This window comes from Eulemur rufifrons, chromosome 30 (genome assembly GCF_041146395.1).
Source record: "Eulemur rufifrons isolate Redbay chromosome 30, OSU_ERuf_1, whole genome shotgun sequence".
Taxonomy (NCBI): Eukaryota; Metazoa; Chordata; class Mammalia; order Primates; family Lemuridae; genus Eulemur; species Eulemur rufifrons.
This window is the reverse complement of record NC_091012.1, coordinates 88,546,517-88,690,695: the sequence shown is the minus strand read 5'-3', so window position 1 is coordinate 88,690,695 and position 144,179 is coordinate 88,546,517. Positions and strand designations below refer to the sequence as shown.

Below are 144,179 nucleotides of genomic sequence, written 5' to 3'. Positions count from 1 at the left end.
CCCCAGTGGCACGGGGAAATGCTTTTGCTGACACAGCAGCCAAAGATGTTGCACAAAAACCAGTGGGGCCCCTCCAGATTCTCCCTGTCTTGCCAGAACGGCTCTTACCACGTTCTCCGAGCTACATGAAAGAAAAAGTTAAAATTGAAAAAGCTCTAAAGACTAGAACTGATGCAACAGGTTAAAAAATTCTCCCAGATAACAAGGTCTTGGTCCCTGAGCGCCTGGGACAAAACTTAATTAAACAGATTCATCAAAGCACTCACCTTGGATGCACGAAACTGACTGAGCTTCTTCAGAAGGACTACTGTATCCCCCAGCTTCATCGGATGGTTCAACAAGTAATGGCAAGATGCCCCACCTGTGCACAGGTAAATCCGGGTAACGGCATTAATCTTCCCCTAGGAACTAGGTTACAGGGCCAAGCCCCGGGAGAACAATGGGAAATAGACATCACCGAAATAAAATCAAATAACTATGGATACCGGTATTTGGTTATGTTCGTCGACACTTTTTCTGAATGGGCAAAAGGTTTTCCTACCAAGTCAGAGACAGCACAAATAGTTGTAAAAAAGTTAGTGACTGAAATTGTCCCCAGATTTGGTCAGAACAACTCAATTGTTGGCCCAGATGCTAAAAATTGATTGGAAATTACATTGTGTCTATAGGCCTCAGAGTTCAGGGCAGGTAAAAGGAATGAATAGGACTTTAAAGGAAACACTAAGTAAACTAAGGTTAGAGATTGGCAAAAACTGGGTGAGCCTCCTTCTTTTTGCCCTACTAAGATCTAGATGTACCCCTTATGTAAAAGGACTGACACCCTATGAAATCATGTTTGGCCGGCCTCCCTGTCTCATCCCCAAATTAGGGGAGGAACGGGTCGCGGAACTAGGGGACTTGGTACTTCTTAAATCCCTACAGGCTCTCCAGTCAAGCATGAAACACAACCACGAAATGGTAAAGGCAGCCCACCCCGGGCCTTCTAACCTTCCTCCTAAGCAAACTGTATTCCAGGTGCAGCCCGGGGACCTTGTATGGATCAAGAAATTACAACCAGTGACCTTGGAAACAAGGTGGACTGGACCACTGCCAGCAATCCTTTCTACAGCCACGGCCATTAAAGTCGCCGGCAAGCGTCATTGGATTCATCATTCCCAAGTCAAGAAGGCCTCACCAGAGCAGCAGTCTGAGACATGGAGCATCCAGCCATCCGGAGATCCTCTAAAGATAAGACTATCTCGTACATCTATTGGTTCCTTATGATTCATGGGACTGTGGGATCACCACATCAACCTCTAAACTATACCTGGGTGCTCACCCGAATGGTTGATGGAACTATGGTGACTCACAATTCTACCATATCACAGCCAGCTCTTCATTTTGACCTTTGTCAGCTCTTTGGGTGTAACTCTTTACAGATGGGGTGGAGAATCCAAAGCCTCCAATATTATGCTTGCCCCTCCACTGGGCCCCCACATTGCCAAGTAAAAGGCCATTACTAGTGTGCCAAGTGGGGTTGTGAGACACTGGCCTCTTGGAGAAATAAAGATCCAGACCATCCAACTAGTGCGTAAGCAACCCGGATGTGACACTTTAGATTCATGTAATCCCGTGTCTATCACAATCACCCATTGGCAAACTCAGGATTGGGCCTCAGGAAAAACTTGGGGCTTCCGGCTGTATTCCACAACAGGGGGCTATCGGGACCCAGGAGTCTGTTTTACTATACAAAGATTCACGCCGTCCTGGCAGCTTAACCCTTTTGGGCCTAACAGGGAAATCTATTTTGGTCCTGCTGCTCCCCCAACGGTGCCTTCACCTTCTGGACCTTTGGTTCCATCTCCTTCAGTTTCCCTTGATCATGATTCATTACCACTGCCTCGCCGGCAGCCTCTGCTTAATTTGTTGGACTCTGTGTATAACCTTATCAATCAAACTAACCCTGCTATGACTAACGATTGTTGGTTATGCCTAAATTCAGAACCACTCTATTATGTAGGGGTCAGAGCAAATCGCTCCATAGGCCCCCGAGAGCATGATATTAGAAATTTAACTGTGGAGGATGCACAGGAGCGTCATTTGTGTAAATGGGGTCAAAAGCCCAAACTCACCTTAGAAGATTTACAAGGACAAGAAACCTGTTTTTATCCTCCCAACTTCGTTCTCCATATAAAAGCTCCTGTGGTAAACGAATAAAACCGACCGCCGAGGGCTAGATCTCTTGTTTCTCAAACAAGGAGGATTATATAAACCATTCAGGAATAATAAAAAACAGTCTCTCCCAAGTACCTAACAGACTTCGGGAGAAAGAGGAACAAAGACAAAAAGATAACTGGTATAAAAACTTGTTCTCTTGGTCCCCCTGGTTAACTACTCTCTTATCGTCCTTAGCAGGACCTTTAGTTTTGTTTCTCCTAGCTCTGTTAGTGGGTTCGTGTGTTCTAAATTACCTGTTGATGTGTATACAAAAAAAAAATACAAAGTGTTAAGCTCATGGTATTGCACACCCATCATCACCATATGTGTGAAGATAAATCAAGGATTTGATTTCAAATAAAACCAGTGGGGAATGTGATGAGGTGCAATGCTCACTATAGTTTTATGAGCTTAAGGGAAGCAATCTTGTATACAGGCTAGTGCAGCCATCTTGTGTAAGGACTCACTATTGTGCGAAGTTGAGAGAAGAATACATGAATAACAGAAAAAAAAATTTATACAGTGATTAACTTGTAAGTGATTGTTTAAAATCATTAGGTGTGTATAGTTACATTGTACTACGCTTGGCTGTTCCTTGGAAAAATGTTCCTTGGATGTTCCTCAAAGAAATGTTCCTTGATTTAACTGATGCTATCTGCTTCTGTAAGGTTGCTTGCTTATGAATTATTGTGCTGAGCTGTATGTGTATTGTTAGTATTGTTAGTGGTAAAGGTATATAACCCCTGCCCACTTTAAGATCGGAGCCATTCTCTGTGTCTGGACTTTCCCAGAACAGGGGTGGTCGCTGGCCAGCTAATAAAGACTCACTAATTTGGCTCAATTCAGTCTTTAGGTAGTCATTTCTCACATCTCAGACCATAACAGTGGCGCATGTCTGTAGTCCCAGCTACTCAGGAGGCTGAGGCAGGAGGATTGCTTGAGCCCAGGAGTTTGAGGTTGCTGTGAGCTAGGCTGACGCCATGGCACTCTAGCCCAGGCAACCGAGCAAGACTCTGTCTAAAAAAAAAAAAAAAAAAAAGGTAATTTGTCTAATTTACAGGTTTGAAAATAGTTTAAAATAAATAATTAAAACTAAATATATATGTTAGAAAAAATGATGGTTTAAAAGGTTTATGAAAATCTTACCTTATGATTAAAACTAGATGGGTTTGTTTATAAGATTTTATTAAGATTGTTATCATCTGAGACTCGAGAGATGACCACCTAAAGACCGAATTGAGCCAAATCAAGAGTCTTTATTAGCTGGCCTGCGACTACTCTCTGCACTGCCAAAGGCAGTGGCACAGAGAGCAGTGTTGAGCCTTTGAAGCAGAAAGCTTTTATCGTGGGTGAAAAATCACTGGGGCAGAGCAAGCATGATTACAGGGGCAAAAAGCAGCATTACATCACTCTCATGTCCTGGTGCAACAGGATCTGGGCAGTTTAGGGCTTGGTCATGCAGAACATGGGTGCTGCATTCCCACACTTGGGGCACTGTCTTTAGCAAGCAGTTTTACAGAAGCGAGATAGCAGGTTAATGATTTTTCAGTACGAAACTTACACTGTGATATTACAGAGATAGCTTTGACAATGTTAAAATTTCAGGCTTTAACATTATATGGCCACAAGTTATAACAGTCAGTACTCTTGAAGCTTTTGACCCTTAAAGATTAGCTTTACTATTAATAATACACTAATGCAAAGGTAAAATCTGTTTTTCTCTTTTAAACAAGATTTTCCTTGATATTAATAGAAATAACAGAATTTTTTTTTCACCTTTTGAATAAGGTGAAAAAAGGGGTGGGAGGGAGAGAGAGACATTCAGTTTGCCCACTTGTTAGTTTGTCTTTCAGTTTGTCTATATTAGGTTGTATGATTATTTGGGAAACTGAGTCTCCTCTCTATCAAAGAGTCAGATTTTTGCTTTTGAAAAATCTTTGAATTCTCAGTTTGATGAAATGAATGAGTATAATTTTATAGTAACCTGTGATCCTGTTTTATGACAAGTGTTTTATGACAGCAAGTGTTTTAAGGCTTTGATAATTGACAAACTTTCCAAAATCAAAATTCTAAATCCAGTCTTTTTTACCTCAAACTACCTTTTTAAATATCAGGGCCAATGAAAGTCTAAGAGAGACATATTACTAGGATTATTCGGTATGTTAAAACCATACAGGAAGCAGGCCGGGTGTGGTGGCTCACACCTGTAATCCTAGCACTCTGGGAGGCTGAGGTGGGAGAATCGCTCGAGGTCAAGAGTTCGAGACCAGCCTGAGCAAGAGCGAGACCCTGTCTCTGCTAGAAATAGAAAGAAATTATATGGACAACTAAAAATATATACAGAAAAAATTAGCCGGGCACGGTGGCACATGCCTGTAGTCCCAGCTACTCAGGAGGCTGAGGCAGGAGGATTGCTTGAGCCCAGGAGTTTGAGGTTGCTGTGAGCTAGGCTGACACCATGGCACTCTAGCCTGGGCAACAGAGCCAGACTCTGTCTCAAAAAAGTAAATAAATAAATAAAAATAAAAACAAAACCAATCCTAGCACTCTGGGAGGCCGAGGTGGGCGGATCGTTTGAGCTCAGGAGTTCGAGACCAGCCTGAGCAAGAGCGAGACCCCACCTCTACTAAAAATAGAAAGAAATTATACGGACAGCTAAAAATATATATAGAAAAAATTAGCCGGGCATGGTGGCGCATGCCTGTAGTCCCAGCTACTCGGGAGGCTGAGACAGGAGGATCGCTTGAGCTCAGGAGTTTGAGGTTGCTGTGAGCTAGGCTGACGCCACGGCACTCACTCTAGCCTGGGCAACAGAGTGAGACTCTGTCTCAAAAAAAAAAAAAAAAAAAAACAAAACCATACAGGAAGCATTGCCATATATGAAATGGTGTTTAACTTTCTTTGGGTTATATTTGTATGAATATGTTATTAATATATGTTCCAATATTGCATGAGAATCCTAAAATTATGATATGTCTTGGTGTATCATATCAGTAATAATTATGGTCAGTATGCTAAATTAAATTGTATGCCACAAAAATAACCAACTTTCTTTGTCAATTTTCTGTTACCCATGGAATTCTAAGACTTTTGCCATCCATAGACTATTATTATTTTACTTTGATTCTTCTCAAATAGTGGTTTTTAAACTGGCTACAGTCCAAAGTTTGCTTCTTCAGGAAAGTCATGGCAAGGCCTGACAAGTGCTCTTGAATACAGGTTTCTGATAACTTTGGAGATTATATGCCACTGGACTAAAACAAAACAAGCGTCCAGGACTTTAATTAAAAAGCTGATGTGTCCATGAGTATTGCCAACTCAACCTCAAACAGAACAGAAATTAATTACATGGGACTAAACTAATTTTTTTAAGACTTTTTATTTGAAACATTTCTGATTCTTTTTGTTTTGTTTTCCAGAAGTCAAGAAATTTTTCCCCTCTTTTGAGCTATTTATAGCTTACAACAAATATATATATTTATAAGTAAAATGTGAAGCCCTTATTTTTTTCTCCACTTGATTTCTCCAGAATTTGAAAACTATTTGTGAGTGTTCTTAATTTACGTCAGTATAGGCCTGGCGCGGTGACTCACACCTGTAATCCTAGCACTCTGGAAGGCTGAGGTGGGTGGATTGCCCAAGGTCAGGAGTTCGAGACCAGGCTGAGCAAGAGCGAGACCCCGTCTCTACTAAAAATAGAAAGAAATTATATGGACAACTAAAAATATATATTAAAAAAATTAGCCAGGCATGGTGGTGCATACCTGTAGTCCCAGCTACTTGGGAGGCTGAGGCAGTAGGATTGCTTGAGCCCAGGAGTTTGAGGTTGCTGTGAGCTAGGCTGATGCCACGGCACTCTAGTGCTGGCAACAGAGTGAAACTATGTCTCAAAAAAAAAAAAAAAAGAAAGAAAGAAATTACGGCAATATAGTTATTTGTGTAAGTACAACAAGAATCTGTTCACTCCTATAACTGGACACAATGAAAGACACGGGTTATTTTTACCAAGGCTTTTACTGGAATGGTACATTTTCAGAGGTGCCCAGACTGTGTTAACAAATTAAGGTTGACTTTGTAAGGTAGATCAAAAGTCCTTTGGAAAAACTGGCCAGGCACCTTAATAGTAACATTTCCTGATCTGTGGTAATTAAAAAATGTCACTTTCTGACAGGTTGAGGAACCCCAAGTTACTTTGGGACCTTGAGAAAAGTGAAAATTACCCAATTCAAACAGGTATCTAATGAGACAGATAAATACTTGGCTTGACTCTAGAGGCTTTCAAATTTAACCTGAGATTCCTTAGGAAAAGTTCCAGCAAAGCCAATTGAAAAAAAAAAAAAAAAAAAAAAAAAAAAGGAAAGCCTATATGGCCAATGATCATTCTTACTGCACATTATGCAAATAATCAGGCCAAATATAATGAGACTAAAATTTATTTTTGCAGGTATATTGGTCCTACTATGACTTGCCTTTAATAAAAATGGGATACTAGAGAAAGAAAAAAACATGGTTCAAATAAAAAGAAACTACAGCCCACCTGGTATTAGTATCTAGCCTTGTCCACTGTTTTTGAGTTTTTGCTATTTGCCTATAATTTGGACTGAATCCTGAATTCCTTCCTGGTTACAAGTCTCCAGATAACATTTTCAAATTTTTTTTTCCGTTTTTTAACCTGGACTTCAATGAAATCACCACTATCTTTTCTGGAGACCCTGCAAGCATACTTTGGGACATACAAACCCCAGGTGAAAAAAAAATTTCTGTCAGATTGCCACTCCATACTTCTACTTTAACTGAAGATGCTTTCAGTTTAACATCTGGATACTTCAGCTGGATGCCCTCTATCTAGACTCTAAGAAAACTACTATATGAACTGTTCCAAATATTAACTCTTGTTTTCCTTCTGTTTGAAAACACATCTGCAATACCAGCTCCTGGAATGAGACACAGCTATTTAACTAAACTGATCTGTTCATAGGACTAAGAGACTGGCCAAAAAGATATAGGATGATATATTTACATTTGTTCCAATTTGGGTTTTTTTGTCCCACTCCTTAGTCTAAAGATAACAGCTTGGCTTTTAATATGTAAAACCTTTAAATTTTGAAGTGGGGATTGAAAGAAATTAGAAATACTTTACCCCAAAATATATTTGTTTGACATATTTTGGGATGGCTACCACAGAAGTAACACTGCAAAACTCTTTTTGGTGTGGTTGGGGGAAAATTTACATATGTAGAGAATCTCCATTAATGCAGTCAGGTCTTTCCATATTTGAGCTAGAAAAGATTAAGCAAAAGTCTCCATTCCCTTCTCCATAGACATAAGAGAGGGTTGCCAGGAAGATACCAGGACACTTGGCAGTGAAGCTTGCTGGGAATACTAGTCCCTAACTAGAGAGTATGTGCCAATGCATACATGGTTAAAAACCTGTCTGTAACTCTAGGACTGATCACAGAAGAAACTGCAAAGAGCCTTAGGGCTCAACAAAGATCCCTCAACTCTCTAGCCCAGGTAGTCCTAGATAATTGGGTAGTGATAGATTTCCTGTTGGCTAAACAAGGGGAGCCTGTGCAGTGTTAAACACTACCTGCTGTATGTATATAAATATCTCAGGAAAAATTGAACCCCAAATAGAAAAAGTTTTCCAACAAGCTATGTGGCTACAACAGTGCTCTATTAGTGACTCCACACCTGATTGGTTTGGGGGGTTAGTCACTTGGATTCCCAGGACTTAAATCAGCTCTGCAGGAACTCTTGAAGCTAGGATTTTCACTCCTTATCCTAGGGCTTATTATTTAGCTTATAGTCTGCTGTTCATTTAAGTACTGTGCTAAGACCATAAATGAAAGTAGTAATGTTCTTGTCATGCAAACCTTAGGTCTGCAACCACACACCTATGAATACTTGCAAACAAGTGCAAAATGGTTCCATTCCTCTTATCCTGGGCTCAACCCCAACTACAACCCTTGTTAGTAGGAAGAAGCCAGATCAGTCATCTGCCCTTTTACATCTCATTAGCCCACACCTCAGGAATGAGGTGGGATGAAGCCCAGGATGGGATTGAAACTGAAATTTTATAAAATTCATAAAGGGCTACAAAGTGGGAACTGTGGCAGGGGAAAAATATATATATGTTGCCATATACAAAAATATATTTTATATGTATTTGTATATATATAGAGATAGATAGATAGCCATTGTTCCCTAGCATGCTTTCCTTTAAATGCTTACTACTCAGGAGTCATATAGCTGATGGTCATAAAGATTCTTAGCTTTCTTCATTGCTCCCATAGATAACATCACCCTTGCAAAAACTTAGGCTAGGTTTTGAGGCCCCGCATTCCAGTGGAATGGCTGACCCACCCAGATCATGGCCCATACCAAAGAACTGAATCAACTGGTCTTGTGACAATTTCTACACCCCTATGGTTCTGCCCCAAACCCAGCCAATCAGCAGGCCCAATTGCCTAGCCCTTTGTCTGACAAACTATCTTTAAAACCCTTTCTCCCAAATTCTCAGAGAGACAGATTTGAGAACTTTCTCCCATCTCCTCACCTGGTGTCTGCAACATTAAACTCTTTCTGCTGTAACTCCCGTTGCCTCAGTGTATTGGCTTGCTCTTAAGCAGCGGGAAATGAACCTGGTAAGCTGTAACAGACTCTCCCCAAAAAGAAAAAAAAAAAAACCCTTAAAATTGGCTTCTTGGCCTTGAGGGGAAGGGAAGTCAGACGCACATTGTTATACCTCCATTCCGCCAGTCAAGAAAAATTTTTAGAAACCTGGAACCCAGGAATACGTTTATTTAAGATCTAAGGAAAATAAACCAAATAGTGGAAGATATTCTTCCTATGGTATCTAATCCTTACAGCCTCCTTACCTCTTTATCTGAAAATTTTGCCTGATTTTCATTAATAGATTTAAAAGATGCTTTCTTTTGCATTCTTCTTGCTCCTGAACCCTAAGTACTGTTAGCTTTTAAATGGGAAACCTAAAGTCTAAAGTCAAATACTAGTATTGCTAGACTGTCCTTCAGGGGTTTAAAAAAAATCCCCAGTAATCTTCAGAAAAATTCTGGCCAATGTTTTAAGGGAAGTAGTTTTAGGACAGGGAATGATTTTATAATATGTACATGATATCATGATAGCCAGTAAGACTGAAGCTGAATCAAGGCAACATACTGTAATTATATTAAATTTACTGGCTAACAAAGGATGTAAGACATCTCAGAATATGCTCATATCTCACATCCCACTGTCAAATACTTGGGCTTTGAATTGTCTCTTGGAAGGCAGAACCTCCTCCCAGATTGGAGAGAGGCTGTAAATTGAACAGCAATCCCTACCACCTGCAAACTGTTGCAAGGATTCTTGAACATGGCTGGGTTTTGCTGGATTTAGATTCCTAACTTCAAGCTAATAGCAAAACTCCTTTATAAAGCCTTAAAAGGGAAAGAAAAAGAACCACATACTTGTACCAGGGAATGCCACAAAGCTTTCTTGACTATGAAAAAATTAATGACTGCCCCCGTATTGGGCCCCCTGGACTTATATAAGTCTTGTGATTTGTTCATTCAAGAAAGACAAGGAATTGGACTCAGGGTATTGACATAAACTTTGGGGGAGCATAAGCAACCTGTACCTTATTTCTCTAAGCAATTGGATGTGGTAACAAAAGGATGGCTCACTTGTTTGAGAGTGGTGGCTGCTACTTATGATATTTAATAGGGAGCTGAAAAGTTTACCTTTGGGCAACTGGTGACTGTTCATTATGTATTATCTCTACTACAACAAAAGGGAGACTTTTCGTTAACAGTCTTGGCTGGATGGGTAAATATCAGACTACTTTATGAGATAACCTTAATGTAACTCTGAAAATGGTGTCCACCTTAAATCCAGCCACCTTGCTACCTACAGACTTCATTCCCCATTCTATGATTACATTCAGATTATCGACCAAGTGTATTCTAGTCTCCCAGATTTTATTGAGCAGCCCCTGTCAGACCCAGATGAGGAGCTCTCTGTGGATGGAAGCAGTCATATGGAACAAAGCTGGGTGTATCAGCCAACAAGTAATTGAGCCACAAGCCCTACCCCTGAGACAGCTGCCCAGAAAAATAAATTAATTTCACTAACTAGACTGATTCTAAGTATGCCTTTATGGTGGTACATGCTCATAAAGGTATTTGGAAGAAATAAGGGTATCTTATCTCTGAAAACAAGAAAATTAAATATGGACCACAAATTCTTGAGTTACTAAAAGCCATTTTACTGCCCAGGGAGGTAGCCATCATGCACTGCTGAGGACATCAGAAAATTGTCTATAGTAGATTTGAGGGCCAAAAGAGCAGCCCGGTAATTGTCCAACCAATTGGCCTTAATCTCCTCCCTCCAACTGGATAGCCAGGGGACTCCATTTTGTATAACAGCACATCAGAAAATGATGTTTCCCCAAGGTCTAAGGAAATTGATAACATACCAGCTCCCAGAGGGACAGGCAAACAGGAGCAGGTACTGTTGGAGAACCCTCTGAGTATACTTTTGTCTATGTGGTCAATGAGGAAAAAAACACTTGGGCCTATGATTGTCTAAACAGCTGGACAATGGGGAAAACTTACTTGTTGGAAATCCTTACCATCCACTTTTCAGTCCATAACAGGTCAAAAGTTATTTGTTAAACTAGTTCCCTAAAACTGTTTTCATGAATGACTAGGGGAATTTTGGATGGAAATTTCATCTGGGGGAACTGGGCCAATATTTTCCAGGAGGAATCCCAGAGCAGGGTGGGTACATTTTTTGATATACTTTGCTACATTGGTGGGGAGAGGGTGGCAACTGAACAATACGTACCAAAAAGTTTTGGTTACAGGCCCAACATTTTTGTTCTTACTCATACCCCAACTAATGTTTCATTTCAGCAGTAAGCAGCCAGATAGATCAATGTCCTGATTCCCCAAGATTGAGGAATGAACTAAAAAGAAGGGGAGAGTTATAACCAGTCCCATGAACAAACTTCAATGACCTCTTCATGTTTTTTATAATCCTCTTCCTTAACTACTTGACCTTTTGAGTTGTTTCCCAGAAATGGTGGATTTTCTGTAAGACAAAGGAGCTGAGATTCTGAAGGCCCCTAGGCAGATTTCCTGTACCAAGATTCACCATCTCCCACACTCTTGTTAGTTACACCACATTGACCTGCCATGAGCTCAGTTAGTCGAAGAGATGGATTTGAGGCACCTTTCCCCCATTCTCCCGACAAGTCTGCCATATTAAAAAATTCCTTTCTTCCTTTGCAATCCTGGTTGTCTCAATAATTGGATCTTTGTGTGAGGAGCAACTGGACCTAGGCCAAAACCCCCTTGCAGTTTCAACAACAATGTTCCCTCTACTCTTTCATAATAATATTCTTTCTTTCTTTCTTTTTTTTTTTTTGAGACAGAGTCTCACTCTGTTGGCCAGGCTAGAGTGCCATGGCATCAGCCTAGCTCACAGCAACCTCAAGCTCCTGACCTCAAGCGATCCTCCTGTCTCAGCCTCCCGAGTAGCTGGGACTACAGGCATGTGCCACCATGCCCGGCTAATTTTTCTATATATATTTTTAGCTGTCAACATAATTTCTTTCTATTTTTAGTAGAGACGGGGTCTCGCTCTTGCTCAGGCTGGTCTCAAACTCCTGAGCTCAAACAATCTGCCCACCTTGGTCTCCCAGAGTGCTAGGATTACAGGCATGAGCCACCTCGCCCGGCCTCATAATATTATTTCTATATAATTTTTGTCTTGATGAATCTATCAAATGTTTGTCTTTTATTACAAAGCTACAGTAATCAAAACAGTGTGATACTGGTATAAAGATAAACATGTAGACCAGTAGAATAGAATTGGGAGTCCAGAAATAAACCCATACATATATGTTCACCTGAATTGACAAGGGTACCAAGACCATGCAATAGGAAAAATATAGTCTTTTCAACAAATGGTTTTGGGACAATTGTACAAACACAAGCAAAAGAATGAAACTGGACTCCTAACTCACACTATATTGAAATATTAACTCAAAATAGATTAATAGATAAAATGCAATAGATAAAACTATAAAAATGATAGAAAGCAACCAGGCATGGTGGCTCATGCCTATAATCCTAGCAGTTTGGGAGGCCAAGGCAGGAGAATCACTTGAGGCCAGGAGTTCAAGACCAGCCTGAGCAAGAGCAAGACCCTGTCTCTACAAAAAAAAATTAGAAAAATTAGTGGGGTGTGGTGGCATGTGCCTATAGTCCCAGCTACTTGGGGGGCTGAGACAGTAGGATCACTTGAGCCCAGGAGTTTGATGTTGCAGTGAGGTGGTATGACTATGCCACTGCACTGTAGCCAGGGTTACAGAACAAGACTCTGTCTCAAAAAAAAAAAAAAAAATTATAAAAGAAAAAAATATGGGTAACTCTTCAATAACTTGAATTTGGCAATGGATTCTTAGAAATGACACCAAAAACACAAGCAACAAAAGAAAAAATAGATAAATTGGTAAATTGGACTTCATAAAATTAAAAACTTTTGTGTCCACTCATGAAAGTAAAAAGATAGTTCACGAAATGGGAGAAAATATTTGCAAATGATATATCTGATAAGGATCTGTTATTCAGAAGATATCAATAACTCTTAGAACTTAAGAACAAAAAAAGCCAAAAAACTCGATTAGAAATTGGGCAAGGCCAGGCATCGTGGCTCATGACCATAATCCTAGCACTTTGGGAGGCCAAGGTAGGATGATTGCTTGAGGCCAGGAATTCAAGGCCAGCCTGAGCAAGAGCGAGAACCCATCTCTACAAAAAATAGAAAAATCAGCCAGGTGTGGGGGTTTGCGCTTGTAGTCCCAGCTACTTGGCAGACTGAGAGGCAGGAGGATTGTTTGAGGCCAGGAATTTGAGGTTGCAGTGAGCTATGATGATGCCACTGCACTCTAGCTAGGGTGACAGTGATACCCTGTCTCAAAAAAAAAAAAATTGCTCAAAGACTTGAATAGACATTTCTGATGGCCCACAAGCATATGAAAAGATGCTAACTATTATTAGTCATTTAGGGAAATGCAAAACAAAACCACAATGAGATACTAGTTCACACCTACTAGGATGGCTATAATCAAAAAGAAAGACAGAAAATAATAAGTGTTGTGAAGACGTAGAGAAATTTGAACATCCATACATTGCTGGTAGGAATGTACAGTGGCACATCATCCACTGTGGAGAACCGTTGGGCAGTTCCTTAAAAAGTTAAACAGAATTACAATATGACCCAGCAATTTCACTACTAGGCATATACTGAAGAAAAATGAAAACTTATGTCCACTAAAACCTTATACACAAATCTTTATAGCAATATTATTCATAATAGCCAAATGTAGAAACAACTAATGGATTAATGGATAAACAACATGTGGTAGTCTCATACAATGAAATATTTTTCATCTATGAAAATGAAGTACTGATATATGCTAAATGGATTAACCTACAAAACATTATCCTAAGTGAAAGCCAGTGACGAAAAGGCACATATTGCACAATTCAATTTACATGAATTACTCCAAACAGAGGAATCCATAGAGACAGAAAGAAAATCAGTGGTTGACAGGGATAGGGAATGGGGGTGATTGCTTAATGGACACAGGATTTCTTTTTGGGGCAATGAAAATGTTCTGAAACTAGATAGTGGTGATGCTTGCAAAATATTGTGAATTTTATGTTATAAGAATAAATTTTAAAAAATAGAATAAAATAAATTTAAAAAATCAGTCACTGCAATTGACCATATTAACAGACTGAATAAGAAAAACACATGATCATCTTAATAGTTATATAAGTATTTAATAAAATTTAATAACAACTCATGATTTTAAAACAAATCTCGGCATCTAGTAATCGGAGGAAAACTTCCTTAAACTAATGAAGAACTTCTACAAAAGACCTGCAGCTAACATCACACTTAATGATGAAATACTGAATGCTTCCCCTCTCTAAGATCAAGGACATCGCAAAAATGTGTGCTGTAAGCACTCCTATTTAACTTCTCACTGCAAGTCTTATCCAGTGCAGTATTTCAAAAAGATATAAAAAGCATGCAGATTGGAAAGGAAGAAAATAAACTGTTGGTATTCACATGTGTCACTACTGTTTTTGTAGAAAATGCCAAGGCATCTACATGAAAGCCCCTATCATTGATAAGCAAGTTTAGCAAAGTTGCAGGATACAAGGCCAACATACAAAAAGTGATTTTATTTCTATGTACTAGTAATGAATGTTTGAAAATTTAAAAACCAGTACCATTTATTATAGTACAAAATATTTTTTTTTTGGAAGAAAGCACACCTTTATTTCAGCCTCCACCCTCCCAGGACCCAAACACCAGGGCACATGGCCTGGTATCCATGGTGCAAGGTCCAGAAGAACCCGCTGAACACAGCCCAACAATCCAGTGTCCCAAATCCCTGCCAAAGAACAACTCACCCTGCCTCCCCAAAGAGGGGTGCCTGGGGTCCACTGCAGATGGGGAGGAGGAGCAGCACAAAGAAAAGGCATCATGCGAGCCTAGGACATGCTGTGGAGTCCCTGCTGTGGGATCTGAAGTGGCAGCTGTGGGAGGTCCCTGCTTTGGCCATCACTGGTCCCAGCTACAGAGCCATCCCAAAGGCAATGATGGCCCCAATTGGGGGGGGGGTGTCTCCTGGTGCAGGCCAGCTGGCAGAGGTAGTGTAAACACATCTGAAGGCTTGGCCTAATGACCAAGCCAGGTGCTCTCATGGGACCTGCTTGGGTCCCAGGAACAACAGGGCAGGGAGCTGGGGAGGACTTGAGGCAGGGCTCCAAGACTGGATAACTGACTGGGCCCAGGAAAAAATGGAGAAACTGCAGAAATGGGGAAACTGCAGAGAAACTGCCAGGCAGAAAGAGGACACTGGGGAGGAGAGAGGTTAGAGCAGAGAGGCAGACAGGGACAGAGAAAGGAGGGGGCTGAGGGGTAGAGAGGAGACTGACTTAATCTATCCCCTTCTCTTCTCTCACTGGCTCTGTGTGCTCTGGGGTGGGGGGGGGTGGGGTCCCTAAGTTCTCCTAGCTGGGGAGTAGGACAGGGCTGTACTTCATCAGGCTCTTCCCTCATCACATCTGGTCATTTGAGATTGAGGCAGCCAGCCTGGGAATGAGGCCAAGTCAAAGGTGGGAAGGGACCTGCTCAGCCCTGCCCATTTCACCTCTACCGGGGGCTGGGTTTGGGCCCTGGCTCATCCTCCTCCTCTTCTGGGGGGTGCTCTGCCCAAGCCTGCCTGAGCTAATCCTTCTGCACCTGCTTCAGGACTCTTCCCTGAGGCTCTCAGAATCACACATGATTAACTACTCCAGGCCCCCCACAGGCAGGGAAGGGGAAGGGAGGTGGGGTGGGGTAGGGAGGGAAGTGGTAGGAGATTGAGAGCTACATCTGCACTGTCACGTCCGAGGCCAGCAATCCCTGCAGAATCTGCCCTTCAATCCCTGGGACTTAAGTACAGAGAAAATCTTAAGGACGATGTTTAAGAATGTAAATAACTTTTCAAAATTTTTGTGTGTGTGTGCATGTCGTTTTTTGGTTTTTAATCTTTAATTCATCATATTTAATAGTAGAAAATATATGAAGTATTTGCTATAAATATAAAATGTCTAGGATCTGTATGTTTAAAGTATAAAATGCTGATGAACAAAACCAAATTATATACATATAATATGGGGGGAGAGAGAGAGAGAGAGTTATACCATGTTTGTGGCCTAAAAAACAAAATACTGTCAGGATGTAAGTTTTTTCCAAATTCATGTATAGGTCTAATTCAATCTCAATAGATATACTAGCAGAATATTTCCTAGAAAGCAACAAGATAATTCTAAACTGTACATGAAAAAGCAAAGAAATAATCAACATGATTTTTATTAGATGAACAAAGTTGTACACACTACCTGATTTAAGTCTTCCTATAAAGCTAATCAAGAAAGTGTGGTATTTGTGAATGGATAGCCACATGTAGCAATGGAACAGAAAAGGCAGACTAGAAATAGATCCAAACAAATATGGTCAACTGACTTTTTGCAAAGGTGCAAAAGCGCAAAAGCAATTCAATAAAAAATAGTCTTTTCAACAAATGGTACTGGGGCCGGGCGCGGTGGCTCACACCTGTAATCCTAGCACTCTGGGAGGCCAAGGTGGGTGGATCGCTCAAGGTCAGGAGTTCGAGACCAGCCTGAGCAAGAGTGAGACCCCGTCTCTACTAAAAATAGAAAAGAAATTATCTGGCCAACTAAAATATTTATAGAAAAAATTAGCCGGGCATGGTGGCGCATGCCTGTAGTCCCAGCTACTCGGGAGGCTGAGGCAGTAGGATCGCTTAAGCCCAGGAGTTTGAGGTTGCTGTGAGATAGGCTGATGCCATGGCACTCACTCTAGCTTGGGGCAACAGAGCAAGACTCTGTCTCAAAAAAAAAAAAAAAAACCCAAATGGTACTGGATCAACCAGATAGCCATGTTTTAAAAATTGAACCTGGACTCATAGTTAGACTTTATACAAACATTTACTCAAAAAGGATTATAGACATAAACATAAAAAACTATAAAACTACTGGATGAAAATATGAGACAATTTTCACAACATTGGGTTAGACAAGACTTGTTACATATCACACCAAAAGTACAATTTATAAAGTAAATATCTGATAAAGTGGATCTCATCAAAATTAAACACTTTTGTTCTGAAAAAGGCAAAAAAAAAAAAAAAAAAAGAAAAGAAAAAGAATGAAAAGACAAGCCACAGACTAGGAGTTTTACTAAGTGAAAGAAGCCAGACCAAAAAGACTACATATTGCATGATTCCACTTATATAACTGTCCAGGAAAGGCAAAACCATAGGGATAGAGAACAAATCAGTGGTTTCCAGGGACTGGGTAGAGAAAAGGGGTTGAACACAAAAAGAGCGATCAAAAGAAACTATTAAAGTGACAGAACTGTTCTGTATGGTACTGGAGTGGAGGATGCATGACTCTGTACATTTGTGTACATAGAACTATACACTACAAAGAGTTAATTTTACTGTATGTAAATTAGAAATAAAAATTTTAAAGGAACAAAGGTATATTTGTACCTATCAAATTAGCAGAGACTTATAAAAGTAGAAAGGCCATGTTTTGATGAATATGTGGAGAAATATTCACATTTATGCACTACTATCGGGAATGTAATTTGTACAATTGTATTGAGGACAATTCAACAACGCCTTTCAGATGCCCTAATAATGTTCTCATCATTCAAACCAAATAATTCCAATTCCAGAAATTTATTCTAAAGAAATAGAGATGCACATAAATATCAATACACAGTGATGTTCAATATATTTAAATGTTATAGGCAAAATTGGTAATATTCAAAATGATCAGTAATATAGTATCATCTAAGTAAGTTTTGTCATAAGGTATAGCATTCCATAAATAAATAAATAAATTTTGTTAAATTAACATAATACATAGCACTTAATATTGTGTTTTTCAAAGAACAATAACACAGAAATACGCTTGTGAATTTTCAAATGAAAAAAATTAGAGTATAAAACAATATTATACAATATGATGTCAATTTTGCTATAAAATTGTGCTATATACATTATTTTTTTAAAAGACAGAAAGGCAATACACCCAAATTTAAATTATTGTTTTCTGGCTTATAGAATTATAGGTGTTCTTTACTTTTTAATTTATACTTTCTACTGTATTTTTTAACATGATCATCTGTTACCTTCATCATCAAAGAAAAAACTTTTTAAAAAAAATAAGCCCCGCCCAATTCAGCCAAGGCCATGATCTTTTCAGTTGCTGTCTTCACTCAAAAGGCCACACTGTTGTTCACTGGGTGCTTGCCTTCTTTCTCCTTTAGGTACTGACTCAATGGCGATAAACACCTGCCAAAGTGAGAAAGAGGGTGGCAGCATCCCTCCAAGAGCATGAAATCTTTAAGTTAAATTGGCCTAGTAAGCCACAGGCTGACAGTGGGATCAATCTCCATAACCCATATAGGGAGCAGATGTCTTTAAGAGCTATAATGGCTACCAATAGGCAGTTTCCCCTCTTCTAAATCTCTTCTATGAAAGAATCTTTTATAATCCTTCTCCAAAGCAATTCTTCTTTTTATTTTAGATATTCTATCACGCCCTGGGGAATGACAAATAACAGGTCCAAGGATTGACCTTTCATTGCACTGTTTCCATATGCCAGATGTGGTGTTTGGGGATGCCTGGAGCCATTCTGCCTGTTGTCCCTGGCGCATCTATCCTATTTTTTTAACTGGCTATTTAGTACTAGTTATGCTATCTCCTCTGTCCTTGACCCCTTTAACACACTGTCACAGAATCAGAGAATTCATCTAAGTTGCAAACCTTGTTCTGGGTTGTTTTTCAATTGGAATTAACAGAAACCTCCACAAAGGCAGCCCTGTAAGGCTGGTGGCAGGCACCCCTCCCTTCCCTAATGAAAAAAGAGGCGGCTCCTCCTATCCCTCAATACCCGCCCCAAAGCTGAAACAAAGAAATTCCTCACTCCTCGCACTGACATCTCCTGGCCGAAGAAACTCCCATCCCCCAGCCCTAAAAACCTACATAAACCCACTCAGACTTCTGGGCGGGGCAGCTTCTCTGAGTCCCGTGGGTCCCATGAGGCTTGCCCAGGTCCCTTTCTCAGGGACTCGTTACTCCCACCAGGGAGCGCCCCAATAAAGCCTCCTTACTTATCCCTTTGCCGGCTACTTCAAAGAAACCTTACATTTGGTGCCGAAACCCGAGAGGGGGCTTTGGCTGCACCACCCCCTTCCGAGAACTCTCACTTTCCAGACCGGGACCTCCGTTGACTGCCTTTCAGTCCCTGATTGATGACCTCGGCCTGGGTGAGTCACCCCATGTTATCCCAACCCGGACACCCCAGGAGCCTCTGCTCCCTCTGGGAATCTGTTCCCTCTCCGTTAAACCGTGGGCCCACGTCAGAGGCTCCCCAGTTCCAGGGGCTGAGGCTATTCGGGGACGCCTGAATTCCTCTCACCCCTTTCCGTGGGGGCACACTAGTCTCGGGCGGAGACGTCCCCCCAGGCTTTTGCTGCCTCCGTAGCCAGGATACTGTTCCTGGCTGTTTCCCCATCCGGGTTGAGGTGACATGGGTGACCAAAATTCCCCGCGAGACGCCCCTGGGGTGTCTGCTGACCAATCTGAAGGCCCTGGATTTAGGCATCCGGCCCAAGTGCCTCATTCTGTACTGCAACACTGCCTAGCCAATGTATAAATTGGACAATGACTCCCAATGGCCTAAAAATGGGACTTTCAGTTTCAATATTCTGCAAGACCTTGATAACTTTTGTCACAGGAATGACAAATAGTCGGAGATCCCATAAATCCAAGCCTTTTTCTGTTTGCGCTCCCGTCCTTCTGTCTGACCTGCCACCCCGCACAAGTCCTCCTTGTGCTGGATCCCCCACCCCCCTCCTCCTCTTCTCCCTCTAACTCTCCACCGGACGTCTCTTCAGACGCCCCTTCTGCTTTCTCTGATCTACCCGACTCCCTCAGCCCTCCCCCTCCACTCAACCTCCACCATACCCACAGGCACCCCCCCATCCTCCCATATCTCCCAACCGCTTGCTGCCGGCGTCTCCAGTCAGCCAGCACACTCGCTCCCACGCAAACCCCTCGGACCAGCCCCTCCTCTGTCCGTTACAGGAGGTGGCAGGCACCGAAGGTCTTGTACGCGTACATGCTCCCTTCTCCTTTCTGACCTTTCTCAGATTGAAAAGCGCCCAGGTTCATTTTCTAATGACCCTACAGCCTACACCAAAGAATTCTGTTACTTGACACAGGCATATGACCTTACCTGGCATGATATTTTTGTTATACTATCCTCTACACCTACTACTGATAAAAGGGAGTGCGTCTGGACAGCGGCTCAGGAATATGCTGACAATGTCCACCTCACGGACTGCTCTATGCCAGTAGGGGCCGAGGCTGTCCCTCGAAAAGAGCTGGAGTGGGAATACCAACCTGACTCCCCGGCCTGCCAGGAGGGCAGGAAACAGCGGGACCACATGTTGCAATGTGTCCTTGCCGGCCTCCAGGCCGCCGCCCGCCGTGCTGTAAATTATGATAAGCTCAGGGAAATCACTCAACAGGCAGACAAAAACCCTGCAGCCTTTCTCAGCCGCCTTACAGACGCCCTTATCCAATATACCCGCCTAGAGCCTACCTCCCCCACGGGGACTGCTGTCCTTACAACTCACTTTATTACTCAGTTCTCCCCTGACATCAGAAAGAAACTCAAAAAGGCAGAGGAGGGCCCTCAGACCCCTATCCGAGACCCGGTGAATATGGCATTTAAAGTCTTCAATTCCCGAGATGAACAGGCAGAGGCCCAAAGGGAGGCCCGTGTCCGCCAAAAGGCACACCTACAGGCCTAAGCCTTGTTTGCAGCCCTGAGGCCGGGGGGACCCGCGAAGCCATCGACCTTGTCTAAGGTGACCAGCCATACTCCACCAGGCACCTGCTTCAAGTGCGGTAAGGAAGGCCACTGGGCCAAGTGGTGCCCGCAGCCACTTCCACCCACCAAGCCTTGCCCGGGATGTGGTCAAGAGGGACACTGGAAAAGTGACTGCCCCTTGGGACAGAAGTCCAGAGGGTCAGTCCTTCCATCCCTAGACCTGCCGATGGCAGCTTTGGGTCCGGCTGCCGAAGACTGAAGAGACCCCAACTCAATGACCCTATCACCCTCGCCGAGCCCAGGGTAACAATCAAGGTAGCGGGTAAGGCAGTGTTCTTTCTGGTTGACACAGGGGCTACCTACTCTGTCCTGCCTTCCTTTTCAGGCCCTACTTATCCTTCCCAGATGTCGGTCGTGGGTATTGACGGCAATCCCTCTCAACCCCCCATCACCAGTCCCCTAACTTGTCTAATAGATGACCGTCCCATCACCCATTCCTTCCTTATCATGCCCTCCTATCCTGCTCCACTATTGGAAAGGGACTTATTAACCAAGCTGGACACCATCCTCTACTTTTCCACCAGAGCCTCCGCCCTTCTTCCTCCCTCTCTCTCTCTTTCTCCAGATTCCTCAGCTCCGCCCACAGCTTCTCCCGCCTTACCAAGCCCTACATACCCTCTCTTGTCTAAACTGGTAGACCCCGAGTTTACATTAAAGAAATTATATGTGTAATTTTGTTTAATTCAGAGGTTGTTTAAAAATTGATTCAAAGCCTGGATTTGGAGGGAAAAATAAAACCAAGATAGAAGGTAACTAGTAAGGTAAGAAAGAGACGTAAAAAGACTATGAACATGGAAATGTATTTTTGTTAAAAAAAAAAATCAGCGAGAGAATAATTTGTGTGGAGAAGGATCTTGTGTAGTGACTTTTTGTCCTAGAACAGAATGGCTGGTTATTGAGAAAGAAAAAACTTAGGACAAAAAAGAAAGCCCAAGTATGTTGTAGATGGTCTGTATAGGTTGTGATGGAGTTCATAGAAGAAATTTACAAAAAATTTTATGTATGGTTAAGTCAGCTATAATTAAAGAAAGAAAGGTTTGGTTACAATCACAAGGTTTTCTTAAAATACTGGTTTACTCTTAATGAAACTGCAAAAGTATTTTGATTCTAAATCTACTGATAACCAAAAAAGGAGGGACCTACATCTTCCTTCAGGAGGAATACTACTACTATGTCAATGACAGGCCCCCTCCAAAGATCAGCTGTCTAAGCCTACTGTCACATACCTTGGACTTAGTCTCACCCCCACTTCCTGACATCTCACTCTTGATCGCCAGCAGGCTCTTTACAACCTCTAGTCTCCCACCACTGCTGAACAAATTCTATCCTTCCTCAGGTTCATTGGTTTCTTCCGACACTGGGTCCCCAACTTTTCTCTCCTTGCTAAACCCCTCTATGAGGCAGCACGTGATGCCTCCGCTGGCCCTCTGTTAAACCCTCAGTCTGTCTGCCACACATTCCTAAAACTTTGCGACTCTCTCCTACAAGCACCCCCTCTAAGACTCCCTCATCCTGAAAAACCCTTTAACCTCTACACGGATGAGCGCCAGGGCCTGGCCCTCAGCGTCCTCACCCAACCTCTGGGACCTACTCCCATTTCCACTCCAGTGGCCTACTTATCCAAACAGCTAAACACCACTGTCCGGGACTGGCCCCCCCCCCCCCCCCCCGGTCTCCATGCCTTAGCCGAGGCCACTACTCTCACCAGGGAGGCCCTAAAACTCTCCCTGGGACAGCACTTACATGTTTTCTCCACCCACCGCTTACAGGACCTTCTAACTCACCGCTCTTTAGCCCTCCTCACTCCGTCTAGACTACGGGAATTCCATCTCTTGTTTATTAAAAAATCCCACCATTACTTTATCACAGTCCCTGACTCTAAACCCTGCCACTCTGCTCCCCATTCCCTGTTTACCCTGTCCTCACACTCCTGCTCAGAAATGGTTGAAGTCTCCACTACCCCTAGACCCGATCTGTCAGACAAGCCACTTCCTACAGTGGACTTAACTTTCTTTGTTGATGGCAGCTCTGTCATAGTTGAGGACGGCAAACGCCGGGCAGCCTATGCCATTGTCTCTGCCTCTCAGGTAATAAAAGCCTCCCGACTTCCAGAGGACGCCACCTCCCAAAAGGCAGAACTCATTGCTCTCACCTGAGCCTTATACCTAGCCCAACGCAGGAGTGTAAATATTTACACAGACTCCAAATATGTGTTTATGATAGCTCACTGCCATGCTGCCATATGGAGAGAATGGGGCTTTCTCTCCACCAAGGGCTCCCCTGTTATTAACGCCACCCTTATCCCCAGTCTCCTCGAAGCCCTTCAGTTACCCACCCAATTAGCTACTCTTCACTTCATATTGGCACTAAGGGCCTCTTCCACCTCTTACAGCCTCTATTTTCACACCCTGCCCTATATTCTCTCATCAAAACTGTTTGCTCGAACTGTGACATCTGTGCCTCTGTTAACCCTCAAGGGGGCTTCAAACCCCCTGTATCCACCCATCAGATGCGTGGTCACCTCCCTGGACAAGACTGGCAGGTCGATTTCACCCATATGCCACCTCACAGGTGTTTCAAATATCTTTTAACACTGGTAAATACCTTTACGGGATGGGTTAAAGCCTTTCCCACTGCCAATGAAACTGCTGCTGTTGTTGCCTCCACTCTCATTACTGAAATTATCCCATGCTTTGGCCTTCCATCCTCCATTCAGTCTGACAATGGCCCTGCTTTTGTTTCTAAGGTTGTTCATCAGGTCTGTGAGGCTCTCAATGTCGAGTGGAAACTTCATGTTCCCTACAGGCCGCAGTCCTCAGGAAAGGTCAAAAGGGCTAACAGACTGATCAAAGACCACCTCACCAAACTCATTATTGAGACCCGCCAATCATGGCTTGACCTTTTACCCTTAGCTCTCACCCGGATCAGGGCAGCCCCTCGGCATCCTACCTACCTTAGTCCTTTCGAACTCATGTACGGCCGGCCTTTTCTCATTAACCACCATCTTCCAGCCCAGCCCCCACCTTTGGCCTCCTATCTCTCATATCTCTCCCTCCTCAGACAACTTCTCCAGGCCCATGCGGACAGATACCTACCTCAGCCTCGGCAGACCGACTCAGATATCTCTCACATGGGTATACAGCCTGGCGACTCGGTACTTCTTAAAAGTCTTCACCCTAAACCCCTTGAGCCCTGGTGGACGGGGCCCCACACAGTCATTTTGACAACACCTACGGCTGTAAAACTCCTAAACGACCCTACCGGTTGTTGGCATCACATCTCACGCACCAAAAGGTTCTCATCTCAAGATGCTTCCCCGTCCTACTCCTGCCACCAGATGGGTCCCACTAAACTCTGTTTTACGCGGACTCCTATGTCTCCTGGCCCTTCCAACAGCTGCTCCTGATTCAATATATGTCTGGAGATTTAAGGTACGCGAAACTCGCCCCTCGGGAGACACCCATGTGGCTGGCTCTGCTGACTGCTCTCCAAAAGGATGTCAAACGGCCCTCACCATTCCCCTGTCCCTGACATCCGTTGACGGTGCCCCACTCCCGATTCTATGCTACCTATAGGACCAAACTTTTGACTATTGTCGGGAGCAGGCTGACGTATATGGGGGGGTGCCCTAAATTGTCATGCCACTTCCATAATACTAGATATCCAAAGGGATGGCGAGGTTATTATTATAGGAAATACGGTTGGGGACCTAACACATTCCATTTCTCAGACAAAAATAAACTTCAACTAGATATCCTCGACCCTTGGGACCAGCGTTGGGAAATTGGAGTCACAGGCAAGGTATACGGGAAAAAATGCATGACTATTACCCTTCAGCGACTATTCACGTCAGCCGTGAATACATTCTGGCCCACCAGACACAGGTTCAAATATCTATCAATATTCTGGAAGCAGAACAAACTCTAGCAGGACAACTTTCCTGCCACCCTAAACATCCCCCTCTTACCTCCTGGCTAAATATTATTCAACATACCCTCGCCTTCTTAAAACTCCTCTAAAATAATCTGTAATGTCTCCCACTGTTTCCTCTGTACCTCCCTTCAGTGACTCCCTACTGGCCGCTGTTCCCCTAAACTTTTCTTACCCCTAAAAGACTCCCTCATCGGGTCCCTCATGCTCCACTCCACTCACTCGAGTTCCCCTATGGGAACCTGAGCCCACAGACCACCTTATGCGGATCACATATACTTTCTCACCACCCTCACTGACCCCAGCCTACAACTTTATGGACGCTGTCTCACTAACCATACTATGACCATGACCACCTCTTCTGCTCCCGGACAGTTCTTCTGATACAACAGAACACTTGCCCGCTGCGTCAATACATCCACCCCGGGTCCTTATTTCCCTGTCATAGTCGTCCCTCAATTAACTATATATGGTGAGTCTGAATTCAAGTAGCTTCTCCTGGCATCCCTCTCAAAACGAGCCATCTTCTTGCCGGTCATGATAGGTCTCAACTTGGTCTCCTCCATCGCAGCCTCAGGGCTTGCGGGAGGCGCCCTGGGCCACAATGTTATTTCTGCCCAAGACTTTACAGATTGCCTACAGCTATCCCTGGAAACCACATCGTCCACGTCACTAACTTCCCTGCAGAGACAACTGACTTCTCTGGCTCAGTTTCTCCAACACCGCCTGCAGAAATTATCCAGAGTAGTAGTAAACCAGATGCTTCTTCACCCCTACTCTCCTCTTCCAGTCACCCCTCCACCAGCCGACTCCAGCCCATAACCCCCACTACGCCCCTCAAAAGCAGGAAGTAGCCAGAAAGACGGCGGCACCCTATTATCACTAAAAGGCTGGAATGTAAGGCTGGTGGCAGGCACCCCTCCCTTCCCTAATGAAAAAAGAGGCGGCTCCTCCTATCCCTCAATACCCGCCCCAAAGCTGAAACAAAGAAATTCCTCACTCCTCGCACCGACATCTCCTGGCCGAAGAAACTCCCATCCCCCAGCCCTAGAAACCTATATAAACCCACTCAGACTTCTGGGCGGGGCAGCTTCTCTGGGACCCGTGGGTCCCGTGAGGCTCGCCCGGGTCCCTTTCTCAGGGACTCGTTACCCCCACCCGGGAGCGCCCCAATAAAGCCTCTTTACTTATCCCTTTCAACTCTGCTCGTCTTTCTTTCTCTGGCGCAGGCTACTTCAAAGAAACCTTACAAGCCGAACCTGAGAAAAGTAGCTGGCAGTGACTCTCACAAGTAGCAACAGAGGCAATACAACAACTTATCCCCAGTCCACATTAAAAAGTTACGGATTGGCCAGGCACTGTGGCTCACATCTATAATCCTAGCACTCTGTGAGGCTGAGGCACAAGGATTGCTTGAGCTCAGGAGTTCAAGACAAGCCTGAACAAGAGTGAGACCCCATCTCTACTAAGAATAGAAAAAATCAGCCAGGTGTGTTGGCACATGCCTGTAGTCCCTGTAGCCTGCAGTTGGGAGGCTGAGGCAGGAGGATCACTTGAGCCCAGGAATTTGAGGTTGTAGTGAGCTATGATGATGCCGCTGCACTGTAGCCAGGATGACTGAGTGAGACTTTGTCTCAAAAAAAAAAAAAAAAGTTATGGATTTATGAAGTAAGCCTCAGTGCCTGCTTCACTAAAGTAAAGGATTTTATGGTATCTGTCACTTTTCTCCCCTCCCTCCCTCCATTCCTAAGGGCAATAAGGAATTCACTATTTTCACTCATAAGCATCAAATATCTCAGGTTTGCTTCTTTCATTTGCAAGCTTCTAGGCCCAATATCCACTAAATTATGTAAAACACTTATAACTCCATTATGGCATTTCATAGCCTCCCTCTCCTTCCTCTCTGCCCTCTACTCCTCTTTCCTTATATCCAAGAACACCACAAATGTCAATCCCAGCACTCACTGAGGTTTCATTCACTCATTCCCAATAAAACTCCTCCTAGATAGGGGCTTCTACAGACAGATGACCTAGGAAGAGGGAAAGGAAAAGAGACCTGCTGAAACCCATCAGGGTGGGACAAGAAATGGAGGAGGGTCAGTGAGAGCAAGAAATTCACTGGGACTCTGAAGAGGAAAGGAGAGGCCAGACCCAGGATGAGGCATGAGAAGGTGTGAACAAGTGTGTTCTTGGGATTCATTGGGAATATATTTGAAGGGCACATGAATTTCCACTTCCCCCATGCCCTCTCATGCCCATCCCCAAGAGAGACAAAAACTAACCAGGACTCCTGATATTGTTTACTATTAACGCATAAGATTTCTGTTCTTAAATACCTTATGTCCTAAAGCAAGTCTTAATATATGATGAAGTCAGAATGCAGGGCTGAGTTGAGGAAAATCCCACCTACTGGTATTTCATGATCAGCTGAGACAGCAAAAGTAAATCCTGGGGCTCAGGTTCATAGAGTTGTTGGCCTTGGCTACAACTTCTCCAGTGGCTGCCATGAGATCAAGTAGGGAGTAGGCATCAGCTTGATCAACATGAGTATTACTCAACTGCAGCAGCAACTATGACAAATTTAACCTCTACCTTAGCATTTATGCTTCTCTGAGTCTTAAAAGATGGGAAAGAAGTGCTAATGAAAGAAGAGGGTGACTCCCAACGGCATATACATGGGCCATAAAAGTGCCAGTGGAAGTTGAAACTTATGGCTTTTGTTTGCTTTCATCAGTGATATGTCTTAATCATAGGGCTTAACAAAAAATATGAACAGAGGGATTGGGGTTATTTTCAAATCAGTTGACTGTCCTCCTTCCATGAAGCTGGGGGTCCTTTGTTGCTGAAACCCAAACCCCTCTCTGGTAGCCTATATTCCAGCACTAGGTACCCAGCAACTTTGATTACTGGAAACCTAACAGAGCAGATATTCTACCATATTTTAGGGAATTTTTTTTTTTTCTGGAAACATGGGGAGTTCTTTGGGGGAAGTAATTGTTCATATACACATATCCATGAGTATAGTACAACTTCTGAAAAGAGAAAGGTGAAAAGAGAGGGCTAAGCATGCATTAAAAAAAAGCAACTTGTGGTCTGGAGAGGGTGTCAACAGAGTGATGCCTTTGTAGAATGATGCTTTGTGAAGCTGAGATGAAGACAGGTTGAAGTCATCCTCTGCGGCTTCTTTTCTTTTCTTCTCCCTCACATGAAGTCGTCTAACAGCTCCTCCTGAGAAATAAATATGAAGCAGCCCCTACAGAAGGGGATGGGTTGTCCAAAGGCCTGATTACACACAGTGGTTCTTAAACCTTTGTTGGAATATTGACTCATTTGAAGAATATAACAGAAGCCATAGATCCTCTCCATAATAAAATGTACTCAAAAGAAAAACATCTGTGTGCTAAGTCAGAGTTCACAGACTCTCTTCTCCTAAGCTTTATTTTCCAAGTCCTTGGGATTATCCCTCTGCTTCAATTTCCAGCCCTAGTCCCCAACAGCACGGGGAAATTCTACAATATGGACCACTAAACTGCATGTATCCTCACCCTAGAATGGCTTTTACAAAACAGTTTTGTTACTCACCCATTGATGTAAGCTTTCTTTTTTCTAGCGTTTATCCTAAAAGCTGAATTGGATAATTAACAGGACTGTATCTTATTCTGGTTAACCACTATGTATGTTTTTAAAGTACTGTGCTTGTTTTTTTTAAAGGGCAATACTAGCTCACTGCTCAACTCAGAGGCTCAAAAGCCAAAGTATATTATGAAACATTGCCAGTGAAAGCTTGTAACATGTAATGAACTTAGTCGAGGTCAAGGAAAAATTTGGATCCTAAAGAAATGTTTTTATGCTACTTCAAGCTGACCAGCTTGCTCTTTCAAAGAGTTAAGAGATGGCTACAGGATTCCAGCAGGGCTAAGGGCCAGCAGGTCCCCTAGCTGTCCTTACCAGGGATTGCTGCTCATTCTCCCACACCTGAAATGTGATAGACCCAAAAAGGGTAAATGAACAACAAACAGCAAGGTGTCAGGCATAGAATAAGCACTTAATAAAGGAAGAGATCACCTGAATCCCACCACTCTTCTAAGGCTCATATGACTATCCCACTACAGCCTTGCTTATCTAATATTTGCAGTTGTCATTTGCCAACCTCTAGGCCATTCCTCACAGTCACTGAAGCCTTTTATACCTGGCTCAGTGTTCATTCTGAGCCCACCACTCCAGTTTTGAAATCTTAACACTCCAAAATCTACTCTCTGATTACAGCTCCTATCATGCATTTTCCAACTGCTCAACACCCATCTTGTTCAAATTAAAGCCTCTTTTTGTGCCCAGACTGAGCCCACTCCTAACCTCACTTCCTTCCATGCCCAGTCTGGATTCTGAAATCCATTTCTGCGTAACTCCTCTCTTGCTAGATGTCCACCCCTCAATCAATCAAGACAACCATACGGTATCTGTGACTGATCCAAAACCACTTTTTATTTCCCTGAGTTTCTAATCCAGTTTCAAACTCATTACTTACTTTGATATGTAATAAGGTCTGTTAGTGGTCCCACTCTAGCCTTGTGGTCTGGATATTCCTTAGTGACTTTACTTCATATTCAGCCCTCCAGTTTTTCTATTCCAGCAGCTTTGTCTCCATAATCCTGTCCCTGGTCAGCTTCCTCTCCATAATCCACCTCTGCAATGACAAATCTTCAACACCCTTGCCCAGTCCTCCTCCTTACTATTCCTATGCTCCAGTGAAGATGTAGCTCCTTTTATCTAAGGCTAACCCTCTACCTGCATGTGTTCTAGAGTCATAGGTTTCATCCTCCCACCATCATCTTCATCATCTTTCAAGATCTTATTCCATCTGTTACCATCACTTTCCCACATCTACAATGACTCCCTTTCTCAGTTCCTCCGGCTCCATGGTCTGCAAACACTCAATTTTCTCCCATATTAAAAGGGTGCTTATATGACTCCCTGTAGGGCCCTGAAGGAGTGGTTTTAACTTCTATTCTGGTTGTTACATCTGCAGTCAGAAAGGCTTCTCATTAACAATAATGATTAAGGACACCAAATAAGAAAAAGGAAAATATAAGCCTGGTGAGAGGTGGACAGGAAAATGGAGGCCTATCTGTCAATGCAGGTAAGGGGATAGCTGGGGTGAAGTTGAAAGGGGAAAACCATGAAGATCAGCCATAGGAGCAAACCCCTGACTATGAAGATGAGGTCCCTCCTCAGAAAATGAGCACTCTGGTCACACCCAGGGAGCGATTGGCAGCAGTTATAGTAGCAGCAGTAGCCATGCAACATCTGCTAGTAGCCAAGACTAAAATGCAGGCATATTAATGGAGTATTTCATAGAAAACATAGTAACAAATATGACATATATGAGATACTTGTGCTGCTACTCCCATTCTCCCGCCCTCAGCAGACATCACTAATTAGTTATAACCCTCTTTAACACTGAGATGAGACCTGGCTTCAGAATCTTTTTATAAAACGTAATTGAGGCAGGCATTATCAATCAATTAGAGATGGTACTCAAGATGAAGTGTATTTGTTATCATTACACTACACAGAAAAGCCCTCGGCACAAGAATTAGAAGACAGGAATAAGCTTCAGGAGTAAGCATTCTGAAGAGAGCTTGGACATTGTTGGCAACTGGTGGGGACAAGCTGAGCTGAGCCCATGGAGATCACAGAGCAGACGCCCAATTAATGTCTGCTGATGATTCATTTTTTCATTCAACAAACATTTAATGAGGCCTACAATGTGCACTGGATTAGGCACCATGAATACAAAGATGAATAAGGCACTGTTCTTGCCCTTAAGGAATTTAGAGTCTGGTAGACGAGAGCCATAGACCCGGACAATGATAATACAACCTGATAAGTGCTAGGACACTTAGCAGGTTGTATTATATCCATCCGAGTAGAATTTCTTCAGAGGAGCACCACTCCAGGTTGCTGCTGGATCCATGAAGTCCTCCCAGGTACCAGGGTCTGCTGTTGTTTCTGTCACACAGTGAGTGTTCCAAGAACTAACAATAGTTGTAATTTGTAGAGTGCCTATGACAAACACTTTACAAATATCTTCAAGGAAAGCCTGAAAATTAATTATTATATTAGGGGAAGAAACTGAGGTTGAATGAGGTTAAGTTACATAGCCAATAAGTAGTTGAATTACGTTTCAAATCCAGTTTTGACCAACTCCAAGGCATTTTTCTATATTTTTAGGATAACCTTTATTCAGATGTAACACAATTTTTCAATAGCTTTCAACTTGGAACTAAGAACAAAGGCAATAGATAGTGGTCAGAGCATGGACTAAAGGCTTTATCTGGTTTTCCACTCTACCTGGTAGAGAAATAAAAAGTGAACTGACTTCACACTATTAGCACATCATTGGAAACCTTGAGGTCAGTTAGTTTTCCTTTCTCAACCCTAACACCATCATTGACCACTCAAAATATAAGTACCTCTAGTCAAATGTCTTCTTATGGCCGGGCGCGGTGGCTCACGCCTGTAATCCTAGCACTCTGGGAGGCTGAGGCAGGCGGATTGTTTGAGCTCAGGAGTTTGAGACCAGCCTGAGCAAGAGCGAGACCCCATCTCTACTAAAAATAGAAAGAAATTATATGGACAGCTAAAAATATATATATAGAAAAAATTAACCAGGCACAGTGGCACACACCTGTAGTCCCAGCTACTCGGGAGGCTGAGGCAGGAGGATTGCTCAAGCCCAGGAGTTTGAGGTTGCTGTGAGCTAGGCTGATGCCATGGCACTCTAGCCCAGGCAACAGAGTGAGACTCTGTCTCAAACAAACAAATGTCTTCTTATAATCCTTGCCATACTCAACACCATTATCAGCAACAACTACAATTGATATAGTAATTAGCAAATTCCAGGCCTGTTCTAAGCAATTTATATAAATAGTCCCTTTAAGTCCTCATATCTGCCCCCAAAATCATTAAAAACAAATGTTATACCTATTTTATATAAGAAAAGCAAAGTCTCAGACTGGTGAAGAATCATGTTCAAGACCACACTGGTAAGTAAGAGAACAGATGTGAGCCCAGGCTACCTAGTTCCAAGGCCCAAACTCTCATTTTACAGCTTTGTTGCATTGCTCAGGGCTTCCTTTCCCAACTCTTTCTCCCCCAACAACCCTCCAGGTGGCAAGTTATATAAGGCCCTCTGAAAAACCCTGCTCTACTTAAATATAATCTCACTAATCATTCTGGTCATAGAAAGCCATAATCTAAATCCCAGAGATCAATATTGTGAGCCTTACACGGAAAATTTCCCAAAGAACATTGAGTTTATATTGCTTTGAGAGGTGGCTCACGCCTGTAATCCTAGCACTCTGGGAGGCCGAGGAGGGTGGATTGTTTGAGCTCAGGAGTTCGAGACCAGCCTGTGCAAGAGCGAGACTCTCATCTCTACTAAAAAAATAGAAAGAAACTAGCTGCCCAACTAAAATTATACAGAAAAAATTAGCCGGACATGGTGGCACATGCCTGTAGTCCCAGCTACTCAGGAGGCTGAGGCAGGAGGATTGCTTGAGCCCAGGAGTTTGAGGTTGCCGTGAGCTAGGCTGAAGCCACGGCACTGTAGCCTGGGCAACAGAGTGAGACTCTGTCTCAAAAATAAATAAATAAAAATATTGCTTTGAGAAAGGAGAAAATAAAAGCTGGATATATTTAGGATTTTAGTTATGAATATATTTTTTACTTGCAGGTGTAGCCATAAACATTTGAAGATCCCTAAGCAAATAAAGCCAGTAAGTCAATAACAACTAAGGCCATTTCTTTCTTGAATGGATCTTAGATATAAAAGCCTCCATTTAAAAAAATGAAAAGAAAAAAAACCTGGGAGACATGACAGTGAGAGTAGGCCTGCCACTGATGAAAAGGACCAGGAACTTAGTAAAACTATGAAAGGTCTGCTGCTGTTCAGATGTCTCCCTAAGAATCAACATTTCACATACAGCTGTTCCTAAAAAAGAATCTTGCACAACCTGTGCAGCCAGGTCATGGTCTAAAAGGTGTTAACAGCAATATCTATCCAAAGAACATAATAGGATTTTTCACCAAGGCCAAGGTTAAGAGTAGGGGAATGCACATTTAACAAAGTCAGAATGCCTTCATTTTTTTTCTCTTTGCTACCCTATTTTTTCTATAAATTCTATCATGTCTATACAGTCATGTGCTGCATAACAATGTTTAGGTCAATGACGGACCACATATATGATGGTGGTCTCATAAAATTATAATTGTAATTTTATGGTACCTTTTCTATGTTTATTTATTTTTATTTATTTATTTATTTATTTTGAGACAGAGTCTCAGTCTGTTGCCCAGGCTAGAGTGAGTGCCGTGGCATCAGCCTAGCTCACAGCAACCTCAAACTCCTGAGCTCAAGCGATCCTCCTGTCTCAGCCTCCCGAGTAGCTGGGACTACAGGCATGCACCACCATGCCCGGCTAATTTTTTCTATATATATTTTTAGCTGTCCATATAATTTCTTTCTATTTTTAGTAGAGATGGGGTCTCGCTCTTGCTCAGGCTGGTCTCGAACTCCTGAGCTCAAACGATCCGCCCACCTCGGCCTCCCAAAGTGCTAGGATTACAGGCGTGAGCCACCTCGCCCGGCCCTTTTCTATGTTTAGACACACAAATACTTACCATTATGTTACAGTTGTCTACAGTATTCAGTAGAGTAACATGCTGTACAGGTTCGTAACCTAAGAGCAATAGGCTATACCATATATGCTAGGTATATAGTAGGCCATACCATCTAGGTTTGTGTAAGTACACTCTATGATGTTCACACAATGACAAAAACACCTAACAACACATTTCTCAGAACATATCCTTGTTGTTAAGCCACACATGATAGTATTTTTATAACTTCTTAAGAGGTTATCCTCTTTTCCACTCCCACTCCTTCTGGCCTTAGAACAGTTCTCATCATCTTAGCCACTACAGTATCTTTCTAACTCATCTCCCTGTTCAGATGTGAAAACATTCCTGAGCATACTCCACACTATTGCCAGAATGATCATCAAAAGCATCCCCTTTTGAATATACTCATAATGAAATCCAAATCCCATAGCATACTATATTAGGACATATTCCTGGCCTACATTTCCAGCCTAATTTCATGAACTATTTGTAATTTGTAATCTTCCAACTCATCATTCTATTTCCAATTTCCACGCTTTTGCTTATGATGTCCTTCCCTGTATTTTGTCTAGTAAATCTTTACTTCTTTTAAGTCACACATCAGTTACTCTCACCTCTGGCATCTCTAGACTCAGTAAAATTATTTCTCTTCTAAACTCCATAGTACCTTGTACATACCACCATTGTAGAGCATACCATACTGTTGTAATTATCTGTGTACCTGTCGATCTCTCTTACTAGACTGAGAACTCTTTGAGGACAGGGACTGTGTCTAATTCATCTCATATCCCCATTACCCAGCACAATGCCTGGCAGCTCAACAAGCAGTAGATAGGAGAAAAGCTGAAGATACCGGAGAGAGAATAAAGCAATATTCTTGAGTAGTGGTATAAAACAAATATGATGAATTAGTTGAAGCTGTAGAAAAACATATTTCAGCTCAATATTGTAAAGAGGTCTCAAAAGAAGAGACAAGATGACTCAAGGAGTTCCCCATTGTAGGGATCGTCCCTGAGCAAGAATTGGCTTGAGCTCAGAGTCAGCAAAGCTGGACGTGCTTCTTGGGTCCAAAGGTCAATGGATCCAGAACACTCCTAGAGGCCAGAAGTCAATGGGTCTGGGCCCATGGACTGCTGAGTGCTTCTTGGAGCTAAAGGTCAATGGCCTATTGAAATAGACAAACTGTTTCCTATGGCAAATAGCCAAGGTGTGTCTCATGGTCCTGCACACGGGTAATGAGGTCCAAAGGTTAAGATGCAAACGTTTGCCTTCCCTTGAGCAATTTCCATAAGAAATGGAACATGTCGCCTCAGGGCTCTAAAGATAGTCACATACCAGGAAGTAGCTGCTGGACAAAAGGAGTATAAAAATAAAGCGACTGGGTTTTTCCACACTGCAGTCTTTACCGTCTATGTGTGTCCATGTGTTATTTCTGTGTGTCTGTATGTATGTTTATGTGTTCATCCTCTGTTCTGTAATCAGGCCACAACACCCATCACCAACTAAAATTACTCAGAAGTTAAAAGACCATTTTTGGATATGTTATAAAAGGATTTGACCTATTTGGGTTAGGAGACTTTAAGATCCTTCTATCCCTGGGGTTCCAAATCTACAACCAGTATCATAATCAAGACAGCCATTACTCTGAGCCTATGTCACAGACCCATGAGAAGGTGGCTCCCATAGTTGTGGACGAGGGCTGAAGACTCATTCTCATCCATACTAAACTAATTACAAACTTACAACATAACTCATTCTCCAATGGACCTCTTCCCAGTTGACCCTTGAACCTGAAGCAGGAAATACTTTAAATGCTTTCAAGGCCAACAAGAAGGATCCCATGACCCAAAATATCTTCTATAATCTGCTACCTAAAGCTTTAAATTCCCTCTTTAACCTTTGGTGTCCTTGATTACTGTTTGCTAAAAGGTCACTTAATCTAATGCAGTGTGCTAGTATCAATTCTCCTTGGTAGATACAAGGAACACACCCCCTACCTCCATCCCCGATCCCCCATGAGATCACTTAGTCCAGACTTTTCCTAACCCCAACTCACATCGAAGAACATCTACAAAATATCCAGATTTTTAACTCTGGTACCCAGTCTCCCCAAGTGCAAAATATGGAGGTTCCATTGAATGATTCCCCATATCCCTTTTACTTCAGATATCCCAAAGAATTTCTAAGCCTGCTTTCTACCTATAAATTGTACATATTGATGGAATCTGTTCTTCCTATTTCACCAGAATATTATCAGGGTCAAATAAAATCATGTTTATAAATGGCTTCTAGAAACAATAAAGTGCTACACAAATTTAAGGAATTACTATTGCAGATTAAGCTATATGGGAAGAGAGATTAAAAAAAATATGCTTTGCCATCAATTAGATAAATTACCTTGGAAAATTTATTCTGCCTCTCCAGGATGCCTCACAGGGTTGTGGTGATGATTAAATGGGAACATGTGAAGCAGGCACACAATAAAAGTTTCATTTACTGATTGAGACCTTTACAGAATCAGGAATAAAAATGACCTTCAAGTGTATGGTCTCATTCTAAGCAAGGAGAGTCTCAAATTCTACCCCTAGTGGAAATACAATCCTCTAGGTATCACTTCCCAGAGCCCTTTTATCTTTGGACAGTTTTCTTTTTTTTTTTTTTTTTTGAGACAGAGTCTCGCTCTGTTGCCCAGGCTAGAGTGCCGTGGCGTCAAGCTCACAGCAACCTCAAACTCCTGGGCTTAAGCAATCCTTCTGCCTCAGCCTCCCGAGTAGCTGGGACTACAGGCATGTGCCACTATGCCTGGCTAATTTTTCTATACAGGCGTGAGCCCCTGCGCCCAGCTTTTGGACAGTTTTTAAATCTGCTTCTCCATTAATTAGAACTGCCTTCAAAAGCAGTAAAAAACAACTGTCCATGACCTCATAAAAGATCTAAAAACAGACCACCAAACTCTCTTTTTTGGAGTTCTCCTACAATCTAAACAGCTCTAATTTCTACGATGCTTCTTGTAAGATTGAAGTTCAGATCGCTCTGTGTATCCTGGATGTTCTCCTCTAGCTCTCTCTCAAAGAGTTGTTCTTAGTATTAAAATAAAACCATCACATGGAACAGAATTCTTACCTCCTTGGTTCTAAATATTTTTCTAGTGAGAACCCAACCAGTTAGCTCTATTTTGGAGGGTTTGAAGGTATTCAACTGGTACAAATCCTAGAAACAATGAGCTTGCAAGATGAAGCTCTTCCAACTGGGAAAGGGGAAGGTCAAAGGGATGCCCACATCACTGAAAACAAATGGCTTACTATATAATTTTCCTATTAGCTCTTACTGCACTTGCCCAAACCAGGGATATAGAACATTATAAATAATGCAGGCTCCTAGGAACATCTGGAAGAAATGGTAACATCAAGTCCAAAACAAATTTTGAATGATATTCTCTACTGATGGGCCCTAGTCTATGCAGACATCATCTTCTCTACTTTTCCCACGAGAATTGGAGTTCCTAAGACATCTATTTTTTTTCAGAAAGTGGGAAAGATTGAAGGTAATAAGTAGAATACAAACAACCTAGATAAAAGGAGCAAAATACCATATTTATGTATGGCAAAATTATAAAAGCTAGCTCTCCCAAAATTTATCTATAAATTTAATGCCATTCCAATTTAAATTCCAAGTGTATTTGTGGTGAACACTTGACAAGCGGTTTCTAAAGTTCACATGAAAGAATAAGTACATGAAAATAATACATACATTTTGGAAAAAATAAGAATTAGGGACATACCCTACTATATAAAGTTGTTATTAAAAATGAGGCATGAGGCCGGGCGCGGTGGCTCACGCCTGTAATCCTAGCACTCTGGGAGGCCGAGGTGGGTGGATCGTTTGAGCTCAGGAGTTCGAGACCAGCCTGAGCAAGAGCGAGACCCCATCTCTACTAAAAATAGAAAGAAATTATATGGACAGCTAAAAAATATATATAGAAAAAATTAGCCGGGCATGGTGGTGCATGCCTGTAGTCCCAGCTACTCGGGAGGCTGAGACAGGAGGATCGCTTGAGCTCAGGAGTTTGAGGTTGCTGTGAGCTAGGCTGACACCACGGCACTCACTCTAGCCTGGGCAACAGAGTGAGACTCTGTCTCAAAAAAAAAAAAAAAAAAAAAAAAAAAAAATGAGGCATGGACCTGGTTGTGGAGGGTGTCACAATGGGAGGGGCAGAACCCTTGTGGTTCCCTGGGAGACTTGGATCCCCAGCAGTTTTGCAGAATACTGCTATCTATGGACTCTAAAATGAACTTCATTTAAAGAAACCCATGGACCATTAATGAGCAAAACCACGAACCATTATGTATTATGGAATTCAAATCCTAGCACTTTGGGAGAGCATCAAGTACCAAGTTTTTGAAGACCATGGCCTACTACCATCATTATGCATTCAAGATTTCAGTTTGAATAACTTCATCAAGACTTAGATCTTCTTCAAAAGCTTCAAGTCTCATCTGCATTAAAGCTCTCCATTGAACCCCCTCGCAAAAGTGAAAGCTTAAAGGGACTAACATCCATTAATACATTCCATCTTATATCCTTTCTTCTATTCTCTTCAATTTCCTTGACCACCAGAGTCTTTCATATTCTTATGTTCCTTTAGACTAGAGCCAAAGAAACAGTGCTTTCCAAAAAATATATGTTCTGTGGCCATAAGTTTTCATTGGTAAAGAAGCATAAATTTGGCATGATAAATTTAGAATTAGGTCTTCTGTTACATCCTATAAAAAGTTGAATTAACAATAAGAAAATGAGGATGAAGTAGTAAAAATATTTGAGGTTAGATTATACTCCCAGAAGCCATGTGGTTTAGAGAAAAAAGCCCTTAACCTAAAATTTGATGCTTCTTACTCTGTATGCCTCTTACTAGGTGATGACTGACTTACTAGGTGATGACTGGGAAAGTCAATTAAACTCTCTGAACCTTAACTTCATTATCTATAAAGTGAAGCTGATAATATTTTCCCCACCTACCTCACAGGGTTGTTGTGAGGATCAAAGGAAATAATGTACATAAAAAAGACTTTTATATAAAATGTATAATACAGACATAGGGTCCTATTGCATAGTTGCAAGTCATTCCCTCAGCTCTTAGGCCTGGGAGGGTAGGTGATTTAAGCATACTGAAAGTGTGTACCATGTCAAAGCTGTATACATGGTAACAAGGCTATGTGAATTTTTTTTTCCTCTAAATACATGGAATACTACCATGGGCTAATTCTAAGAAGGAGCAAGACTATAAATTTCCCTAAAATTATCAATTAGCATTGATAATGCTCTAAGAGAACAGTTACAGTTATACTAGTAGTTTGCAAAATTGATTTACTAAGTTATGACCAGCATTTTTTTTTTAAAAAAGAATACAGAGCATAATATTTCACAATGTATCCCAGATGGTTAAGAGTAACTATGGTTTTAGTTATATATATGTATAAATGTCTATGTACTTGGTAGTTAAATAAAATGCATTTTTTCCTGTGTGGGGGGCGTGGTGGCTCATGCCTGTAATCCTAGCACTCTGGGAGGCCAAGGCGGGAGGATCGTTCCAGGTCAGGAGTTTGAGACCAGCCTGAGCAAGAGCAAGACCCCATCTCTACTAAAAATAGAAAGAAATTATATGGACAACTGTTGAGCCTAAGAAGACTGAGTTATAGAAATGCCCCTTGTATTTCTGGAGACAAGATTTGATTTCAGAAGTCAAATAAGGCTTTGCCTTAAAGAAAAAATAAATGTGTTAGTTCAAAAGCTGCCTCCTCTCAGGACGGTGTCTCCTTGGTCAGTAAAAGCTGCACTTCAAAGAAACAGCTGTAAACTGGGCCTATGGTTCTCACCTGTTTTGAAAGACAATGCAGGCCTTTCCCTTAGAACCAAAAGGTTGCCGGAGCTGACAGGTGTAGACCCCTGGAGATGAGAGCTGATGTTATAGATATGCTAATGCCCAAGCTGGGCCCAGACAGAACCATGTGGTTAAAGTAATTAACACAAAGCACAGCCCATGTTGACTTCTGGGATCATCTCTGTCTCCAGGAACACAATCACCGGAGCCAAGATGTCTCTGTTTGTTGCTAAAGTAATAGCCTTATCATAAAACTTAGAAGTTTAACCCAAGACGATTTTATAACTCATTGTTCCCCTAGTTAGAGTTAGTTAAAAGATCTGTAGTAGCCTTTTAGGAGACTTTGACCCTAAAGCAAACTGCCTGTTAGTATGAAAATCCCGTTGCCGTTGGCAACCGGAGCCGGTATCTACCCTATACAATACCTGTGTGGAGTTTCAGTCGGGGATATATTTTATGCAGGTAAAAACATATCCATCCGGATACTCTCCTTTATATATTTTTATAAAACTTTACTTTATAAACTATATCTTGGGCTCTGGGTATTTTTATTGCCATTACTTTATTTTTTATTTCTGTTTCCTACTATTTTTCATCCTTTGCGATGACCCCTGCCTGAGAGACCTGATCGGAAGAAAAAACCTCTTTGCAGGGAGCGTAGCTAACTCCCTGAAAACTGGTGTAGTCAACTTAGAGACCTGATTGGAACAAAGAGAAAAAAACCTCTGCGGGGAGTGTAGCTAACTCCCCGCAGACAACTAAAAATATATATAGAAAAAAGTAGCCAGGCATGGTGGCACATGCCTGTAGTCCCAGCTATTGGGAGGCCGAGGCAGAAGGATTGCTTGAGCCCAGGAGTTTGAGGTTGCTGTGAGCTAGACTGACACCACAGCACTCTAGCCCGGGCAATAGAGCGAGACTCGGTCTCCAAAAAACAAAACAAACAAACAAACAAACGTGGCGTGTAGGAAACAACAGCACCCACACTGTCTCATTGCAATGCAATAAAATCATAATTATTTCAGATAAAGATTAAAGCACACTAAAAAGTTATTGGGTCAAAAAGGAAATATAAATTATAATCAAACATACTTAACAGGCTGGGCGCGGTGGCTCACACTTGTAATCCTAGCACTCTGGGAGGCCGAGGCAGGAGGATGGCCCGAGGTCAGGAGTTCGAGACCAGCCTGAGCAAGAGCGAGACCCCGTCTCTACTAAACACAGAAAGAAATTATCTGGCCAACTAAAAATATATATAGAAAAAATTAGCCAGGCATGGTGGCACATGCCTGTAGTCCCAGCTACTTGGGAGGCTGAGGCAGGAGGATCGCCTAAGCCCAGGAGTTTGAGGTTGCTCTCATCTACGCTGATGCCACAGCACTCACTCTAGCCCAGGCAACACAGCAAGACTCTGTCTCAAAAAAAAGAAAAAACCATTTTAGCAAACAAAATAAGAACACTACTTAAGAGATTCAGCTAATGCTATTCAGCCTTAGGTTCTCTTATTATAAAATAATGAAAAAGAATTACTCTCAGTAAAGGTAACAAATATAATGCGAGTCACAAAAGGAGAGGAAAGGGAGTAGAATATGTGAATAAATAATGGCCAAAAAAATCCCATATCTCATGAAAAATATTAATCAATATATACAAGAAAATCAACATATGCCAAAAACCATCAAAACATTCAAATCTACACAGGAAAGTAAAACTGCCCAAACCAAAACCTTCAGAAAGAGAATGCTGAAAGCAGCAAGAGTAAAACTCATCACATTTACTTGATCTTTAATAATATAATAGGCTGCCTTCTCAACATACATCATAGACCAGAAAACAATGGGATAATATATTTAAACTGCTAAAGGAAAAAGAACGTTAACTGCAAATTCTGTACCCAGCAAAACTGTTCTTCATAAACAAAGGAGATATCATGGAATTCACAGATAAACAAAAATTAAAAGAATTCAATGCTAGCAGACCTGCCCTACAAGAAATACAAAAGGGAGTTAGTTATTCAGGTAGAAATGAATGGACACTAGAAAGTAGCTCTAATGCATTTAAAAAATAAACAGCATCACTAAAAGCAATTATATAATTATAAAAGAATGAACTTATTTCTGTTTGAAACACTTTTCTTCACAGATCTGACTTAAAAGGCAACTAGATAAAGGAATAATTACAAAGTTATGTTGATGTGCCTAGACTGTTTACAGATGTAATTGGTATAATAATAATAGCACAAAGGAGGCGGAGTAAATGCAAATACAGTGCAGCCAATTTTGTATGCTACTGGAATTAAGCTCATATTAATCTGAAATCAATTATTTCAAGGTTCAATGTTCATTGTAATACCAGAGCAACCACTAAAAAAAAAAATCCAAACAAAACAGTAAAAGAAACAATGGAATAAAAATGGTACACAAGAAAATACTTATTTAACAAAAAAGTCAGTGAGAAGGAACAGGAGGGAAAAATATATAAAACCTTAGGAAACAAAGGGCAAAACAGCAGACACCCGTCTTACCTTATCAGTAATTACATCAAACATAAATGGAAAAAATCCAATCATACGACAGAGGTTTTTAGCTGGGAATGATGGTGGCACATGCCTGTAGTCCGTCCTACTTGGGAGGCTAAGGCAGGAGGATTGCTTGACCCCAGGAGCTTGAGATTGCTATAAGCTAGGCTGACGCTACGGAACTCAAGCCCGGGCAATAGAGCAAGACTCTGTCTCAAAAAAACAAAACAAACAAACAAACAAAAAAATGCAGCATGTAGGAAAGAACAGCACCCATCCTGTCTCATTGCAATGCAATAAAATCATATTTTTTTCAGATAAATATTAAAGCACACTAAATAGCTATTGGGTCAAAAAGGAAATATAAGTTATAATTCAACATATTTAGCAGGCCGGGCGTGGTGGCTCATGCTTGTAATCCTAGCACTCTGGGAGGCCAAGGCAGGAGGATAGCCCGAGGTCAGGAGTTCGAGACCAGCCTGAGCAAGAGGAAGACCCCATCTCTACTAAAAACAGAAAGAAATTATCTGGCCAACTAAAAATATATATAGAAAAAATTAGCCAGGCATGGTGGCACATGCCTGTAGTCCCAGCTACTTGGGAGGCTGAGGCAGGAGGATCGCCTAAGCCCAGGAGTTTGAGGTTGCTCTCATCTACCCTGATGCCACAGCTCTCACTCTAGCCCAGGCAACACAGCAAGACTCTGTCTCAAAAAAAAAAAAAAAAACCATTTTAGCAAACAAAATAAGAACACTACTTAAGAGATTCAGCTAATGCTATTCAGCCTTAGGTTCTCGTATTACAAAATAAAGAAAAAGAATTACTCTCAGTAATGGTAACAAATATAATGGGAGTCACAAAAGGACAGGAGAGTAGAATATCTGAATAAATAATGGTCAAAAAAAATCCCATATCTGATGAAAAATATTAATCAATATATACAAGACAATCAACATATGCCCAAAACCCTCAAAACATTCAAATCTACACAGGAAAGTAAAACTGCCCAAGTCAAAACCTTGAGAAAGAGAATGCTGAAAGCAGCAAGAGAATAACTCATCACATTTACTTGATCTTTAATAATATAATCGGCTGCCTTCTCAACATACATCATAGACCAGAAAAAAATGGGATAATATATTTAAACTGCTAAAGGAAAAAGAATGTCAACTGCAAATTGTGTACCAAGCAAAACTATTCTTCATAAACTAAGGAGAAATCATGGCATTCACAGATAAACAAAAATTAAAAGAATTCAATGCTAGCAGACCTGCCCCACAAGAAATACAAAAGGGAGTTAGTTATTCAGGTAGAAATGAATGGACACTAGAAAGTAGCTCTAATGCATTTGAAAAATAAATAGCATCACTAAAAGTAATTACATAATTATGAAAAGAATAAACTTATTTCTGTTTGAAACACATTTCTTCACAGATCTGACTTAAAAGGCGACTAGATAAAGGAATAATTACAAAGTTATGTTGATGTGCCTAGACTGTATACAGATGTAATTGGTATAATAATAATAGCACAAAGGAGGGGGAGTAAATGCAAATACAGTGGAGCCAATTTTGTATGCTGCTGAAATTAAGTTCATATTAATGTGAAATCAATTATTTCAAGGTTCAATGTTCATTGTAATACCAGAGCAACCACTAAAAAAAAAATCCTAAAGAAATAGTAAAAGAAACAATGGAATTAAAATGATACACAAGAAAATAGTTATTTAACAAAAAAGTCAGTAAAGAAGGAATAGAGGGGAAAAAAGATATAAAACCTTAGGTAACAAATAGCAAAACAGCAGACAGCCATCCTGCCTTATCAGTAATTACATCAAACATAAATGGAAAAAATTCCAATCAAAAGACAGAGGTTTTTAGCTGGGCATGATGGTGGCAGATGCCCGTAGTCCCAGCTACTTGGGAGGCTGAGGCAGGAGGATCACTGGAGCCCAGGAGTTCAAGGCTGCAGTGAGCCGTGGTCACTGTACTTCATCCTGGGTGACAGAATGAGATCCTGTCTCAAAAACAAACAGACAAACAACAAAAGACACAGCTTGGCAGAATAGATTTTTAAAAACCACAATCCACATATATGCATTCTACAAAACACATCCTTTAGATTCAAAGACACAAAAAGGTTCAAAGTAAAAGGATAGAAAATGTATGGGGCAAACAGTAATCAAGGGAAAACTAGAGTAGCTATAAAAATATGACAAGATGAAATTGATAAAATTATAACTAGAGATCAATAAGGATATTCTAGTATAATCAAAGGATCAATCTATCAGGAAAATATAAGAATTAGAAATATATAGGCACCTAACAATACAGCATGAGAAACAAAAGAAGAATCAAAAAGGAACAAAGGAAAAAAAGAACATTTAGCAATAACAGTTGGAGACATCAATAAACTTTCAAACATACATAGCACTAAGCCAAAAATCAATAAGGAAATCAAAGACTTAACACTATAAAAATACTTCTCCCCCCACCCCGCAATCCGGCCGGGCATCATGGTAGGTCACACCTGTAATCCTAGCACTCTGGGAGGCTGAGGTGGGAGGACTGCTTGAACTCAGGAGTTTGAGGCCAGCCTGAGCAAGGGCGGGACTCCATCTCTACTAAAAATAGAAAGAAATTAACCAAACAACTAAAAATAAAAAAAATTACCCGGGCATGGTGGCGCGTGGCTGTAGTGCCAGGTATCTGTGAGGCTGGGGCAGGAGGACTGCTTGGCCCCAGGAGTTTGAGGTTGCCGTGAGCTAGGCTGACGCCACGGCACTCTAGCCCAGGCAAGAGAGTGAGACTCTGTCTCAAAAAAAAAAAAAAGAAAGAAAGAAAGAAAAGAAAAGAGAAAAAAAATACTTCCCCTAATAAACATCCATAGAAAATCCATCCAACAACCACAGCTTACATGTTATTCTCAAAAGCACATGGAACATTCTTTAGGATAGACCATATGCTAAGTAATAAAACAAGTCTCAATTAACTTAAAAGAATTGAAATCATATGAATATGTTCCCTACAACCATGAAATGAAATTACAAATCAGTAACAAAATAAAATTTGGGACATTCACAAATTGGTGTAAATTAAACAACAAACTCCTAAATAACCAATGTATAAAAGAAGAAATTACAAAAATGATTAGAAAATACATTGATATGATTAAAAGTGTAAACAGAACATACAAATGTTATGGAATGCAGCAAAGACACTGCTTGTAGGGAAAAGTATAGCTGTGATCATCTACATTAAAAGTGAAGATCTCCATCTAGCCATGTTATCTACAAAAAGAAAAAAAATATGAAGGCCTCCAATAAATAAGCTAACCTGTCAACTTGAGAAATTAGAAAAGACAATCAAACTACCCCCAAATCAATTAGGAGGAAGGTTGTTATTAAAAGACTAGAGTAAAAATAAAGAACAGAAAAAAACTGAGGAAAACAAATTTAGTTCTTTGAAATAATTTTTTAAATGGATAAACCTGTTGCTAGACTGAAAATGAAAAAGAGAGAAAACTCAAATAAATATGATCAAGAATAAAAGAGGAGACATTATTGCTAACATTACAGGAACAAAAAGAATTACAAGGGAATACCATTGGAAATTATATGCCCATTACATACTTCATACAAAATGTTTGCATTCTTACAAAGACAAAATCAAGTCTCAATCAAGAAGAAAAATCTGAATAACCTACAAAAACAGATTGGACTATTAATCTAGAAAATTCCCATCAGGAAACACCCATAAACAGATGACTTCACTGGTGCTTCTGCCAAACATTTAAATCATAAATGTTTGATTATTTTTACAACTCAACAAAACCACATATAACCCGATTCTAATGAGCAAAGGATTTAAATAGACATTTGTCCCAAGATCTATAAATCACCAACAAGTACATGAAAAGATGATCAACAGAGAAATACATGGGCCGGGCGAGGTGGCTCAACCCTGTAATCCTAGCACTCTGGGAGGCTGAGACGGGGGGGGGGGGGGGGGGGGAATCGCTCGAGGTCAGGAGTTCCAGACCAGCCTGAGCAAGAGCGAGACCCTGTCTCCACTAAAAATAGAAAGAAATTATCTGGCTAACCAAAAATATATAGAGAAAAAATTATCCTGGCATGGTAGCACATGCCAGTAGTCCCGGCTACTGGGGAGGCTGAGGAAGTAGGATCGCTTAAGCCCAGGAGTTTGAGGTTGCTGTGAGCTAGGCTGATGCCACAGCACTCACTCTAGCCCAGGAAACAAAGCCAAACTCTGTCTCAAAAAAAAAAAAAAAAAAAATCCCCCACAGAAATACAAGTCAAAACCACAATGAGATACTTCATATCCACTAGGTGGCCATAATTGAAAGAAAGACAGAAAAAAAGAAAGAAACCAACACAACAAGTGATAATACAGACAAATTGAAATCCTCATACTGTTGTTGAAAATGTCAAATGATACAGCCACTTTATTAAAGTTTATCAAGTACAACATAAAGAACAGAACTGCCATATCACAAATAATTGTACTCCTTGGTGTATACCCAAGAAAAATGAAAACATGTACACACAAAAACTTGTACATGAACATTTACAGTACCATTATTCACAAAAGACAATATCTGTAAACCCAAATATCCTTCAACTGATGGATAAACAAAATGAGATATAACCATACAGTGGAATATTATTCACCAATAAAGAATGAAGTATTGATAAAATACCACCATATGGGTTAACTTCAAAGACATGGTAATGGGAAGAAGCCAGTAACAAAGAGCACAAATTGTGTGATTACATTTATATGAATGTCCAGATTAGACAAATCCACACGGATGAAAAGGTAGAGTAGTTTTCAGAGCTGGCAAAAGGGGAAAATGGGGAATAACTGCTAACGAGTATGGTGCATCTTTCTGCGGTGATGAAAATATTATGCACTATGATAGTGGTGATGGTTACAAAACTCTATGAATGGCCGGGCACGGTGGCTGATGCCTGTAATCCTAGCACTCTGGGAGGCCGAGGCGGGAGGATCGTTTGAGCTCAGGAGTTTGAGACCAGCCTGAGCAAGAGCGAGACCCCGTCTCTACTAAAAACAGAAAGAAATTATATGCAGAGCTAAAAATAGTTGTTTTCTTATAAAGGTAATTATTACCTTATAAAGAGTCACAATAATTAGCAGAGATGCCAAGATAAGTGTTCCTACACCAAAGCCTTTACTCTCATTACAAAATTGAAGTGGCATTTATTACCTATAAAACCATTGGCGGGTTGGCCCCAAGTGATGTTTAGCAGTATGTTGACCATGAGTTAAGGTAGAGGATTGTACCAGCAACAAACTGCCCAATCCATGGAGGTATAAAACAGAAACATAAGCAAAGGTTAGAGAAAGGGTGAAGGAACACTACACGGAAATTGGCCCTATAAGTGAAACATTTTCATCCACTAGAAGTTAACTTTTGCTGTAACACGAAGAAATCAAAAGATCCCTTAATACTGTTGGACTAAATAATAATTTTACAGAGTAGCAAAGGCAAGACTGCAAAGATCAGCCACTAAAGAAAACTTGAGCCAGATGAAAGAACTCCTACATTAGACCACTGGTAGTGAAAAATCTTAGCAGAACCACATTTACCAATTCATAGGGCTTGCTGATCCAACTAGATTTTTTTAACTATATATATTTTTAAGTGACAGATTTGAAAATATGACATACCACACTACCAATATAAGGCAGTAGAAAACAACATATCCTTACTGGCAGAAAAACCTGAAGACATACCAAAATATTAATATATTTGAGTCCCCTTGATTACTATGTTTTAGATTAATGCTATTCAATACGTTACAAGACAGAAGCAATGACTGTTCACCATGATAAAATACTGGAGTATACTTTTTGCTCAAGCAGCTGAGTCAACACTGGCAATATGACAAATCATGGGTTTATGGTTTCACGATATAGCAAGTAACAGTACCTCAAGAACCACTAAACCATGGCTAGCAGCTCTTAATCGCTAATGCTTTACTAACAGACAAAATTCCAGACAGTCAACTGGAGTGGAAAGGGTTAAATGGTTAATATTACTACAATGCGCCCTTTCCAAATAGCAATTAAATGTAAACTGTAAGGTTTTTGGATAGGAGTCCACGGGAGGGGCGGCGCAGCCAAAAATCAAAGCACCCTCGCGGGTTTCAGCACCACATGTAAGGTATTCTGGATTGGCCGGGCGCCACAGAAAGACAGACCAGCAGAGTTGAAAGGGATAAGTAAAGAGGCTTTATTGGGGCCGGTCGCGGTGGCTCATGCCTGTAATCCTACCACTCTGGGAGGCTGAGGCGGGTGGATTGCTTGAGGTCAGGAGTTCAAGACCAGCCTGAGCAAGAGCAAGACCCCGTCTCTACTAAAAATAGAAAGAAATTATATGGACAACTAAAAATATATACAGAAAAAATTAGCCGGGCATGGTGATGCATGTCTGTAGTCCCAGCTACTCGGGAGGCTGAGGCAGGAGGACCGCTTGAGCCCAGGAGTTTGAGGTTGCTGTGAGCGAGGCTGATGCCATGGCACTCTAGCCTGGGCAACCGAGTGAGACACTGTCTCAAAAAAAAAAAAAAAAAAAAAACCCACAAACGCACATTCCTATACTAAAAAAAAAAGAGGCTTTATTGGGGCACTCCTGGGTGAGGGTAACGAGTTCCAAGAGAGGGACCCGGGCGAAATTTTCACGTCCCGGGGTGGGGGTGGGGGGAGAGATACCCGAAAAGTTATATCGCCCGGAAGTCTGAGTGGGTTTATATGTGTTTTTAGGGATGGGGGTAGGGGTTTCTTTGGCAGGAAGTTTTATGGTGGGGAGAACAAGGAATAGTTCCTTGCAGGTTTAGGGCGGGTATTGAGAAATAGGAGGGGCCGGTGGTATGCGTGGACTCCATGAACCGAGACTCTCATCAGGGTAACCATCTAGGTGTGGTCGTCCTTTAACTTAGCTGGGCCTTGCAGGCATTGTCCTTGGCAGGTCGTGGGCTTCTTCTTTTTCCATTAGGGAGGGGAGGGGTGCCCGCCACCAGCCTTACATTCCGGTAAAGGTATAGGGAAGCAAGTTCTGATATGCACAATTCTTTTGACAAGAGCACCACCATGTGCACAAATGTCATACTACAGGTCCTATTCCTTACTTTGTGTCCCTGACATAGCACCAAATCTAATAATTCACTACAAAAATATAGAATTGACCATCACTTCTACAAGACCCTTACTTAAGATGAGGATTAAACCTGACAAAGCTGATTGAAAAAGAGTTACATATGTATAAATTTAATGACACAACAGAAAACCAAAGAGAATTACAGCACCGATGTACAATGAAAAATATAAAGCTTTAAAGGTCTTTACCAAATTTAATATATTCCTGGGTACACAGCCCAGAGCCACTAAACTGTACCACTAATGGAACTAATTTCCTAAATGCACATGAACTTCCAACCATATAAATTACCCAAATCCAATGCTGCATGGAATTGAGTACTATGGAATTTCTGAGTAGGCACCAATTGTCCAGAATACAGTGACAAAACTAGAAAGGCTCAATCCATCACAAACTATGAAAACTGCACAGTATTATCCCACTTTCTGGGAGAAAAAATGGCCATGAGACAGTGTGAGCCAAGAGAATCACTCAAATATTTATGACCAGATTCACCTGTACTTTGGCCTGTCCAAGGTCCTTATAAAAATGACTACTTTTGCAGCATGGTGGCCATGGAAGTCAGAATCCGCTAAGGAGTGTGTAACAACTCACCTGCCGAATCAACTAGCCCTGAAAATGGAAGATTTAAAAAATAATAAAAAATTTAAAAAAAAAAATGACTACTTTTATCTGTAGTACAATGAGATTCCTATCATGACCAAATTCCGATTGTGAACTTCAGACTTTACCTCACCAGCTAATCAGTGATATTGTATGGATAAATTTAGTAAAAATTTTCCAACTGATTTGTTACCAAGTCCTTGAAAAAGCACCCAATTTAAAATAAGCTAGAAAAAAATGTCTTATTCATACAGGAGGTGGGCAGGATGTAAAATTACTGGCAAATGATAGTAGTAATAAATCAAATACAGTTAGGAAAAATTCAGGCTAAAAGACCAGAGGCATATATACCTCTACATTAAAATAAAGTGTTGGTTGCTCCAACAATTGTCTTTGTTAGTGAGTAGATGTTTTTTAACGTTGCCAACAGTGCTATACTAAGACGAATGTTCTTCATAAATTCATTTATAAAGGGCAACACCATTAGGACAAAGTGTTACCAAACATTCATTGTCATAGGTACTTTGTGCAAAATACATCAACTTTGGCATTGAGACGTGTCAAAAACCTTGGGTAGTGAGATCCTACACAACACTACAAAAAGAACCAGAGGAAAATGATATTCTCCCGACCCCTCCAAAGAAAAGTGTATAGATTCCTAAACCTATGGAAATACCTTGCATTGAACAGTTTGCTTTAAAAGCTTTTATCATTGGCTGGGAAGAACTGAGGAATCCTAATGAAATTCAACCAGAAAACAAGAAAAAAATTTGCCAAGGAGTGTTCTGTCTAATGTGACAACAAGGGCTGGCATAGTGGCTCAAGCCTGTAATCCCAGCACTCGGGGAGGCCGAGGCGGGAGGATAGCTCGAGATCAGGAGTTCAAGACCAGCCTGAGCAAGAGCGACACCCCATCTCTACTAAAAAATAGAAAGAAATGATTTGGACAGCTAAAATTATATTTATAGAAAAAAAACTACCCAGGCATGGTGGCACATGTCTGTAGTCCCAGCTACTCGGGAGGCTGAGGCAGAAGGATTGCTTGAACCCAGGAGTTTGAGGTTGCTATGAGCTAGGCTGATGCCATGGCACTCTAGCCCGGGCAATACAGCAAGACTCTGTCTCAAAAAAACATAACAAACAAACAAACAACAAAAAAACGCGGCATGTAGGAAAGTACAGCACCTACACTGTCTCATTGCAATGCAATAAAAAGCATAATTGTTTCAGATAAAGATTAAAGCACACTAAATAGCTATTGGGTCAAAAAAAAAATATAAGTTAAAATCAAACATACTTACCAGGCCAGGCGCGGTGGCTCACGCTTGTAATCCTAGCACTCTGGGAGGCCGAGGGAGGAGGATGGCCCGAGGTCAGGAGTTTGAGACCAGCCTGAGCAAGAGCGAGACCCCGTCTCTACTAAAAACAGAAAGAAATTATCTGGCCAACTAAAAATATATATAGAAAAAATTAGCCAGGCATGGTGGCGCATGCCTGTAGTCCCAGCTACTCGGGAGGCTGAGGCAGGAGGATCGCTTAAGCCCAGGAGTTTGAGGTTGCTGTGAGCTCTGCTGAAGCCACAGCACTCACTGTAGCCCAGGCAACAGAGCCAGACTCTGTCTCAAAAACAAACAAACAAACAAACAAACAAACAAAAAAACCCTTTCTAGCAAACAAAATAAGAACACTACTTAAGAGATTCAGCTAATGCTATTCAGCCTTAGGTTCTCTTATTAGAAAATAATGAAAAAGAATTACTCTCAGTAAAGGTAACAAATATAATGGGAGTCACAAAAGGAAAGGAAAGGGAGTAGAATATGTGAATAAATAATGGCCAAAAAAATCCCATATCTCATGAAAAATATTAATCAATATATGCAAGAAAATCAACATATGCCAAAAACCCTCAAAACATTCAAATCTACACAGGAAAGTAAAACTGCCCAAGCCAAAACTTTCAGAAAGAGAATGCTGAAAGCAGCAAGAGAAAAACTCATCACATTCACTTGATCTTTAATAATATAATCGGCTGCCTTCTCAACATACATCATAGACCAGAAAACAATGGGATAATATATTTAAACTGCTAAAGGAAAAAGAATGTCAACTGCAAATTCTGTACCCAGGAAAACTATTCCTCATAAACACAGGAGAAATCATGGAATTCACAGATAAACAAAAATTAAAAGAATTCAATGCATAAATGCCTATATCAAAAAGACAGAAAACCTGCACATAGACAACCTAACCAATAGACTCAAAGAGCTGGAGAAAGAAGAACAGAACGACCCTAAACCCAGCAGAAGGTGAGAAATTACTAAGATCAAATCAGAATTAAATGAAAAGGACAACAAAGAAACTATAAGGGAAATTAATAAAACAAAAAGTTGGTTCTTTGAAAAGATAAACAAAATAGACACACCTCTGACTAGACTAACCAACAGCACAAAAGTAACATCTCTAATAACCTCCATTAGGAACATGAAAGGAGAAATCACAACCGATGCTACAGAGATACAAGATATCATCTATGAATTCTACAAAAATCTTTATGCACACAAAGTGGAGAATGTGGAGGAAATGGACAAATTTTTAGAAACACATAGTCTTCCCAGGCTCAACCAGGAAGAAATAGAGTACCTGAACAGACCAATATCAAGAACTGAAATCGAAACAGCAATAAAAAACCTTCCCCAAAAGAAAAGCCCTGGTCCAGATGGGTTTACACACGAATTTTACCATACATACAAAGAACTGGTGCCCACCCTACATAAACTATTCTCCAATATTGAGAAGGATGGAATTCTCCCCAACACGTTCTACCAAGCAAATATAACATTGATACCAAAACCAGGAAAGGACGCAACAAAAATAGAGAACTACAGACCAGTTTCTCTCATGAATATAGATGCAAAAATTTTCAATAAAATACTAGCAAATCGAATCCAAGTACTTATCAAAAAAATAATCCACCACGACCAAGTGGGCTTCATCCCAGAGATGCAGGGGTGGTTCAACATACGTAAATCTATAAATGTAATTCACCACATAAATAGAAGCAAAAACAAAAACCATATGATACTCTCATTAGATGCAGAAAAAGCATTGGACAAAATTCAACACCCTTTTATGATAAAAACGCTTAACAAAATAGGTGTAGATGGAACCTACCTAAAAATGATACGAGCCATCTATGACAAACCCACAGCCAACATCATTCTGAACGGGGAAAAACTGAAAGCACTCCCACTTAGAATTGGAACCAGACAGGGCTGCCCACTGTCCCCATTACTTTTCAACATAGCATTGGAAGTCCTTGCGAGAGCTATCAGGCAAGAGAGCAAAATCAAGGGAGTCCAAATAGGGAAGAAAGAGATCAAAGTCTCACTTTTTGCTGATGATATGATGTTATACCTGGAAAACCCCCAGGATTCAACCCTGAGACTCCTGGAATTGATTAACGAATACAGCAAAGTCTCAGGCTACAAAATTAATATACACAAATCAGAGGCATTTATATATGCCAATAACAGTCAATCAGAAAACCAAATTAAAGACTCAATACCCTTCAAAATAGCAACAAAGAAAATAAAATATCGAGGTATATACCTAACTAAAGAGGTAAAGGACCTCTCTAAGGAAAACTATGAAACACTGAGAAAAGAAATAGCAGAACTTGCAAATAGATGGAAAAATATACCATGTTCGTGGATCGGAAGAATCAACATTGTGAAAATGTCTATACTACCCAAAGTGATCTACAGATTCAATGCAATCCCTATTAAATTACCAACATCATTCTTCACAGACGTAGAGAAAATAATTAAACACTTTGTATGGAATCAAAGAAGACCCCATATAGCAAAAGCAATTTTAAGCAACAAAAACAAAATGGGAGGTATTAATTTGCCAGACCTCAAACTATACTACAAGGCCGTGGTTCTTAAAACAGCCTGGTATTGGCACAAGAACAGGGACACAGACCAGAGGAACACAACAGAAAATCCAAATATAGAACCATCCTCATATAGTCACCTAATTTTTGACAAAGCAGGAAAGAATATACCCTGGGGACAAGAATCCCTATTCAATAAATGGTGCTGGGAGAATTGGTTAGCCACTTGTAGAAGACTGAAACAGGACCCACAGCTTTTACCTCTCACAAAAATCAAATCATGGTGGATAACAGACTTAAACCTTAGGCGTGATACAATCAGAATTGTAGAAGAAAATGAGGAAAGACTCTTACAGACATTGTCCTGGGCAAAGAATTTATGAAGAAGACCCCCAAGGCAATCACAGCAGCAACAAAAATAAATGAATGGGACATGATTAAATTAAAAAGCTTCTGCACAGCCAAAGAAACAGTCACGAGAATAAACAGACCACCTACAGAATGGGAAAAAATTTTTGCATACTACACATCAGATAAAGGACTGATAACAAGAATCTATTTAGAACTCAGGAAAATCAGCAAGAAAAAATCAAGCAACCCTATCAAAAAGTGGGCAAATGACATGAATAGAAACTTCTAGAAAGAAGATATAAGAATGGCTAACAAACATATGAAAAAATGCTCAACATCCCTAAGCATCAGAGAAATGCAAATCAAAACCACAACGAGATATCACTTAACCCCAGTGAGAATGGCCTTTATCAAAAAATCCCAAAACAACGCATGTTGGCGTGGATATGGAGAGACAGGAACACTCATACACTGCTGGTGGGACTGCAAACTAGTGCAACCCCTGTGGAAAGCATTATGGAGGTATCTTAAACAGATTCAAGTAGACCTGCCATTGGATCCAGCAATCCCATTATTGGGCATATACCAAAAGGAAAAAAGGTCATTCTGTAACAAAGACACATGTACCCGAATGTTTATAGCAGCACAATTCACAACAGCAAAGATGTGGAAACAACCCAAATGTCCATCAATTCATGAATGGATTAGCAAAATGTGGTATATGTATACCATGGAATATTATTCAGCTATAAGGAATAATGAAGATACGACATCTCTATGGTTCTCCTGGAGAGAGTTGGAACCCATTATATTAAGTGAAGTATCCCAAGAATGGAAAAACAAGCATCACATGTACTCACCAGAAAATTGGTTTCCCTGAACATCACCTAAATACACATCTGGGAACGACACTAATCGCATATCAGTCTGAGGTGGGGGGTGGGGGAGGGGATGGGGGTATGCCTACACAATGAGTGCATTGCGCACCGTTTGGGGAATGGTAACACTTGAAGGTGCTGAATCGGGAAGGGGGGGTGGGGAAGGGAGGGATATATACCTACATGATGGGTGCAACGCGCACTACCTGGGGAACAGACACGCCTGGAGCTCTGACTTGTGGGGAAAGGCGGTACATGGGCAACGTATGTAACCGGCAATTCTGTATCCCTCATAACAATAAGATTAAAAAAAAAAATGATTTCAATGCTAGCAGAACTGCTACAAAAGGGAGTTAGTTATTCAGGTAGAAATGAATGGACACTAGAAAGTAGCTCTAATGCATTTGAAAAACAAACAGTATCACTAAAAGCAATTATGTAATTATAAAAAGAATACACTTATTTCTGTTTGAAACACTTTTCTACACAGATCTGACTTATAAGGCAACTAGATAAAGGAATAATTACAAAGTTATGTTGATGTGCCTAGACTGTATACGGATGTAATTGGTATAATAATAATAGCACAAAGGAGGGGGAGTAAATGCAAATACAGTGGAGCCAATTTTGTATGCTACTGAAATTAAGTTCATATTACTCTGAAATCAATTATTTCAAGGTTCAATGTTCACTGTAGTACCAGAGCAACCACTAAAAAAAAAAAAATTCAAAGGAAACAGTAAAAGAAACGATGGAATTAAAATGGTACACAAGAAAATAGTTACTTAACAAAAAAGTCAGTAAAGAACGAACAGACTAGAAAAAAGATATAAAACCTTAGGAAACAAATAGCAAAACAGCAGACAGCCGTCCTCCCTTATCAGTAATTACAACAAACATAAATGGAAAAAAACTTCGATCAAAAGACAAAGGTTTTTAGCTGGGCATGATGGTGGCACATGCCTGTAGTCCGAGCTACTGGGGAGGCTGAGGCAGGAGGATCACTGGAGCCTAGGAGTTCAAGGCTGCAGTGAGCCGTGGTCACTGTACTTCATCCTGGGGGACAGAACGAGACCCTGTCTCAAAAACAAACACACAAACAACAAAAGACACAGCTTGGCAGAATAGATTTTTAAAAACCATAATCCACATATATGCATTCTACAAAACACATCCTTTAGATTCAAAGACACAAAAAGGTTCAAAGTAAAAGGATAGAAAATGTATGGGGCAAACAGTAATCAAGGGAAAACTAGAGTAGCTATAATAATATGACAAGATGAAATTGACAAAATTATAACTAGAGATCAATAAGGATATTCTAGTATAATCAAAGGATCAAACTATCAGGAAAATATAAGAATTAGAAATATATAGGCACCCAACAATAGAGCACGAAAAACAAAAGAAGAAACTAAAAGAAACAAAGGAAAATTAGAACATTTAGCAATAACAGTTGGAGACATCAATAAACTTTCAAACATACATAGCACTAAGCCAAAAATCACTAAGGAAATAAAAGACTTAACATTTTAAAAATGCTTCTCCCTCCCACCCCCCGCAATCTGGCTGGGCATCATGGTAGGTCACACCTGTAATCCTAGCACTCTGGGAGGCTGAGGTGGGAGGACTGCTTGAACTCAGGAGTTTGAGGCCAGCCTGAGCAAGGGAGGGACTCCATCTCTATTAAAAATAGAAAGAAATTAACGAAACAACTAAAAATAAAAAAAATTACCCGGGCATGGTGGGGCGTGGCTGTAGTCCCAGTTATCTGTGAGGCTGGGGCAGGAGGATTGCTTGGCCCCAGGAGTTTGAGGTTGCCGTGAGCTAGGCTGACGCCACGGCACTCTAGCCCAGGCAAGAGAGTGAGACTCTGTCTCAAAAAAAAAAAAAAAAAAAAGAAAAGAAAAGAAAAGAGAAAAAAAATACTTCCCCTAATAAACATCCATAGAAAATCCATCCAACAACCACAGCTTACATGTTATTCTCAAAAGCACATGGAACATTCTTCAGGATAGACCATATGCTAAGTAATTAAACAAGTCTCAATTAACTTAAAAGAATTGAAATCATATGAATATGTTCCCTACAACCATGAAATGAAATTACAAATCAGTAACAAAATAAAATTTGGGACATTCACAAATTGGTGTAAATTAAACAACAAACTCCTAAATAACCAATGTATAAAAGAAGAAATTACAAAAATGATTAGAAAATACATTGATATGATTAAAAATGTAAACAGAACATACAAAAGTTATGGAATGCAGCAAAGACACTGCCTGTAGGGAAAAGTATAGCTGTGATCATCTACATTAAAAGTGAAGATCTCCATCTAGCCATGTTATCTACAAAAAGAAAAAAAATATGAAGACCTCCAATAAATAAGCTAACCCGTCAACTTGAGAAAGTAGAAAAGACAATCAAACTACCCTCAAATCAATTAGGAGGAAGGTTGTTATTAAAAGACTAGAGTAAAAATAAAGAACAGAAAAAAATTGAGGAAAACAAATTTAGTTCTTTGAAATAATTTTTTAAATGGATAAACCTGTTGCTAGACTGAAAATGAAAAAGAGAGAAAACTCGAATAAATATGATCAAGAATAAAAGAGGAGACATTATTGCTAACATTACAGGAACAAAAAGAATTACAAGGGAATACCATTGGAAATTGTATGCCCATTACATACTTTATACAAAATGTTTGCATTCTTACAAAGACAAAATCAAGTCTCAATCAAGAAGAAAAATCTGAATAACCTACAAAAACAGATTGGACTATTAATCTAGAAAATTCCCATCAGGAAACACCCATAAACAGATGACTTCACTGGTGCTTCTGCCAAACATTTAAATCATAAATGTTTGATTATTTTTATAACTCAACAAAACCAAATATAACCGAATTCTAATGAGCAAAGGATTTAAATAGACATTTGTCCCAAGATCTATAAATCACCAACAAGTACATGAAAAGTTGATCAACAGAGAAATACATGGGCCGGGCGAGGTGGCTCAACCCTGTAATCCTAGCACTCTGGGAGGCTGAGACGGGTGGATCGCTCGAGGTCAGGAGTTCGAGTCCAGCCTGAGCAAGAGCGAGACCCTGTCTCCACTAAAAATAGAAAGAAATTATCTGGCCAACCAAAAATATATATAGAAAAAATTATCCTGGCATGGTAGCACATGCCAGTAGTCCCGGCTACTGGGGAGGCTGAGGAAGTAGGATCGCTTAAGCCCAGGAGTTTGAGGTTGCTGTGAGCTAGGCTGATGCCACAGCACTCACTCTAGCCCGGGAAACAAAGCCAAACTCTGTCTCAAAAAAAAAAAAAAAAAAAAAATCCCCCACAGAAATACAAGTCAAAACCACAATGAGATACTTCATATCCACTAGGTGGCCATAATTGAAAGAAAGACAGAAAAAAAGAAAGAAACCAACACAACAAGTGATAATACAGACAAATTGAAATCCTCATACTGTTGTTGAAAATGTCAAATGATACAGCCACCTTATTAAAGTTTATCAAGTACAACATAAAGAACAGAACTGCCATATGACAAATAATTGTACTCCTTGGTGTATACCCAAGAAAAATGAAAACATGTACACACAAAAACTTGTACATGAACATTTACAGTACCATTATTCACAAAAGACAATATCTGTAAACCCAAATATCCTTCAACTGATGGATAAACAAAATGAGATATAACTATACAGTGGAATATTATTCACCAATAAAGAATGAAGTATTGATAAAATACCACCATATGGGTTAACTTCAAAGACATGGTAATGGGAAGAAGCCAGTAACAAAGAGCACAAATTGTGTGATTACATTTATATGAATGTCCAGATTAGACAAATCCACACGGATGAAAAGGTAGAGTAGTTTTCAGAGCTGGCAAAAGGGGAAAATGGGGAATAACTGCTAACGAGTATGGTGCATCTTTCTGCGGTGATGAAAATGTTATACACTATGATAGTGGTGATGGTTACAAAACTCTATGAATGGCCGGGCCCAGTGGCTCCCGCCTGTAATCCTAGCACTCTGGGAGGTCGAGGTGGGAGGATCGTTTGAGCTCAAGAGTTTGAGACCAGCCTGAGCAAGAGCGAGACCCCATCTCTACTAAAAACAGAAAGAAATTATATGCAGAGCTAAAAATAGTTGTTTTCATATAAAGGTAATTATTACCTTATAAAGAGTCACATTGACTAGCAGAGTTGTCAAGATAAGTGTTCCTACACCAAAGTCTTTACTCTCATTACAAAATTGAAGGGGCGGGCCGGGCGCGGTGGCTCACGCCTGTAATCCTAGCACTCTGGGAGGCCGAGGTGGGCGGATGGTTTGAGCTCAGGAGTTCAAGACCAGCGTGAGCAAGAGCGAGACCCCATCTCTACTAAAAATAGAAAGAAATTATATAGACAGCTAAATATATATATAGAAAAAATTAGCCGGGCATGGTGGCGCATGCCTGTAGTCCCAGCTACTCGGGAGGCTGAGTGAGGCAGGAGGAGGGCTTGAGCCCAGGAGTTTGAGGTTGCTGTGAGCTAGGCTGACGCCACGGCACTCATTCTAGCCTGGGCAACAGAGTGAGACTCTGTCTCAAAAAAAAATAAATAAAAAATAAAAAAAATAAAAAATAAATTGAAGTGGCATTTATTACCTATAAAACCATTGGCGGGTTGGCCCCAAGTGATGTTTAGCAGTATGTTGACCATGAGTGAAGGTAGAGGATTGTACCAGCAGCAAACTGCCCAATCCATGGAGGTATAAAACAGAAACATATGAGCAAAGGTTAGAGAAAGGGTGAAGGAACACTACATGGAAATTGGCCCTATAAGTGAAACATTTTCATCCACTAGAAGTTAACTTTTCCTGTAACACCAAGAAATCAAAAGAGCCCTTAATACTGTTGGGCTAAATAATAATTTTACAGAGTAGCAAAGGCAAGACTGCAAAGATCAGTCACTAAAGAAAACTTGAGCCAGATGAAAGAACTCCTACATTAGACCACTGGTAGTGAAAAATCTTAGCAGAACCACATTTACCAATTCATAGGGCTTGCTGATCCAACTAAATTTTTTTAACTATATATACTTTTAAGTGACAGATTTGAAAATATAACATTCCACACTACCAATATAAAGCAGTAGAAAACAACATATCCTTACTGGCAGAAAAACCTGAAGACATACCAAAATATTAATATATTTGAGTCCCCTTGATTACTATGTTTTAGATTAATGCTATTCAATAAGTTACAAGACAAAAGCAATGACTGTTCACCATGATAAATTCTGGAATATACTTTTTGCTCAAGCAGCTGAGTCAACACCGGCAATAAGACAAATCATGGGTTTATGGTTTCACGATATACCAAGTAACAGTACCTCAAGAACCACTCAAACCATGGGTAGCAGCTCTTAATTGCTAATGCTTTACTAACAGACAAAATTCCAGACAGTCAACTGGAGTGGAAAGGGTTAAATGGTTAATATTACTACAATGCGCCCTTTCCAAATAGCAATTAAATGTAAACTGTAAGGTTTTTGGATAGGAGTCCACGGGAGGGGCGGCGCAGCCGAAAGTCAAAGCACCCTCCCGGGTTTCAGCACCTAATGTAAGGTTTTTTGGATTGCCCGGCGCCAGAGAAAGAAAGAAAGACCAGCAGAGTTGAAAGGGATAAGTAAAGAGCTTTACTGGGGCACTCCTGGGTGAGGCTAACGAGTCCCAAGAGAGGGACCCGGGCGAAATTTTCACATCCCGGGGTGGGGGTGGGGGGAGAGACACCCGAAAAGTTACATCGCCCGGAAGTCTGAGTGGGTTTATATGTGTTTTTAGGGATAGGGGTAGGGGTTTCTTTGGCAGGAAGTTTTATCGTGGGGAGAACAAGGAATTGTCCCTTGCAGTTTTAGGGCGGGTATTGAGAAATAGGAGGGGCCGGTGGTATGCGTGGACTCCATGAACCGAGACTCTCATCAGGGTAACCATCTAGGTGTGGTCGTCCTTTAACTTAGCTGGGCCTTGCAGGCATTGTCCTTGGCAGGTCGTGGGCTTCTTCTTTTTCCATTAGGGAGGGGAGGGGTGCCCGCCACCAGCCTTACATTCCGGTAAAGGTATAGGGAAGCAAGTTCTGATATGCACAATTCTTTTGACAAGAGCACCACCATGTGCACAAATGTCATACTACAGGTCCTATTCCTTACTTTGTGTCCCTGACATAGCACCAAATCTAATAATTCACTACAAAAATATAGAATTGACCATCACTTCTACAAGACCCTTACTTAAGATGAGGATTAAACCTGACAAAGCTGATTGAAAAAGAGTTACATATGTATAAATTTAATGACACAACAGAAAACCAAAGAGAATTACAGCACCGATGTACAATGAAAAATATAAAGCTTTAAAGGTCTTTACCAAATTTAATATATTCCTGGGTACACAGCCCAGAGCCACTAAACTGTACCACTAATGGAACTAATTTCCTAAATGCACATGAACTTCCAACCATATAAATTACCCAAATCCAATGCTGCATGGAATTGAGTACTATGGGATTTCTGAGTAGGCACCAATTGTCCAGAATACAGTGACAAAACTAGAAAGGCTCAATCCATCACAAACTATGAAAACTGCACACTATTATCCCACTTTCTGGCAGAACAAATGGCCATGAGACAGTGTGAGCCAAGAGAATCACGCAAATATTTATGACCAGATTCACCTGTACTTTGGCCTGTCCAAGGTCCTTATAAAAATGACTCCTTTTATCTGTAGTACAATGAGATTCCTATCATGACCAAATTCCGATTGTGAACTTCAGACTTTACCTCACCAGCTAATCAGTGATACTGTATGGATAAATTTAGTAAAAATTTTCCAACTGATTTGTTACCAAGTCCTTGAAAAAGCACCCAATTTAAAATAAGCTAGAAAAAAATGTCTTATTCATACAGGAGGTGGGCAGGATGTAAAATTACTGGCAAGTGATAGTAGTAATAAATCAAATACAGTTATGAAAAATTCAGGCTAAAAGACCAGAGGCATATATACCTCTACATTTAAATAAAGTGTTGGTTGCTCCAACAATTGTCTTTGTTAGTGAGTAGATGTTTTGTAGCGTTGCCAACAGTGCTATACTAAGACAAACGTTCTTGATAAATTCATTTATAAAGGGCAACACCATTAGGACAAAGTGTTACCAAACATTCATTGTCATAGGTACTTTGTGCAAAATACATCAACTTTGGCATTGAGACGTGTCAAAAACCTTGGGTAGTGAGATCCTACTCAACACTATAAAAAGAACCAGAGGAAAATGATATTCTCCCCACCCCTCCAAAGAAAAGTGCATAGATTCCTAAACCTATGGAAATACCTTGCCTTGAACAGTTTCCTTTAAAAGCTTTTATCATTGGCTGGGAAGAACTGAGGAATTCTAATGAAATTCAACCAGAAAACAAGGCAAAAATTTGCCAAGTAGTGTTCTGTCTAAAGTGACAACAAGGGCCAGGTGTGGTGGCTCAAGCCTGTAATCCTAGCACTCGGGGAGGCCGAGGCGGAAGGATAGCTCGAGATCAGGAGTTCAAGACCAGCCTGAGCAAGAGCGACACCCCATCTCTACTAAAAAATAGAAAGAAATGGTTTGGATAGCTAAAATTATATACATAGAAAAAAAAACTACCCAGGCATGGTGGCACATGCCTGTAGCCCCAGCTACTCAGGAGGCTGAGGCAGAAGGATTGCTTGAACCAAGGAGTTTGAGGTTGCTATTAGCTAGGCTGACGCCATGCCACTCTAGCCTGGACAATAGAGCAAGACTCTGTCTCAAAAAAACAAAACAAACAAACAAACAAACATGGCATGTAAGATAGAACAGCACCCACACTGTCTCATTGCAATGGAATAAAATCATAATTTTTTCAGATTAAGATTCAAGCAGACTAAATAGCTATGGGGTCAAAAAGAAATATAAATTATAATCAAACATATTTAGCAGGCCGAGCGCGGTGGCTCACGCCGGTAATCCTAGCACTCCTGGAGTCCGAGGGAGGAGGATGGCCTGAGGTCAGGAGTTCGAGACCAGCCTGAGCAAGAGCGAGACCCCCGTCTCTAGTAAAAACAGAAAGAAATTATCTAGCCAACTAAAAATATAAATAGAAAAAATTGGGCAGGCTTGTGGCACATGTCTGTAGTCCCAGCTACTCGGGTGGCTGAGGCAGGAGGATCGCTTAAGCACAGGAGTTTGAGGTTGCTGTCAGCTAGGCTGACACCAGAGCACTCACTCTAGCCCAGGCAACAGAGCCAGACTCTGTCTCAAAAAAAAAAAAAAAAACCTTTTTAGGAAACAAAAAAAGAACACTACTTAAGAGATTGAGCTAATGCTATACAGCCTTAAGTTCTCTTATTATAAAATAATGAAAAAGAATTACTCTCAGTAAAGGTAACAAATATAATGCGAGTCACAAAAGGAGAGGAAAGGGAGTAGAATATGTGAATAAATAATGGCCAAAAAAATCCCATATCTCATGAAAAATATTAATCAATATATACAAGACAATCAACATATGCCCAAAACCATCAAAACATTCAAATCTACACAGGAAAGTAAAACTGCCCAAGCCAAAACCTTGAGAAAGAAAATGCTGAAAGCAGCAAGAGAAAAACTCATCACATTTACTTGATCTTTAATAATATAATAGGCTGCCTTCTCAACATACATCATAGACCAGAAAACAATGGGATAATATATTTAAACTGCTAAAGGAAAAAGAATGTCAACTGCAAATTCTGTACCCAGCAAAACTATTCTTCATAAACAAAGAAGAAATCATGGCATCCACAGATAAACAAAAATTAAAAGAATTCAATGCTAGCAGACCTGCCCTACAAGAAATACAAAAGGGAGTTAGTTATTCAGGTAGAAATGAATCGACACTAGAAAGTAGCTCTAATGCATTTGAAAAATAAACAGCATCACTAAAAGCAATTATATAATTATAAATGAATAAACTTATTTCTGTTTGAAACACTTTTCTTCACAGATCTGACTTAAAAGGCAACTAGATAAAGGAATAATTACAAATTTATGTTGATGTGCCTAGACTGTATACAGATGTAATTGGTATAATAATAATAGCACAAAGGAGGGGGAGTAAATGCAAATACAGTGGAACCAATGCTACTGAAATTAAGTTCATATTAATCTGAAATCAATTATTTCAAGGTTCAATGTTCATTGTATTACCAGAGCAACCACTAAAAAAAAAATCCAAAAAAAACAGTAAAAGAAACAATGGAGTTAAAATGGTACACAAGAAAATAGTTATTTAACAAAAAAGTCAGTAAAGAAGGAACAGAAGGGAAAAAAGATATAAAACCTTAGGAAACAAATAGGAAAACAGCAGACAGCTGTCCTACCTTATCAGTAATTACATCAAACATAAATGGAAAAAAACTCCAATCAAAAGACAGAGGTTTTTAGCTGGGCGTGATGGTGGCACATGCCTGTAGTCCGAGCTACTGGGGAGGCTGAGGCAGGAGGATCACTGGAGCCCAGGAGTTCAAGGCTGCAGTGAGCCGTGGTCACTGTACTTCATCCTGGGGGACAGAACGAGACCCTGTCTCAAAAACAAACACAGAAACAACAAAAGACGCAGCTTGGCAGAATAGATTTTTAAAAACCACAATCCCCATATATGCATTCTACAAAACACATCCTTTAGATTCAAAGACACAAAAAGGTTCAAAGTAAAAGGATAGAAAATGTATGGGGCAAACAGTAATCAAGGGAAAACTAGAGTAGCTATAAAAATATGACAAGATGAAATTGATAAAATTATAACTAGAGATCAATAAGGTTATTCTAGTATAATCAAAGAATCAATCTATCAGGAAAATATAACAATTAGATATATATAGGCACCTAACAATAGAGAACGAAAAACAAAAGAAGAAACTAAAAGGAACAAAGGAAAAATAGAACATTTAGCAAAAACAGTTGGAGACATCAATAAACTTTCAAACATACATAGCACTAAGCCAAAAATCAATAAGGAAATAAAAGACCTAACACTATAAAAATACTTCTCTCCCCTCCCCCACCGCAATCGGGCTGGGCATCATGGTAGGTCACACCTGTAATCCTAGCACTCTGGGAGGCTGAGGTGGGAGGACTGCTTGAGCTCAGGAGTTTGAGGCCAGCCTGAGCAAGGGTGAGACCCCGTCTCTACTAAAAATAGAAAGAAATTAGCCAAACAGCTAAAAATAAAAAAAATTAGCCGGGCACGGTGGCGCATGGCTGTAGTCCCAGCTACCTGGGAGGCTGAGGATTGCTTGGCCCCAGGAGTTTCAGGTTGCTATGAGCTAGGCTGACGCCATAGCACTCTAGCCCGGGCAATAGAGCAAGACTCTGTCTCAAAAAAACAAAACAAACAAACAAACAAACAAAAAAACGCGGCATGTAGGAAAGAACAGCACCCACACTGTCTCATTGCAATGCAATAAAATCATAATTTTTTCAGATAAATATTAAAGCCCACTAAACAGTTATTGGATCAAAAAGGAAATATAAGTTATAATGAAACATATTTAGCAGGCTGGGCGCGGTGGCTCAGGCTTGTAATCCTAGCACTCTGCGAGGCTGAGGCAGAAGAATGGTCCGAGGTCAGGAGTTCGAGACCAGCAGAGCAAGAGCGAGACCCTGTCTCTACTACAAATAGAAAGAAATTGGCCAAATAACTAAAAATAGGAAAAATTAGCCGGGCAGGGTAGCACATGCCTGTAGTCCCAGCTACCGGGGAGGCTGAGGCAGTAGGATCGCTTGAGCCTAGGAGTTTGAGGTTGCTGTGAGCTAGACTGATGCCACGGCACTCACTCTAGCCCAGGCAACAATGCGAGACTCTGTCTCAAAAAAAAAAAAAAAAAACCCACAGAAATACAAGTCAAAACCACAATGAGATACTTAATATCCACTAGGTGGCCATAATTCAAAGAAAGAAAGCAAGAAAGATAGAAAGAAAGAAAGAAGGAAGGAAGGAAAGAAAGAGAGAACATAACCAGTGAGAATAGACACAAATTGAAATCTTCATATTGTTGTTGAAAATGTAAAATCATACTGCCACTTTATTAAAGTTTATCAATTACAGCATAAGGCAGAAAACTGCCATATGACAAATTAATTGTACTCCTTGGTGTATAGCCTAGAAAAATGAAAACATGTACACACAAAATCTTGTACATGAACATTTACAGTACCATTATTCACAAAAGACAATATCTGTAAACCCAAATATCCTTCAACTGATGGATAAACAAAATGAGATATAACCATACAGTGGAATATTATTCACCAATAAAGAATGAAGTATTGATAAAATACCACCATATGGGTTAACTTCAAAGACATGGTAATGGGAAGAAGCCAGTAACAAAGAGCACAAATTGTGTGATTACATTTATATGAATGTCCAGATTAGACAAATCCACACGGATGAAAAGGTAGAGTAGTTTTCAGAGCTGGCAAAAGGGGAAAATGGGGAATAACTGCTAACGAGTATGGTGCATCTTTCTGCCGTGAAGAAAATGTTATACACTATGATAGTGGTGATGGTTACAAAACTCTATGAATGGCCGGGTGCGGTGGCTCATGCCTGTAATCCTAGCACTCTGGGAGGCCGAGGCGGAAGGATCGTTTGAGCTCAGGAGTTTGAGACCAGCCTGAGCAAGAGCGAGAACCCACCTTTACTAAAAAGAGAAAGAAATTATATGCACAGCTAAAAATAGTTGTTTTCTTATATAGGTAATTATTACCTTATAAAGAGTCACATTCATTAGCAGAGATGCCAAGTGTTCCTATACCAAAGCCTTTACTCTCATTACAAAATTGAAGTGGCATTTATTACCTATAAAACCATTGGCGGGTTGGCCCCAAGTGATGTTTAGCAGTATGTTGACCATGAGTTAAGGTAGAGGATTGTACCAGCAACAAACTGCCCAATCCATGGAGGTATAAAACAGAAACATAAGCAAAGGTTAGAGAAAGGGTGAAGGAACACTACACGGAAATCGGCCCTATAAGTGAAACATTTTCATCCACTAGAAGTTAACTTTTCCAAGATCCCTTAATACTGTTGGACTAAATAATAATTTTACAGAGTAGCAAAGGCAAGACTGCAAAGATCAGCCACTAAAGAAAACTTGAGCCAGATGAAAGAACTCCTACATTAGACCACTGGTAGTGAAAAATCTTAGCAGAACAACATTTACCAATTCATAGGGCTTGCTGATCCAACTAGATTTTTTTAACTATATATATTTTTAAGTGACAGATTTTAAAATACGACATACCACACTACCAATGTAAGGCAGTAGAAAACAACATATCCTTACTGGGAGAAAAACCTGAAGACATACCAAAATATTAATATATTTGAGTCCCCTTGATTACTATGTTTTAGATTAATGCTATTCAATAAATTACAAGACAGAAGCAATGACTGTTCACCATGATAAAATTCTGGAATATACTTTTTGCTCAAGCAGCTGAGTCAACACTGGCAATATGACAAATCATGGGTTTATGGTTTCACGATATACCAAGTAACAGTACCTCAAGAACCACTCAAACCATGGTTAGCAGCTCTTAATTGCTAATGCTTTACTAACAGACAAAATTCCAGACAGTCAACTGGAGTGGAAAGGGTTAAATGGTTAAAATTACTACAATGCACCCTTTCCAAATAGCAATTAAATGTAAACTGTAAGGGTTTGGGATAGGAGTCCACGGGAGGGGCGGCGCAGCCGAAAGTCAAAGCACCCTCCCGGGTTTCAGCACCCAATGTAAGGTTTTTTGGATTGGCCGGCGCCAGAGAAAGACAGACCAGCAGAGTTGAAAGGGATAAGTAAAGAGGCTTTATTGGGGCACTCCTGGGTGAGGCTAACAAGTCCCAAGAGGGACCCGGGCGAGATTTTCGGGTCCCAGGGTGGAGGGTGGGGGGGAGAGACCCGAAAAGTCCCATCGCCCGGAAGTCTGAGTGGGTTTATATGTGTTTTTAGGAATGGGGGTAGGGGTTTCTTTGGCAATAAGATTTATGGTGGGGAGAACAAGGAATTGTCCCTTGCAGTTTTAGGGCGGGTATTGAGAAATAGGAGGGGCCGGTGGTATGCGTGGACTCCATGAACCGAGACTCTCATCAGGGTAACCATCTAGGTGTGGTCGTCCTTTAACTTAGCTGGGCCTTGCAGGCATTGTCCTTGGCAGGTCGTGGGCTTCTTCTTTTTCCATTAGGGAGGGGAGGGGTGCCCGCCACCAGCCTTACATTCCGGTAATGGTATAAGGAAGCAAGTTCTGATATGCACAATTCTTTTGACAAGAGCACCACCATGTGCACAAATGTCATACTACAGGTCCTATTCCTTACTTTGTGTCCCTGACATAGCACCAAATCTAATAATTCACTACAAAAATATAGAATTGACCATCACTTCTACAAGACCCTTACTTAAGATGAGGATTAAACCTGACAAAGCTGATTGAAAAAGAGTTACATATGTATAAATTTAATGACACAACAGAAAACCAAAGAGAATTACAGCACCGATGTACAATGAAAAATATAAAGCTTTAAAGGTCTTTACCAAATTTAATATATTCCTGGGAACACAGCCCAGAGCCACTAAACTGTACCATTAATGGAACTAATTTCCTACATTAATATGAACTTCCAACCATATAAATTATCCAAATCCAAGGCTGCATATAATTGAGTACTATGGAATTTCTGAGTAGGCACCAATTGTCCAGAATACAGTGACAAAACTAGAAAGGCTCAATCCATCACAAACTATGAAATCTGCACACTATTATCCCACTTTCTGGCAGAACAGATGGCCATGAGACAGTGTGAGCCAAGAGAATCACACAAATATTTATGACCAAATTCACCTGTACTTTGGCCTGTCCAAGGTCCTTATAAAAATGACTCCTTTTATCTGTAGTACAATGAAATTCCTATGATAACCAAATTCTGATTGTGAACTTCAGACTTTACCACACCAGCTAATCAGTGATACTGTATGGATAAATTTAGTAAAAATTTTCCAACTGACTTCTTTCCAAGTCCTTGAAAAAGTACCAAATTTAAAATAAGCTACGAAAAAATGTCTTATTAATACAGGAGGTGGGCAGAATGTAAAATTACTGACAAATGAGAGTAGTAGTAAATCAAATACAGTTATGAAAAATTCAGGCTAAAAGACCAGAGGCATATATACCTCTACATTTAAATAAAGTGTTGGTTGCTCCAACAATTGTCTTTGTTAGTGAGTAGATATTTTGTAACGTTGCCAACAGTACTGTACTAAGATGAACGTTCTTGATAAATACACTCATAAAGGGAAACACCATTAGGACAAAGTGTTACCAAACATTCATTGTCATAGGTACTTTGGCAAAATACATCAACTTTGGCATTGAGACGTGTGAAAAACCTTGGGTAGTGAGATCTTGCTCAACACTACAAAAAGAACCAGAGGAAAATGATATTCTCCCCACCCCTCCAAAGAAAAGTGTATAGATTCCTAAACCTATGGAAATACCTTGCCTTGAACAGTTTGCTTTAAAAGCTTTTATCATTGGCTGGGAAGAACTGAGGAATCCTAATGAAACTCAACAAGAAAACAAGGCAAAAATTTGCCAAGTAGTGTTCTATCTAAAGTGACAACAAAGGCCGGGCACGTTGAATCACACCTGTAATCATAGCACTCTGGGAGGCCGAGGCAGGAGGATGGCCGGAGGTCAGGAGTTCGAGACCAGCCTGAGCAAGAGCAAGACCCCGTCTCTACTAAAAACAGAAAGAAATTATCTGGCCAACTAAAAATATATATAGAAAAAATTAGCCAGGCATGGTGGCACATGCCTGTAGTCCCAGCTACTTGGGAGGCTGAGGCAGGAGGATCGCTTAAGCCCAGGAGTTTGAGGTTGCTGTGAGCTCTGCTGACTCCACAGCACTCACTCTAGCCCAGGCAACAGAGCCAGACTCTGTCTCAAAAAAAAAAAAAAAAACCTTTCTAGCAAACAAAATAAGAACACTACTTAAGAGATTCAGCTAATGCTATTCAGCTTTAGGTTCTCTTATTATAAAATAATGAAAAAGAATTACTCTCAGTAATGATAACAAATATAATGCGAGTCACAAAAGGAGAGGAAAGGGAGTAAAATATGTGAATAAATAATGGCCAAAAAATCCCATATCTGATGAAAAATATTAATCAATATATACAAGACAATCAACATATGGCAAAAACCCTCAAAACATTCAAATCTAGACAGGAAAGTAAAACTGCCCAAGCCAAAACCTTGAGAAAGAGAATGCTGAAAGCAGCAAGAGAAAAACTCATCACATTTACTTGATCTTTAATAATATAATAGGCTGCCTTCTCAACATAGATCATAGACCAGAAAACAATGGGATAATATATTTAAACTGCTAAAGGAAAAAGAATGTCAACTGCAAATTCTGTACCCAGCAAACTATTCTTCATAAACAAAGGAGAAATCATGACATTCACACATGAACAAAAATTAAAAGAATTCAATGCTAGAAGACCTGCCCTACAAGAAATACAAAAGGGAGTTAGTTATTCAGGTAGAAATGAATGGACACCAGAAAGTAGCTCTAATGCATTTGAAAAATAAACAGCATCACTAAAAGTAATTATATAATTATAAAAAGAATACACTTATTTCTGTTTGAAACATTTTTCTTCACAGATCTGACTTAAAAGGCAACCAGATAAAGGAATAATTACAAAGTTATGTTGATGTGCCTAGACTGTATACAGATGTAATTGGTATAATAATAATAGCAAAAAGGAGGGGGAGTAAATGCAAATACAGTGGAGCCAATTTTGTATGCTACTGAAATTAAGTTCATATTACTCTGAAATCAATTATTTCAAGGTTCAATGTTCACTGTAATACCAGAGCAACCACTAAAAAAAAATCCTAAAGAAATAGTAAAAGAGGCTGGGCGCGGTGGCTCACTCCTGTAATCCTAGCACTCTGGGAGGCCAAGGTGGGCAGATCGCTTGAGCTCAGGAGTTCCAGACCAGCCTGAGCAAGAGCGAGACCTCGTCTCTACTAAAAATAGAAAGAAATGATCTGGCCAACTAAAAATATATATAGAAAAAATTAGCCGGGCATGGTGGTGCATGCCTGTAGTCCCGGCTACTGGGGAGGCTGAGGAAGTAGGATCGCTTAAGCCCAGGAGTTTGAGGTTGCTGTGAGCTAGGCTGATGCCACGGCACTCACTCTAGCCCGGGCAACAGAGCGAGACTCTGTTTCAAAAAAAAAAAAAAAAAAACAGAAATAGTAAAAGAAACAATGGAATTAAAATGGTACACAAGAAAATAGTTATTTAACAAAAAAGTCAGTAAAGAAGGAACAGAAGGGAAAAAAGATATAAAACCTTAGGAAACAAATAGCAAAACAGCAGACAGCCGTCCTACCTTATCAGTAATTACAACAAACATAAATGGAAAAAAACTCCAATCAAAAGACAGAGGTTTTTAGGTGGGCATAGTGGTGCCACATGCCTGTAGTCCGAGCTACTTGGAAGGCTGAGGCAGGAGGATCACTGGAGCCCAGGAGTTCAAGGCTGCAGTGAGCCGTGGTCACTGTACTTCATCCTGGGGGACAGAACGAGACCCTATCTCAAAAACAAACACACAAACAACAAAAGACACAGCTTGGCAGAATAGATTTTTAAAAACCATAATCCACATATATGCATTCTACAAAACACATCCTTTAGATTCAAAGACACAAAAAGGTTCAAAGTAAAAGGATAGAAAATGTATGGGGCAAACAGTAATCAAGGGAAAACTAGAGTAGCTATAATAACATGACAAGATGAAATTGACAAAATTATAACTAGAGATCAATAAGGATATTCTAGTATAATCAAAGAATCAATCTATCAGGAAAATATAAGAATTAGAAATATATAGACACCTAACAATAGAGCACGAGAAACAAAAGAAGAAACTAAAAGGAACAAAGGAAAAATAGAACATTTAGCAATAACAGTTGGAGACATCAATAAACTTTCAAACATAGATAGCACTAAGCCAAAAATCAATAAGGAAATAAAAGACTTAACACTATAAAAATACTTCTCCTCCCGCCCCCCCGCAATCCACCCGGGCATCATGGTAGGTCACACCTGTAATCCTAGCACTCTGGGAGGCTGAGGTGGGAGGACTGCTTGAACTCAGGAGTTTGAGGCCAGCCTGAGCAAGGGCGAGACCCCATCTCTACTAAAAATAGAAAGAAATTAACCAAACAACTAAAAATAAAAAAAATTAGCCGGGCATGGTGGCACGTGGCTGTAGTCCCAGCTATCTGGGAGGCTGAGACAGGAGGATTGCTTGGCCCCAGCAGTTTCAGGTTGCTGTGAGCTAGGCTGATGCCACGGCACTCTAGCCAGGGCAAGAGAGTGAGACTCTGTCTCAAAAAAAAAAAAAAAGAAAAGAAAAGAAAAGAGAAAAAAAATACTTCCCCTAATAAACATCCATAGAAAATCGATCCAACAACCACAGCTTACATGTTATTCTCAAAAGCACATGGAACATTCTTCAGGATAGACCATATGCTAAGTAATAAAACAAGTCTCAATTAACTCAAAAGAATTGAAATCATATGAAGTATGTTCCCTACAACCATGAAATGAAATTACAAATCAGTAACAAAATAAAATTTGGGACATTCACAAATTGGTGTAAATTAAACAACAAACTCCTAAATAACCAATGTATAAAAGAAAAAATTGACGAAAATGATTAGAAAATACATTGATATGAATAAAATGTAAACAGAACATACAAAAGTTATGGAATGCAGCAAAGACACTGCTTGTAGGGAAAAGTATAGCTGTGATCATCTACATTAAAAGTGAAGATCTCCATCTAGAGCCATGTTATCTACAAAAAGAAAAAAAATATGAAGACTTCCAATAAATAAGCTAACTTTCAACTTGAGAAATTAGAAAAGACAATCAAACTACCCCCAAATCAATTAGGAGGAAGGTTGTTATTAAAAGACTAGAGTAAAAATAAAGAACAGAAAAAAATTGAAGAAAACAAATTTAGTTCTTTGAAATAATTTTTTAAATGGATAAACCTGTTGCTAGACTGAAAATGAAAAAGAGAGAAAACTCGAATAAATATGATCAAGAATAAAAGAGGAGACATTATTGCTAACATTACAGGAACAAAAAGAATTACAAGGGAATACCATTGGAAATTGTATGCCCATTACATACTTCATACAAAATGTTTGCATTCTTACAAAGACAAAATCAAGTCTCAATCAAGAAGAAAAATCTGAATAACCTACAAAAACAGATTGGACTATTAATCTAGAAGATTCCCATAAGGAAACACCCATAAACTGATGACTTCACTGGTACTTCTGCCAAACACTTAAATCATAAATATTTGATTATTTTTATAACTCAACAAAACCACATATAACCCAATTCCAATGAGCAAAGGATTTAAATAGACATTTGTCCCAAGATCTATAAATCACCAACAAGTACCTGAAAAGTTGATCAACACAGAAATAAATGGGCCGGGCACGGTGGCTCACGCCTGTAATCCTAGCACACTGGGAGGCCGAGGCGGGAGGATCGTTTGAGCTCAGGAGTTTGAGACCAGCCTGAGCAAGAGCGAGATCCCGTCTCTACTACAAATAGAAAGAAATTGGCCAAATAACTAAAAATAGGAATAATTAGCGGGGCATGGTGGCGCATGCCTGTAGTTCCAGCTACCCGGGAGGCTGAGGCAGTCGGATCACTTGAGCCTAGGAGTTTGAGGTTGCTGTGAGCTAGACTGACACCACAGCACTCACTCTAGCCCAGGCAACAATGCGAGACTCTGCCTCAAAAAAAAAAAAACAACACAGAAATAGAAGTCAAAACCACAATGAGATACTTCATATCCACTAGGTGGCCATAATTCAAAGAAAGAAAGAAAGAAAGAACGAACGAACATAACCAGTGAGAATAGACACAAATTGAAATCTTCGTATTGTTGTTGAAAATGCAAAATGATACCGCGACTTTATTAAAGTTTATCAATTACAACATGAGGAAGAAAACTGCCATATGACAAAGTAATTGTACACCTTGGTGTATACCCAAGAAAAATGAAAACATGTACACACAAAAACTCGTACATGAACATTTACAGTACCATTATTCACAAAAGACAGTATCTGTAAACCCAAATATCCTTCAACTGATGGATAAACAAAATGAGATATAACCATACAGTGGAATATTATTCACCAATAAAGAATGAAGTATTGATAAAACACCACCATATGGGTTAACTTCAAAGACATGGTAATGGGAAGAAGCCAGTAACAAAGAGCACAAATTGTGTGATTACATTTATATGAATGTCCAGATTAGACAAATCCACACGGATGAAAAGGTAGAGTAGTTTTCAGAGCTGGCAAAAGGGGAAAATGGGGAATAACTGCTAACGAGTATGGTGCATCTTTCTGCGGTGAAGAAAATGTTATACACTATGATAGTGGTGATGGTTACAAAACTCTATGAATGGCCGGGCGCGGTGGCTCACGCCTGTAATCCTAGCACTCTGGGAGGCCGAGGTGGGAGGATCGTTTGAGCTCAGGAGTTTGAGACCAGCCTGAGCAAGAGCGAGAACCCACCTTTACTAAAAAGAGAAAGAAATTATATGCACAGCTAAAAATAGTTGTTTTCTTATATAGGTAATTATTACCTTATAAAGAGTCATATTGATTAGCAGAGATGCCAAGATAAGTGTTCCTACACCAAAGCCTTTACTCTCATTACAAAATTGAAGTGGCATTTATTACCTATAAAACCATTGGCGGGTTGGCCCCAAGTGATGTTTAGCAGTATGTTGACCATGAGTGAAGGTAGAGGATTGTACCAGCAACAAACTGCCCAATCCATGGAGGTATAAAACAGAAACATAAGCAAAGGTTAGAGAAAGGGTGAAGGAACACTACATGGAAATTGGCCCTATAAGTGAAACATTTTCATCCACTAGAAGTTAACTTTTGCTGTAACACCAAGAAATCAAGAAATCAGCCCTTAATACTGTTGGACTAAATAATAATTTTACAGAGTAGCAAAGGCAAGACTGCAAAGGTCAGCCACTAAAGAAAACTTGAGCCAGATGAAAGAACTCCTACATTAGACTACCGGTAGTGAAAAATCTTAGCAGAACCACATTTACCAATTCATAGGGCTTGCTGATCCAACTAGATTTTTTTAACTATATATATTTTTAAGTGACAGATTTGAAAATATAACATTCCACACTACCAATATAAAGCAGTAGAAAACAACATATCCTTACTGGCAGAAAAACCTGAAGACATACCAAAATATTAATATATTTGAGTCCCCTTGATTACTATGTTTTAGATTAATGCTATTCAATAAATTACAAGACAGAAGCAATGACTGTTCACCATGATAAAATTCTGGAATATACTTTTTGCTCAAGCAGCTGAGTCAACACCGGCAATAAGACAAATCGTGGGTTTATGGTTTCACGATATACCAAGTAACAGTACCTCAAGAACCACTCAAACCATGGTTAGCAGCTCTTAATTGCTAATGCTTTACTAACAGACAAAATTCCAGACAGTCAACTGGAGTGGAAAGGGTTAAATGGTTAAAATTACTACAATGCACCCTTTCCAAATAGCAATTAAATGTAAACTGTAAGGTTTTTGGATAGGAGTCCACGGGAGGGGCGGCGCAGCCGAAAGTCAAAGCACCCTCCCGGGTTTCAGCACCCAATGTAAGGTTTTTTGGATTGCCCGGCGCCAGAGAAAGAAAGAAAGACCAGCAGAGTTGAAAGGGATAAGTAAAGAGGCTTTATTGGGGCACTCCTGGGTGAGGCTAACAAGTCCCAAGAGGGACCCGGGCGAGATTTTCAGGTCCCAGGGTGGAGGGTGGGGGGGAAAGTCGCATCGCCCGGAAGTCTGAGTGGATTTATATGTGTTTTTAGGAATGGGGGTAGGGGTTTCTTTGGCAATAAGATTTATGGTGGGGAGAACAAGGAATTGTCCCTTGCAGTTTTAGGGCGGGTATTGAGAAATAGGAGGGGCCGGTGGTATGCGTGGACTCCATGAACCGAGACTCTCATCAGGGTAACCATCTAGGTGTGGTCGTCCTTTAACTTAGCTGGGCCTTGCAGGCATTGTCCTTGGCAGGTCGTGGGCTTCTTCTTTTTCCATTAGGGAGGGGAGGGGTGCCCGCCACCAGCCTTACATTCCGGTAATGGTATAAGGAAGCAAGTTCTGATATGCACAATTCTTTTGACAAGAGCACCACCATGTGCACAAATGTCATACTACAGGTCCTATTCCTTACTTTGTGTCCCTGACATAGCACCAAATCTAATAATTCACTACAAATATATAGAATTGACCATCACTTCTACAAGACCCTTACTTAAGATGAGGATTAAACCTGACAAAGCTGATTGAAAAAGAGTTACATATGTATAAATTTAATGACACAACAGAAAACCAAAGAGAATTACAGCACCGATGTACAATGAAAAATATAAAGCTTTAAAGGTCTTTACCAAATTTAATATATTCCTGGGTACACAGCCCAGAGCCACTAAACTGTACCACTAATGGAACTAATTTCCTAAATTCACATGAACTTCCAACCATATAAATTACCCAAATCCAACGCTGCATGGAATTGAGTACTATGGGATTTCTGAGTAGGCACCAATTGTCCAGAATACAGTGACAAAACTAGAAAGGCTCAATCGATCACAAACTATGAAAACTGCACACTATTATCCCACTTTCTGGCAGAACAAATGGCCATGAGACAGTGTGAGCCAAGAGAATCACGCAAATATTTATGACCAGATTCACCTGTACTTTGGCCTGTCCAAGGTCCTTATAAAAATGACTCCTTTTATCTGTAGTACAATGAGATTCCTATCATGACCAAATTCTGATTGTGAACTTCAGACTTTACCTCACCAGCTAATCAGTGATACTGTATGGATAAATTTAGTAAAAATTTTCCAACTGATTTGTTACCAAGTCCTTGAAAAAGCACCCAATTTAAAATAAGCTAGAAAAAAATGTCTTATTCATACAGGAGGTGGGCAGGATGTAAAATTACTGGCAAGTGATAGTAGTAATAAATCAAATACAGTTATAAAAAATTCAGGCTAATAGACCAGAGGCATATATACCTCTACATTTAAATAAAGTGTTGGTTGCTCCAACAATTGTCTTTGTTAGTGAGTAGATGTTTTGTAGCGTTGCCAACAGTGCTATACTAAGACGAACGTTCTTGATAAATTCATTTATAAAGGGCAACACCATTAGGACAAAGTGTTACCAAACATTCATTGTCATAGGTACTTTGTGCAAAATACATCAACTTTGGCATTGAGACGTGTCAAAAACCTTGGGTAGTGAGATCCTACTCAACACTACAAAAAGAACCAGAGGAAAATGATATTCTCCCCACCCCTCCAAAGAAAAGTGTATAGATTCCTAAACCTATGGAAATACCTTGCCTTGAACAGTTTGCTTTAAAAGCTTTTATCATTGGCTGGGAAGAACTGAGGAATCCTAATGAAATTCAACCAGAAAACAAGGAAAAAATTTGCCAAGGAGTGTTCTGTCTAAAGTGACAACGAGGGACGGGCGTGGTGGCTCAAGCCTGTAATCCTAGCACTCGGGGAGGCTGAGGCGGGAGGATTGCTCGAGATCAGGAGTTCAAGACCAGCCTGAGCAAGAGCAACACCCCTTCTCTACTAAAAAATAGAAAGAAATGATTTGGACAGCTAAAATTATATTTATAGAAAAAAAATACCCAGGCATGGTGGCACATGCCTGTAGTCCCAGCTACTCGGGAGGCTGAGGCAGAAGGATTGCTTGAACCCAGGAGTTTGACATTGCTATGAGCTAGGCTGACGCCATGGCACTCTAGCCCGTGCAATAGAGCAAGGCTCTGTCTCAAGAAAAGAAAACAAACAAATAAACAAACAAACAAAAAAACGAGGCATGTAGGAAAGAACAGCACCCACACTGTCTCATTGCAATGCAATAAAAAGCATAATTGTTTCAGATAAAGATTAAAGCACACTAAATAGCTATTGGGTCAAAAAGGAAATATAAGTTATAATCAAACATACTTACCAGGCCGGGCGCGGTGGCTCACTCTTGTAATCCTAGCACTCTGGGAGGCCAAGGGAGGAGGATGGCCCGAGGTCAGGAGTTTGAGACCAGCCTGAGCAAAAGCGAGATCCCATCTCTACTAAAAACAGAAAGAAATTATCTGGCCAACTAAAAATATATATACAAAAAATTAGCCAGGCATGGTGGCACATGCCTGTAGTCCCAGCTACTCGGGAGGCTGAGGCAGGAGGATCGCCTAAGCCCAGGAGTTTGAGATTGCTGTGAGCTCTGCTGATGCCACAGCACTCACTCTAGCCCAGGCAACAGAGCCAGACTCTGTCTCAAAAAAAAAAAAAAAAAAACCTTTCTAGCAAACAAAATAAGAACACTACTTAAGAGATTCAGCTAATCCTATTCAGCCTTAGGTTCTCTTATTACAAAATAATGAAAAAGAATTACTCTCAGTAAAGGTAACAAATATAATGCGAGTCACAAAAGGAGAGGAAAGGGAGTAGAATATGTGAATAAATAATAGCCAAAAAAATCCCATATCTCATGAAAAATATTAATCAATATATACAAGACAATCAACATATGGCAAAAACCCTCAAAACATTCAAATCTAGACAGGAAAGTAAAACTGCCCAAGCCAAAACCTTGAGAAAGAGAATGCTGAAAGCAGCAAGAGAAAAACTCATCACATTTACTTGATCTTTAATAATATAATCGGCTGCCTTCTCAACATAGATCATAGACCAGAAAACAATGGGATAATATATTTAAACTGCTAAAGGAAAAAGAATGTCAACTGCAAATTCTGTACCCAGCAAAACTATTCTTCATAAACAAAGGAGAAATCATGGCATTCACAGATAAACAAAAATTAAAAGAACTCAATACTAGCAGACCTGCCCTACAAGAAATACAAAAGGGAGTTAGTTATTCAGTTAGAAATGAATGGACACTAGAAAGTAGTTCTAATGCATTTGAAAAATAAACAGCATCACTAAAAGCAATTATATAATTATAAAAAGAATACACTTATTTCTGTTTGAAACATTTTTCTTCACAGATCTGACTTAAAAGGCAACTAGATAATGGAATAATTACAAAGTTATGTTGATGTGCCTAGACTGTATACAGATGTAATTGGTATAATAATAATAGCACAAAGGAGGGGGAGTAAATGCAAATACAGTGGAGCCAATTTTGTATGCTGCTGAAATTAAGTTCATATTACTCTGAAATCAATTATTTCAAGGTTAAATGTTCATTGTAATAGCAGAGCAACCACTAAAAAAAAATCCAAAAGAAACAGTAAAAGAAACAATGGAATTAAAATGGTACACAAGAAAATAGTTATTTAACAAAAAAGTCAGTAAAGAAAGCACAGACTGGAAAAAAGATATAAAACCTTAGGCAACAAATAGCAAAACAGCAAACAGCCGTCCTACCTTATCAGTAATTACATCAAACATAAAGGGAAAAAAACTCCAGTCAAAAGACAGAGGTTTTTAGCTGGGCGTGATGGTGGCACATGCCTGTAGTCCGAGCTACTGGGGAGGCTGAGGCAGGAGGATCACTGGGGCCCAGGAGTTCAAGGCTACAGTGAGCCGTGGTCACTGTACTTCATCCTGGGGGACAGAACGAGACCCTGTCTCAAAAACAAACACACAAACAACAAAAGACACAGCTTGGCAGAATAGATTTTTAAAAAATATAATCCACATATATGCATTCTACAAAACACACCCTTTAGATTCAAAGACACAAAAAGGTTCAAAGTAAAAGGATAGAAAATGTATGGGGCAAACAGTAATCAAGGGAAAACTAGAGTAGCTATAATAACATGACAAGATGAAATTGATAAAATTATAACTAGAGATCAATAAGGATATTCTAGTATAATCAGAGGGTCAATCTATCAGGAAATTATAAGAATTAGAAATATATAGGCACCTAACAATAGAGCACGAGAAACAAAAGAAGAAACTAAAAGGAACAAAGGAAAAATAGAACATTTAGCAATAACAGTTGGAGACATCAATAAACTTTGAAAAATAGATACCACTAAGCTGAAAATCAATAAGGAAATAAAAGACTTAACACTATAAAAATTCTTCCCCCCCCCCCCCCCCCCCCGCCCCGCAACAAGGCCAGGCATCACGGTAGGTCAGAGCTGTAATCGTAACACTCTGGGAGGCCAAGGTGGGAGGATTGCTTGAGCTCAGGCGTTCGAGGCCAGCCTGAGCAAGGGCGAGAACCTGTCTCTACTATAAATAGAAAGAAATTAGACAAACAACTAAAAATAAAAAAAATTACCGAGGCATGGTGGCGGTGGCTGTAGTCCCAGCTAACAGGGAGGTTGAGGCAGGAGGATTGCTTGACCCCAGGAGTTTGAGATTGCTGTGAGCTAGGCTGTCGCCACGGCACTCTAACCCGGGTAACAGTGGGAGACTGTCTCAAAAAAAAAAAATATATATATATATATCCCTACCATTACTTGGCCTGAGTGGGAATTTAGACCCTGTCTAGTGATATTTCAGGAGACAGTACAAATCTAGACTTTTATGCAAAGTCTTTTAGTTTTTAAATATTCACCTGATTTTAAAGAAAATACTGTGTGGGCCAAAGAAGACCTATCTACAGGAGTAAGCTAGTCCAGAGGATACCAGTTTGCTCTCAATGTCTTACTCACTGTCTTATAAAGTTGTTTCATAGACACTATTACATTAGACCAAAGACACATACACGTACATAAGTACATACACATAGCTGGGACAAATATTTCACAAAACAATACAGTCATCTCTCAGTATCCATAGGGATTGGTTCTAGAAACCCCCCCAGATACCCAAATCCACCGATGTACAAGTCCTATATATAAAATGGTGTAGTATCTGCACATAACCTACACATATCCTCTTGTATACTTTAAATCGTCACTACATTACTTATAATACCTAATACAATGTAAATGCTGTGTGAATAGTTTTTATAGTATATTGACTTTTTGGGTATTATTTTCATGGCTGTATTGTTATTTATTGTTTTTTCCAAATATTTCTGATCCACAGTCGGTTGAATCCCTGTATATGGAACCCATGGATACGGACGGAAGGTTTCCTGTACTTACCCTTTGCCAAATGATGGCTACTATTTTCCTATTTTCTTCTCTATATTCTATCTTATCTATTGTTTCCTAATCTATTCCATTCTAATGCATATAATTGCATTCAAAACCGTAGCCCAGTTTTAAACAATGCCCAAGGAAAAGCCAAGCCCCTGGCCTAGTTAAACAGGTAGTGATATATACCCACATTTTATACCACATGCGAAGAAGGTAACATCATGAATAAGCCAAAATTATGAAGAAGCAGAAGCTATGAGGTTATAAAAGCATTTATAAACGTATTCAGTCAGCCTGAAGCATTTAAAAAAAATTGAAGCCATGAGGGAGGGAGGAAGGGAAGAAGGGGAGGGAACACAAAAAGAAAAAAAACTAAAAGAAAAAAAAAAATCCCCCACTAAATCCAATTAGGCTCTTTGCAGACAGCTGGAATCTTGGCAATCTGAGGCCCACATTTCCACTGGGCAACAATCAGCAGGAGCCAAGCACTAAAGCCTTCCTTCCCCTTTGGAGGAAAGGTCCATGTTGCAACTGACCACAATCCCAAATACTCCCTACCATCCTCTTAAAAGCGTCAGTTGCCCTTTATCATCCCACTTGCACTCTTGTTTGTATTTTAGAGAAACTTCTTCTGTACCTAAGGAGAAGTTTCTATCAAAGGTGGATAAACAAAAGAAAAGCACCCCCCACAAAAGGCAGTGTTTCAAGAAAAAGGAAGAGAATGAATACCAGAACCATCTTACGCATTTATGCATTTGGATCCCGCCTGCCCTCATTTGCAAATGCAATCCCTGAAACAAAGGACAGAGAAGTCAGTTGCTAATGCATATATTAGAAGCTATGAGAAAAAGAGTAAAAGAAGCAGAGCCCCAGTGTAATCATCATATTAACTGCAGAACACAAAAGTAAAGATCCATAAACTGCTGCTGTTGGTATACAAATATCTAGCTGAACTGGGAAATGACAGGCCTAATAAATTTGTGTTCTCAGGAATTGGAGTTGGACTATCCAAAGTAATCACAGTAAGCAAAGGGAACCGAAGCTGAAAGGATACACAGACGCCAACACGATGCAGAGGTGAGGCCATGAGGGCCATCAGCAAGCCACACTCATTTATGTGTTGTCTATAGCTGCTTTCACACTACAATAGCAGAAACCGTATGGATTACAAAACCTAAAATATTTAAACTCGGGCCCTCCACAGAAAAAGGTTGTCAACTCCTGTCATTGAGGAGAGCGTAAGTCAGCAGCCACAAAACTGAAAGGATGCTCAGAGAAAGGGGCTGAGAGAACATTTAAGACATGGTAAAAGCAGAGCACTTGAGAAAAGATTCTGAAATTCCTGCTGCAGAGATCACTAGGAGTACCCTTTACTACAACCTCCCAAACCCCGAATGTGCTGGACATTTAGAAAAATTAGCTACATATCACACAAAGAGATACTCAATGGGGAAGATTCATATTTAAAAATAAATAAATAAATAAATAAAATGTATAATTGAATTATGAACTATAAGAAAATATATTTATCTCCATATTATGAAATACAAGTGGAGGGCCGGGCACAGTGGCTCACGCCTGCAATCCTAGCACTCTGGGAGGCCGAGGCGGGAGGATGGCTCGAGGTCAGGAGTTCGAGACTAGCCTGAGCAAGAGTGAGTGAGACCCCGTTTCTACTAAAAATAGAAAGAAATGATCTGGCCAACTAAAAATATATACATAGAAAAAATTAGCCGGGCATAGTGTTGCATGCCTGTAGTCCCAGCTACTCGGGAAGCTCAGACAGTAGGATCGCTTAAGCCCAGGAGTTTGAGGTTGCTGTGAGCTAGGCTGACGCCATGGTACTCTAGCCTGGGCAACACAGTGAGACTCTGTCTGCAAAAAAGAAAAAAAAAAAAATACAAGTGGAGAATAAACCATGAAGAAAAAGATATTTGAGCTCCATTAGAATGAATCATTGATAGGCCAAACTCGGGAAAATACCCGTAACATACGATAGATTAAAAATCAGTGGAAAAGGGCCAGGCGCGGTGGCTCAGGCCTGTAATTCTAGCACTCTCGGAGGCCGGGGCGGGTGGATTGTTTGAGCTCAGGAGTTCGAGACCAGCCTGAGCAAGAGCCAGACCCCGCCTCTACCAAAATAGAAAGAAATTAGCCAGACAACTAAAAATATATAGAAAAAATTAGCCGGGCATGGTGGCGCATGCCTGTAGTCCCAGCTACTCAGGAGGCTGAGGCAGAAGGATTGCTTGAGCCCAGGAGTTTGAGGTTGCTGTGAGCTAAGCTGACACCACGGCACTTTAGCCCAGGCAACAGAGTGAGACTCTGTCTGAATAGAAAAACAAAAACAACGAACTCTCGGAGGCCGAGGCGGGTGGATCTTTGAGCTCAGGAGTCCGAGACCAGCCTGAGCAAGAGCGAGACCCCGTCTCTACTAAAAAATAGAAAGAAATTATATGCATAACTAAAAATATATAGAAAAAAAATAAATGGGCATGGTGGCGCATGCCTGTAGTCTCAGCTACCTGGGAGGCTGAGGCAGGAGGATCGCTTGAGCCCAGGAGTTTGAGGTTGCTGTGAGCTAGGCTGACGCCACGGCACTCTAGCCAGGGTGACAGAGCAGGACTCTGCCTCAAAAAAAAAGTTTTCTTTAAAATCGGACAATTGCACAATGTATTATGGTTTATAACTTATACTACAGTTTAAATGAATAAAACTTTTGCCTGTTGCACCCAGACAGCCGTCCTCCCAGCAACATTCCAACTACAGATGGAGGGATTCCTCACCTGACGTAGCTCTGTAGTCTTCAGCGGATGAGCTGGGGAAGTCAAATTGAGGCTCAAGACCTGAAGATAGAGGGGCATTAACCTGAAAAGAAACACCTGGCACAAAACAGTTGACCTGATGGCAGGTTGGATCCCACGGGTCTCTCTGTTGTGGTAGCCAGACGAAGGAATCAGAAGGCAATCCTCTATTCCGGAAGCCAATGGAATACTTTGGAACCAGTCTCATGTTAAAGGGCTTCTTCCATGGAGTATGCTTAGATTGCAAAAACATGTTCATAGTAAGGTTGTTAGGACAGACTCACCATGGGAGAAAATACCGGAGAGGTCAAGAGTATCTAACAACGTCCAAAGAAGACACTGTAGTATGGACGTTAGGCTCTTGCACCCTAAGACATGTGGCTATTCACAGGTGCACTCTCACTACGGAACGGCACAGGAGTTTTCATCTGCTCCGTTTTTCACCTGGGACAGTTCACCCCTCCTTAAGGCAGCCTGGTAGTCCCCTGCTCCCAGAAGGTCACCATACTGAAGTTCAACTTAGCGCACAATCCCGATCAGGGTAGGGCACTACAGCCCAGAACTCCTGGGCTCCAGCGACCCTTCTGCCTCAGCCTCTCAAGTGGCTGGGACTACAAGCGCACGCTGCAATGCCAGCAGAAATGGCCTTTTCAAGGGTCATTTCTGAATGGGTTCATTGTTCTTCCACAGATGTGGAGACAATGGTCACATCCAGATGTCCTACTAGAGAGGCACTGCAGTTAATCCTAACAGACCTATGCTATTAACTTTTCTGACTGTATCTCCTTTGCTGATCTTCCTAGGAGCAGAGTCACCCCTGGAAATTGGAAAAGACCTCATTTTTACCCCCAGCTGAAGTGAAGGTTGGAGGTAAAATTATCATCTGATAAAGATAACGAACACCTTCACTCTGTGACATTTCAGGGCGATGTTCCTGAGTGTAACTGACCTCAGTTACCCCACCATCTGAAAAAATAAGGGATAATGTTACAATTTACTTCCTAAGCATAAAAACTGAGTTAAGGCCAGGGACAGTGGCTCACACCTGTAATCCTAGCACTCTGGGCAGCCAAGGCGGGAGGATCACTTGCGCTCAGGAGTTCGACACCAACGTGAGCAAGAATGAGACCCCCGTCTCCACTAAAAATATAAAAAATTAGTTGGGTATCGTGGCACATGCCTGTAGTCCCAGCTACTCTGGAGGCTGAGGCAGGAGGATTGCTTGAGCCCAGGAGGTGGAGGTTGCAGTGAGCTATGATGATGCCACTGCACTCTAGCCAAGGTGACAAAGTGAGACTGTCTCCAGACAAACAAACAAATAGACACGGGGTTAATGCACACATAAAACAATGTGTAACACTTTATGTGTGCTCGGTCAATATTAATAACTGGTATCAAAAGACTATTATATAAAAATACTCTATAAAAGGGACTGCTGTCTGGAACAGAATGAACTGGTCAAGAGATGCTTAAGAGGTATTTACATGAGAAAGAATATAGTTGTATTTGGTAGAAAAGTGCTAGAAAACAGATGAAAAGGGTAGAATGATCTCACAGCCATTAGAAGTCATTAACATCACGTAGTGAAAGAGAAATGAACAGAGCCTTGTCCTAGCACAGGGCTGAAACCAGAAGGCAAAGAACGGTGGATGAGGATGACACCAGGGCACAGGAGGCTGATGTGTGTGAGAGGGGAGAATGAACTAAGGGTGAAGACGTGTATGGGTGTATAATCAACATCTGCTTCTTAAACGTGGGTCTGATTACCCTTGACTGTGTTCACATCAGCTAACCAAGACATGCAAAACAGGAAAAAAAAAAAAAAATCAGGTTTGACAAGTTCAGTTTATAATAAAAGAAACTGTCAGGCCAGGTGCAGTGGCTCACGCTTGTAATCCTGGCACTTTGGGAGGCCAGGTCAGGAGGACTGCTTGAGGCCAGAAGTTCGAGGTCAGCCTGGGGAATACCAAGAGCCCCATCGCTACAAAAAAGTTTAAAAAGTATCCGGGCATGGTGGCATGCACCTGATCTCCCAGCTAATAGGGAGGCTGAGGAAGAAGGATTGCGTGAACCCAGGAGTGCAGGCTGCAGTGAGCTATGATGATGCCACTGCACTCTAGCCCCGGCAACAGAACAAGACCCTGTCCCCACCACCCTCATCCCACCTGAAAGAAAAAGAAAATAGGCCGGGCACGGTGGCTCACGCCTGTAATCCTAGCACTCCGGGAGGCCGAGGGGGGCGGATCTTTTGAGCTCAGGACTTCGAGACCAGCCTGAGCAAGAGCGAGACCCTTGTCTCTACTATAAATAGAAAGAAATTAGCCAAATAACTAAAAATAGGAAAAATTAGCCGGGCATGGGGGCGCATGCCTGTAGTCCCAGCTACTCAGGAGACTGAGGCAGAAGGATTGCTTGAGCCCAGGAGTTTGAGGTTGCTGTGAGCTAGGCTGACGCCACGGCACTCTAGCCAGGGTGACAGAGCAGGACTCTGCCTCAAAAAAAAAGTTTTCTTTAAAATCGGACAATTGCACAATGTATTATGGTTTATAACTTATACTACAGTTTAAATGAATAAAACTTTTGCCTGCTGCACCCAGACAGCCGTCCTCCCAGCAACATTCCAAACTACAGATGGAGGGATTCCTCACCTGACGTAGCTCTGTAGTCTTCAGCGGATGAGCTGGGGAAGTCAAATTGAGGCTCAAGACCTGAAGATAGAGGGGCATTAACCTGAAAAGAAACACCTGGCACAAAACAGTTGGCCTGATGGCAGGTTGGATCCCACGGGTCTCTCTGTTGTGGTAGCCAGACGAAGGAATCAGAAGGCAATCCTCTACTCCGGAAGCCAATGGAATACTTTGGAACCAGTCTCATGTTAAAGGGCTTCTTCCATGGAGTATGCTTAGATTGCAAAAACATGTTTATAGTAAGGTTGTTAGGACAGACTCACCATGGGAGAAAATACCGGAGAGGTCAAGAGTATCTAACAACGTCCAAAGAAGACACTGTAGTATGGACGTTAGGCTCTTGCACCCTAAGACATGTGGCTATTCACAGGTGCACTCTCACTACTGAACGGCACAGGAGTTTTCATCTGCTCCGTTTTTCACCTGGGACAGTTCACCCCTCCTTAAGGCAGCCTGGTAGTCCCCTGCTCCCAGAAGGTCACCATACTGAAGTTGAACTTAGCGCACAATCCCGATCAGCGTGGGGCACTGCAGCCCAGAATTCCTGGGCTCCAGCGACCCTCCTGCCCCTCCTCTCAAGTGGCTGGGACTACAAGCGCACGCTGCAATGCCAGCAGAAATGGCCTTTCCAACGGTCATATCTGAATGGGTTCATTGTTCTTCCACAGATGTGGAGACAATGGTCACATCCAGATGTCCTACTAGAGAGGCACTGCAGTTAATCCTAACAGACCTATGCTATTAACTTTTCTGACTGTATCTCCTTTGCTGATCTTCCTAGGAGCAGAGTCACCCCTGGGAATTGGAAAAGACCTCATTTTTACCCCCAGCTGAAGTGAAGGTTGGAGGTAAAATTATCATCTGATAAAGATAACGAACACCTTCACTCTGTGACATTTCAGGGCGATGTTCCTGAGTGTAACTGACCTCAGTTACCCCACCATCTGAAAACATAAGGCACAATGTTAGAATTTACTTCCTAAGCATAAAAACTGAGTTAAGGCCAGGGACAGTGGCTCACACCTGTAATCCTAGCACTCTGGGAGGCCAAGGCGGGAGGATCACTTGTGCTCAGGAGTTCGACACCAACGTGAGCAAGAATGAGACCCCCGTCACCACTAAAAATATAAAAAATTAGTTGGTTATGGTGGCACATGCCTGTAGTCCCAGCTACTCTGGAGGCTGAGGCAGGAGGATTGCTTGAGCCCAGGAGGTGGAGGTTGCAGTGAGCTATGATGATGCCACTGCACTCTAGCCAAGGTGACAAAGTGAGACTGTCTCCAGACAAACAAACAAATAGACACGGGGTTAATGCACACATAAAACAATGTGTAACACTTTATGTGTGCTCGGTCAATATTAATAACTGGTATCAAAAGACTATTATATAAAAATACTCTATAAAAGGGACTGCTGTCTGGAACAGAATGAACTGGTCAAGAGATGCTTAAGAGGTATTTACATGAGAAAGAATATAGTTGTATTTGGTAGAAAAGTGCTAGAAAACAGATGAAAAGGGTAGAATGATCTCACAGCCATTAGAAGTCATTAACATCACGTAGTGAAAGAGAAATGAACAGAGCCTTGTCCTAGCACAGGGCTGAAACCAGAAGGCAAAGAACGGTGGATGAGGATGACACCAGGGCACAGGAGGCTGATGTGTGTGAGAGGGGAGAATGAACTAAGGGTGAAAACGAGTATGGGTGTATAATCAACATCTGCTTCTTAAACGTGGGTCTGATTACCCTTGACTGTGTTCACATCAGCTAATCAAGACATGCAAAACAGGAAAAAAAAAAAATCAGGTCTGACAAGTTCAGTTTATAATAAAAGAAACTGTCAGGCCAGGTGCAGTGGCTCACGCTTGTAATCCTGGCACTTTGGGAGGCCAGGTCAGGAGGACTGCTTGAGGCCAGAAGTTCGAGGTCAGCCTGGGGAATACCAAGAGCCCCATCGCTACAAAAAAGTTTAAAAAGTATCCGGGCATGGTGGCATGCACCTGATCTCCCAGCTAATAGGGAGGCTGAGGAAGAAGGATTGCTTGAACCCAGGAGTGCAGGCTGCAGTGAGCTATGATGATGCCACTGCACTCTAGCCCCGGCAACAGAACAAGACCCTGTCCCCACCACCCTCATCCCACCTTAAAGAAAAAGAAAATAGGCCGGGCACGGTGGCTCACGCCTGTAATCCTAGCACTCCGGGAGGCCGAGGGGGGCGGATCATTTGAGCTCAGGACTTAGAGACCAGCCTGAGCAAGAGCGAGACTCCCGTCTCTACTATAAATAGAAAGAAATTAGCCAAATAACTAAAAATAGGAAAAATTAGCCGGGCATGGGGGCGCATGCCTGTAGCCCCAGCTACCCGGGAGGCTGAGGCAGAAGGACCTCTGGAGCCTAGGAGTTTGAGGTTGCTGTGAGCTAGGCTCACGCCACGGCACTCTAGCCCAGGCAAGAGAGTGAGACTCTGTCGCAAAAATAATATATATATATATAAAAATTAATAAATGGTCAGAGAAGCATGCACACAAAAATGTTCCCGTAAGTATGTTAATTCTATTATGCACAAATTTTATGAAAAACTAAAAATGATCTTGACGTTTAAATTAAAAAATAAAAAGGAAATATTCTAAAACAATAATGGTCCAAATCAAAGATTTCTACACATTCACATCTAAAGACAGGAAAATATTCTTGTTTACAGACATCTAAAAATATTACCAACATAAACACACACTAGAACGAAATATAGAAATAATCTGAGTGGTTCTGCATATGCTTTTATTAACTGTGCCATGCTTTTTTTTTCAATTTTTGAAAATGACTACCTATGGCTTTTTGTAATTCTTTGTGTTTTTTATTTCAGCTCATTATGGGTGTACAAAAGTTCAGGTTACATATATTGCCCATGCTCCCTGCCCCCGCCCCGTCCTCCGGAGTCTGAGCTTCAAGCGTGTCCATTCCCTAGACATTGCACATCGCACTCATCATGTAGGTATGGACCCATCCCCTCCCCCCACCCCCATCGCCCCCAGGTCAGGACTTCAAGCGTGTCCATTCCCCAGGCAGTGCGCATGGCACTCATCAAGTAGGTATACACCCATCCCCTCCTCCCAGCACCCACCTCTGTCCCATACCCAATTGGTGTTATTCCCAAAGGTGCGCTTAGGTGATGATCAGGGAAACCAGTTTGCTGGTGAGTACATGTGGTGCTTTTTCCATTCTTGGGATACTTCACTTAATAGAATGGGTTCCAACTCTCTCCAGGAGAACCAAAGAGATGCCATATCGCCGTTATTTCTTAAAGCTGAGTAATATTCCATGGTATACATATACCACATTTTGCTAATCCATTCATGAATTGATGGGTATTTGGGTTGTTTCCACATCTTTGCAATTGTGAATTGTGCTGCTATAAACATTCGGGTGCAGGTGTCTTTTTATAGAATGACTTTTGTTCTTCTGGGTAGATGCCCAATAATGGGATTGCTGGATCCAATGGGAGGTCTACTTGGATCTGTTTAAGGTATCTCCATGTTGTATTCCACAGGGGTTGCACTAGTTTACAGTCCCACCAGCAGTGTATGAGTGTTCCTGTCTCTGGGCATCCAGGCCAACATGTTTTGTTTTGGGACTGGGGGTGGGGCGGAAAGCAAATTATTCTCTGTAACCCTAAGTGATAGATATAGATTTCAAATTATTCTTCCCTAAAGGAATTGACTAAAGGCCCTCAGAGAATACGGAGGGAAAAGGAAGGAATAAAGCAAGGAAGGCAGATGTTCAGGTAATGGACATCAATTTCACACGACACACTGGCCTACATTAAAAACAGCTAAAAGAAAACTATTTCTTAAATCACAAACTATTTTAGTGTGATTGTGTAATTTTAATCAAGGAGGAAATAATAGGCAGTAACGTCAAACACATCACATCTAGAATAAGAAAACGTTTGTGCTAATTTTTATTTATTTATTTTTTTAATTGAGACAGAGTCTCTCTCTGTTGCCCGGGCTAGAGTGCTGTGGCGTCAGGCCAGCTCACAGCGACCTCAAAGTGCTGGGCTCCAGCAATCCTTCTGCCTCAGCCTCCCGAGTAGCTGGGACTACAGGCATGCGCCACCAGGCCCGGCTAATTTTTTTCTATATAGATTTTTAGCTGTCCAAATCATTTCTTTCTATTTTTAGTAGAAAAAAAATAGAAAGCCACCTGAGCCACCGCACCCGGCCTGTGCTACGTTTTACATAGCCTGTCCTAATATTGATATGGCTGCCTCATAATCCCAGTGGGTCAAAGTTGTCTCCTAATACTTCAGAGTCAATTTCAAGATTTTTATTGTAAGGGTTAAACAATTCTTGATTCTACAGTTTACCGAGACCAAGTTAATTAGTGTAAGAAAATGTGAAAACAATTGACAAAAGCATTACATGAATGTCCTACAGCAGCACTATCCATAAGATAGCAGAAAAACAAATTGTGGTATATAAACACAATGTGTATATAAACAAATGCATACTACCATGTGGCATACAAACAGAACACGCTACATAAACAAAATGAATGGATAAACAAAATGTGACATATACATACAATGAAATATTATTCAGCCTTAAAAAGAATACAGTTCTGGCCAGGCGCGGTGGCTCACGCCTGTAATCCTAGCACTCTGGGAGGCCGAGGCGGGTCGATTGTTTGAGCTCAGGAGTTCGTGACCAGCCTCAGCAAGAGCGAGACCCCATCTCTACTAAAAATAGAAAGAAATTATATGGACAGCTAAAAAAATAGAGAGAGAGAAAAATTAGCCGGGCATGGTGGCACATGCCTGTAGTCCCAGCTACTCAGGAGGCTGAGGCAGAAGGATTACTTGAGCCCAGGAGTTTGAGGTTGCTGTGAGCTAGGCTGACGCCACGGCACTCACTCTAGCCTGGGCAACAGAGTGAGACTCTGTCTCAAAAAAAAAAAAAAAAAAAAAAAACAATACAGTTCTGACATAGGCTAACAACATGGATGAACCTTGAAGACACTGTGCTAAATAAAATAAGCCAGGCAGAAAAGGACAAATATTGTCTGATCCTCATGTATACAAAATACCTGGAAGAGGCCAATTCATAGAGACTGAAAATAGATTAGAGGTTAACAAGGGCTGGAAAGAAGAGCAATAAAACAAAATGTACTATACTAATGTAAGATGTTATCAATAGGGAAAGTTAGGTGTGGGACACATGGGAACTCTCTGTGTGATCTTTGGAACTTTGTATAAATATATAATTGTTCTGAAACAAAACGTTTATTTAAATAATAAAAAAAACAAAAATGATGACATTTACCCCCCCACAGAAAGGTACCTGAAAAATAGGTTACATACATTGTGATCTTTCTATGTGATAAAAATTAGACCTATTCCAAATTCAATAAGGCAAATTCAATCAAGTTTAATATCTTTTTGAGACCCCTAGCGTACAAGGAAAATTTTAGAAAGCCTGTGTTGTGATACAGTGCTAAAATTCAGATTAAAAAGCCTAGACTCTTAAATATTTTTTTTTCCTTTTTTTTTTTTATCTTTTCAGATTTTTTTTTAATGACCGGGCCGGACCCTGCTTAGCTTCCCAGATCAGAGGAGATCGGGCGCCTTCAGGGCCATGTGGCCTTAGCCTACACTCTTAAATATTTTGAGGAAAATTACTCGAGTAACTATAAAATAGTTAAATAAGACCACTGCAGTATAACCTAAAACATTTTTGGAAGGGCAATTTGAGAGGAACTTTAATAAATAAAAACTGTTCATCTTTTTATCGACTTTTCCAAAGATGCCATCACACAGAAATCTCAAAGAAATACTCACACAAGCTGGGCGAGGTGGCTCATGGCTGTAATCCTAGCAGTCTGGGAGGCCGAGGCGGATGGATGTTTTGAGGGCAGGAGTTTCAGACCAGCCTGAGCAAGGACGAGACCCCGTCTCTACTAAAACAATAGAAAGAAATTAGTGGGACAACTAAAAATACATAGAAAAAAATTAGCCGGGCAGGGTGGCGCATGCCTGTAGTCCCAGCTATTCACGAGGCTGAGGCAGTAGGATCTCCTGAGCCCAGGAGTTTGAGGTTGCTGTGAGCTAGGCTGTCACCACGGCACTCTGGCCCGGGCAACAGTGTGAGACTGTCTCAAAAAAAAAAAAAAAAAAAAAAAATATGAACCTACCATTACTTGGCCTCAGTGGGAATTTAGACCCCATCTTCTGATATTTCAGGAGACAGTACAAATCTAGACTTTTATGCAAAGTCTTTTAGTTTTTAAATATTCACCTGATTTTAAAGCAAATACTGTGTGGGCCAAAGAAGACCTATCTACAGGAGTAAGCTAGTCCAGAGGATACCAGTTTGCTCTCAATGTCTTACTCACTGTCTTATAAAGTTGTTTCATAGACACTATTACATTAGACCAGACACATACACGTACATAAGTACATACACATAGCTGGGACAAATATTTCACAAAACAATACAGTCATCTCTCAGTATCCATAGGGATTGGTTCTAGAAACCCCCCCAGATACCCAAATCCACCGATGTGCAAGTCCTATATATAAAATGGTGTAGTATCTGCACATAACCTACACATATCCTCTTGTATACTTTAAATCGTCACTACATTACTTATAATACCTAATACAATGTAAATGCTGTGTGAATAGTTTTTATAGTATATTGACTTTTTGGGTATTATTTTCATGGCTGTATTGTTATTTATTGTTTTTTCCAAATATTTCTGATCCACAGTCGGTTGAATCCCTGCATATGGAACCCATGGATACGGAAGGTTTCCTGTACTTACCCTTTGCCAAATGATGGCTACTATTTTCCTATTTTCTTCTCTATATTCTATCTTATCTATTGTTTCCTAATCTATTCCATTCTAATGCATACAATTGCATTCAAAACCGTAGCCCAGTTTTAAACAATGCCCAAGGAAAAGCCAAGCCCCTGGCCTAGTTAAACAGGTAGTGATATATACCCACATTTTATACCACATGCGAAGAAGGTAACATCATGAATAAGCCAAAATTATGAAGAAGCAGAAGCTATGAGGTTATAAAAGCATTTATAAACGTATTCAGTCAGCCTGAAGCATTTAAAAAAAATTGAAGCCATGAGGGAGGGAAGAAGGGAAGAAGGGGAGGGAACACAAAAAGAAAAAAAACTAAAAGAAAAAAAAAATCCCCCACTAAATCCAATTAGGCTCTTTGCAGAGAGCTGGAATCTTGGCAATCTGAGGCCCACATTTCCACTGGCCAACAATCAGCAGGAGCCAAGCACTAAAGCCTTCCTTCCCCTTTGGAGGAAAGGTCCATGTTGCAACTGACCACAATCCCAAATACTCCCTACCATCCTCTTAAAAGCGTCAGTTGCCCTTTATCATCCCACTTGCACTCTTGTTTGTATTTTAGAGAAACTTCTCCTGTACCTAAGGAGAAGTTTCTATCAAAGGTGGATAAACAAAAGAAAAGCGCCCCCCACAAAAGGCAGTGTTTCAAGAAAAAGGAAGAGAATGAATACCAGAACCATCTTACGCATTTATGCATTTGGATCCCGCCTGCCCTCATTTGCAAATGCAATCCCTGAAACAAAGGATAGAGAAGTCAGTTGCTAATGCATATATTAGAAGCTATGAGAAAAAGAGTAAAAGAAGCAGAGCCCCAGTGTAATCATCATATTAACTGCAGAACACAAAAGTAAAGATCCATAAACTGCTGCTGTTGGTATACAAACATCTAGCTAAACTCGGAAATGACAGGCCTAATAAATTTGTGTTCTCAGGAATTGGAGTTGGACTATCCAAAGTAATCACAGTAAGCAAAGGGAACCGAAGCTGAAAGGATACACAGACGCCAACACGATGCAGAGGTGAGGCCATGAGGGCCATCAGCAAGCCACACTCATTTATGTGTTGTCTATAGCTGCTTTCACACTACAATAGCAGAAACCGTATGGATTACAAAACCTAAAATATTTAAACTCGGGCCCTCCACAGAAAAAGGTTGTCAACTCCTGTCATTGAGGAGAGCGTAAGTCAGCAGCCACAAAACTGAAAGGATGCTCAGAGAAAGGGGCTGAGAGAACATTTAAGACATGGTAAAAGCAGAGCACTTGAGAAAAGATTCTGAAATTCCTGCTGCTGAGATCACTAGGAGTACCCTTTACTACAACCTCCCAAACCCCGAATGTGCTGGACATTTAGAAAAATTAGCTACATATCACACAAAGAGATACTCAATGGGGAAGATTCATATTTAAAAATAAATAAATAAATAAATAAAATGTATAATTGAATTATGAACTACAAGAAAATATATTTATCTTCATATTGTGAAATACAAGTGGAGGGCCGGGCACAGTGGCTCACGCCTGCAATCCTAGCACTCTGGGAGGCCGAGGCGGGAGGATGGCTCGAGGTCAGGAGTTCGAGACTAGCCTGAGCAAGAGTGAGTGAGACCCCGATTCTACTAAAAAGAGAAAGAAATGATCTGGCCAACTAAAAATATATACATAGAAAAAATTAGCCGGGCATAGTGTTGCATGCCTGTAGTCCCAGCTACTCGGGAAGCTCAGACAGTAGGATCGCTTAAGCCCAGGAGTTTGAGGTTGCTGTGAGCTAGGCTGACGCCATGGTACTCTAGCCTGGGCAACACAGTGAGACTCTGTCTGCAAAAAAGAAAAAAAAAAAAATACAAGCGGAGAATAAACCATGAAGAAAAAGATATTTGAGCTGCATAAGAATGAATCATTCATAGGCCAAACTCGGGAAAATACCCGGAACATACGATAGATTAAAAATCAGTGGAAAAGGGCCAGGCGAGGTGGCTCAGGCCTGTAATTCTAGCACTCTGGGAGGCCGGGGCGGGTAGATTGTTTAAGCTCAGGAGTTCAAGACCAGCCTGAGCAAGAGCCAGACCCCGTCTCTACCAAAATAGAAAGAAATTAGCCAGACAACTAAAAATATATAGAAAAAATTAGCCGGGCATGGTGGCGCATGCCTGTAGTCCCAGCTACTCAGGAGGCTGAGGCAGAAGGATTGCTTGAGCCCAGGAGTTTGAGGTTGCTGTGAGCTAAGCTGACACCACGGCACTTTAGCCCAGGCAACAGAGTGAGACTCTGTCTGAATAGAAAAACCAAAACAACAAACTCTGGGAGGCCGAGGTGGGTGAATCTTTGAGCTCAGGAGTCTGAGACCAGCCTGAGCAAGAGCGAGACCCCGTCTCTACTAAAAAATAGAAAGAAATCATATGCATAACTAAAAATATATAGAAAAAAAATAAATGGGCATGGTGGCGCATGCCTGTAGTCTCAGCTACCTGGGAGGCTGAGGCAGGAGGATCGCTTGAGCCCAGGAGTTTGAGGTTGCTGTGAGCTAGGCTGACGCCACGGCACTCTAGCCAGGGTGACAGAGCAGGACTCTGCCTCAAAAAAAAAGTTTTCTTTAAAATCGGACAATTGCACAATGTATTATGGTTTATAACTTATACTACAGTTTAAATGAATAAAACTTTTGCCTGCTGCACCCAGACAGCCGTCCTCCCAGCAACATTCCAAACTACAGATGGAGGGATTCCTCACCTGACGTAGCTCTGTAGTCTTCAGCGGATGAGCTGGGGAAGTCAAATTGAGGCTCAAGACCTGAAGATAGAGGGGCATTAACCTGAAAAGAAACACCTGGCACAAAACAGTTGACCTGATGGCAGGTTGGATCCCACGGGTCTCTCTGTTGTGGTAGCCAGACGAAGGAATCAGAAGGCAATCCTCTATTCCGGAAGCCAATGCAGTACTTTGGAACCAGTCTCATGTTAAAGGGCTTCTTCCATGGAGTATGCTTAGATTGCAAAAACATGTTCATAGTAAGGTTGTTAGGACAGACTCACCATGGGAGAAAATACCGGAGAGGTCAAGAGTATCTAACAACGTCCAAAGAAGACACTGTAGTATGGACGTTAGGCTCTTGCACCCTAAGACATGTGGCTATTCACAGGTGCACTCTCACTACTGAACGGCACAGGAGTTTTCATCTGCTCCGTTTTTCACCTGGGACAGTTCACCCCTCCTTAAGGCAGCCTGGTAGTCCCCTGCTCCCAGAGGTCACCATACTGAAGTTGAACTTAGCGCACAATCCCGATCAGCGTGGGGAACTGCAGCCCAGAACTCCTGGGCTCCAGCGACCCTCCTGCCTCAGCCTCTCAAGTGGCTGGGACTACAAGCGCACGCTGCAATGCCAGCAGAAATGGCCCTTCCAACGGTCATTTCTGAATGGGTTCGTTGTTCTTCCACAGATGTGGAGACAAGGGTCACATCCAGATGTCCTACTAGAGAGGCACTGCAGTTAATCCTAACAGACCTATGCTATTAACTTTTCTGACTGTATCTCCTTTGCTGATCTTCCTAGGAGCAGAGTCACCCCTGGGAATTGGAAAAGACCTCATTTTTACCCCCAGCTGAAGTGAAGGTTGGAGGTAAAATTATCATCTGATAAAGATAACGAACACCTTCACTCTGTGACATTTCAGGGCGATGTTCCTGAGTGTAACTGACCTCAGTTACCCCACCATCTGAAAAAATAAGGGATAATGTTACAATTTACTTCCTAAGCATAAAAACTGAGTTAAGGCCAGGGACAGTGGCTCACACCTGTAATCCTAGCACTCTGGGCAGCCAAGGCGGGAGGATCACTTGCGGTCAGGAGTTTGACACCAACGTGAGCAACAATGAGACCCCCGTCTCTACTAAAAATATAAAAAATTAGTTGAGTATGGTGGCACATGCCTGTAGTCCCAGCTACTCTGGAGGCTGAGGCAGGAGGATTGCTTGAGCCCAGGAGGTGGAGGTTGCAGTGAGCTATGATGATGCCACTGCACTCTAGCCAAGGTGACAAAGTGAGACTGTCTCCAGACAAACAAACAAATAGACACGGGGTTAATGCACACATAAAACAATGTGTAACACTTTATGTGTGCTCGGTCAATATTAATAACTGGTATCAAAAGACTATTATATAAAAATACTCTATAAAAGGGACTGCTGTCTGGAACAGAATGAACTGGTCAAGAGATGATTTAAGAGGTATTTACATGAGAAAGAATATAGTTGTATTTGGTAGAAAAGTGCTAGAAAACAGATGAAAAGGGTAGAATGATCTCACAGCCATTAGAAGTCATTAACATCATGTAGTGAAAGAGAAATGAACAGAGCCTTGTCCTAGCACAGGGCTGAAACCAGAAGGCAAAGAACGGTGGATGAGGATGACACCAGGGCACAGGAGGCTGATGTGTGTGAGAGGGGAGAATGAACTAAGGGTGAAGACGAGTATGGGTGTATAATCAACATCTGCTTCTTAAACGTGGGTCTGATTACCCTTGACTGTGTTCACATCAGCTAATCAAGACATGCAAAACAGGAAAAAAAAAAAAAATCAGGTCTCACAAGTTCAGTTTATAATAAAAGAAACTGTCAGGCCAGGTGCAGTGGCTCACGCTTGTAATCCTGGCACTTTGGGAGGCCAGGTCAGGAGGACTGCTTGAGGCCAGAAGTTCGAGGTCAGCCTGGGGAATACCAAGAGCCCCATCGCTACAAAAAAGTTTAAAAAGTATCCTGGCATGGTGGCATGCACCTGATCTCCCAGCTAATAGGGAGGCTGAGGAAGAAGGATTGCTTGAACCCAGGAGTGCAGGCTGCAGTGAGCTATGATGATGCCACTGCACTCTAGCCCCGGCAACAGAACAAGACCCTGTCCCCACCACCCTCATCCCACCTGAAAGAAAAAGAAAATAGGCCGGGCAGGGTCGCTCACGCCTGTAATCCTAGCACTCCGGGAGGCTGAGGGGGGCGGATCGTTTGAGCTCAGGACTTAGAGACCAGCCTGAGCAAGAGCGAGACCCCCGTCTCTACTATAAATAAAAAGAAATTAGCCAAATAACTAAAAATAGGAAAAATTAGCCGGGCATGGGGGCGCATGCCTGTAGTCCCAGCTACCCGGGAGGCTGAGGCAGAAGGATCGCTTGAGCCTAGGAGTTTGAGGTTGCTGTGAGCTAGGCTCACGCCACGGCACTCTAGCCCAGGCAAGAGAGTTAGACTCTGTTGCAAAAATAATATATATATATATATAAAAATTAATAAATGGTCAGAGAAGCATGCACACAAAAATGTTCCCTTAAGTATGTTAATTCTTTTATGCACAAATTTTATGAAAAACTAAAAATGATCTTGACGTTTAAATTAAAAAATAAAAAGGAAATATTCTAAAACAATAATGGTCCAAATCAAAGATTTCTACACATTCACATCTAAAGACAGGAAAATATTCTTGTTTACAGACATCTAAAAATATTACCAACATAAACACACACTAGAACGAAATATAGAAATAATCTGAGTGGTTATGCATATGCTTTTATTAACTGTGCCGTGCTTTTTTTTTCAATTTTTGAAAATGACTACCTATGGGTTTTTGTAATTTTTTGTGTTTTTTATTTCAGCTCATTATGGGTGTACAAAAGTTCAGGTTACATACATTGCCCATGCTCCCCGCCCCCCCCCCCCCCCCCGCCCCATCCTCCGGAGTCTGAGCTTCAAGCGTGTCCATTCCCTAGACATTGCACATTGCACTCATCATGTAGGTATGGACCCATCCCCTCCCCCCACCCCCATCGCCCCCAGGTCAGGACTTCAAGCGTGTCCATTCCCCAGACAGTGCGCATGGCACTCATCAAGTAGGTATACACCCATCCCCTCCCCCCAGCCCCCACCTCTGTCCCATACCCAATTGGTGTTATTCCCAAAGGTGCGCTTAGGTGATGATCAGGGAAACCAGTTTGCTGGTGAGTACATGTGGTGCTTTTTCCATTCTTGGGATACTTCACTTAACAGAATGGGTTCCAACTCTCTCCAGGAGAACCAAAGAGATGCCATATCGCCGTTATTTCTTAAAGCTGAGTAATATTCCATGGTATACATATACCACATTTTGCTAATCCATTCATGAATTGATGGGTATTTGGGTTGTTTCCACATCTTTGCAATTGTGAATTGTGCTGCTATAAACATTCGGGTGCAGGTGTCTTTTTATAGAATGACTTTTGTTCTTCTGGGTAGATGCCCAATAATGGGATTGCTGGATCCAATGGGAGGTCTACTTGGATCTGTTTAAGGTATCTCCATGTTGTTTTCCACAGGGGTTGCACTAGTTTACAGTCCCACCAGCAGTGTATGAGTGTTCCTGTCTCTCGGCATCCAGGCCAACATGTATTGTTTTGGGACTGGGGGTGGGGCGGAAAGCAAATTATTCTCTGTAACCCTAAGTGATAGATATAGATTTCAAATTATTCTTCCCTAAAGGAATTGACTAAAGGCCCTCAGAGAATACGGAGGGAAAAGGAAGGAATAAAGCAAGGAAGGCAGATGTTCAGGTAATGGACATCAATTTCACACGACACACTGGCCTACATTAAAAACAGCTAAAAGAAAACTATTTCTTAAATCACAAACTATGTTAGTGTGATTTTGTAATTTTAATCAAGGAGGAAATAATAGGCAGTAACGTCAAACACATCACATCTAGAATAAGAAAACGTTTGTGCTAATTTTTATTTATTTATTTTTTTAATTGAGACAGTCTCTCTCTGTTGCCCGGGCTAGAGTGCTGTGGCGTCAGGCCAGCTGACAGCGACCTCAAAGTGCTGGGCTCCAGCAATCCTTCTGCCTCAGCCTCCCGAGTAGCTGGGACTACAGGCATGAGCCACCAGGCCCGGCTAATTTTTTTCTATATAGATTTTTAGCTGTCCAAATCATTTCTTTCTATTTTTAGTAGAGACGGGGTCTGGCTCTTGCTCAGGCTGGTCTCGAACTCCTGGCCTCGAGTGATCCTCCCGCCTCGGCCTCCCAGAGTGTTAGGATTACAGGCGTGAGCCACCGCGCCCGGCCTGTGCTAAGTTTTACATAGCCTGTCCTAATATTGATATGGCTGCCTCATAATCCCAGTGGGTCAAAGTTGTATCCCAATACTTCAGAGTCAATTTCAAGATTTTTATTGTAAGGGTTAAACAATTCTTGATTCTACAGTTTACCGAGACCAAGTTAATTAGTGTAAGAAAATGTGAAAACAATTGACAAAAGCATTACATGAATGTCCTACAGCAGCACTATCCATAAGATAGCAGAAAAACAAAATGTGGTATATAAACACAATGTGTATATAAACAAATGCATACTACCATGTGGCATACAAACAGAACACGCTACATAAACAAAATGAATGGATAAACAAAATGTGACATATACATACAATGAAATATTATTCAGCCTTAAAAAGAATACAGTTCTGGCCGGGCGCGGTGGCTCACGCCTGTAATCCTAGCACTCTGGGAGGCCGAGGCGGGTCGATTGTTTGAGCTCAGGAGTTCGTGACCAGCCTCAGCAAGAGCAAGACCCCGTCTCTACTAAAAATAGAAAGAAATTATATGGACAGCTAAAAAAATAGAGAGAGAGAAAAATTAGCCGGGCATGGTGGCACATGCCTGTAGTCCCAGCTACTCGGGAGGCTGAGGCAGAAGGATTGCTTGAGCCCAGGAGTTTGAGGTTGCTGTGAGCTAGGCTGATGCCACAGCACTCTACCCTGGGCAACAGAGTGAGACTCTGTCTCAAAAAAAAAAAAAAACAAAAAAACAATACAATTCTGACATAGGCTAACAACATGGATGAACCTTGAAGACACTGTGCTAAGTAAAATAAGCCAGGCAGAAAAGGACAAATATTGTCTGATCCTGATGTATACAAAATACCTGGAAGAGGCCAATTCATAGAGACTGAAAATAGATTAGAGGTTACCAAGGGCTGGAAAGAAGAGCAATAAAACAAAATGTACTATACTAATGTAAGATGTTATCAATAGGGAAAACTAGGTGTGGGACACATGGGAACTCTCTGTATGATTTTTGGAACTTTCTATAAATATATAATTGTTCTGAAACAAAATGTTTATTTCAATAATAAAAAAAAGAAAAATGATGACATTTACCCCCTACAGAAAGGTACCCGAAAAATAGGTTAACATACATTGTGATCTTTCTATGTGATAAAAATTAGACCTATTCCAAATTCAATAAGGCAAATTCAATCAAGTTTAATATCTTTGTGAGACCCCTAGCGTGCAAGGAAAATTTTAGAAAACCTGTGTTGTGATACAGTGCTAAAATTCAGATTAAAAAGCCTAGACTCTTAAAAAATTTTTTTTTTTTTTTTAACTTTTTAGATTTTTTTTTAATTACCAGGCCGGACCCTTCTTAGCTTCCCAGATCAGAGGAGATCGGGCGCCTTCAGGGCCATGTGGCCTTAGCCTACACTCCTAAATATTTTCAGGAAAATTACTCGAGTAACTATAAAATAGTTAAATAAGACCACTGCAGTATAACCTAAAACATTTTTGGAAGGGCAATTTGAGAGGAACTTTAATAAATAAAAACTGTTCATCTTTTTATCGACTTTTCCAAAGGTGCCATCACACAGAAATCTCATAGAAATACTCACACAAGCTGGGCGAGGTGGCTAACGCCTGTAATCCTAGCAGTCTGGGAGGCCGAGGCGGACGGATGTTTTGAGCGCAGGAGTTTGAGACCAGCCTGAGCAAGGGCGAGACCCCGTCTCTACTAAAACAATAGAAAGAAATTAGTGGGACAACTAAAAATATATAGAAAAAAATTAGCCGGGCAGGGTGGCGCATGCCTGTAGTCCCAGCTATTCACGAGGCTGAGGCAGTAGGATCACCTGAGTCCAGGAGTTTGAGGTTGCTGTGAGCTAGGCTGTCACCACGGCACTCTGGCCCGGGCAACAGTGTGAGACTGTCTCAAAAAAAAAAAAAAAAAAAAATATGAACCTACCATTACTTGGCCTCAGTGGGAATTTAGACCCCATCTTCCGATATTTCAGGAGACAGTACAAATCTAGACTTTTATGCAAAGTCTTTTAGTTTTTAAATATTCACCTGATTTTAAAGCAAATACTGTGTGGGCCAAAGAAGACCTATCTACAGGAGTAAGCTAGTCCAGAGGATACCAGTTTGCTCTCAATGTCTTACTCACTGTCTTATAAAGTTGTTTCATAGACACTATTACATTAGACCAAAGACACATACATGTACATAAGTACATACACATAGCTGGGACAAAAATTTCACAAAACAATACAGTCATCTCTCAGTATCCATAGGGATTGGTTCTAGAAACCCCCCCAGATACCCAAATCCACCGATGTGCAAGTCCTATATATAAAATGGTGTAGTATCTGCACATAACCTACACATATCCTCTTGTATACTTTAAATCGTCACTACATTACTTATAATACCTAATACAATGTAAATGCTGTGTGAATAGTTTTTATAGTATATTGACTTTTTGGGTATTATTTTCATGGCTGTATTGTTATTTATTGTTTTTTCCAAATATTTCTGATCCACAGTCGGTTGAATCCCTGCATATGGAACCCATGGATACGGAAGGTTTCCTGTACTTACCCTTTGCCAAATGATGGCTACTATTTTCCTATTTTCTTCTCTATATTCTATCTTATCTATTGTTTCCTAATCTATTCCATTCTAATGCATACAATTGCATTCAAAACCGTAGCCCAGTTTTAAACAATGCCCAAGGAAAAGCCAAGCCCCTGGCCTAGTTAAACAGGTAGTGATATATACCCACATTTTATACCACATGCGAAGAAGGTAACATCATGAATAAGCCAAAATTATGAAGAAGCAGAAGCTATGAGGTTATAAAAGCATTTATAAACGTATTCAGTCAGCCTGAAGCATTTAAAAAAAATTGAAGCCATGAGGGAGGGAAGAAGGGAAGAAGGGGAGGGAACACAAAAAGAAAAAAAACTAAAAGAAAAAAAAAATCCCCCACTAAATCCAATTAGGCTCTTTGCAGAGAGCTGGAATCTTGGCAATCTGAGGCCCACATTTCCACTGGCCAACAATCAGCAGGAGCCAAGCACTAAAGCCTTCCTTCCCCTTTGGAGGAAAGGTCCATGTTGCAACTGACCACAATCCCAAATACTCCCTACCATCCTCTTAAAAGCGTCAGTTGCCCTTTATCATCCCACTTGCACTCTTGTTTGTATTTTAGAGAAACTTCTCCTGTACCTAAGGAGAAGTTTCTATCAAAGGTGGATAAACAAAAGAAAAGCGCCCCCCACAAAAGGCAGTGTTTCAAGAAAAAGGAAGAGAATGAATACCAGACCCATCTTACGCATTTATGCATTTGGATCCCGCCTGCCCTCATTTGCAAATGCAATCCCTGAAACAAAGGATAGAGAAGTCAGTTGCTAATGCATATATTAGAAGCTATGAGAAAAAGAGTAAAAGAAGCAGAGCCCCAGTGTAATCATCATATTAACTGCAGAACACAAAAGTAAAGATCCATAAACTGCTGCTGTTGGTATACAAATATCTAGCTGAACTGGGAAATGACAGGCCTAATAAATTTGTGTTCTCAGGAATTGGAGTTGGACTATCCAAAGTAATCACAGTAAGCAAAGGGAACCGAAGCTGAAAGGATACACAGACGCCAACACGATGCAGAGGTGAGGCCATGAGGGCCATCAGCAAGCCACACTCATTTATGTGTTGTCTATAGCTGCTTTCACACTACAATAGCAGAAACCGTATGGATTACAAAACCTAAAATATTTAAACTCGGGCCCTCCACAGAAAAAGGTTGTCAACTCCTGTCATTGAGGAGAGCGTAAGTCAGCAGCCACAAAACTGAAAGGATGCTCAGCGAAAGGGGCTCAGAGAACATTTAAGACATGGTAAAAGCAGAGCACTTGAGAAAAGATTCTGAAATTCCTGCTGCAGAGATCACTAGGAGTACCCTTTACTACAACCTCCCAAACCCCGAATGTGTTGGACATTTAGAAAAATTAGCTACATATCACACAAAGAGATACTCAATGGGGAAGATTCATATTTAAAAATAAATAAATAAATAAATAAAATGTATAATTGAATTATGAACTATAAGAAAATATATTTATCTTCATATTGTGAAATACAAGTGGAGGGCCGGGCACAGTGGCTCACGCCTGCAATCCTAGCACTCTGGGAGGCCGAGGCGGGAGGATGGCTCGAGGTCAGGAGTTCGAGACCAGCCTGAGCAAGAGTGAGTGAGACCCCGTTTCTACTAAAAATAGAAAGAAATGATCTGGCCAACTAAAAATATATATATAGAAAAAATTAGCCGGGCATGGTGGCACCTGGGTGTAGTCCCAGCTACTCAGGAGGCTCAGGCAGAAGGATTGCTTGAACCCAGGAATTTGAGGTTGCGGTGCACAGGTAGGCTGACGGCAGGGCACTCTATCCTGGGCAACAGAGCAAGACTCTGTCTCAAAAAAAAAAAAAAAAAAGGAAGTGCATCCTTAGAAGCTACTACAAAAATCTTTCACTGTGAAACAAAAACATTTCTGTCTCACATGGCCTCCTTGGATTTGATGAAATCTAGAGGAAGCACTGGGTGGAAGATACAGTACTGGCTTGGAATCAAATCCATTTTCTACACCAACTAGCTACAATCTTGGGACAATTTCCAATTCCCCTATCTGTAAAAATGGGAGAATGTTTCGAAAAGGAGAGGTTAGACTCTTTATTCTCTAGTACAGCCTGAATATTTTAAGGTTTTTCTTCATGTCACAATGAGAAAACACCCAGTAATTGCCTAGTGCCTATTAAGACCACCTTCCCTGCCCCTTCCTACTAACTAGCTAAGCCCACCAAAGCCACTGACCACTTACCAAGACTTCGCAAAGGTTTGATAACCACATGCAAGATGCTGACTTGAGCCTCTCCCAATTCTCTAATAACCTTGCTAGAGGTTAACCAGGCAGGGCTTAATATACCTCTTCATCAGTGGTTTCTGGCTGCATTTGGTGTCACCTATAGGATAGGGAGAAGGAAGGAAACAAATATAAGATGGAACAGTTAAGGTTTGAGATCTAGCTTTAATTTTATTTTTACCACCTCAATCAAGCCATCCAGCCAACCATACCATGAGCCTCAGATTTCACTCTTGCTAAGTATTCAAATTAGCATCATCATTATGTTCTTTATCTGGCAAAGGCCACTGCAAGGTCTACAATTATTGTTTAGTAAGGATTCTTGCTCCCATTTTAAATGAGTTAAGTTGGGTACAGAGTCACCTAATGACTATACCAAAGCGTTAGAACTCACATGTAAACTCTAATGCTGGTCTTCCTAGTTTCCTTCAAATCCTTCCCCTCTTTGGGCCTATATATCTTTATCTTTGAACAGGGGGTAGTCGTGACCCTTTAGCAGTCCTTCTGTGTCTAGCAGTTAATGAATCTACATTCTTTTACTCCTGACCAAAACAGTCCTCAAAAGGTGAATTAAACTTTCATCTAGTCATCAGATGGCACCTGGTTCACACTGATGGGGAAAGGTAACAAAACTCTGGGCTCTGGACCAAACCAAGCCCTGTCATTTACAATCTCAACTTCCACCAGGACTGACCATAAGTGAAAAGGTATCAAACGTTATTTGTTTCTTACCTAGCTGTCTGGGTTATTAAAAGGATAACAAGGAGCTAGGTAGACCAGTGGCTAGTCCCCTACCTCCAAGACTCAATCACTGGGGAGAACAGGGTTCTGAGACATGAGACCACACAGGATAAGCCAAGGATTCCCAAGGGTCCTTTCTTTCTATGGAAGCAGCCTATTGCTTATAAGTTTCCCACTCCCTAACTGCTTAGCATGAAAAGCAAGCCAGAAATCTGGCAATTCAGCAATGGCCCAAAGCCCAGGCTATTAATTGCTATCATTAGTTGCTGGCAGCACCAGCTAATGCTGCTAAGTTTCCTGTTACTCAGTGAGATACAGGCAACTCTGAACTCAAACCCCAGGAAGACCCAAGGAATAGATTGTCACTCATTTTTAACTATTTCATCCACCACCAGCAAGAAAGTATCTCTCCTCTGATCCACTAGTGATCATGAGACCCAGGTAGAAAGTTCTCCCACCATATGTGGATAAGATTGGTGCTACCTAGCTGGGGGCAGAAGAGGGGAAGCAGGAGCCTTGATAGTTTTGAGCCATCTCTTTACTGAAGCAATTAAAGCCACCATTTACTAGATCAAGATCTGCACACCCACAAGCAGCTACTGCCACTAACAATTGCGGTAGCTTAAAGCCCAGAGGGACAAGGATGGGAAAGGAATGTATATAGGGCCTGATTGGGAAATAAATGGTAAGTGTAAACCCTGATCTGGGAAATGCCTGTCCTAAGGAGAAAGGAATATAGGGGTAGTTGGCAGTTAGTGCCTTTCTCTGAAGACAGTGATCTTATTTCTACCATCCTCTTCCACCCCATTCAGCTCTTTTCTAAACTAAACTGCTCCGGTTTCCAGCTCTCTCACCACCCCTATATACTCCACTTCTATTGAGATCAACAATTTCAAAATGGAAATAGTTTCAATGTTTCTTTAACTTTCAAAGTCATGCATGCACACTGCAAAAAAACAAAAAAAATTCCAGAACTATATCAAAGACAGAAAGTAGGGCTGGCACTTTGGGAGGCTGAGGGGGTAGGCTCCCTTGAGCCCAGGAGTTTGATGTTGCAGTGAGCTATGATCATGCTGCTGCACTCCAGCCTGGGCAACCAAGTGAAACCCTGTCTCTAAAATAAAATAAAAATCACCCAGAATCCCAGAAAAGTTTAACACTTGGGATATGTACTTCCAACAACTTTCATACATATGTATATGTATTATACAAACAAGAATTCTTATTTTACAAAAATTAGGTGAAACTATACTACTGCTCTGTAGGTTTTTTCAATTAATATACTGTATACATCTTTCCAAGTCAAATATTCACTTATAAGACTATTTTTATTTTTAATGATTATGTTGTATTATTATATGAATACACTGGACTGGCACAGTGGCTCACACCTGTAATCCTAGCACCGTGGGAGGCCAAAGCAGGAGGACTGCTTGAGGCCAGCTTGACAAAGACCCCATCTCTACAAAAAACAGAAAAATTAGCTGGGTGTGGTGGCGCTCATCTGTAGTCCCAGCTACTCCAGAGGCTGAGGTAAGAGGAACGCTTGAGCCCAGGAGTTTGAGGTTGCAGTGAGCTATGATGATGCCACTGCACTCTAGCCCTGGCAACAGAGCAAGAGCCTGTCATTATAAAAAATATATATATACCAAAATGTTTTTAAACAAATTCCTATTGATGAACAGGTTTTTCCATTATTTACTGCTATGAATGTTATGAACATGCCCATACCTAAATCTTTGAGAATATCCTTAAACACATATTTGGGAGTATATCCTTAGAACTGAATACAAACCTTTATTGCTAAGAGAATTACAAAGATGAGTAAGATATGGTGGTCTCTACTCTTGAGTTTAAATCAAGGGAGAGAGACACAAACAGGTAACATTTGCCATTACCAGAATGTATCCTGTCAAGATACGCATGACTGTATAGTTAAATGTTGCGTATATGGCTTTTCATTGTGCAAATATTACAACTTTTCTGTATGTACGCTTGAAATTTTTCATAATAGAACGTTGGGGAAAATCCAGCAAGCAGCTTGAAAAAGAAGGCCATAAGGCCTTTCCAAACTCTATTTTACTCCTAGGATGTGCCTATATGATGTAAGGAGCCTATTCGATATTTTTTCCCTTTTGTTTTTTTAGATTTAGCTTTCTGGCATCTGACCTGGAGCTTGCTGACTTTTTAAAGAAGTTAAATGAACCACAATGTACTCATAGGCAGGTTACCAAGATAGTGCCTATAAGACTAGAGAAGCGAGTGAGAAGGGCTCTAAGGTCTTGGAAATCCAGGCTTACTACCTATATAAGTCTAAATAAGTGAATATTTTAGAAACTCCACTTCTTCATTTAAAAATTAGCATTAGGACCCTCTAGCGTTTGCCTCAGCTTATCTTTCTGCCTTATCCCACATTAATTCCTTATTTCCCATAGTCTTATTGCAAAGAGCTGTGTAGGAAGGAGGAAAGCAAGGGAGAAGGCACCAAGGCATGCTATGTCCACATGCTTCCAGTTAGGATATAATAAAAGGTATTTTTTGAGTTGAGGCTTGAAACATGATGTTAAAGGACAGGGTATAACTGACTGACTGCAGGACCCTGGGGGAGACCTTATAATCTCCTAGTTTAAAATGTGTCCTAGCTGGCCCAACTGTAAAATAAAAAAAAGACTAGTCAAAAGCAATAACAAATGAGTTTTTGCTCTAGTGAATGGAGTGGGGAATGAAACCATCACTGCTGAGTGATGATCCAGAACAGGCTCAGCAATCTTTTTCTACAAAGGCTGCATAGGCCACAACATCTCTGACAAAGCTACTCAACTCTGCCATTGCTGTGCCAAAGTGACTCCAGACAAAACATCAATGAATGAGCATGGCTGTGTTCCAATAGAACTTTATTTGCAAAAACTGATAGCCCACCAGCCATAGAGTTTGCCCACCCTTGGTTTAGAATGAGGAGTCCTATGTTGGAATACAATTTGGAGGATGACTCAGGGAGGGTAAGTTTACAAATAGGAACCATTTAGCAAACACTGGGCCATGAGGATAAGGCTCCCAATCTAGCAGCTATCACCCAGGTCCCATCAAGAAAGCAAGTGTCAGCAGTAGCAAAATTAGTAACATCTGTAAATACCAAAGACTGAAATCCAAACACAAAAATAGCATTGTCTCATGCGAAACTCTTGATACATATACATAGCTAGAAAGAAATGGCCAGTTTCTGACCACATGCTTTTTGAAGAAAACAGTTGACAGTCCAGAGCCTGTGGAGATCACTTTAGCAGGCACACAATAAATGTTTGTTGATGAGTCATTCATTTATTCATCCAATAAACATTTACTGAGGCCTACTAATGTGCCAGGCTGGGCTCTGGAGATGGAGATACCATCCCTGCCCTCAAGGAGCTCACAGTCTAATATAACAGGAAGAGAGACAGGCATATACACAGACAATTACAATACAACCTGATAAGTGTTGAAACACTTATCAGGTTGTATTATAATGGCCGATGTAAAATTTCCTTCCAGGGGGTGCTGCTCCAGGCTGCTGCTGGCTGTAACAAGAGAGGGGAGGAATAAATCGCAGAAATCAAAGGTTAAATGCTCTTCAGCTATTTCAAGTATCCAGGCTCACCCTAATCCCTGATCATAGATGGATTTGAGAACTAGACACTAGCATGATGTAAAATAGGACTTCTATGCTTAAGATAGGCACAGATCTCCAACAAAGTCCCTTCTCAACCACCTGTTCTAAAACATGAGCCTTTTTTTTCTTCTTTTTGCTTATACACTGCTCAACCTCCCCACCCTACTACACATGAGCCTGGTTTAATATCTGCAGCTAGCAAAATTCTGAAAAATGGGAGCTTACAACTAACTGGATTAACCCAGTGTAAGTGGATAGCAAAAAGCAGTAACAGCTCACTTGGCACCTCTAAATCCAGTAATTCCTATCCTTCACTGAAAAAATAAAAGAATGTTACTAAATGTAAAATAGACAATATACAGCTCATGGAGTGGGGAATAACAAGTTTGAAAGTTTTATTTAATAAACATAATTAAACAGATTCTTTGAACCAGAAATAACAGACCCAGTTTTAGGAAAGCAGAACTAGACCCCTCATGACCTTTGAGAATATCTAATTCACCTATATATTATACATAAGAAAAACGAAAACAGAAAGGCAACACACTTTTCCCACTCTGTTTTCAAAACTAGGTAAGTGATAGTAAGAGACTTTTTGAGGAGAGACTATCACTATAAATAGTTATTTGGTTCAGATGGTTTTATACAAAGAGAGGATGGCATTTTTCTGTGCCCCATACCTTTCTTAATAAGGCCTAAGTTTTTAATGGCTCATTTGGCTCTGCATCAGCAAACTGGGCCAGTGACAAGTAATTGGCAGTTACACTGAGATCCCTGTTTTGGGACCCAATGTGTCCATGAGTCTGTTATTTTATAAGCTTAACATACTATTTTCCCCTAAAGTTATTACACTGCTCTCACCTACACACTGTTCTGTTCTGCCAATTGTCAGCCTGCTCTGGATGGTTTCTCAGGTATTGCAGTTTTTTCCTATTAGCATTTCACATCCCCCCAGCACTTAGTAGTATCTATAAATGTGGATATTTATATCAGATCACTCATAGGTATTTAAAATAAGACCAATCCCTGGATGGATGGGGGGAGAGAGGACAACCCTTTTGTTTCTTGTCTAAATTAGTTTCTTATTAGGGACAAAATGTTGCCATCTTTTCCCTACTCCCAAAGCCAGGGAGCACCACTGTTGTGCAGCACTCACAAGTCCTTGCCTTTTAGATTAAAAAAAAATGGCTTTCTATTTGAAAGTCAGACAGATCTTATCTCAAAATGGCTACCAAGAACCTGACATGTATCCCACACAGCAGTTGTATTTGGAATCGCAAACATTCCTTCAGACTCAATGGCAACAAACATTACTTAGGAGTATATCTGCAACAAATGACATTTGTCCTTTACAAATAAATAACATTCAGGCCCAAATTGAATAATTCACAAAAACAAATAAGAGCTAATTAATAATTAAGATCTAAAAGTCCAGCCTCACCAATAAGAGAAATGTATCATAAAACAAAGATTTCATTCTTTTACATCTGAAGTTAGCAAAAAAAAAAAAAAAAAAAATTTTAAGTACCTAAATGGGTGTAAAAATTGACATAATTTTATGGAAAGCAATATGGCAACTCTTTATAATGTTCAAACCTTTTGACAAGTCAAATTCTAGAACTCTATAAGGAAATGACCCAAAACAGATAAGTAACAAAAAGTAAATGAAAAGACATTCTTTACATAATTTAAAATACTGAAAATCTGTAAAATACATACAACAGAGTATCAAGAAAGAATTAGATGACAATTACAAAGAATGTAAACATGAAAATATGCATGTTGTAATGTTAAAGACAAAATGCAATATAAAATAGTGCACATACATGATCAACTGTGTAGAAAAATGAAGAGAATGAGAAAATGTGAGCAAAATTATTAACACTAGCTACCTCTGGGTGGTGAAACTATGGGTGTTTTTGTCCCCATACTTGATGGTTATCCTCAGACAAAGTTACAACAAATATTTACCAAATTTCTGGATTGAGGGAGCTATTCAAATTTAAACAATGGAAGAAAAATCACAAAATGGATGATAGATTTGACCACATGATTTCAAATCTCTACTAGCCAAAAATTTTTAAAAATTAAAAGGCAAACAATAACCTGGAGTAGGTATTCATAACATTACAGAAATTTTAGTAAAATAGTCTTTCTTTACAGAACACATTCAGATAATAATAAACACTAAACTAAAATTTCAACAGATAAATCAGTATAAGGTATCATCACTGCATGAAAGAAAATAAAACTTAGAAACATACGGAGGAAAAAAGAATCCAAACTCACTAATAACCAAGAAATGAAAAAATAATACTAGTTTTTACCCATAAAAATAATTTTTTTAAGAAAAACATTCAGTGCTTGTGTGAGTAAAAATTGGTACAACCTTTTGAGGAAGAAACTTGACAATACATATTGAGTGTGAAAAATGTTCATAACCTTTGATGTAGTAATTCTACTACAATGAATGTAACCTAACCAAATAATAAAAGAAATACATATATTTTCAGTCTTTTATTACAAGAAAAAAGGCAATAACCTTTTTATTATTGTACATTGGCATCAACACATCAAAATATTAATAATGGTTAAAGACAAAAAAAAAATCTCTAATGCAGTAAATGACTGGTTGGCTCAACGTTAGATCAGATTGAAAATCAGGCAAAACAAGAAGGGTGTGTCCAGCCTGCTGCAGTCGGCCATTTTAGACCCTCTGCAGAACAAAACGCACAGAACACAAGGGTAGATAAGAATAGCCACCCCAGTAGGCACCAAATCAACAATTCTTTACTTTTTTGTCTCCTAGTTATGTAACCCTGTACTATGCGTGGAGTCAAAAGCAGCAAACAACTCTCCTTTCTAAAACTGTTTAGGTAAGTTACAAACAAAATTTGAAATCATAAAAGAAGAATCCTCTAAATTTGCCCCCTCATTTTAGGGGATAAAGTATAATGCTTAAGAGCATAGGACTCTGGAGCCATACTACCTGGATAAAAATCCTGTCTCAGCCATTCAACTGGCTGTAAAGCCTTGGACAATTTAATCTGTGTTCCTCAAATTCCTCATTTGTAAAAACTGAATAATAGTACTGCTATTTGATAAGATTATTGAGAGCACTAAATAAATTAAGGCATATGTTAAACCAGGCAGACCAGTCAGTACCTTGCACATAGTAAGTGGGTTTAAGTGTAATTATTATTACAGATAAACAGGCCCAGAGAAGGAAAAGATCCAGCATGAGATAGCCAGGATTATTGGAAAAGATGTGCTCCTCACTTTTGAATCCTGTGCCCTTTCTACTACATACATACATATATGTATATATAAAAAGCACTAAATTATTATTTTAGCGATTAACAACAAATCCTAACTGGCAGCCCTCAGAGAGCCATGACAGCACGGCTGCCTAAAAAAAAAAAAAAGGAAAGAAAAGAAACTCCAATCTTCCTGCTAAGACAAAACCGTGCTGAAAGTTCTACATAAGAAGAAATAATTTAGAGGAAAGGGTGTAAGTCCAGATCGCTTTCATACCATCACTACTATTAACTACCTTCAATCTCTTTACACGCCAGTGTGAGTCGCAGACAGCCATTTGCCCAAACTCCAGGTTTAAAGCAAAGTGTAACAAGCGTTTGGAAACACACCAAATTCTCACTCCTGTGTTCTACAAGGGGAGAAAATTAAGGGCTTTCGGCCAACATAACAGCAGATTCTCACATTGCTTTGCTACTATGATGGGATGAACAGTGTATCCAGAGCCAAGTATAACGGCCCCAAATCGGCAAACCAGGCTGAGCCCTCCGAATGTGCACTGCCCAAATGTGGACTGTCTCCAAGTGCTCCCATTTTACGCATTTCCTACACACAGCCAGCGGCCGCAACCTTTTGCAGAGTCATCATCGCCTCCGCATTTTTAAACCCACTCATCAATAGGCCAGTGAGAGGCTAAGATTCTGGGTTAATTCCCAGTGAATTTGGCTACAGCCTAAGACAATTCCAACTCAGGCTGATGCCTTCACCCAACTAACAAGGCAGATTTTTTTTTTCTGCAGACCCTGCTAGTGCAAGATGGCTAAGCAAAGACAACTTACCTCCCCCCTCGCCATTTTGCAACCTTAATTACCCGTACGCTGCGCGCCTCGCCTCCCCTCCCCTCCCAGGCATTCTGTCTGAAATGCGCATGCGCGTGTCTGTCGTGCGTGCGTGTGTGTGTCTCTCTCTCTCTCTCTCTATCTTCCCCCTCCCTCCCCCCTCCTCTCTCCTCTCCCCCCTCCTCTCTCCTCTCCCCCCTTCCTCTCTCTCTCCTCTCCCTCTCCTCGCCCCCACAGTTCAACCCGTCACCATGTTGTCTCAATTACGCATGCGCACCTTCTCCCCCTCCCAACCGCTGTGGCCAACTCCTAGCAACGTTGCATTCTCAAGTACGCATGCGTGCCTTTCGCTTTTCGCCCCTCCACCCCCACTCCGCCCAACCCTTGCGCATGCGTGCCTCTCTCTCCCCACCACCACTGGAGCCCCTACCCCTCAAGTCAGGTCTTCTCAAATACTGTATACTTGAGCGCCGCCACTTGGCGCCGCGTTTCCCTGTTCTCCCAAATACCATGCGTACCGTGCTTGTCCTCTCCCATTCTCTCCCTTCTCTCTCCCATCTTCGTTTTTTATATATAGTATATAAGCCTGATACTGTCTGGCCGTGTTTTCTCGCCACAGTTGTGCCCCAGTGCCCATAGAGAGCCATTAGCAACATTCTCAAATGCGGATAGATACCATAAACTATGGAAGTTGAATTCGGGAAAGAAGGCGTTGTAGGTGATAAGGACAGATCTAGATGGAATCCGCCCAGACCCCAAGGGAGGGGCTAGAGTACCCTTGGATTCACATAATAAGACTCGCCAACCTGAACAAAAGCAAAGAAAGCTTTCATAAATCATCGGATGAGCCTTATCCTAAAGCCTCCCCCTTTAAATATACCTGCTACAAATGAGGTATCCTAAATTTTGTAAACAGGAAACCTTATGGAAAATACTGATGCTCAGGTGCCTCAACCAGGGTTAGAGGAAAGGAGTCTGCATCCCTTTCGCAATGGGGAGTAAATGCTCAACATCGTTTTGGAGAACTGAGGCCCATCCTGGACCCCATTTTTTCCTCCCGTGAACCGGAAGAATGCACAAATTAAGGCTCTCCCTGGCCCAAGTTCCCTCCGCCGCCCTCCATGTTATGTTCTTCCCCTACATCGTTCCTTTACCTCCTGGCTGAATCGAGTGTCGTAGCAGGAATTCTTAAAGCCAGCAGTCCCAAGACTGGGTGGAGAGAGCGGCGGGACAAAGAGAGACAGGGAGAGAGAGCGCGCCTGAGTGGCAGCCGCAGGCTTTAGTAGCAGCGGACTGCAGGCACGGGAGCAGTGGTGGCTCCAGCCCCGGCGCTGAAGCCAGAAAAGGACATCCTCCTGGATCGCCGCAGTGTGCTTCCAGCGCATGCGCTGCGCACGCCCTCTCGCCCCTCCCGCCCCTCAGAGCCTAACCCTTAACAGTGGACCGACCTCCTTTCACCCCTTCATTTGCCCTGGTCCCTAGCGCACTGTGCTTCTTCCACCTTACGCCTCCGCTTGGTCACACCGGCCTCCACTATCATCCCTCCCTCAGCCCATCGTTTCGTCAGTCCCTCTCCCGTTCTTACCCCACAATTCTGTTGCTAAGACTCCCTGTTAGCTATCTTTATTCCCCGTTATACTTAGTGGCCTACCCTCTGATTCTTTTTCTTTCTTTTTTTTCTTTTTTTTTTTTTTTGAGACAGAGTCTCACTCTGTTGCCCAGGCTAGGGTGCCGTGGCGTCAGCCTAGCTCACAGCAACCTCAAACTCCTGGGGTCAAGCAATCCTCCTGCCTCAGCCTCCCGAGTAGCTGGGGACTACAGGCATGCGCTACCATGCCCGGCTAATTTTTTCTGCATATATTTTTAGTTGTCCATATAATTTCTTTCTATTTTTAGTAGAGACGGGTCTCGATCTTGCTCAGGCTGGTCTCGAACTCCTGAGGTCAAACGATCCACCCGCCTCATCCTCCTAAAGTACTAGGATTACAGGTGTGACCTACCCTCTGATTCTTGACCTTCTCTGCCTGTCTGCAGCCCTACTGGGCTTCCTACTCTTTTCCTTCTGTGCCTGGTGTTGCAAATTGTAAAAAATACAGAAAAAAAAGTTATTTAAAAAAAAAGTATTATATCCACACAATCCTCTCTAAAGTGGCTCTCAGGCTGGGCCAACCAGCCACTGTTGGGCAAACAGACGCCTTATTGATGATGTCCCTCAGAGAAAACCCAGAGGCAAGGAACCAGAGGACCCCTGGCACAGAGCAAAAAGGGCAAGGGTGTTCAATCGGTTTGAGGGGAAAAGGCAGTATGCCCTCAATATGGAGGACTCTTATCTTTCTCTTCAGAACCCTGGTATTCTCTGGACATTAAAAATACTGTTCAATATCCTTCACTGCTAACTACAAGGCTTGTTTCTGTCTTCTGTAAGAACACAAATATTAATTTTGAGAGAAGTGGCATCATTTTTTCAAGAGGCTCTGAAATACATTCATCTTTGGATGTGACAGGGAGGGAACACAAAATAATATCTTGTGTTCTCTTTGTTATATTTCACTTTGGTGTTTGGTTCTTCTCGCCTTGTCTTCTTAGAATGCCAGTTTGGAAATGTCAAAAACTGAGACCCACAGATCCATAAATTCTGAGACCCATAAGTCATCATCATCATCATCATCACCCTCTAACTTGTTAGGAATGTTATATCAACATTATTCAGAGATAGCCGGGTGAGGTGGCTCACGCCTGTAATCCTGGCACTTTGGGAGACCAAGGTGGGAGGATCGTTTGAGCTCAGGAATTCGAGACCAGCCTCAGCAAGAGTGAGATCCCTGTCTCTACTAAAAACATAGAAAGAAATTAGCTGGACAACTTAAAATATATAGAAAAAAAAATTAGCCGGGCATGGTGGCGCATGCCTGTAGTCCCAGCTACTTGAGAGGCTGAGTCAGAAGGATCGCCTGAGCCCAGGAGTTTGAGGTTGCTGTGAGCTAGGCTGACGCCACGGCATTCTAGCCAGGGCAACAGAGTGAGACTCTGTCTCAAAAAAAAAAAAAAAAAAAAAACATTATTCAGAGAAATAATGGAAGTCTGTATTTTAACATAATATTCAATAAAAGGTTAAAGGAGATAAATAGAAATTAATGAAGTTTTAGTGGTACAAAGAACCTCTCTGCTAAATTAAAATTATCATTTATTATTACACAAAAATTAAAATATAAGAAAAGGAAATTTTACCCAAAATTCTACACTATTATAACAAATGCTTTTATCTGTTCTCTTTTTTGTTATAACAGTTTTACTGAGATATAATTTACATATCATACAATTCACCAACTTAAAGTGTACAATGTAATGGATTTTAGTATATTCAGAGTTGTGCAACCGTTACCACAATCAATTTTATAATATTTTCATCACCCTAAAAAGAAACTTTATGTCCATTAGCATTGTCTTAGTCCATTTTGTGCTGCTATAACAAAATACCACAGACTGGGTGATTTATAAAGAACAGAAATTTATTTCCTCACAGTTTTGAAGAATGGACACCCGGTTCTGAAATAACAGCATTAACCCATTCATAAGGGTGGTACCCTCTCGACCCAAACAATTTCCATTAAGCTCCACCTCCCAACACCACCACACGGGGGACTAAGTTTTCAACCTATGAACTTTGGGAAACACATTCAAACCTCAGCAAGCATCTTTGTGTTCTCCTTTGCTTTTTGTTTAAATATGTAATGTTTTAACACCAAGATTTTAGATATAATATTGCAGTGTTTTCACTACTTTTCCATGTTCCTAATTATTTATCATCTTTATCATTTTTTTGTTTTTTTTATTTTTATAAAATTATGGAATGCTTCACTAATTTGCCTGTCATCCTTGTGCAGGGGCCATGCTAATCTTCTCTGTATCATTCCAATTTTAGCATATGTGCTGCCAAAGCGAGTACGATCTTTATCATTTTTAAAAACGGACATTTCTGGGGGGCATGGGCAATATACATAACCTGAACTTTTGTACCCCCATAATAAGCTGAAATTAAAAAAAAAATAGTAATGGGATGGTGGGCCGGGCACGGTGGCTCACGCCTGTAATCCTAGCTCTCTGGGAGGCCGAGGCGGGCAGATCGTTTGAGCTCAGGAGTTTGAGACCAGCCTGAGCAAGAGCGAGACCCCATCTCTACTAAAAATAGAAAGAAATTATCTGGCCAACTAAAAATATATAGAAAAAATTAGCCGGGCATGGTGGCGCATGCCTCTAGTCCCAGCTACCCGGGAGGCTGAGGCAGGAAGATTGCTTGAGCCCAGGAGTTTGAGGTTGCTGTGAGCTAGGCTGATGCCATGGCACTCTAGCCAGGGCAGCAGAGTGAGACTCTGTCTCAAAAAAAAAAAAAAAAATAGTATTGGGATGGGAAATGTGACCGCTTATCTTTCCTGAAATTGCTTTTGCATATTCTCTCTAGGGCTTCACACCTGTGATTCAAGCACTTCGGTAGGCTGAGGAGGGAGGATCACTTGAGGCCAGGAATTTAAGACCAGTCTGGGCAACATAGCAAGTCCCTGTCCCTACAAAAAAATAAAAAAGTTAGCTAGGCTTAGTGGCATGCACCTGTAGTCCTAGTTAGGAGGCTGAGGCAGGAGGATAGCTTGAGCCCAAGAGTTTGAGGCTATAGTGAGTTATGATCCTGCCACTGCATTCCAGCCTGGGCAACAGAGCAAGATACTATCTCTAAAAAAAGAAGAAGGAAGGAAAAAGGAAGAAGAAGAAGAAGAACTTCTCTAATTTTCCGTGTTCCCATCAGAAGAGAGATTCAAGAAAGAGGCGCAGCTTGTAAATCTTGAGCCCTATAAAATATTTGTCCTGGGCCTACCTATTTGTCTGAAATTCCCAGTTCAAAGCAGTTCCTCAGGGGTAGTAAGGAGAAATTTGGGAACCTCTGCTGTATCCACCCATCTTAGACTAATACTCTGAGGCTCTGTTTTTCTCTTTTCCCCCCATCCTATATATTTCTTAGGAGACTGGCCTTCTTCTAGAGGATGTCATGGTTAATTTTATGTGCCAGCTTGGCTGGGCCACAGTGCCCAGACATTTGGTCAAACGTTATTCTGGATGTTTCTGTGAGGGTGTATTTGGATGAGATTAACATTTTTTCATTTTTTATTTGTATATATTCATGGGTTACAAGTGCAGTTTTGCTACATTGATATTTTGCATTGTGGTAAAGTCAGGGCTTTCAGTGCATCCATCTCTGGAGCAATGCACATTGTACCCACCAAGCAACTTCCCATCATCTACCCCCTTTCCACCCTCCTACCACTCCCAGTGTCCAATATCCATCATTGCACACTCTGCTTCCATGTGTATACATTATTCAGCTCTCACTTATAAGTGAGAACATGTGGTATTTGTCTTTCTGTGTCTGAGCTGTTTCACTTAAAGATTAATATTTAAATCAGTGGACTTTGAATATAGCAAATTGCCCTTCATAATGTGTTTGTGCCTCATCAATCAGTTGAAGACCTGATCTTCCCCAAGCAAGAAGGTATTTTGCCAGCAAGAGGCCTTTGAACTTGAACTTCATTATTGGCTCTTCCTTGGGTCCCCAGCCTGATGGCCTCCAGACTTGAACTACAGCATGGGCTCTTTTCCTGGGTCTTCAGGCTGTTGGTCCACCCTGAAGATTTTGGACTTGCCAGCCTCCACAGGCATGTGAAGTAATTCCTTAAAATCTCTCTCCCTCTCTCTCTCTCTCTCTCCACAAACACACACACACACAGTGTTCTGTTTCTCTGGAGAACCCTGACTAATACAGATTTCCTGAAACTTGTTTTTTTTTTTTTTTTTTTTTTTTTTTTTTTTTTTTTTGTTGAGACAGAGTCTCACTTTGTTGCCCAGGCTAGAGTGAGTGCCGTGGCGTCAGCTTAGCTCACAGCAACCTCAGACTCCTTGGCTTAAGCGATCCTACTGCCTCAGCCTCCCGAGTAGCTGGGACTACAGGCATGCGCCACTATGCCCGGCTAATTTTTTCTATATAGATTTTTAGTTGTCCATATAATGTTTTTCTATTTTTAGTAGAGACGGGGTCTCGCTCAGGCTGGTCTCGAACTCCTGACCTTGAGCAATCCACCCGCCTCGGCCTCCCAGAGTGCTAGGATTACAGGCGTGAGCCACCGCGCCCGGCCGATTTCCTGAAACTTGTGAATACCCTCAACTGAGGATGGGGCACAAGAAGGAGAGGTGGTGAAGAATACTCTCTCAGTGCCTAGAATTCAACCTTGCCTTGCCAAATAGTATATTGATTGAATCTGACATGGTACTGGCCCTAACACTCTAAAAGCTGACATTACAAGGATGTAAAACCACTGAGGAAATAGGAAGTGCCCTTTGTCTTCTTAGAGTCTAGTAATTTTTTCCATGATAGTGCTGCTCTACTCTGGCACAGGAGAACTGGTGTTTCTTTGTGACTTTGAAGAAGGAGGCATTGGGGAAAGAAGAGGCTGGCAAGATGGTACAGTAATAAATTCATGTTAATAAAGGCCTTGGGCCAGGCGCGGTGGCTCACGCCTATAATCCTAGCACTCTGGGAGGCCGAGGCCAGTTATCTGGACAACTAAAAATATATAGAAAAAATTATATATAAAATAATATATAAAAATATATAGAAAATATATTTTCTCTATATAAAAATATATAGAAAAAATTAGCCAGGCATGGTGGCGCATGCCTGTAGTCCCAGCTACTCGGGAGGCTGAGGCAGTAGGATTGCTTAAGCCCAGGAGTTTGAGGTTTCTGTGAGCTAGGCTGATGCCATGGCATTCTAGCCCGGGCAACAGAGTGAGACTCTGTCTCAATAAATAAATAAATAAAGGCCTTGATTTCATTGATAAAGGTTAATTACTTTGAATATGCGAAAAAGATGGCTAAGACACCAAGAAGCAGAATTGATCTGATTAGTAACTCCCTGATAAATTATGCAGAAATTGACCTCTTACAACAAAATCCAGTCAGGGGGTAAAAAAAGGGATACACTAGGACCCATAATACATCTACTCTTCTGTATGGGCAATAAAGTTACCTAGGTATAAAACAAATAGCTGTCATTTAAGAGAACTTGCATTTCTTTAAGGAAGTTATAATTCTGGACATGTTTTTAACAGTTAGGGTTCAGTTCAAGGAACAGAAAACCCTTCTAGATTTTAGATGTAGGAAAGAATTGAATATAAAATATTGAGTGCTTCCCAAAAGAACACATTCCAGGGAGAGTCTCAAGGAACGACTCCCAGAAGAATATAGTATAAAACTGACCAAGAAGAGTTGCTAGTATCTATGAGACTACAGCCAGCTCTATGAATTCAAGATCACAGAGAACTGTGATTTGGGGAATTGAAAGCCAAAATGAAAAAACTGCTATGCTGCCATGACTATAACTGATTATTGGCATAGAAGCTGGAGAATTAACACTAAAATGCTATTACATTTGGGTGGTAAGTCTGCACAACTCACTTGCCAGCAAAAACAAGCAAACTGTGGCTTCAAGATGGCTTCTACTTCACATCTAACTTCCAAATTTTGAAGAGTTGATTCAAATTTTGCCTCCAGAAATATGGATGAAAGAAATATGGAAAGTGAATACATATATATATATATATTTTTTTTTTTTTTTTACTTTTCAACTTCACAAACATGAAGGAGAATTAAATAAAGGTTCAGTGGGTCATCAAAAGTACCCAGCTTAGTGGTACATACGTAAAAGGAGTATTCAACTGGGAGTTTGGAAACCTAGGATCTAGTCCTAGTTCTGTCACAGTTGATCTTGGGAAAGTTACATCCTCTCTCAGGCCTAATGGAGTTTATCTAGTAATTATTGGGAAGAAAGATTTTAAGCAGGAAAGTGACATGGTCATTTTTGTATTTTAGAAAAAGTACTTACTCAAGAGATAATGTAGACATGCAGAGTAGTAGTGAGTTGGAGAGAAATGTAACATCTCTGATAAATATTTGACAGTTTAAAGCATTTTATGGTGATAACAGGGGCGATTCATCCAGAAACTATAACAATTATAAACACATATGCACCTAAGAACAAAGCCCCAAAGTGGGGAAGGGGGACTTACAATATTGACTAGATAAGTGGATAATTGAACAAAAATAGCTGAGACTTGAGTACTTTACTCTCAATAATTAATACTAAAAATAGACAGAAAATAAGCAAGGATATAGAGAAGACTACAACAACACCATCAACCAAATTGACATAATTGACCTCTATAGAATGCTCCAACTAATGGCAGCAGAATAAACACTCTTCTCAAGTACTCACAAAACATTTTCCAGGACAGACCATATGCTAGCCTCAATAAATGTAAAATAATTGAAATTATACAAAGTATGTTCTCCAATCACAATAGAGTAAAATTACATACAAATCAGTAACAGAGGAAAATTTGGAAAATTCACAACTATGTGGAAATTAAACATTACACTCCTAAATAACCAGTGGGTCAAAGGAATAATCACAAGGAAAACTAGAAAATACTTTGATATGAATGAAAAAGAAAACTCATACCAAAATTTATAGGATGCAGCTAAAGCAGTGTTTAGGGGGAAATTTATGGCTGTAAACACCTATATTATAAATAAGAAAGATCTCAAATCAATAACCTAACCTTTCACCCTAAAAAATTGAAAAAAAGAAAAGCAAACTAAGCTTAAAGTAAGCAAAAGGAAAGAAGTAATAAAAATTAGAGTGAAAATAAATGAAATGGAGAATAGAAAAAAATAGAGAAATCAACAAAACCAAAAGTTGGTTCTTTGAGTAGATGAATGAAATTGGAAAAAAAAAAACTTTAGCTAGACCAATCAAGAAAAGGAGAGAGAAAACTCAAATTTCTTAAATTAAGAATGAAAGAGGGTTCATCATTAATGACCTTACAAAAATAAAAGCAGTGTAAGGGAATACTATGAACAACTCTATGCTAATAAATTAGATAACCTAGATGAAATGGACAAATTCCCAGAAAGATACAAACTACCAAAACTGACTCAAGAAGAAATAGAAAATCTGAATAGACTTATAACAAATAAAGAAATTCAATTAGTAATTTTAAAACTCCCACAAGAAAAACCTAGGCTAAGATGGTTTCACTAATGAAATGTTCCAAACATTTAATGGAGAAATTATACCAACTCTTTACAAACTATTCCAAAAAAATAGAAGATATGGGAAGACCTCCAAAATCATTCTATAAGGTCAATATTACTTTGCAATGAAAACCAGACAGAAACATCACAAGAAAAAGAAACCCACAGATCAATATTCCTTACCAATATATATGTAAAAATTCTCAACAAAATACTAGCAAATCAAATCCAAAAGTATATAAATTCCATCTTGAGCAAATGGAATTTATCTCAGGAATGTAAGGTTAGATGAACATACAAAATTTTTTCAATGTAATATATATTAATGGACTAAAAAGGACAAAAAAGTCCACATGATCATCTCAATAAACACACTTTGACAAAATCCAACACACTTTCATGATAAAAACACTTAATAAGCCTGGCGTGGTGGTGCACACCTGTAGTCTGAGCTGCTTGGAAGACTGTGGCAGGAGGACACCTTGAGCCCAGGAATTTAAGACTATAGTAAGTGATGATCACGCCTCTACACTCCAGCCTGGGAAACAGAGTGAGACCCCAGTCTCTTAAAAAAAATAAAAACAACACTTAATAAGCTAGGAATAAGAGGGAACTTCCTCAACATGATAAAGGGCACCTACCAAAGGCCCATAGCTAACCTCAGACTTAATGATAAGACTGAAAGCTTTTTGGCCTGGCACGGTGGCTCATGCCTGTAATCCTAGCACTCTGGTAGGCTGAGGCAGGAGGATTGCTCAAGGTCAGGAGTTCGAGACCAGGCTGAGCAGGAGCAAGACCCCGTCTCTACTAAAAAAAAAAAAATAGAAAGAAATTATCTGGACAGCCAAAAAAAAAAAAAAAAATATATATATATATATATATATATAGAAAAAAATTAGCTGGGCATGGTGACTCATACCTGTAGTCCCAGCTACTTGGGAGGCTGAGGCAGAAGGATCGCTTGAGCCCAGGAGTTTGAGGTTGCTGTGAGCTAGGCTGACGCCACGGCACTCTAGCCCAGGCAACAGAGTGAGACTCTGTCTCAAAAAAAAAAAAAAAAAAAAAAAAGACTGAAAGCTTTTTGCTTAATATCAGGAACAAGACAAAGATGTCCACTTTCACGACTTCTATTCAACAATGTACTGGTGGTTCTAGCTAATGCAAAGGCAAGGCAAACTCAAGAGACGTAGAAAAAGCATTTTATAAAATTCAACACCCCTTCATGATAAGAATATTCGATAAACTAGGGATAGAAGAGAATCTCTTAAACCCAATAAAGAGTATGTATTTAAAATACACACACACAACACAACCATAGCTAACATCACACTTAATGGTCAAAGACTGAGAGTTTCCCCTCTAAGATCAGGAACAAGACAGGAATGTCTGTTTCACTGCTTCTATTCAGCATTGTACTGGAAGTTTTAGCTGGGGCAATTAGGCAAGAAAATGAAATAAAAGGCATACAGATTGGAAAGGAAGAATTCAATCTTATTTTTACTTATAGATAACATAATCTTGTCTATAGAAAATTCTAAGGAATCCACTAAAATACTACTGGAACTATTAAATCAGCAATTCAGCAAGGTTTCAGGATACAAGATCAACATACAAAAATAATCGTACTTCTATACACTAACAATAAGCAATCAGAAAATGTATGAAATTCTATTTACAATAGCATCACAAAGAATGAAATACTTAGAAAAATATTAACAAAAGAAATGCAAGTCTTGTACACTGAAAACTATAAAACACTGAATGAAAATAAAGATCTAAATCACTGGGATAACAACCAGTGCTCATGTATTGTATGGCTTAATATTTTTTTAAATTAATTAATTAATTTTTTTTTTTTTTTTTTTTTTTGAGACAGAGTCTCACTCTGTTGCCCAGGCTAGAGTGAGTGCCGTGGCGTCAGCCTAGCTCACAGCAACCTCAAACTCCTGAGCTCAAGTGATCCTCCTGTCTCAGCCTCCCGAGTAGCTGGGACTACAGGCATGCACCACCATGCCCGGCTAATTTTTTCTATATATATTTTTAGCTGTCCGTATAATTTCTTTCTATTTTTTAGTAGAGATGGGGTCTCGCTCTTGCTCAGGCTGGTCTCGAACTCCTGAGCTCAAACGATCCGCCCACCTCGGCCTCCCAGAGTGCTAGGATTACAGGCGTGAGCCACCGCGCCCGGCCAAAATTAATTAATTAATTTTTTTTTTTTTTTGAGACAGAGTCTCACTTTGTTGCCTGGGCTAGAGTGAGTGCCGTGGCGTCAGCCTAGTTCACAGCAACCTCAAACTCCTGGACTTAAGCAATCCTACTGCCTCAGCCTCCTGAGTAGCTGGGACTACAGGCATGCGCCACCATCCCCGGCTAATTTTTTCTATATATTTTTAGTTGGCCAGATAATTTCTTTCTATTTTTTTAGTAGAGACAGGGTCTCACTCTTGCTCAGGCTGATCTCGAACTCCTGACCTCTAGTGATCCACCCGCCTCAGCCTCCCAGAGGGCTAGGATTACAGACGTGAGCCACTGCGCCCGGCCAGGCTTAATATTTTTAAGATAACAATAGTCCCCAAATTGATCTACAGATTCCAGAATCTATATCAAAAGCCCACTTGCCTTTTTTCAAAAATTGACGAGCTGATGCTAAAATTCATATGGAAATGGGAGGGACTTGGAATAGTCATATCAAAAGAGCAAAATTGGAGGCCTCACTCTTCCCAATTTCAAACCATAATGCAAAACTACATTAATCAAGATTGTATCAGCAGGTGATAAAACCAAGAAAAAAAAATCAAGATTGTATCGTACTGGCATAAGGATAAACATACAGATCTATGAAATAGAGTTTAGATAAGTATATGAGAAACTAAAGAAATAAAGGATAATAACTAACTCTAGAAAACATAAAAGCTATGCAGGTAATAAGCCATCAGAGTACACTCTACATGGCTCAGCCATGAGTATCATTACACAGTTATAATTATATAAATGTTGAATATTGACCCAACCAATATTAGGTGAAGGAAGAGTGTAGATGGAATGGAGAATTCAAACTGTGCAAGTGCATGGGGTCAGTGGTAAAAGAAGGCTAAATACTCATCCTCTAAAATGAAAAGTCAAAGATAATCCCTAAAATTAAAACATCAAGAAGTCATAATAGGCTGGGTGTGGTGGCTCACGCCTGTAATCCTAGCACTCTGGGAGGCCAAGGCAGGAGGATCGCTGGAGGTCAGGAGTTCAAGACCAGCCTGAACAGGAGACCCCATCTCTACTAAAAATAGAAAGAAATTATCTGGACAACTAAAAATATATAGAAAAAATTAGCCGGGCATGGTGGTACATGCCTGTAGTCCCAGTTACTCGGGAGGCTGAGGCAGAAGGATTGCTTGAGGCCAGGAGTTTGAGGTTATTGTGAGCTAGGCTGATGCCACGGCACTCTAGCCCAAGCAATAGAGCAAGACTCTGTCAAAAAAAAAGAAAAGTCATAATAGTTTGGCTTGGTGGCACACGCCTCTAGTCTCAACTACTAGGGAGGCTGATCTCTTGAGCCCAGGATTTCAAGACCAGCCTGAACAACATAGCAAGGCCCTGTCTCTAAAAATAAAGAGAATTCATAATATAAGCATGTTATTTATAGTTATGACTCTTTAAATCAGTGTGTTTCAAACTGTGAGTTACGGCCGGGCGTGGTGGCTCACACCTGTAATCCTAGCTCTCTGGGAGGCCGAGGCGGGTAGATCGTTTGAGCTCAGGAGTTTGAGACCAGCCTCAGCAAGACCGAGATCCCTGTCTCTGCTAAAAAAAAAATAGAAAGAAATTAGCTGGACAACTTAAAATATATATGGAAAAAATTAGCTGGGCATGGTGGTGCATGCCTGTAGTCCCAGCTACTCGGGAGTGTTATAGCCTAAGATGCGAGAAATGACCACCTAAAGACCGAATTGAGCCAAATTAGGAGTCTTTATTAGCTGGCCAGCGACCACCCCCTGTTCTGGGAAAGTCCAGAGACAAAGAATGGCCCCGATCTTAAAGTGAGCAGGGGTTATATACCTTCACCACTAACAATACTAACAATACACATACGGCTAAAGACATGTTGATTACAATAATTCATAAGCAAGCAAACTTACAGAAGCAAATAGCATCCGTTAAATCAAGGAACATTTCCTTGAGGAACATCCAAGGAACATTTTTCCAAGGAACTGCAACCTCAAACTCCTGGGCTCAAGCAATCCTTCTGCCTCAGTCTCCAAGTAGCTGGGACTACAGGCATGCACCACCAGGCCCGGCTAATTTTTTTTTCTATATATTTTAAGTTGTCCAGCTAATTTCTTTCTATTTTTAGTAGAGACGGGGTCTCGCTCTTGTTCAGGCTGGTCTCGAACTCCTGACCTCAAGCCATCCGCCCGCCTCGGCCTCCCAGAGTGCTAGGATTATAGGCGTGAGCCACGCTGCCAGCCCCCATGTTCACTTTAAATGTAAGTGAAGATTTACATTTAAATGCATTACAATTAGGCCCTATACGTCAAAAGATGAAGCACAGGACAGGAAAGCACTCAGTGCACAGCCTCCTAAACTGGCCAGAACCACTCTGTGGTTGCTGGTCTCTTATCAGGAAGCAATGTTGGTCAGTTGCTGTGTTGGAACCACAAAAAGGAAGGGGAGTCAGATAAGACTTTTGAAAGGGTTGGTTTCTGTTTAATCCTCAGGAAAGAAAGTTTAATGGCAGCTAGCCAGGGCAGGGGTATAATGAGGCATGTCAGACCTTCCATCCCATCATAGCCAAGAATTCAACTTTTAAGGCTTCTCTGGGGTCCCCTTGGCTGAGAGGGTGTTGGTTAGGGGGCTTAGGATTTTATTTTTATTTCTCACAAGGATATATCAAATTTTCTTTTTTTTTTTTTTTTTTGAGACAGAGTCTCACTCTGTTGCCCAGGCTAGAGTGAGTGCCGTGGCGTCAGCCTAGCTCACAGCAACCTCAAACTCCTGGGCTCAAGCGATCCTCCTGCCTCAGCCTCCCGAGTAGCTGGGACTACAGGCATGCGCCACTATGCCCGGCTAATTTTTCTATATATATATTTTTAGTTGTCTATATAATTTTTTTCTATTTTTTAGTAGAGACGGGGTCTCGCTCTTGCTCAGGCTGGTCTCGAACTCCTGACCTTGAGCGATCCGCCCGCCTCGGCCTCCCAGAGTGCTAGGATTACAGGCGTGAGCCACCGCGCCCGGCGGATATATCAAATGTTGAACTACAGGACAGGGCGCGGTGGCTCATAAGGTGGGAGGATCGCTCGAGGTCAGGAGTTTGAGACCAGCCTGAGCAAGAGCAAGACCTTGTCTCTACTAAAAATAGAAAGAAATTATATGGACAACTAAAAATATATATAGAAAAAATTAGCCGGGCATGGTGGCACATACCTGTAGTCCCAGCTACTCGGGAGGCTGAGGCAGTAGAATCCCTTGAGCCCAGGAGTTTGAGGTTGCTGTGAGCTAGGCTGGCGCCATGGCACTCTAGCCCAGGCAACATAGTGAGACTCTGTCTCAAAAAAAAATTTTTTTTTGAGGCAAATTTTTTACCTTCATACCATTTATACAGCACCTTTTAATTGTTTAGGAGTAAAACTCATTTCTTTATATTATATGTGGCAGCTACTCGTGCTATATGGCCCCAAACTTTTATGTTTTGAAAACATTTTTCTTTGTGGTTGTATTTGTGGGGCCAGTTACACATTCCAATCAAGGCCAACTGCTGAAAATAAAGACCAACTGCTACATTCACTATTCTTATATCTGTGTTTTACCAAATACATTTGTGTTGGTTGCCTGAAAAAAAAATTCACATACAAAACATGTAACTATTAACTTAAAGAAAGAAATATATTATAGATTTGCAAAATTGGAAAACCTAAACTCATTTCACAAATTGGAAAATACAAAGAAGGAAAATGGGGAGGAAAAAAATTATATTCAATCACATAACCCCAAAATAGCTACTGTTGATGTTTCAGTGTTAATTTCCCATACTTATTTCTACATCTACATAAATATACAACATGTCCATAAATCCTTGGGAGGTTCATATAAGATGTAAACAATTTGGAAAACAACAGAGAGGAGATCTGTCCAGTATTTAAATGTTTCTGGTTTTGAAATATCTTTTATTTTCTGAGGAATAATAATTTCCTTATACTGAATCCTTTAATCTTGCTATGTTTTATAACTTAAATGATGGTGATTATGTTAAAAGCTAAGATTCCTTCAATAAAATGGGCTAAAGCATGAGTAAATCTTCTGTGTGGGACATTTTACAGATTTGTTTTCTATCTTATGTATCTCTTATCTTTATGGACACTTGTATCTTATCGTTTAAAAACAATGGGTTAAGCAGAGTCGCCCAGCGGGAGCGTGCTGGGCCCATAAAAACAATGGGTTACTCTAATTTGTTATAATTTCTTTATTTCACTTACTGGATTAGATTTTTCTCACATTCTTTCCCATGCCCATAGATCATATATAAAAACTGATCGTGTACTAGACCCCAAAGTAAGCCTAAATCCTAACTATGAGAAATGCTACAGGTCACATTTTTTGAACAGGAAGGAATTCAAACTCAATCCTAACGACCCAAGTGTTGAAACAAACAAAAACAAGACAACACCACTCAGTTAACTGATTATTGCCCTTTTGGCTTCTTGAGTAGGAGGAAATTTGGGGCGAAAGGGCGGCTGGAATGCCTATGACATATTTTTTTATGATTTTTTTAAATTTCAGATATTATGGGGGTACAAATGTTTAGGTTATGTATATTGCCCTTGGCCCCGCCCCCTCAGAGGTTCAAGTGTGTCCATCCGCCAGACAGTGCGCACAGCACCCATTATGTATGTATACACCCATCCCCTCCTCCCCCCTCCCATCTGCCCCACGCCCGATGTATGTTATTCCTATATGTGCACTTAGGTGTTGATTAGTGAAAACCAATTTGATGGTGAGTACATGTGGTGCTTGTTTTTCCATTCTTGGGATACTTCACTTAGTAGAATGGGGTGCCTGTGACATATTAATGGGGCCGTGCGCAAGCCTTGTGTGACGTCGCAGCCGCCCTTAGAGTAAAACAGCCATTTCCTTCTAAGTCACCTTAAGGGAAGCTGTGTCGGGGGCCTCCGGAACAGCAGTGGGCCCGCTCACCGAAGATCTCACCGTAGCCATGAGCAATAAGGAATGCTTCAAGTGTGGACGCTCTGGCCACTGGGCCCGGGGATGCCCTAGAGGAGGAGCTCAAGGGCGAGGCGCTAGAGGGCGTGGCAGAGGTTCTCCGTGCTGCTCCACCACCTTATCTGACATCTGTTACCGCTGCGGTGAGCCTGGTCATCATGCCAAGAACTGTGACCTTCTTGAGGACATCTGCTACAACTGTGGGAGAAGTGGCCACATCGCCAAAGACTGTAATGAGCCTAAACGAGAGAGAGAGCAGTGCTGTTACACCTGCGGCAGACCAGGTCATCTGGCTCGTGATTGTGATCGTCAGGAAAAGCAGAAGTGCTACTCTTGTGGAGAATTTGGGCACATTCAGAAAGACTGCACCCAAGTCAGGTGCTACCGATGTGGGGAGACCGGCCACGTGGCCATCAACTGCAGCAAAGCAAGGGAGGTCAACTGCTACCGCTGTGGCGAATCCGGACATCTAGCGCGGGAATGCCCCATTGAGGCTACCGCTTAAGTTTTTCCCTTTGTCCCCTCCCGCTCGCTCCTTTTGCTGATTGATAATTGTATTATTTTCTCTGAAACCCCTTCACTGACCAAAAGGTTGATAGATTGAGGCTACTCTTAGGCCAGTGAGGTTTAATTACCATGTTAAAGAAGGAAAGGACTGGGAAAAAAGAGTTAATGACTTGTAGATGCTTCACAAGGTGTTACTTCTGTGCCATACGTGAATCCAGTTACTGAATAGTCATTCTGAGCACAATTTCTGGGTTCTTTTGGTGAATTTCGATTTAATGCATTTACTTAGGACATTCCAGTAGTGTGCCAGGCACCATTAGAAGAATTGAAGATGTATCACTGAACAAAGCAGAACAAGTTCAGGAACACAGGCCTGGAATCTATTAACAAGAAAAATATGTAGTACGTCAGATGAAGGTAAATTGCCACAGAGAAAAAGAACACCAAGTAAAAGGATAAACAGAGAATGTGTATGTGGGAGGAGGAGGGAAAGAATATGGTTCTGTTTTAGACACACAAGGCTACCTACCCTGAGGAAGTGATATTTCCTCAGAGATCCATAGAACAAATAAAGCTGATTCTGGAAATGTCTATGACCTTGCCAAAGTAATTTTAATTTTATTATATTGATGGCTTTGAATTATCTGACCTCATTAGCTTTTATTTTAATTTCAGCATATTATGGGGGTACAAAATTTTAGGTTACATATATTGCCCTTCCCCCCCCCCGTCAGAGCTTCAAGCGTGTCCATCCCCTAGATGGTGCGCATCGCACTCATTATGTATGTATACACCCATACACTCCCCCACCCACATCTGCCTGACACCTGATTAATGTTATTCCTAAATGTGCTCTTAGGTGATGATCAGTGAAACCAATTTGATGGTGAGTACATGTGGTGCTTATTTTTCCATTCTTGGGATACATTAGCTTTTAAATAATATTGAAAGACATTTCTGTCTGGCCCTTCACAGAGTGTGTAGTTTAATGAAAGTAAATCAGAAAAAAAGATGTATAATGTGAGTTGCTTTGAGAGAGAGAGAGAGCAATCAGAAAAAACCTAAACAAAAAACCTAAACAGCAAATCATGGACATACAGATAGTGATGGCAAAGTTTGGACTTACAATTTTTTTTTTTGAGACATAGTCTCACTTTGTTGCCTAGGCTAGAGTGCTGTGGCATCAGCCTAGCTCACAGCAACCTCAAACTCCTGGGCTTAAGCAATCCTTCTGCCTCAGCCTCCCAAGTAGCTGGGATTACAGGCATGCACCACCATGCCCGGCTAATTTTTCTATATGTTTGTAGTTTTCCAGCTAATTTCTTTCTATTTTCAGTAGAGACGGGGTCTCACTCTGCTCAGGCTGGTCTTGAACTCCTGACCTAGAGTGATCCTCCCGCCTCGGCCTCCCAGAGTGCTAGGATTACAGGTGTGAGCCACCGCACCTGGCCTGGACTTATAAATTTTTTAAATATCTAAGGAAATAAGTATAAGCATAAAGATTAAGCAGAGGTTGGGGCTTCAGTAATTCAATAATACTCTTCACAGAGATGAAAATTATATTATTTAGGAGTTTCTGAAAAATGTATTTTCTCAGGTAAAAATGTTGAGTTTCATATGCTGGAAGCCATTTTTAAAAATCTGATCTGAAAAACAACTGAACTTTTATAAAATAGAGAAAGCACTTTTAAACTCTAAACAAAACTTAGGGGGAAGGAGGTAACTATTGTATCAAGAGAAAATTGAAGTTGTAATGGAAAATGGTTTAGAAAATAACAATAATGTCAAACCTGGGATATGATAGAATTTATAGCAGAAAAACTAGTGTAGGGGGTACAGTTTTTGGCCCATAAACTCAAATAGTCAAGAAATGTAACTTATTTTATAACTGAAGCCATATTCTTTTGCGAACCTCCATAAGAGTTACTGTATAATCCATCTGAAAGGCCTCTTCAATTCAGCTGAGTTCCTTTCAATTTCTGTGACACTTTTGTGCTCCTAAAAATTGATTCTATCACTCTCTGTGTTGTCTCAATAAACTTAGGCACACTCCCAGCCCCTAAATGGGGCAATCTCAGTCCAATCTGCCAAGACACAACATGAAACTCCTATATTGCATTGAGCAAACAGATTCTCACATCTCATCACTGTGCTGGACTCTATTTAGGAAAGGAGGAACACAGGGATCTGTGTTTGAATCCCTAAAAACCATCTGGAGTTTCATTTCCCGTGCCCTCAGGAGTTTGGTCCAATGTTGGAGGGGAGAGACTGTGTCCCTTTATTAAGGACACACTCAACATATAAGTCCTCTACATGTCTTGTCCCTAGGCAATCTTTTCTAGTCTAGGGGAAAGGAAGCCTCATTTTGACTCATCAATATCCCTATGCCAGAAGATACAAAATGGTAGCCCTCTTAATGAACCAGGTTCACAAGTGTGTTTAGTTTGATCTACACATTGTTTAACAATATTTGTAAATTAAATGCTAACATTTAAAAATTGGAACATTTCTTATAAAAGTACTTATTTTTAGTCTCTCTGAAACAAAAGCAAAGATTAGGAAGCAATAATCACACATCCTGTGTGAAAACTTTCAGCTGCAGACGAGTAGCACTTTCTCCCTACAGACAAGTCATAGGCTCCTCCGTTAATCCCAGCCCCCACTGTTCCCTGGGGCTTCCAAAAATCCCAGCCAGCATTCTTTACCTGAGTCTATAACCCCTGCTGTATTCCTGGGGACATGCATAGACAACTATATAACATCCACCACACAAGTTTACTTAAAACTTTATATAAGCCTCATATTAGTGTATATAAACAGAAAAGCACATTATATCAACAGAGACTAAAAAGACATTTTATAAAATTGAAGCTTCTTCCTGATTGAAAGGCAAATAACAAAACATCTGTTAAAAAAGAAAATAGGGCTAACAGGGTTTCTGCTTCAAAGAAGATAAAATAGATGCACTTTTACCTATTATTATTCTGGCTAAGTACAACTAAAAACTCTGAACATTGTATATAAAACACACATAAAAAGACTGAAAGGTCTGGGAGGCCGAGGGGAGAGGATAGTTTGAGCTCAGGAGTTCGAGACCAGCCTGAGCAAGAGCGAGAACCCATTGGACAACTAAAAATATATAGAGAAAATTAGCCAGGCATGGTGGCACATGCCTGTAGTCTCAGCTATTTGGGAGGCTGAGGCAGGAGGATTGCTGGAGCCCAGGAGTTTGAGGTTGCTGTGAGCTGGGCTGACACCATGGTACTCTAGCCCGGGCAACAGAATGAGACTCTGTCTCAAAATAAAAAACAAACAAACAAACAAAAAAACTGAAAGGTGGGACAAAGCCAAATGGGCTAGGGACCTCTGAACCAAAGGAACTACACAGGGGTGATTTCTCTGGATTTTCATTTTGCCTCATATACCCAGAGTTGAAGAAAACTTTTAGACAAGAACTGCTCTACTTCAGCCAATCACCACAGAAAAAATTATGGCGTCACCATGATCATCACGATCACCACCAGCAAAGGCATAGTGGGAAACTCAGATTTATACCCTCATGAGGCTGCAACAAGGTGCCCAGCACCTACACTGCGGTGCTGTCAGAGAAAACCAGCAGTAATGATGTGGCTCTTTGAAAGGTTTTTAAAATGGACAAACTTCAGCAAGACTAATTAAAAAAAAGAGACAAATGACCAATATCAGGTATGAAATAGGGGATATCACTGCAGACATCAAAAGGGTAATAAAGGATTCCTTATGGCCAACTCTACACAGACATATTTGACAACTTAGATGAAATGGACCAATTCTTTGAAAAACACAAGCTACTAAAACACACACACACACACACACACACACACACACAAGCTACTTCAACTCACCCGATATGAGATGGATAATTTGAATAGCCCTATAACTATTAAGGAAATTGAATTAGTAAGTAAATATTCCCCCCCCCCCAAAAAATCTCCAGGCCTATATTTTCACTGGAGAATTCTACAAATCTTTAAAAAAGAATTAACAAAAATTCTACATAACCTTCTTGAAAATAGAAGAGGAAGGAATACTTCCCAATACATTTTATGAAGCTAGAATTACCTTGATGACAAAACCAAAGACAGTGTACAAAACTACAGACCAATATTCCTTATCAATATAGATGCAAAATCCTCAATAAAATATTTACATCTAATGCAAAAATTAATTCAAAATCAATCACAGATTTAAATGTAAAATGTAAATATATAAAACTTTTAGGAAAAATGTAAGAGAAAAGCCTCAGGATCCATGGGAAGGTAATGAGTTCTTAGACATAACAACAAAAACATAACCCATAAAAGAAAAACTTCATAACTTAGACCTCATCAAATTTCAAAACTTCCTGAAATATCCAATTAATAGGGTGAAAAGACAAGGTATAGAATTAGAGAAACTATTTGCAAACCATATATCCAAGAAAGAACTAGTATCTAGAATATATCAAGAACTCTCGGCTGGGTGTGGTGGCTCACACCTGTAATCCTAGCACTCTGGGAGGCTGAGGCCGGAGGATCGCTCCAGGTCAGGAGTTCGAGACCAGCCTGAGCAAGAGCGAGACCCCTGTCTCTACCAAAAATAGAAAGAAATGATCTGGACACCTAAAAACATATAGAAAAAATTAGCCAGGCATGGTGGCACATGCCTGTAGTCTCAGCTACTCAGGAGGCTGAGGCAGCAGGATCTCTTTAGCCTGGGAGTTTGAGGTTGCTGTGAGCTAGGCTGACACCACGGCACTCTAGCCCGGGCAACAAGGTGAGACTCTGTCTCAAAAAGAATATATATATATATATAATTTAAAAAAAAGTAAATAACTAAAAAAAAGAACTCTCAAAACTCAACAGTTAAAAATTCAAACAATCCAATTAGAAAATGGGCAAAACACATAAAGACATTTTACCAAAGAAAATACGCAGATGTCAAATAAACAAACAAGACATTCAATATCATTGCCATTAGAGAAATGCAAATTAAAACCACAACAAGATGTCACAACACACCTATTAGAACTGCTAAAATAAAAAATAGTGGGCCTGGTACGGTGGCTCACGCCTGTAATCTTAGCACTCTGGGAGGCCGAGGCAGGAGGATAGCTCGAGGTCAGGAGTTCGAGACCAGCCTGAGCAAGAACGAGACCCCATCTCTACTAAAAATAGAAAGAAATTATCTAGACAACTAAAAATATATATAGAAAAAATTAGCCAGGCATGGTGGCACAAGCCTGTAGTCCCAGCTACTCAGGAGGCTGAGGCAGGAGGATTGCTAGAGCCCAGGAGTTTGAGGTTGCTGTGAGCTAGGCTGACGCCATGGCACTCTAGCCTGGGCAACAGAGCGAGACTCTTTCACAAAATAAATAAATAAATATATAAAATACAAATATATATTGGTTCATTAATTGTAACAAATATACCATACTGATATAAATTGTTAATAATAGGGGACCCTGGGTACAGGCTATATGTTAACTCCCTATACTATCTTCTCAATTTTTCTGTAAATCTGAAACTGTTCTAAAAAACAAAGTTTATTTAAAACATTTTAGCTAATGGAATTCTTTCTTAAAATAAGAAAGAACATCTTAACCAGTCACTAACTTTAGACCCAACCAAAGGTCTGTGGTCAACAAAGCTTTGAAAATGTCAGCGTTTACTGAGTGAGGTATTCATGCCATCGTTTGGTGATAGGCTAAGGGAAGCATGAATAAGGTCCTGATAGGGTCCTGATAGCCTTTAGGTCTTAATTCCAGTTATCCTTTAGTCCTTTATTCCTGCCTTACCTGATTTTGTGCATTGCTAAATTCTATTTTTTGTTTATTCTTGGTTGAGTTGAAGTTCTGTCCCTTGTGATCAAGTTGTCCTAATACAGCAATTTAGTATGTGATAAGGGGATCGTTACAATTAAGTGGAGAATGATTTAATTATGGATATTGGAAAAACTGGCTACACATTTCAGAAAAGTGAAATTAGATCCCTGCATCACATTTTTCACCAAAATAACTTTCAGAGTTACAAATGAAACTATTAAAATACTAGAAGACAATGAATGTTGTTCAAAATGACACCAAAGGAGAAACTATGATTAAAAAAAAATTTAAAAAACCCCAAAACAAAACTATATATATGCCTGCATAAAATTAAAAACTTCTTTACAGCAAAATCAATAAACATAAAAGTCAAAAATGACAGAAAACATATTTGTAACACAAATATTAATATACCTATATGACAAACCAAGAACATGAGGAGAAAACCCATAAAAGAAATGTATAACATTGAAAAGATCTTCAACCTATTAATCAAAGGAATACAGGTTTAAATATTGCCAAGATACCATTTTTTAACTATCAGATTAATCCTTAATCTTGGCAAAGATTAAAATGAATGATAGTATTCAGTGGTGGCTAGGATGTAGAGAAATGGAAACACTCATACATTGCTATTGGAAGAAGACATTGGTATGACATTTCTTGAAAGCAATTTGGCATTACAGATGAAAAGCCTTTAAAAAGTGCTTATCAGCCGGGCGTGGTGGCTCACACCTGTAATCCTAGCACTCTGGGACACCGAGGCAGGCAGATCGTTTGAGCTAAGGAGTTCAAGACCAGCCTGAGCAAGAGCGAGACCCCGTCTCTACTGAAAATAGAAAGAAAGTAGCCAAACAACTAAAAATAGAAAAAATTAGCTAGGCATGGTGGCACATGCCTGTAGTCCCAGATACCCAGGAGGCTGAGGCAGGAGGATCGCTCAAGCCCAGGAGTTTGAGGTTGCTGTGAGCTAGGCTGACGCCACGGCACTCTAGCCCAGGCAAGAGACTAAGACTCTGTCTCAAAAAAAAAAAAAAAAAAAGAAAAAAAGAAAAGTGCTTATCCTTTGAAACAGTAATTATACTCTAGAAATTTATCCTACATAAATGATCATAGATATATACTCAAAATCTACATTTAAAATAACGTTCACCCCAGCATTATTTATTACAGTAATGAATGAGAAACGTGTTTATTATCAAAATGTAGGGAATTATTTAATTGTGATGCATCTATAAGATAAAACGTCTTGCCACCACTAAAAATCATGTTATAGCAGATTTTTCATTGACATAAAAATGATCAGGCTATTAAATATTGCATAAAATATAAAATACGGTGATAGATAATTCTTCCTCTTGTAAAACCTCAGAGTATATTATGATTTCTAAAACAAGAGTAAGCTGGGTGTGGTGGCTCACCCCTGTAATCCTAGCACTTTGGGAGGCCAAGTCAGAAAGATTGTGTGAGGCCAGGAGTTTAAGACCTGCCTGAGCAATATATCGAGATCCCATCTCTACAAAAAAGTAAAAAAAAAAATTAGCTTAGGCTGGTGACACAGACTTGTAGTTCCAGCTACTTGGAAGGCTGAGGCAGGAGGATCACTTGAGCCTGGAAATTGGAGGTTACAGTGAGCTGTGGATCACAGCACTGCACTCCATCCTGGGGTGACAGAGCAAGACCCTGTCTCACACACATCAATAAATAAATAAATAAAAGAACTATAGGTTCAAACAGGTAATTACACTTAGAAACACCAAAAATTTAGAAGATGAAAATAATATTGCGTGTGAAGACTTCTGGAATCCATCCAAAAATAGTGCTTAGCAACCAAATATTTTATTACATTATAATTCAAGAAGATTTTATTTTATTTCAGAATATTATGGCGGTACACACGTTTTGGTTATATAATTTGCTTTTGTACAGTTTGAGTCAAAGTTATATGTGTGCCCTTCATCCACATAGTGTGCATTGTATAGGTAGGTGTGAATTTATCCATTTCCTCCTACCTCCTCCCACCTACTTGATTTCTATTGAGTTTTACTTCCATATGTGCACATAAGTGTTGATCGATAAGTTCCAATTTAATAGTGAGTACATGTGGTGTTTGTCTTTCTATTCTTGTGATACTTCACTTAGAAGAATGGTCTCAACAAAAAACAAAACAAAAAAAAACTCCACAAAGTTCTCCTACCACATTTTAAATGGACTTTTTCTTTTCTTTTCTTTTTTTTTTTTTTTTTGTTGAGACAGAGTCTCACTTTGTTGCCCAGGCTAGAGTGAGTGCCATGGCGTCAGCTTAGCTCACAGCAACCTCAGACTCCTCGGCTTAAGCGATCCTACTGCCTCAGCCTCCCGAGTAGCTGGGACTACAGGCATGCGCCACTATGCCCAGCTAATTTTTTCTATATAGATTTTTAGTTGTCCATATAATGTCTTTCTATTTTTAGTAGAGACGGGGTCTCGCTCTTGCTCAGGCTGGTCTCGAATTCCTGACCTCGAGCGATCCACCCGCCTCGGCCTCCCAGAGTGCTAGGATTATAGGCGTGAGCCACCACGCCCAGCCTAAATGGACTTTTTCTTGATTCATCATTCAGTTGGTTCTTGTAAATCTTTGAGTATTTTCCAGAGTTTTAACAAAGTCGTTTCAGACAGTTTTGTTCATTGTTCTTTTGGTGTTTCCGAGGAAAGACAGGCCCTTGGAGCTTCCTACTCTGCAATTTTCACTGATAGCTGAACTTCTTAATAATTTTGAACAATGCCCCCTTTTTGTTTTGTACTGGGCCCTGCAAATTATGTAGCCAGCCCTGCCTCTACAGCTTTTCAACCATCTCAATAATTTTTCTGCCTCTGATATTTGTCATTCTTGCAGCATTCCTATAAGTAAGCCCATGCCAGGGTTCAGTGGCCTCTTTCCCTGGTGCTGGACTAGCACTCAACTGAAGATAATCACAACTTCTGACAATGCAAGCTGTCAGTAACGGTGTGGATAATATCAACAATATTTGTTCTTATGTCCAAGACCAATTTTTTGGAATTTCTAAGATGGCTTCTGAAATTAAGCAGTAACCCTCAATGGAATTTGCTATACCAAACAGGATGCTGGTCATCCCTTCAAGGAATGAGAATTTTTATTTTAATGCTATTGTATTGGTAATGAGCTTATAGATCCACTTACATAGATATCCCTTTCCAGAAACTTCCAGGAACTTTTTAATGTAGTTGATGATCCTGCACACCTTAAATAAAGTCTCACTCTCCTGATTGTTCATCAAACTCCACACCACACATTTATCCCTTCATGTCCCCAAAATACACAAAGGCTCTAATACTTCTTCAGATTTCTCTAGCTTTTGCCTTGTCTTAGTCATAACCAGTAAGTACTACTACCAACAACCACCACAAATTATAGCATGGAATGGATTAATTTCTATTCCTCTTTTTATCAGTTAAGATACATTCAGCTGCAAATAGCAGAAGACCAACTCAAATGACTTAAATGACGGGGAAATTTATTACCTCATGTATCAAGAACTTTAGAGATAAGATGGTTTCAAAATTGGTTAATAAAGTGGCTAATGACATCATCAAAGACCTAAATTCTTCTTGTGTTTCTGCTGTTATCCTTACTGTATTAGTTTGTCTTCTAAAACTAACTCTTGTCATGATCCCATAATTGCTGCTACCAAACACAGGTACGACTTTGTAGGTGGCAATATACAGAAGTGGGAAAAGATCTTTCTTCTCAAGCTTTGTAAAGGTAGAGATATCATATCCAGAAGGTACTTTACTAAACCAATCACTGGCTAAGGAAATGGAGTTACCATGATTATTTTAGACTGAGCAGGATTTACCCCCATCCCCATACCCATGGCTGGGAAGGGACATAACTTCCCCTAAAGCATATGGTCACTGATAATTTGAACAAAATGGAGGTTACATTACCAAAAGAGAAGAAAGGAGGGGATACCTGTTGAATAGCTACTCTGTTCTGCTAGTGATTTAACGTCCATATAAAATAGTATAAAAGGAAATAGCAGAGGAAGGCCTGAATCATATCTAAGGGTTTTAATATGCTCATGATACTATGAGTTTTACCAATATTCAGAAATTATTATATCCCAGATGGATCTTCTCCAGCATAACTTTACATTTTATGATGCAAATAGCATCACCTAAGTAGTGTTCCACAATATAAACCTTGGAAGTTTTCTGAATATGTTATGAGTGAGTGTGCTAGATATTATTGCTGTTTATCAAATATTTCCTAATCTGTTTTACAAACACAAGGCAAGATTGAACTTCCCTGACCCTGGGAGGTGAGACATGGCCATATGACTTGCTTTAGCTCATGAAGAGTAGGCAGAAGTGACATGTATATCATATGTAGCAAGAAACTCCAAGAGCCAGTGTACAATTTTTCCCTTCCCTTTATGCTTCTGTGGTGATCATGGAAGTACATGTAAGGATGAAGTCTTCACCAGCACTGGTTCCCAGAGTGTCTACAATGAACAAACTTCCTTGGAGAACATTTCCTTTAGGAGAACATGAGCAAGAAATAAACTATCATTATTCTCTGATACTGAGATTTGGGGGTCATATGTTACTATAGAATAATGTAGCCTGTTCTGAGTAGTAACAAGGGGATGTAGATGAAGGGGATCAGGATATGCCACCCTAAAGTATGCCACTTAGCATAAGACTATTTTGAGCTGAAGGCATTTGAGTCCCTGTAATTCCTTGTCTGCCTAAAAGCAAGGCTCCCCCAAAGAACTCAATTGTCATAAATCCTCTCTCCAGGAGCAACTCTAATCTTATCTTCTTAGAAGCAAGAAGTGGAGAAGTTGGTACCACACTCAAATACACATTGTCACAAGACTATCATATCTCCCTTATATTTTCCTAAGGGCCCATTTATCTTTCAAAAAAATTCATTTGCTTTTCCATAGTGCCCTTTATCCACCTCCCTTTTACTTAGAAAATTAGATATATAGACCCCAAATTCTAGCCATTCTTTAAGTTACTCATTTCTGAGTGTTCCCATGCATATGTGCAAGGCACATATTAATGAACTTCTGTTTGTTTTCCTGTTGTTAATCTGTTATCACTCTAATTTTCAGGGACTTAGCTGGAGAATTTAAGAGGCTAAAGGGAAAAAGATTTTTTACTCCCCTGCATAGGCCAACCCTCTCCATCTGTTGTTGAAGGGGTGGCTGGACACCAGAGATGCACTGAGGCACTCTCTCAAACTGGAAAAAGTCCTATTGAAAAGAATGATGTCTTCTGGGGCCGGGCGCGGTGGCTTATGCCTGTAATCCTAGCACTCTGGGAGGCCAAGGTGGGAGGATCGCTTGAGCTCAGGAGTTCGAGACCAGCCTGAATAAGAGCGAGACCCCATCTCTACTGAAAATAGAAAGAAAGTAGCCAAACAACTAAAAATAGAAAAAAATTAGCCAGGCATGGTGACACATGCCTGTAGTCCCAGCTACCTGGGAGGCTGAGGCAGGAGGATTGCTTGAGCCCAGGAGTTTGAGGTTGCTGTGAGCTAGGCTGATGCCATGGCACTCTAGCCCAGACAAGAGAGTGAGATTCTGTCTCAAAAATACAAAAAGAAAATTGAATGATGTCTTCTTATTTTCCTCTGCTATGCATGATACCTACTCCTTAGATCTAAAACTGAAAACCCCTGGCTTTTCTGGGGCTCTCTTCTGGGCAGTCTACTACTTACTGAACACAAAGCATGGTATGGTGATTAATCTTAAACTATTTGTTTGGTGTACAATATTCCACTCACAGCCCAATTTCCTGAAGTTTGTTATAGATTTTGGTTGAATCAGGTATGCACTGGGACTTAAAGACTTGGATATTATGCCCCAAATAAGAACTTCTATTAATAAATATCATCACTTAAATTAGTAATTCTTCTTGAATGTTCCTGAAAAGGCTAGGAACATATAATGCTATATGATAGTGTTTCAAATTCCATTCATGGAAGGAAAAAAGCTTACTCCTAGTTCATAGGTTACCACTTAAAATTACTCCAGTAATTGTTGATTTTGAGGTGTGTGTATTACAGTGCTATTATGGTTATGTTTTAAAAGGGGAATCTGCTGGGCACAGTGGGACCTGTAGTCCCAGCTGCTTGGGAGGTCAAGGTGAGAGGATTGCTTAAGCCCAGAAGTTCAAATCTAGTCTGGGCAACTCAGCAAGACTCTGTCTCCAATAAGAAAAATAAAATAAAGAAAAAAGGAGAATCCTTCCTTTTAGAGATACGTATGGATATACACCAAAATATTTGGTGTATAAATGATGAAACAACTGGAATTTGCTTCAAAATAATCTAAGGGTTAAGATGGGATGGGGGAGATGAGAGGGGTGAGTAGAGATATAGAAGAAACAAGACTGATCATGACTTAATAATTGCTGAAGCTGGGTGATGGAGCTCATTGTGATATTCTCTCTGTGTTTACATATGTTTGATTGGTAACCACTGATGTCAAAGCTTTCTAAATGTAGTTCCCTGTCGGGCTTACCCAATTCCCTCCCCTAAGAGAATCCTAGCTGTGCACATTAGAAACTACCTCAGACTGCTCCACTTGACCAGCCTTCAAAAAAAAAAGAAAGAAAGAAAGAAAGAAACTACCTCAGAAATAAGAAAACAATCCCATTTTCAATATCATTAAAAAGAATAAAACACTTAGGAATAAATTTAATCAAAGAGGTAAAAGATCTGTGCACTGAAAACTATAAAACATTGATGAGAGAAATTAAAAAAGACAAATAAATGGGACTAAAAAAATGATAGTATCTGGGAATTTCCAGTTAAAGATGGTAGATTGCATATTCCAGAAAACCCACAAAAATCACAGTAATGGGATGCTTTATAAAGTACAAATCCACTAGAACCTAGGGAAAAGGAGACAACAGTAACATAATTTTGGAAAAACAAAAACAATGAAATGAGTACAAGTAACTGACTTTGCATACCTGAGAAAGCTAAATCCCAAGCAATAGAGAAAATTGAATAGTATTCCAGTTAGCCCTGGGAAAATCCTAAAAGGCTAAGAAATTGGCAGCCCTGGGTGTTTCTGAAAGTGAGGATGAAGATAGTGACAAAAATTGTAAGATTGAAACTTTGTCTAAAATCAGTTACATCTCTTGATCCCCATGCCACTGAGCACAGCCAGTCAACTGCTTTTCTTTCATTCTGGCTAAAGATTAGAGATTTATTCTCTGGAGGGTAGAAAACAATTTCTGAACTGGGGAACACTGACAGTTGAAGTGAGGAATATTATACTTAAAACAGTATAATTCATTTGTATCAAAGTTTACATATTCAATATTGACGCCCTTCTCATCCCATATTCTGGGATTACTGCCATGCAGACTCATATATAGGGAAATATTGGAAGGCTCTTTTGTGAGGAATCTGATCATTCCAACAGAAAAGGCTAAAAGATACTGATATGGGGAGTTGCCTAATAAATGGAACAATCAGATCACCCTACAGAATAAACTAGCCCTTCTTCCTTTCCCTCCCTCCTTCCTTCCTTTTTTCTTTCTATTTTCGCTTTT

General features: G+C 40.6%; 1 protein-coding gene, 2 long non-coding RNA genes and 1 other non-coding gene across 10 annotated transcripts; 1 reads left to right on the top strand and 3 right to left on the bottom strand.

Annotated features, from left to right (window-relative positions):
• Positions 1 to 71,978: 71,978 nt before the first annotated feature.
• On the bottom strand, positions 71,979 to 92,510 carry LOC138379129 (uncharacterized). Its single transcript, XR_011231973.1, has 3 exons — positions 92,398 to 92,510; positions 81,815 to 81,862; positions 71,979 to 72,030 (listed from the first exon to the last, which is right to left on the bottom strand). It is a non-coding gene; the product is annotated as an uncharacterized lncRNA (long non-coding RNA).
• Positions 92,511 to 93,747: 1,237 nt separating this feature from the next.
• On the bottom strand, positions 93,748 to 115,217 carry LOC138379128 (uncharacterized). Of its 7 annotated transcripts, none has more exons than XR_011231966.1 (6): positions 115,054 to 115,217; positions 105,377 to 105,518; positions 103,837 to 103,884; positions 102,116 to 102,234; positions 96,164 to 96,416; positions 93,748 to 94,167 (listed from the first exon to the last, which is right to left on the bottom strand). It is a non-coding gene; the product is annotated as an uncharacterized lncRNA (long non-coding RNA). The 7 variants fall into 7 exon arrangements; XR_011231969.1 differs by having other exon boundaries at positions 96,164 to 96,223; XR_011231968.1 differs by lacking the exon at positions 115,054 to 115,217 and adding an exon at positions 113,900 to 113,947.
• Positions 115,218 to 117,738: 2,521 nt separating this feature from the next.
• Positions 117,739 to 117,845, bottom strand: LOC138379233 (U6 spliceosomal RNA). Its single transcript, XR_011232016.1, has one exon. It is a non-coding gene; the product is annotated as a U6 spliceosomal RNA (small nuclear RNA).
• Positions 117,846 to 130,244: 12,399 nt separating this feature from the next.
• ZCCHC13 (zinc finger CCHC-type containing 13) lies at positions 130,245 to 130,757 on the top strand. The gene has a single exon (XM_069463721.1). It carries the CDS (start codon positions 130,245 to 130,247, stop codon positions 130,755 to 130,757), a length of 513 nt encoding a protein of 170 aa, XP_069319822.1.
• Positions 130,758 to 144,179: the final 13,422 nt, after the last annotated feature.

Bases quoted from the DNA above. Each gene is read 5' to 3' on its own strand.
- ZCCHC13 (XM_069463721.1), top strand. From the start codon at position 130,245: ATGAGCAATAAGGAATGCTTCAAGTGTGGACGCTCTGGCCACTGGGCC.